The sequence below is a fragment of the Eucyclogobius newberryi genome, unplaced genomic scaffold, assembly GCF_026437365.1.
Source record: "Eucyclogobius newberryi isolate DKJ021-1_F unplaced genomic scaffold, fEucNew1.0.hap1 SCAF_5, whole genome shotgun sequence".
NCBI lineage: Eukaryota > Metazoa > Chordata > Actinopteri > Gobiiformes > Gobiidae > Eucyclogobius > Eucyclogobius newberryi.
This window is the reverse complement of record NW_027316167.1, coordinates 31,851,271-31,984,448: the sequence shown is the minus strand read 5'-3', so window position 1 is coordinate 31,984,448 and position 133,178 is coordinate 31,851,271. Positions and strand designations below refer to the sequence as shown.

The 133,178-nt window shown below is 39.7% G+C and overlaps 1 protein-coding gene across 2 annotated transcripts; it reads left to right on the top strand.

Annotated features, from left to right (window-relative positions):
• Positions 1-32,666: 32,666 nt before the first annotated feature.
• On the top strand, positions 32,667-124,991 carry plekhg4 (pleckstrin homology domain containing, family G (with RhoGef domain) member 4). 2 transcript variants are annotated; one of them, XM_072464522.1, is made up of 25 exons: positions 32,667-32,749; positions 68,244-68,441; positions 70,772-74,171; positions 74,999-75,157; positions 75,706-75,829; positions 76,935-77,028; positions 78,310-78,396; positions 79,165-79,281; positions 81,897-81,995; positions 83,307-83,455; positions 84,004-84,142; positions 85,955-86,077; positions 88,314-88,508; positions 109,968-110,899; positions 111,326-111,575; positions 112,652-112,741; positions 114,020-114,250; positions 114,757-114,927; positions 116,216-116,396; positions 116,984-117,100; positions 117,807-117,948; positions 119,424-119,524; positions 120,368-120,564; positions 123,647-123,704; positions 124,505-124,991. In XM_072464522.1, exons 1-24 carry the CDS (start codon positions 32,747-32,749, stop codon positions 123,683-123,685), a joined length of 7,338 nt encoding a protein of 2,445 aa, XP_072320623.1. In that variant the 5' UTR covers positions 32,667-32,746; the 3' UTR covers positions 123,686-123,704; positions 124,505-124,991. The 2 variants fall into 2 exon arrangements, with proteins under 2 accessions (XP_072320623.1, XP_072320622.1); XM_072464521.1 differs by lacking the exon at positions 32,667-32,749 and adding an exon at positions 66,293-66,334.
• Positions 124,992-133,178: the final 8,187 nt, after the last annotated feature.

Genomic DNA, 133,178 nt, shown 5'->3' with positions numbered 1-133,178 from the left:
ATTACCCAGCAAACACTGGGCCAAAACCCAACTAATTTCAATTATTATCATTATTGTTTTTATTTTAGTTTAGTTTTTTAGTTTTTTATTATTATTATTATTATTATTATTATTATTATTATTATTATACTTTTTAATTTTAATTTAATTTTTGGGGGTCAAAAAACAAAAAAAGTATTTTATTTTGTGTAAATTCTGCAATGAGTGTCCCTGGTGTGATGTCACTTCCTGTTTGTTTTTCAGAGAGTCTTTTTTTTTTTTTTACTTTTCTCCACAAATAGCTACTCGATTGGTGTAAAACTATCAGTTATGTTTACAACAGGTACAAATACACCAAATAAAGTCAAACCTGTCAACCTACGCACTTTAAAGGTTCGATCTCTTCTGTTATCGCTGTATTCAATCACGTGGCACCCATTACTCCTGTGGGTCTTTAAATAGTACTGGTTAAACTCTGCAGGTCTCCGCGCATGTTAACAGCGGATCATTGTGTTCACACTTTGCACGTATGAATCCCAAAGAGTCAGACGCTCGTGTCGGCCAACAGTCATTAATCATGTGTCGTAGCAGCGGCGTTGGCTCCAATCTCCGCCGGCTCGACATGTCGCTGGAAGACATGCAACTCTCACACTTTCGAGTCGCCAAGGCAGAACCCGGAGGGGGAATAATCGCTGTTGTGCTGTTTTACATTTTGGCTCGGCACATTGCATTCCTGCGACGGCGCTGCACAAAGCCAACGAGGACATCAGGGACAAAGACACTGACAAGCTCTATTTCCTCTAAACATGATGGCGTCGTGTAATGACTGGTGTCAAATCTGGAAAAGGTTGTTAGGCACCAATGGGGGGGGGAAATCTGAGAGTAAAAAGAGGTGTAATTATTGTAAATGAGTTGATTTATTTGTGTGAAAAGTGAAAGAAACTGGAGGAAATAAATAATACACTTTAATACTAAGATATACGTCAAAACGCCCAATCAACTGATGCTTTAAGACATTCAGATAGCTTTGTGTTCTACTAAACTGTTAAATAAATGAAATCATTGTATTTTTGCTGAATAATACGTTTTTGCACTTCCCAAACATATAAAAAATGCAGTAGCTTTTAAACTTTAGCGCCATAACCAATAGTTATTTAGCAAAAATCTACCTGTCACATTGTTCTTTGTAGATAATAATATGCAACCTTTAGTCATAAGAAGCTAAAACCGATGCTGCCTGTGGATGTGAGCGCTTATAGTCCAGATAACGATTAATAAGCCGTTTCGGTAATTGCAAATCATGTTTAATTAAATTAATTCATAATCAGTAACGTAGCCACCAACACTGATACTTTGTTTTGAAATGATCGTGAGACATTCTTCAGACCATTTAAGATAAGGTAATAATTTATTGTCCACATATGGGAAAATTTCCTTGTTGCAACGCAGGTAGATACAGAGGAAAAGGACAGATAACTCATAGGAAGTTTAAAAAACACTCTTAATAGAAGAACTCTTATAAACGAAACTCTTATAAACAAAAACTCTTATAAATAAAAACTCCTATAGACAAAACCTCTCATTTCCTAATAAGGAATGGAGGGGAAAAATAAAGATAAAATAAAATAAAAACAGCTAGCGTAAGACAATATAATACTAATAATAATGGCAAAATAAACACTCTATTTACATCAGTTATATGCACATGAATGTGACATTATTGCGTGTGAGTACGACAGTAATTGCACATGAATATGACGGAATTCCACATGGTTAAGTCAGTATTTCGAGTGTTCAGGACTAACAGTGTTTGTTATAAAGTCTGACAGCAGCAGGAAGGAAAGACCTGTGAAATCTCTCCTTCACACAGCCAGGGTGGATCAGTCTCTCACTGAAGCTGCTCTCCAGAGTGGACAGAGTGTCCTGCAGGGGATGAGACTCATGGTCCAGCATAGATGTGAGTTTAGCCAGGACCCTCCAGTCCCCCACCTCCTGCACCGAGTCCAGAGCGCAGCCCAGGACGGAGCTGGACTTCTTGATGACTTTGTCCAGCCTCCTCCTCTCCCTCTCTGTGATGCTGCTGCTCCAGCAGGAGCTGATGCCACCACAGAGTCGTAGAAGGTCTTCAGGAGTGGCCCTGTCACTCCATAAGACCTGAGTCTCCTCAGGAGGTAGAGCCGACTCTGGCTCTTCCTGTACAGTGCGTCTGTGTTATGAGTCCAGTCCAGTTTGTGGTTCAGATGAACACCCAGGTACTTGTATGAGTCCACTCTCTCAATGTCCCGTCCCTGGATGTTCACTGGTGAGGGGGCAGTGGGGTGACGTCTGCGGAAATCCACCACCATCTCCTTGGTCTTCTCCGCGTTGATGAGGAGGTGGTTCCGCTGACACCAGTCCACAAAGTCCTGCGTCAGTCCTCTGTACTCCGCGTCATCGTCGTCCGTGATGAGTCCGATGATGGCAGAGTCGTCAGAGAACTTCTGCAGGACACAGCTGTCCGTGTCATGTCTGAAGTCTGCAGTGTAAAGGGTGAAGAGAAAGGGCGCGAGGACAGTGCCCTGGGGCGCCCCCACACTGCAGGTCCGAGTGTCAGACATACAGTCTCTCACAAACTGGGGTCGGTCTGTGAGGTAGTCCAGAATTCACTCTGCCAGGTCTTACTCCACACCAGCCGTCTCCAGCTTGTCCCTCAGGAGCAGCAGCTGGATGGTGTTGAAGGCGCTGGAGAGATCGAAGAACAGAATCCTCACAGAGCTGCCAGGTTTCTCCAGGTGAGAGAGAGAGCGGTGCATTAGGGAGATGACGGCGTCCTCCACTCCGATGCCAGACCGGTATGCAAACTGCAGCGGGTCCATTTACACATTAATGAAGAATTTACTAGTTTTTACAGTCATTGTTCTCTTGTAAACCTTTATAAAAAAGAACAAAAACAGTGTCAGGGGCGTTTCCTGGCACAGGCAGAGTAAGCAAATGTACAGGGCCCCACCAACCACCAAGGGGCCTCCAAACGTTGAATTGCTATTCCAATATTCCGACGTAATAGCCTCACTTTAGTACAGAGGGATACTTATGTGCTTACGGTTCTTTTTTTGAATTTTTATTTTTTTTCAACAACCTAAATAATTCATAATAAACTTAAATACATTTTTAATCATTTCAGATGGAAAGCAGGGGTCTATTATGTACATCATATTTATGGGAGAGTTACTGTTTTTGAAAGAAATATTTCAAGTTATGAACCACAAATATTAAACCTTAAATTATTATTTGTTTGGGATTTACCATATTAACATTACGGATTTAAAAATCCTTTCAACTGACAACAACCCTGTCTTTCTGAAGCTATTTTGCAAAAAACATAATATGCTTGTTTATTTATGGCGACAGAGAAGACACTGAATTTCCTGCCAGTTTTTGTTTCATGTGGATAGGTTCAGTAATTACAGAAATATCAACCTTAAACCAGGTCAATAAATCTACAATATGACACTTAAACAGCAAATTCAACCAAGACTGCAGCTAACAATCATTCTGCCAATTGATTAGTCTTTCAATTAATTGCTTAGTTGTTTAGAATGCTAAAGTGACATGATGAAAGTATTTTTGACTACGTTAGACACAGTTGAAGCTGAAGTGAAGCCGTTGGAGGGTCACTTTCATGAGCTGAAGAGTGTTTTCATCAAATACACTGAATTTACCAATTTTCCACTGCATTTTCATGGAATTACCGCTCAATATCAGTCATAAAATTACTTTTCTCAGCTCATGTCATGGTGTGGAACCTGGATACAACCACGTTAACGATTATTCCACTACAAAATTTAGTCGACAATTATTTCAATAATCCATTCAATGCGATTACTCGATTAACTTGTTGCGGCCCTAAATTCAACCACAGAAAACCGCCCTGTCTCAGCCTCGTTTTTAACCTCAGTCATTCAAGAACTGGTCGGTTGTTGTGAAATAGATTGTGGCTAATCTAACGGCAAAGCATCTTTATTTTGGCAATGTAAGGGCCCCAAAAACACCTCGCACAAAGCTAGACACATCCCTGCATTTGTGTGTGTCCTTCCTATATGTGTGTCCTTCCTATGTGTGTGTCCTTCCTTTGTGTGTGTGTCCTTCCTGTGTGTGTGTCCTTCATGTGTGTGTGTCCTTCCTGTGTGTGTGTCCTTCCTGTGTGTGTGTCCTTCCTGTGTGTGTGTCCTTCCTGTGTGTGTTTCCTTCCTGTGTGTGTGTCCTTCCTGTGTGTGTGTCCTTCCTGTGTGTGTGTCCTTCCTGTGTGTGTTTCCTTCCTGTGTGTGTGTCCTTCCTGTGTGTGTGTCCTTCCTGTGTGTGTGTCCTTCTTGTGTGTGTGTCCTTCCTGTGTGTGTGTCCTTCCTGTGTGTGTGTCCTTCATGTGTGTGTGTGTCCTTCATGTGTGTGTGTCCTTCATGTGTGTGTGTGTGTGTGTGTGTGTGTCCTTCATCTGTGTGTGTCCTTCATGTGTGTGTGTGTCCTTCATCTGTGTGTGTCCTTCATGTGTGTGTGTGTGTGTGTGTGTGTGTCCTTCCTGTGTGTGTGTCCTTCCTGTGTGTGTGTCCTTCATGTGTGTGTGTGTCCTTCATCTGTGTGTGTCCTTCATGTGTGTGTGTGTGTGTGTGTGTCCTTCATGTGTGTGTGTCCTTCATGTGTGTGTGTGTGTGTGTTTGTGTGTGTCCTTCATGTGTGTGTGTGTGTGTGTGTGTGTGTGTCCTTCATGTGTGTGTGTGTGTGTGTGTGTGTGTGTCCTTCATGTGTGTGTGTGTGTGTGTGTGTCCTTCATGTGTGTGTGTCCTTCATGTGTGTGTGTGTGTGTGTGTCCTTCCTGTGTGTGTGTCCTTCCTGTGTGTGTGTCCTTCCTGTGTGTGTGTCCTTCCTGTGTGTGTGTCCTTCCTGTGTGTGTTTCCTTCCTGTGTGTGTGTCCTTCCTGTGTGTGTGTCCTTCCTGTGTGTGTGTCCTTCCTGTGTGTGTTTCCTTCCTGTGTGTGTGTCCTTCCTGTGTGTGTGTCCTTCCTGTGTGTGTGTCCTTCTTGTGTGTGTGTCCTTCCTGTGTGTGTGTCCTTCCTGTGTGTGTGTCCTTCATGTGTGTGTGTGTCCTTCATGTGTGTGTGTCCTTCATGTGTGTGTGTGTGTGTGTGTGTGTGTCCTTCATCTGTGTGTGTCCTTCATGTGTGTGTGTGTCCTTCATCTGTGTGTGTCCTTCATGTGTGTGTGTGTGTGTGTGTGTGTGTCCTTCCTGTGTGTGTGTCCTTCCTGTGTGTGTGTCCTTCATGTGTGTGTGTGTCCTTCATCTGTGTGTGTCCTTCATGTGTGTGTGTGTGTGTGTGTGTGTGTGTGTCCTTCATGTGTGTGTGTCCTTCATGTGTGTGTGTGTGTGTGTTTGTGTGTGTCCTTCATGTGTGTGTGTGTGTGTGTGTGTCCTTCATGTGTGTGTGTGTGTGTGTGTGTGTGTGTCCTTCATGTGTGTGTGTGTGTGTGTGTGTGTGTGTGTCCTTCATGTGTGTGTGTCCTTCATGTGTGTGTGTGTGTGTGTGTCCTTCATGTGTGTGTGTCCTTCTTGTGTGTGTGTCCTTCTTGTGTGTGTGTGTGTGTGTCCTTCCTGTGTGTGTGTCCTTCATGTGTGTGTGTCCTTCATGTGTGTGTGTGTGTGTGTGTGTGTGTGTGTCCTTCCTGTGTGTGTGTCCTTCATGTGTGTGTGTCCTTCATGTGTGTGTGTGTGTGTGTGTGTCCTTCATGTGTGTGTGTCCTTCTTGTGTGTGTGTCCTTCTTGTGTGTGTGTGTGTGTGTCCTTCCTGTGTGTGTGTCCTTCATGTGTGTGTGTCCTTCATGTGTGTGTGTGTGTGTGTGTGTGTGTGTGTGTGTGTCCTTCCTGTGTGTGTGTCCTTCATGTGTGTGTGTCCTTCATGTGTGTGTGTGTGTGTGTGTGTGTGTCCTTCATGTGTGTGTTTCCTCGGTCGCAGCTGTGCCCCGCCCCCCTGCTCCTCCCTTGTCGTCTCCATGACACGCTGTCCATGTCATTACCGGGCAGAGCAGGGCGACCGCTCCACATTCATTTATCCTGATTCAGTCCCCCCAAAAAACACTCCCCCAGGTCCCAGAGCTGCCGCTGAAAACCCCTCAGGTGAAAGTTCAACGATGAAGGGAGGACCACCTGCCAGTTAGCATTAGCGCCGACGACAATAACCCGGACCAACAACCGCAGCGAGGTGGATTCTTTGTCTCCGCAGGCCGCAAACGTCCATTAACAGGTTGTTTTACCGGATGCCAGAAAGTCTTTGGCCACGTTTTGGGATTAAATGCATCTCATATTTGATTAAAATGTCAAAAAGGAGCTGTATTGTGATGTATTTGGCATTGTAATCGCGGTACTTTGAGACAAAATCAGGCCGCTCTGTGCCGTCTGCATTTTATAATTACAGTAGTTTATCTGAGATTCGATTGTGAGACTTGGACGGCAGATTTCGGGGACACAAACGGACAGATTCTCCACTCGTCCGACTGTCTGGACGAAGGTTTGTGACGACCAACAGAGGCGTTATATACATTTTAACGATGCCGCTCTGGGTTGTTCTGCCACCTCTTGCCATAATGTCTTCCTTACCTTGTGCATTGATTTTATGGGCTCTCATGTGCAAGATAAATCCCCCCGGGGCAGTAAAGATTTCATTAATTCATTCGTTTTGCTTCTCTGCCTGAAAAAATGGTGCAATATCAGCAACAATGACAGGGGTGAATGAGTTAGAGTTAAATGTACTTACTTGGTTCAGTAATGTAGCTTTAATTGTTGCTAGTTTGACAACTTACTGCACACGCTGCCGCATATTTGGCCCGTCTCTGTCTTCAGCGCTCGAAGAACCTGCCTCACATGAACGTCGGCGAGTTGTAATCCACGATGTTTTTAAAGTCCACATTCACCAGACTTGTTTTGATCATTTTACACCTAAAACTGCTTAAAACAACTTCAACTTCAACATCATGACTTGCGCTGGCCTGTTTACATTTGAAAGTTGCATTATAACATTTGGGATTTTACTAAATTAATTAGTATCAAGTTCTAAAGTGTATTTTTAGCTAATGTAACGTACACCAGGAGCTAATTCTTCCCAGTAGGAGGATTTGACCTTCCAAGTATAATCAGATCTAAACCAAGTCTAAAACAGGACTTTATAGAGCTCAACGGGGCTAAACCAGGTCTAAAACAGGACCACACACTTTGCTATACCAGTTCTAAATAAGAATTAATCCAAAAATGCAGAATAAATTGATTCAGAATCAAACAAACAGTTGAAGTTCGAGAAACGCTGACCTACAAATCGCAGCAACAAACAATGGCCTCCTCACAAGCTGCTCTCAGCGTTGACCCCGCACGCAACTCCACGCACTAATTTAGACGAATGCCTCGCCCGCTCGCACATAAATGCATTTAAGTGTTTAAAATGAGATCCTAATCTAAAAGGTCAGCCGCGTGCCACAGGTGCGTTTGGCGAAGCTTGAATTCGATTCGCTTTGTTTCGTGTTAGCAGCCAGACACGTCACGACTGCCAACATCAATCTCGGCGAACAGAAAGCCGACAAATGCACTTAAATGGGAAAAAAGACATTCCCGCCATTTCTGTCTCATACCTCGGCCCGACCTAATGTCAAACCTGGCTCAGTGTTGGACTTGCGATTCCTTGGATGTGTCTATCGGCGTTTCAGATCTTTGCCACGCAGCCGACTAGATTTACGAGGCGCGATCCCTTATAGTCACTGTCTGATGAAACACAAACATCGCCCGCGCTTTTCTGTTTGCCTTTCTTTTCCGTGGAATGTGAAGCTCCTCTGGGTTTGACGTGCGCTGAGTGAAGACCGACTCTGCGGCCTTTAAAACGCATCGCCGGCCAAAGCGTTAAGCCTCGAAAACGGCCCAAACTGATGTAACAACAATCACCGTCCGGGCCGTCCCAGAAGAATGTGCTCGCTCGCGTACATTTTTATATTTTTCCGCTGGTGGATTTAGCGGCGATGCTAATTCTGCTTCTCGAAACAACCTCAGGGCGCGTCTTGAACGGCTTTCCTCTTCTTAATGCCTTGCCCAGACTCTGCTGTAGATGTCGACTTTTTAGGATTTAATAGCACTTTGCCTGTCTGGTCATTGACTTGTAGAGCAGGAGTGTCCAAACTATGGCCGGGGGGACAAATGTGGCCCTCAGACTTGCAAAAAATGGGCCTAATAAGCAAATGTAGTAATTTTTACTGCAACATTTCTCCTATTATTACCTAAATTGTAAGTAAGTACATTTTATTTGCATAGCACCTTTAACAGACAGAAGTCACAAAGTGCTTCACAAAGCACAGAATAAAACAATAATATAACCCAAAATCAAAGTTCCAAGCCTTCTTAAAGCTCTGGTGGCTCATCAAAACTACGTCAAATGCCAGATTTTTTATGATTCGCTTCATTGTCATGTCATCTGCTGCGAATAAGTTTCAAAACGTGTCCTTCTTTGAAACAATTTTGTACTGACACTGCTGTAGACGTTTGAAACAAAACTTGAAACAAAACTTGAAGTAAATCTTGAATCACAGAACTTGGCATTTTCGTGCACGATAGCTCATGTTTATTTGATCCGAGCAGTTCTCTTTAAAATGGCAACAGAAGAGGAAAATTACTCATGTAAGTTGTGGCAGCCGAGGGTCTCAAAAAGGAGTGATCTGTTCTAGATATTGAGTAGAAGACATCTTATCTTTCATTCTAGAGCCTTGATCATGAGTTCACATTGTTTTCCCCAAGTCCAAAACTGTTATTACTGTTCTCTTTTCCCGCTATTTCAGTGATTGTACATTTCTTCTCTTGAATAAGCTGTTTCTGAGTCTGCGTGTTGAAAAATTGTCGTGGAAAAGTGGCCTTTAGCTCCTCCTCCTGTTCATCAACTAGTTAACTCTTAACTATCAGAGCCACAATGGAGCTTTATTGGGCAAAATGGAAACTAAATACATTCAAGTTATAAGGGAAAGGTCCACTGAGGAAAAGGAGGAGCTTAGCGGACAAAATGTACGTTAAAAAAAGGTTAATTTTAGAACATTTGCTGCTCGTTTCTCTCTCTTGGTCGTCATTTTCGACGACATTTTGGATGAATAAGTTATGAAAGTGCAGAACTTCTACAGGACTGTTTCACTTCTTCGAACGGTTGTGCCACAGACTCTTGTGTTTTCTGCCAAAAGCTCCTGCAGCATTTGTCACATCGGTCACATGTTCCACCGGCCTGTCGTCCGGGGAAACCACCATCAGCTGTTGGGGCGTCACCGAGCATGAGCTGGCGCTGTGGCTTGAACTGGTCACTGGAATTCGGTTGCGATGACTCTTGTTTGGTTCAATCGTGACATCTGGTTATACTTTCACACTAAAGCGTGGACACGACGAAACAAATACTTATACTGCAGAATGCTCTTTGCTGATTTGGAGTTTTGCCTAAAGTTGGGACAAATACCATTAGCATTAAATCCTATAGAGTTTGATACTTGAGGGAATAGTATAGATGACATATTGTGCTTTATTTTAGTATTAAACCATAGATCAGTGTTTCTCAAACTGTGGTACAAGTACACAGGCTGCTACAGTTCAAAGATTTTCTCAAGATAAAGTCATTTTACTCTATATTCTTGACCTCTTTTGGGTTTGTCCTTGTTTAGAACTAGTGAAGCGATTGTTTAGGCCCATTTTTAATCTCTGTGAGCTTTAGTTTAGACCTAGAATTGTCTTGTTTTTGACCTGGTTTAGATTTGGTGGAACTCGGAAAGAAAAATATTTTTTTGTGGTTCTTGATGTGAAAAGTCTGAGAGCCACTGCCGTAGATAAAAGAAAATGGATCGGCGGTAGGTGAAAACAGATTTTCAGAGCACGCAAGCCTCAAAGGCAGGGCAAAACAGGATTATTCAAAATATAATTGAGAAACAATAGAAATACAACTATAAGTGAGCTAATGATGAGGGAACATCATTATATAACATAGTTAAACGCTCGGAAAAGTAGATTTCACATAAGAAACGTACACAAAATACAACTTTTGTACTTTTGAGCAGCGTTTGCCCGGTCTGTGGTGCAGGTGATGATTCTGGCCTGGGGCACTTTTTGCGGTCCAAAGAATGTCCTGAACTCTGTCCAGCTCCTTGACTTTCCCTCTGTGATTCCAGCTGTTGCATCGACACAGAGGTGAAGAGTCGATACTAACCACTTCTAAAACTAATAAACTGAGTTTAACATCTCAGTCAGAAGTAAGTGAAAGTGTGGCACCGTGACGACACTTTTAATACTATATAACAACATGCAAATCTCACGGTTTAAAACAGTGACTAAGAGAAATATACTTTATTTACTTTTCACTTTCAAAATGCCTCAACAAGCCTTTGGTGCGAATCGTTACTTTCATTCAAATAATTAAGACATAAACGTGCTTATAACAGCTACATTTTCACGTTTTTTTAGCTTTCGCTGCAACAAAACAATACATTGAAGCAAAATATATATATAACATTTTACAGTAAACATATAGTGAATCAGGTGACAAAAAAATAGTTATATTTTACTTATGAATCTAGTTTGTTTCCTCTTTGAATGGAGAGTTGTCTTATTAGGTACAGAATAAGTGTCTCCTCGTCTCCTCTCACACCCTGTGACGGGACAGACTGCCATGTTTCCGAGCTCAGACGGGACAGTGGGCCGGGGGGAGGGGCCCATAGTGTGTCAGAGCGCTGCACACATGCATTTCTCCTGTCTGCACGGCCACCGCTCAGACCGCTCAGACCGCACTGCTCCACGCTCTAACTGCACTGGATTTACTGTCCGTTTGTCTGCAGACAAAGTTGGATTTTCCCACACAAAAGGTCAGTGTTTTCTTTCACAACTTCAAATCTTTGCTCAATATTCAGATATGACAACCCAATTCAACATTCAAACATCAAATCTATTGCAGTGTCTTTTAAGTTTCTTCAATAAGATGCAAATGTGTTGTGTAAAAAGGACTTGTGAGCTCTGCATTTCTCTTGCTTTTGCTCATTTGCTGTTGATATTTTGTAGTAGATATCTTTACGACTTCTGTTACAGACTCAATCAAAGTAAGACAATAAACAGCTTATCTCTTGTCTACCTCTTATCTGAGCTCCTGAGGAAGTTGTTAATTGCTTTAAAGTTTGAGTGCAGGATGTTGTGTTGTGTTGTGTGGAAACGATGCTTTCAAGTAGTAAATCATCTGTCAAACGCACACAAAAACAGTTACAGTTACATTTATCACAATTTGTTTGAGCTTTGAATTTGCTCTACTGTTGGTTTGTCGTTGCTCTGTAAGATTATAATTATGGCGGATGAATAACAGATTTATTTTGAGGTCAATTATAAGTCGGTGTAGAGATAGTTTATCGTGAAGCCGGAATCTATATTTGGTCAAAAATGTCTGGCAGAAATGTTTCTAGCTGTTTTATTTGAACCAGTTTAAAGTTTATTTAGTTTGATGCAAGAAAAATGGAGTCTAAATGTAGTTAAATAGCATATTATATTACATTTTAACACACTTTTGATTCTAATATGCGACATAATCCCATGATGCAATGGTCCGTCTGATGGATTGATTGTTGTCTGTGTGAAAAGAGTAGAATAAGCATAATTTTGCTCTTAATTACATTTGTGTTTTTCCTTTTGTTTATCCTTATGCTCCACTTTACATAAACGGTGTCAGAGCTACTTATTGTTGTGACCCTGTCATTTGTCTCTCCTTGCAGTTGTTGTGTTAGATTTAAGTATATTTTAATAGTTTTTGAGCTATATATTTGGATTTCATGAGTCAATTCTCCTGCTGTTCTTGGACTGTGAGTCGTAACACTAGAATTTCCCAATCGTGAGACCAATTTAATTCATTTATTTGATAGAAACAGTGCATATTAACGAACATCAGTAACAGATTAAAGCATTTCCAGTTATAAAACCTCTCTTATCTTGTTTTATATGGCGGTTTTGGGTTTGTTCAATCGTCGTCCTGGTTCTGGTTCTGGTTTGAGCCCAGTTTAGCTTTGACGTCGCTGTTGGGTTTTGTCCTCTTAGTCCTGGCATCGTTGTGGTCTAATCCAGGTTTATTTCTGGATTTAGTCCCAATTATATAACATGTGATCTCACTTTAACCATCTTTATTTTGAATCGCATTGAATATAATATGGCTGTACTGTATTCTTGGAGCTTGAACAGATGTGTCTAGATGCGAAGGTGTGGTCTTAAACAGATAAACTTACATCATTCCCACGGGAGATGGAATCCCCTGAAGGCGGATGGAGAGACCATCGGAGGCACTTGAAGTCTGGTAGATTTATTTGGTTTTGTTGCATGAAGAAGCAGGAACCAGCGAGGAACATTTCAGGCGTGGATCATGGAACAGGAATGCACCGCAGTGTATTTTACAGCTGATTTCACACCCACGTTCGACTCCCGAGGCCTTTGTCCCGACTCTCACGACACAACGCAGTTTATTTACTGCTGTTTGTGGAGTTTATGAGCTGGAAAGAACATTGGCAGGTGAAAAGTATGTGAAAATACAGTATGTTCTAATAGGTCTAATCATAATAACACTTAAATGCTATTGTGATGTCATGTTTTTCCCAGATGGTGCGATGCCCGAACTAGACAATGTTTTTTGCGCTCGTCTATTTGAGTTTCTATCCATTTGGAGTTTGTCTGTAAAACGGCAGTGAAAATTGACCTTATAAAAGTCTCCAGCACGACTAATCCAAGCGTTTAACCAGGAGTAGACCAGGTTCCAAATATATCGAAAGAAGGAAACTCAAGCCAACAAATTGTCGGACTAAAACCAGAACAAGAAATTAAAAGAAATCAGGACGTGCACATTTCTCTTGGATTATAGTATCTCAAAAGTAAGTATTTGGTTTATTATTCACTCTTGTATCTGGTAAAAGCCCGTAAAATCCTCCAGTAAAGGCTGTCCGCGCCTTCAGTTTGCCAGATAATCGTTTTCACAACCTGGACATCCAACCAACGACATCTAAGAGTCTTTGGTTTGTCGTACAACAGGTTAACTCACCTTCCTGCTGGACTTCCAAGCTCATTCTGGCAGCTGTATGCATCTGATAACCGCGTTTTGTAAGAGAATTACACTGCGTACCAAAGGAATGGAGGACAAAAAAGCTGGCCAAGCTTTGTTCACGATCTGGCGATGGACGGCGTCGAAGGATGGGTCGATGGCAATGGACAAACGTCTCTACAATACAATAACTCTAAATAGAAATGTTCTTTATCTCTGGCCTGGTTAAATTTGTGCCCACGGCGAGTTGTTGGCAGTGTTATAGTCTGTGAAGGGTTGACTGGTCACGTCTGACGCCCGGGCCAATCTGAGGCCTTCGCAGGGAGAGAAACTGGCTCCTCTCTCTGCTGCCGACGCCAAACTGGAATCTCACTTCGCTCCCTGGAACCCCCGTTCTTTTCCTCTGCGTATTGTTGGGACTGCGAAATTTACAGAGACTTTCTAGAGAACTTTTGGCAACAACGATCCGTCTCTGTTTTTCCCATTGCGTTTCTTTCCCAGCGTCCTGAAAAGTGCTCCGCCTCGTGAAGTTGTCAAAGAGCTGCACTAAACACTTCAATATAAAGTGAGATTATGGTCCAGCTTTTTATCCACTCTTAAAAAGCAGCATGGGGCATCTACTGGGATCAAAGTCAGATTTGTAGCTCTGATCTTGTTGAGTACAAACACTGTCGTCATGAGCTTTTCCATTTTTGCTAATGACTGGCTCCATTCTGGATCTGTCAAAACCACCTTTCCATGGCATTCCACTTGTAAAGAGAAGCGACGGTTAATAATGTAAAAATTTAACTTAATTCTGATACTATATGTTTTTTTTCCGAGTTTACATTTGTTTACAACTCGAACCAAAATGGCGGCGTTTTTTGGTATTTTTTTATTGGCCACGTGCAATTGCCTTAATTATGAAATGTGTTTCTGTTAGATGCTATTTTATAAATGCAATCAGTTTATTTCAAAGATAAGTTGTGGATTATTAGTTAACACAGGAGCAAAAAGTACCACAAACATTCTATGCATATAACTGATGTAAATAGAGTGTTTATTTTACCATTATTATTCATATTATTTTGTCTTACGCTAGCTGTTTTTATTTTATCTTTATTTTTCCCCTCCATTGCTTATTTTTTGTTTATAAGAGTTTTGTTTATAAGAGTTCTTCTATTAAGAGTGTTTTTTAAACTTCCTATAACTTATCTGTCCTTTTCCCCTGTATCTACAGCGTTGTAACAATGAAATTTCCCCATGTGTGGACAATAAAGGAATATCTTATCTTATCTTATCTTATATTTTTAAGTACTTTTTACTTTTCAGTCCTTTAAAAAAAAAAAAGTGGAGTAAAAGTAAAAAGTAGTCAGTACAGTACTTTTACTTTTGTACTTTCCACCGCTGGAAACAATAAGGATTTTATTTGAAATGTTAAGTCTTAAGGACAACAACAAAAACGCTTCTTGAATGAACAATTCCTGGTGTAGAATAGTTAAAAAGTGAACTAGTCATATGTTACTAATAGAAATAATTTTGAACTTAATCATTAAATACACAACAATTACTTGACTCTCATTATGCACTAAACTAGTAGTAGAAGAAGTGGACGCTGAGAAGTGACTTGACACTGATCATTTTATCCTCTCAACTGTTTCTTAAACCTAATCCCGCAATAATCCCAAATCCTCCTTGTTCAGTAAATAAATCACATTAAACAAACCGGCTTTCGTACTCCTCTTGATTCAGTGTTATGTCTCTGCAGCGGCTCGAAGTAACAAGATAACAAACCTCAAACCCCATCGTGACCCGCGGCTGCACAACCACACGCCATTTCAGCTGAAGCCTTTCAAAAATGTGCTGCGCGGCCGGAGGACGTGAGCGCGGCGGCTGCAGGTGGGGGCTTGTCCTTTTGGGGGCTCATTGATTAGAAAGATGTTGAGCTGGAACTGATCAAAGCGCCTCAAAAACGGGGAGGAGCTCTGGTGTCAAAAGGCCACGACCTCTGCAGACTGTCGCAGAGCGCGCTCAATCGACAGTTTCCTTTCACTTTGTTCAATAATCCGAGAAATGTTGTCAGAATCATTCCACGTACAGTATTGACAAGTTGACGTTATGTAATATGAATTGTGTAATAACAGTTTGCCTTCCAGCCTTTTTTGATTGACAGCGGCCGTGTTTTGAAAGGTGAAATTGAGTGTAAAGGGGATTTTCTGCAGTTGAGATGTTCACAGTTTTATGAAGGATTGTTTTAAACTCTCCAGAAGTCAGAACGTTTGAGCCGTCGCGTGTCAAACTGAGAGTTCATGAGGTTGTTCTCCTTTTCTTTTCCCCTGTTACTCAAACGTACGCTGTGTTTTTCGCTCTCTTCGTGAAGCGTTCTGGTTCCACGGAGACCAGCAGGTGACGCCACAAGGTTAAGTTGCGGGTCAGATCCGTGGAGAGGTGACACCGCTCACCATAAGAATAAGAAGAATATGAACACCTGTAATTGAATAAATACAAGACACAATAACAGAAAAGTTACATAATGCCGCTTTGAGGAATTAATAAACTACATGTCTACCTATTTACCCAATGAATTGCAATATTGTTAAAAGTTTAATTTCAATATTTAATCATGGTTGATCACCCAAAGTCACTGGGATTGGCTCCAGTCACCCGCGACCTCGAAAGGGAACAAGCGGTAGAAAATTAATGAATGAATGATGATAAAAATGCATTTGAGTGATATGGAGCTTTGTTCTTTCACTCCACACCTGCCACAGCCTGTCACAGCTGCCCTGGGGCGGACTGACAGAAGCGAGGCTGCCAATCTGCGCCGTCAGCCCCTCCAATCACCACCACCAACGCTCACGCGCCAGATTCATGCATGGCAGTGTGGGTGAAGTGCCTGGTGTAGTATTAATTTAAATACAGAAATGTACTTCCTGTGTAAAACTGATAAGCCCCGCCTCCTCACAGTGGCGTCTCACCTTAAAACAAGCCGTGGATGTGTTTTTATTCTTGAAAAAATGTCTCCATGTTTTAATTTTAATGATACTCAAAAATGTAATTAATAATGATTCAACTTTGCCACTTAATAGCGTCTGTGCATGTGCGACGACCTAACCCTATAGGCCATTCTGCAGCACTACGTTTATTCTAATTTACTGGAGTCGGTGGATGCCTAGTCACAGTTCACTGAGCCATGTAAAGAATCTGGGGCAGCAGACTGGAATCGCACCAACGACCGTTTTCAGCCACCTTCGGCCGCTCTCTGCTAATGAGGGGAAGCCGCCGTGAAGCCGCTGTGAAGCCGCTATGAAGCCGCTGTGGTTCTCTGTCCCGTGAACTGTGTCGAAATACACCCAAGTCAAGGTCAGACGGTTCAACAATGTCAAAACTTCAAACCGATGCCCCCGCCCAAAGTCAATAAGAGGATAAGTCGGCGCAGGCGGGCAGCTGTTACGGCCCACAGAGATCTCGTGGGGACTAAATAGTTTGATGTCTAATATTAGCTTCTGATAGCATTTGATGTGGCTCACTCACAGCTGAAACACTGCAGATAAGACAAGTGTGCTGAAGGGGGAAGAGAGCGTTTGAAAACATCTTCAAATCTGTGCCTGGAAAGTATCTCTGGGATGTTAGTGCATTTGAGAGCTTGTCGCTTTCATGTTTTGGTTGAGTAAATTTCAAATGTATGGGTTTTGTTCCTCTTTGGACCGAATTGGGGCTTAGGTATTGTGTTCTTGGTCATTGAAATGACAAAAATGTATTCTTTTTTTCTAACATGTTGGCATATTAGCAGTTTGTTGTGTTTGGCCTATGTCTAATATTACAGCTGAAACAATGCAGAATAGACAAGTGTGAAGCTGAAGGCTAAAGATAGATTTTTACAAACACATGACCTTATAACAAGAGCATTTTGAGATGTTTTGTGGAACATTGGAAAAATGGTAGACCTGGATAGCACCGTGGTCAGTTACTGGATCAATAACTTTAGATTACCATATTTTCCGGACTATAAATCGCACCTTTTTTCATAGTTTTGGCCGGGGTGCGATTTATACTTATATTTATACTTATATACTTTTACATTTCATTTCATACTCCAGTGCAACTTATATATGTTTTTTTCTTCTCTATTATGCATTTTTTGGCTGGTGCGTCTTATAGTCCGGAAAATATGGTATAAGGATTTATATGAGACAACAGCAAAAAGTAGAAGGTTTAGAGTAAGTTATAAAGTTAAATCTGCCTTTTTACAAATAGATATAGTTTCCAAGTTGTGTTTGCATGAATTTCTGCATAAAATATTATTATTATTATTATTATTGTTATTATTATTACTATTATTATTTCTGTTATTATAATTATTATAATTTTCTGTTGGTTTGGTTTTATGAGTTGTCGATGTGTAAAATTAGAACTTACTGTAAGTATTATAGGAATATAGAAAAATTTGTGCCTTAGTTATTGCTTGAAGTAGTAGTAGAAACAGATGTAGTTTCTCCAAAAATGAAATTGTGGAAAAAGAAGGTGTAAAAGTGTAATATAAAAGTGTTATCTGCAAATCAAGCACACACTGAATCAAATAAAACACAACTGCAACTGTCAAGTCTCTGGAACTAAATCCTCATTTCTCTTCTCAAACCGTGAAGGAAAGACTTTTGGCCCCTGGCTGAACCCTGCCTGTCATTTTTAAAACCCCAAAACAAAAAAATGGATGATTCTTTTCTTGCCCCTTAATCCATCTTCAAAACCATGAACACGTTAACAGATTGGACACATCACAGTTCCTTTGATATATTCATCTTAACCAAACTGAAAACAAATCAAATGTCAGATTGTAGTAAAAGATGCAGTAGTATACAGTATACAGTATTCAGTATACAGTATACAGTACGTAACGTCTCCAGTTGAGGGTCTTGTCTCTCTGGTAACGTTAGTGCTTTGCCTGGAAATTTCTATTCAATTAAATATCAAATACAGGTGTTTTATTGCTAAGAAAATATGTTTGAGGCAAAGCAATCTCCATGAAGACAAGCAGGTCACCAGAGAAGTTACATAATGCTGCTGAGGATCAAACATTACAGATCTGTGGCTTATAAGGTAAAGACACAAACTTGTGTTTTTATTTGTATCACCTGTAATGATGGCTTAACATTTTACAACAATAACTACATAACAGACCACATGACACAACAGTTCTTTATGTTTACACCTTGAGCTTTAATTGGTTCTTGCGTCGCAGAAAATCAGTCTTGACAGATTTGACACATTTGACAAATGAAACTAGTGTGTAATTAACTCAAAGTGTTTTTAGTGATTGTAATGCCGCGTTAAAGGACACATATTATGCACATTTGCCCTCTTTGACATTGTTCCTTCATCAAAATCAAACCTGGAGTTGTGTTCAGCTTCATCCACGTTTGTTTCATGAATTCTGTCGTCTTCTCTGCTCCTTCTCTGAGCCTCAGAAAACACTCAGTTTAAAATGTCCCTGAATTGTGACATCACAGGCTGAGATCTGGAGGTCTTCGGTGCAGTTTTAAAGTCCATAAATCATCACCAGACTCGCTTTGAGCATTTCTGCTGTCAAATCTCTGCTTCTAATTCTGTTTTTATTGGTTCTTAATTGTTTCTTATGAGTCTAAATGTTTTTATGATTTGTGTTTTCCCTCAGGTCACCCATGTAAAGAAAGGCCTTGATCTCAATGCGTTCTCAATAAATGAAATTAAATCACGATCATGACAACCGCATGCTTACGTTTGCATGTCGGCGCTGCGAGTTTTGTTTTATTTCCCCATTGTAATTCAATCTGCTGCCAGTAGATGGAGTGCTAATACAAATCGTGACGACTGATAGAACATATTGAGTGCTTGTCAATGTATTCAAAGTTAAAAAAACATGAGATGCTAAAGTATATTGAGAGCGTGTTTAAAGGGCAATAACAAGACCAGTAGAAGCACGTGTTACAGCTCTTGCACGGTTACCATAGAAACCTCCAGTGTCGTGGTGTTATGCCTGGATTGTGTCTGCAGAGGAAATTAATCTGTATCGAGCTCAGGTTTATGTGGACGGCTCAGACCTGTTTGAAGCCAGAGAGGATATGAGCCTCAGAACTGCTTTTCCATTTTAATTTCCTCTTTTTGGAGCCTCAGATCACCTCAAGCATCATTTTGGGCCGACCATATTTATTTAGAACATTTTATAAATCGGTTTGTTTCTGGAGTGGAGGGTTACCAATAAAAAGTACACTGACAAAAACAAAAAAAGATGAGTAAATTGATGTGCTGTGGTTTTCGCTCTTGGTTATTAAGTCTGTTGTCATAAAAGAAAAAATAATTGGAAATATAGTTGATAAAATGCCCATTTGCGCAAACCTTTAATAGTTCATCCTTTGATGCTGTTGTGTGTCAAACATTTTGTACCAATAGCGCTATAAAATGTCTATTTTTATAGCGCCACAATTATTTTTTGAGTCTTTAATCAGTGGATATTGCCTAAATAAGCTAGTATTTTATTTTTTTGAACGCACTCCCGCAAAATTACAAGCAAACAGTAGTAGGTAAAGACAAAACAAATATATTTTAACACTAATTATTCAACCGTTGGAGGTCACATGACAAAAGGGTTGAGTAGAACAACACAGACAGCAAGACGTCATCACCAAAAATGGAAAATCTCTCTGAATTATTCCTCTTTTGTGAACAGACTCTGTAGTTTCTTGAGCACACACACATAAACTCATGCTATAAACCAAATGTGAGCTCTTTTTATAATTGTTGTAGCAAACATCAGTCTACTCTTCCATCAGCAGCAGCCACAGTCTCGAGAGGTGTTCAAGTTTGGCTGGCTCTACAGTTTCTTTGTGCAATAATGTTTTGATGAGACCCTAGACCAACTAATAGACTCGCAAAGGTCAAGGTTCAAGTGGCCCCTAAAAGTCTGTTCTGGGAAGTAACTTTGAACCTGCGAGTTAAAGGTTTCGTTGGTGATGGCTGGTAGCGCTCTCGTCTCTGTGAGGTCTGTAAAGTATGGTTGGACAATAAAAGTCAAGCATAAAAAAGGACAACTAAAATCACCATGAAAAAATGTGGGTCTCAAAACATCCCCAAAGACCCCGTTTGTCCAGAAATGTATGACTGTGGTCAAGAGGGACCAGTGGACTTACAGAAATCACTCCAGACTGAGCTGTTTGTTTCAGGCCGTTAGCAGCTAATGCTAATGCTAGTTTACATATTACTGTGTGGCTATGCTAATAAACATTAGCCCACTTGCAGACAGTTTTAACAAGCCTCATTTCCAACTGTCCAGGTGTTATATTTGTTATATTTCCATGACTATCTAACAGAACGTCTTCAACATGGCAGTAACAAATAATTCACGGAACTGAAACCCATGAATAGTCCTGTTTGAGTCCTTTTTTTAAATCCATCCATTTTAAATCCTGACTTTTGTCCTTTATTGAATTTAATTTAATTTCAATCCCATAATGTCCATTTTCCTGATGAGCCCTTGTGCCTGACCCCCGCCCCCCCGGCCCCCCGGCCCCCCGGCCCCCGACGCTCAAGAGAAGAGCAGCTTTTTCCAGTCAAGTGTAGCTCATTGATCGCCGCGGAGTCGACAGTCAAGGTCAAAGGTCGTGGCTGCTTTGCGGCCGTCGTGGGACAGCGTGGTAAATGTCTCACCGAAGTGTGGACGTCCCAGAACTTTCAAAACAGCCTGGAATACAAACTCCGAGCTCTAGTCCAAAAATCACACGATCCTCCCAGCTGCCATCTTAGCTCATGATAAATAATCCTCTCTTATCTGCTCCAGCGTCGACCCTCAAGACAAATACGCTCGGAAATGTGTGAGAAAACGGACTGTACTGCACGATTTTACAAATGACAGTTGTTAGTTTTCAAAGGGAACTAGAATGTTCCACAGGATGGCACAAACTATATCTAGTTTATACAATATGGACTGCACAGTATTCAGCACAGACACATGGTTATTTAAACGTTCATCACATTTTCAGACGAGTAATAACTTAATAACTTAAACCTCTAGTTTCCGAAGCTCAGTTTTTATTGTAGGATTTGTGGTGTTTAGTGAAATAAAACGTAAATTTCCCCGATAAACTGTTGTCACCCAATAAGTTTTTGGTGCATTATTGTCCAGAATAACGGTAGATTTAAAAAAAAAAAAGTGTATTACCAGGTTGTTAGCATGGCGCAAACCGCTAATGCTAACAATCCACACAAAACACTTTTACACTTGGTTATAAGGAAGATTATTCGGTTAATCAATTATCTTGATTATTCAGGTCACAATATAATCGCAAGGACAAAAACATAATATTTTTTGAGAAAAAGTAATGATATTTAGTTTATTTATCTTAACTAAATTCAGTCCCTTCAGGAATAGTAACGTGTTGGACAACGAGAATGAACGAAAATGAAAAATGTCACTGTTGTTTAGTCTCAGTCACAATAGTCGGGAAAAATCTTTAAATCGTGATGTTTTTCCTCACAATAATCATCACTCTAAAATCTAATATCTTAACATCCCTCGTTCAGTTCAAAAGGTTCCTGAACACAAGTTTGCTCAATTCTTTCTTCATCTTTAATTTTGTTCCTATGAAATGTACTCTTAGCCCTTTCTTATCTGCTCGTGAAGAAACCAGAAATAAACAGTAAAGTCGTCCAGAAGCACAGACGATAATGGCCTTTCAGACGACACACGGAGCCGACTCGTAACACTAAAGATAACACTTAATTGCCACAGTGTTTACTCGTACCAAACAGGAAGACAAGCCGCCTTGTAAAGCAGCGGGATGTCCCGTCACTGCGCCGCTGTGGAACTAAGAGAAGGTCAGGGAGGCTTCTGGAATCAAAAACGCTCAGCACAGCAACATATCGCAAAAGTAACGAGGTCGTATTGACTGATACATTAGTACGTTCTTTATTACATTACTTTACTTCAGTTTCAAATATACGTCTAAATGTAAGATAAGATTGTTCCTGTTCACCTGCAGTGCCGCGCCTTCAATCTATTTTTCACTTTTTGAGACAAATTTATTTCCGGTTTACTTTTTTTTAATTAAAGTTTTCAATTCTTTTTGAATAAATATACAAGAAAAACAAGAAACAGAACCAGATAGTTTATAATAATGATGATAATAATACAATTATAATAATGATGATAATGATAATAATAATAATAATAATAATAATGATAATGATAATGACGATCATAATCAAATAATAATAATAATGATAATGATGACAATAATAATAATAATTAGGCCCGAGCGCCACAAGCTGGCGAGAGGCCTATTAATCTCGTAAGGCCGTGCGAAGCACGGCTGCGAAAGTGCGCACGTAGTGCGCACGAAATCGAGCGCGAAGCGCTCGCCCACTTCCAAACACTCACTAACGCACTCCTTCACTCATGCACGCCCCGTGCATACTAATTAGTAGTAGGAAAATGGAACTTTACCATTGTAAACGGGCGAAGCCCATGCAAAAGTGCGCACTGTATGTGCGCACTTTTGCGCGAAGCGGTCGTCATCCCAATTTAAAGTGCTCGTTTAGCTTATATAAAGCACTCATTTGCGCTAAGTAGCTCACGAATACGTTCCCCATCTCTTGCATGTTCCGTGCATATAAGCATGTAATGCAAAAATTTAACATTATTACTGTTTAGAGGGCCAAAAACACAAAGTGGGCGGAGCCCACTCAAAATTATCGAAAGTACCCGTCAGTGACCAGGGACCCACACCATGAGGTAGGAAAGCGCGAGCGCTTTCCGAAAATGTATAGTTTATGATATTTGGAAAATGGGAAACATTGTTTTCGCATCGGAATATTATTCTTTCTTCTTTCTTCTCGGGACCAACCCCCCTATTTTTCACCCAGTGAACATTGACGAAAAGTCACAAGAAATTGCAAACCTCTAAAAATCGTGCCTCTCTACATTCTGGCTATTTCCCTTTTCTAAAATAAAAAAAAATTGGCGCGTCAGCGCCCCCAAATGTACCAAAAATGCATTGAGAGATGGGAAATGACCCCAAAAAAATCTGATCGTAGAATCATGAAATTTGGCGCAGAGGTAGATGGTGACAAGAGAAGTAAAAAATATTATTACGGCAACGCCGTCCGCCCAACCAAATGTCGGCCATATTGCTTCAAAAATGGCTAAACATGACTTCGGAGTCTTTTCCAAACGTCGTACTTTTACGAACTCCTCCCAGGGCGTTGGCCCTAAAAAGCTGAAATTTGGTGAAAATGCTACTGAGGAGTGGGACATCAAAAGTTATCCAAATTACATTGATACCTCTCACGGTCTCTGTGCGGCGAAGCCGCAAACTGTAGCAAGAATTTCAGAAATCTCCCAAATTTAACATTTCTGCCGTTTGCGCAGATAAAGTCCGAATTGCGTCAAATTAGAATCAGTTGTTAAACTCTTTGCCCTAAACCTACTTGAAGTGAAATTAATTAATTTGGAGCCACAGCGCCCCCTACAGATTTTATATGGAGGTTAAATATTTAGTTTTGCGAAATTATATGAAATTTGACACACAACTCAATTTTGGCATCCCCATCAAAAAAGTCAATGACTCATGTCATAATTGTTATGGCGTTGCCGTAACGATGACCGAAACCTTCCATGTTATTCCAATGGGGAAATCGCCAGAACATGTTTACACTTTAGACTTTCACAAACTCCTCCCAGGGCGTCAGCCCTATTAACCTGAAATTTGGTGAGACTCATCTTCAGGACCATCAAAAGTTATCCACATTTTCATTCAAAGAGTCACGGTGTCTGTGCGGCAAAGCCGCACATTTTGCCAAGAATTCAAAATAAAATAGCTTTTTGATGGTAAAACAAAGGGGAGAAGATGTGACAGCGTCACAGATTCAGCAGTAGGCGTAATAAAAGGACAATTGGGGCGCGTTAGCGCCCCCTCCTCTTGCGGCGTGGCGGCGGTGTGGCGGCGGTGTGGCGGCGGCGTGGCGAGGGCCGATCATTGCCGCTTGCGGCTATATTTATTATTATTATTATAATAATAATCATAGAAAAATGAATAATAAGTCACAGTAAGTCTAAAGTCAAGTCCCATTTAGTCCAAAGTTTCTCAAATTACTAAAGCGACTAAATCTCTTTTCAAAACCATAATGATGGTGAGTATCTTTGGAACGTGCCTTTAATGACAGGTGCTTTGACTTATTCTGGTCCCGGCGACTGCCAAGTAAAATGTTAACGTTGGATTTAACAAATAAAAGACATGACTGGACTGTTATTGCCACAGCTGAAGTCAGAAATGCCCCTGTGATATTTCATACTGGGCGGCTCAGACAGGCCACTTCATTTTATAGAAACAGCCTCAGGGCAAAAATAACATAACCCATTTCACACAAACGCTGACGAATGCTGCAGTTTGCATTTTACGTTTGTTTAAGACGTGGGTTTGGTTCTAATGCGAACAGGATTCACTTTAACACTCCTGATGTATTGATTTGGCTCTTGTGTTCTGGGCAGTTCGGACACTTTGGACATTTATCCTCAGAAATGAAAAGATGTCATTAGGTGCTATAATGGAGCGGTCGGCTTTAGTGCGGGAAGTCATTTTTCAGTCTGCGAAGGTCAAGGGTCGACGCGTATACATAATTCTATTTACGGCTTGGCCCGATGGACTTTTGTTTGTCAAGACATAAATCAACCAAATAATGGGGTCAAATATACTGCTATAATATCTAATTTTATCAAACGAAAACCTCCTCGTCCTTATTTTATCTGTTCAAATTAAAGGCGAGACAAGTTTATTGAAAGAGCAGTGATTCAAAGTGCATCAACACAAGAAGAGTATGAAATAAAATGTCAATAAAAACATAAATAATCATTATAAAAGTCCTTTAAAAGAGAAGAGTGCTGATAAAACCCTTTCAGTCACAGCTAAACAGAGCTTTTTTAGTCTAGATTTGATCCTTGTAGAACTTCTCACATCTTCAGTCCTGAATCTCCGCTGGCTCCGATTGCTGCTCCGGTTGATGCTCAGTTACTGCTCAGTTGCTGCTCGGTTGCTGCTCGATTGCTGCTCTGTTGCTGCTCAGTTGCCGCTCAGTGTCATGTGCTATTTGAGGACGGGCTTGTGTTTAATGAGGCTTTGTAGCTCTGTTTGCTCGGTCGTGTTGTCTGACCTAATCCAGTGAAAGCAGTGAACTTCCTGACTTCCACAGAAGCCGCAGTGGAGACTTCACTCACACATTATGTCTCTGTGTGCATCGCTGCTGTGGATGAGTGAGCGGAGGATGTGCCTAAATCTGGCTCTTTTGTCAAGCCTTAGTGTGAGGCTGATAAAGTTGTTGGTATTAATCATGTTGTTAGAGCTTTTCCAAAGTTAAAGCAGTGTTTTTTTTCTCTACTAAATTGCACAAAAGGCTGTTTTTTGAGAGTAAGATAATTAACTTGTCTGGTCTATTTAAAGAAAAAGGTTGTATCAGAATAGATTTCTTATGGGATGCTTGTCTGGTTCTTTTTATTTTGTATGTTTAGTGCAAATAGAAACTATAACATGAAGTGTCCAGTGTTTCTCAAACTGTGGTACGCGCCCCACTGGTGCTCCTTAAGGTGGCACACGGATTCCTCTGCCGTTCACTAATTTGAGTCAGATTTTTTATATTTTATTTAGTACTCACAAAAGCGTAGTCCAATTTTAGAGCAGGTTTAGCCTTAATTTAGACCTGGAATTGTCCTGTTTTGTATTAAGCTATTTTAAGGTATTGGTTGATTAAGGATAAAGTGGGACACATTTTTGAAAAGCTCTAGATGTAAACTTTACATCAGGGAAAGAAATAATCCAGATTTTTGGCATTATACAATTCATAAAGTGGAACACCACAAATATGTTCATTTTTTGTTGTGAAAATACAAAAAGACATAAAAGGAGCCACTGTATTTACAATTTGGTTGAAGGGGCCACAGATCAAATGCAGATTCATTTGAACCAAAAAGAGTCCACGTGATTACGTCATGTATGTAATGTAATTTTCATAGAATCACTTTTCACATTTCAGGAAAATAACATAATTCCCATAAAATCTATAATTTTTTAATTCTGCATCTGTCAATGTTTGGTTGAAGTGAACTGCAAATTATAAGTGCTTGGAATTTAAACTCTAAAGGCTGAAACTTTACCCACATTCACCTGTTCATACTGTTATCTACACTCTTTTCATACTGTAATATACACTGTTTTCATACTGTTGTATACACTGTTATATACACTCTTTTCATACTGTTGTATACACTCTTTTCATACTGTTATATACGCTCTTTTCATACTGTTATATACACTCTTTTCACACTGTTATATACACTGTTATATAAACTCTTTTTATACTGTTATATACACTCTTTTCATACTGTTATATACACTGTTTTCATACTGTTGTATACACTGTTATATACACTCTTTTCATACTGTTGTATACACTCTTTTCATACTGTTATATACGCTCTTTTCATACTGTTATATACGCTCTTTTCATACTGTTATATACACTCTTTTCACACTGTTATATACACTGTTATATAAACTCTTTTTATACTGTTATATACACTCTTTTCATACTGTTATATACGCTCTTTTCATACTGTTATATACACTCTTTTCATACTGTTATATACACTCTTTTCATACTGTTATATACACTCTTTTCATACTGTTATATACGCTCTTTTCATACTGTTATATACGCTCTTTTCATACTGTAATATACACTGTTTTCATACTGTTGTATACACTGTTGCATACACTCTTTTCATACTGTTGTATACACTCTTTTCATACTGTTATATACGCTCTTTTCATACTGTTATATACACTCTTTTCATACTGTTATATACACTCTTTTCATACTGTTATATACACTCTTTTCATACTGTTATATACACTCTTTTCATACTGTTATATACGCTCTTTTCATACTGTTATATAAACTCTTTTTATACTGTTATCTACACTCTTTTCATACTGTTATATACACTCTTTTCATACTGTTATATACACTCTTTTCATACTGTTATATACACTCTTTTAATACTGTAATATACACTGTATTCATACTGTTGTATACACTGTTGCATACACTCTTTTCATACTGTTGTATACACTCTTCATACTGTTATATACACTCTTTTCATACTCTTATAAACACTCTTTTCATACTGTTATATACACTCTTTTCATACTGTTATATACACTCTTTTCATGCTGTTATATACACTCTTTTCATACTGTTATATACACTCTTTTCATATTGTTATATACACTCTTTTCATACTGTTATATACACTCTTTTCATACTGTTATATACACTCTTTTCATACTGTTATATACACTCTTTTCATACTGTTATATACACTCTTTTCATACTCTTATATACACTCTTTTCATACTGTTATATACACTCTTTTCATATTGTTATATACACTCTTTTCATACTGTTATATACACTCTTTTCATACTCTTATATACACTCTTTTCATACTGTTATATACACTCTTTTCATACTGTTATATACACTCTTTTCATACTCTTATATACACTCTTTTCATACTGTTATATACACTCTTTTCATACTCTTATATACACTCTTTTCATATTGTTATATACACTCTTTTCATACTGTTATATACACTCTTTTCATACTCTTATATACACTCTTTTCATACTGTTATATACACTCTTTTCATACTGTTATATACACTCTTTTCATACTCTTATATACACTCTTTTCATACTGTTATATACACTCTTTTCATACTGTTATATACACTCTTTTCATACTCTTATAAACACTCTTTTCATACTGTTATATACACTCTTTTCATACTCTTATATACACTCTTTTCATACTGTTATATACACTCTTTTCACACTGTTATATCTTTCAAACTTGACCTTGGACTTGAACCTTTACATCTAAATTTCTCTGTCGTGTTTTGAATTTGAAGTCTGGTCATTTTGTGGCCTCAGCCTCACACGGAGCCGAGCAGTGGGACGCGGAGTGGCCCTTTAAAATCCGACACGTCCGGGCCCCCGACGTCCACCGAACCGTTTAATCTGACGTGTCACCCGTTCTCCGGCCAGCGCCCGCGGGTCCCTGCCAGTCCCTGCCGGTCCGTCTCTGGGTTCTGGACGTGAGCCCGGCCTCCCCGTGCGGCGTTTCACATGTTTGAAAGTGAAGCTGACAGATGCTAACGCGGCGCTCTCCAGCACAAAGGCGCCGTGTTGGAGCGGCGCTGAGGCCTCCTCCGTCGGGCTTAGTTCAGCTGTAATGGGTTTAGCACAAGTGGAAAGGTTCGGCCGTCAAATGTAACTTCATACGCTGCTATTTCAGGCGCTCCGTTTAAATCCGAGGCGATTAATCTGCACGACCCTTCACCTAGTTTTAGATGTCCAAAAACACACTTGATTTGGTGTAAATCATGTGCAAAAGTGTCAATATTGTGACAAGTGTATTGCAATAACGAGTAATAATAAGGTCTTCAATCTGAAAATGAAAATGTGTTTTATCTTAAATCAATGTTAAAATGACATGTTTTTACAGTTTCCTACTTTGGACTTTATTTCGTGTATTTATTTCTGTAGTACATATAAATGATGTTTTACACCAATTTAGTAGGTATTTGTGAAATGTGCAGGAAGTGACATCACAATAGGTACACTTATTCCAGACAAGGTTTATGCATTATTTACACAAATTACGCTTATTTTATGACTTTCTAATTATCAATTCAACAAAACAAAGTCACTCTCATATATTTTCATTTGTCGAATTACATTTTTATTTTTTTCCTCACAGTTTTTGTTGGGTAAAGTTACAGGTCAGATCCATGGAGAAGCTTCCTCAAAGTTTTATTTTAAAAGAAAAACTGTTCATGAAGCGACACATTCAAAGGCGCTGCGACCATCATTTTTACCATCTAAAAAACTTTAAAAACAGTTAATTTTTCTTACTCCTGCTTCTTAATCATTGACTGTGATGAGTTTATATGCTCTTTTCACGACTTTCAGAGACCAGAGCGAGTTGCTAGCACACTAACGCCGCACTTCCTGGTTCTCGGAAGATAAAACATTATTATCATGGTTGAATAAAACATTATAATTCGATGCAGTGCTTAGATTTTGCCCTCAAGAGCCTCCACTTTAATGACGTATTGTGCACAGCCATACGTGACCAAAAAGCTGCAGAGTGCCCCTTTAACTGAGTTCTCTTTGGTAGTGTGGTTGCTTTCACTTTCTGTCCAAAGGGTGCTGGACCGTTAAACCTTTAATGTGTTTCATGGGGAAAACAAATGCCTCTTGGACAAACAAACTTCAGCTCCGGCCGTGTGAGGGACAGAAGTCAAGCCTCGCTACAATAACAGTTTTATCATCTCATCAGGTGACAAAAAACAACAACAACACCAGACTCTGAGCCAACTGGTCCTCCCCCCCGTGCTCCTCCCGTGCTCCTCCTGTGCTCCTCCAGTGCTCCTCCTGTGCTCCTTGCCCCCCCCCCCCCCCCCCCCCACAGCCCAGAGCCAGGGGTCAGGACAGAGTCAGGGGGCCAGAGCAGAGGAGCAGCTGTTCAGTCCAGATGTAACCGCAGGAACAGATTTTTAGTCCTTATCTCAATCCAAATATATAAAAAAGATTACGTCTGGTCAGGAAAATGACAGGGTCTTTCTTTCTTCAGTTTACTTTTACTCGCGATGTATATTAAATTAAAGTTACGGATGGGAATATATAATCAAACCATCAAAAATGACGTCATGAGAAACTAATGTCGAGTGTAATCTTCCAAAACCTGGAGATAAAGAGATGTTTCAGCACGTTTGAGGTTCATTTTATGTTTAATTTATGGACACATTTTAGCACATTCCTGATGCATTGTTGAATCATTGTCTAAATATTGTAATAATGCAAAAAATAAAAAATAAAAACAGTGTCGCTATTGCCCACAGCAACAATACGTGGACGATTTTGCCCCCAAAGAAGCATTTATCAGGAGGAGAACCGTAAGAAATCAGGACGTTGTTAGATGAGGTCCACGTGGAAACAAGCGCCTGTCACTGTTTCTCTGTCATGGTTCAACATCAGAGTGAGTGGATTAAGTGCTGCTTTGGTGATTGGTTTGAATGATGCCTCAGCTTCTGTGAGTAACGGGGCCACACACCGAGCATGAAATCTGACACCTCTGACGAGTGTTTATGTTGGGCCAAACAGTCTGTCAGCAATCTAAACATCCGGCCGGGTTTGAGGGCCACAGCTCCGTTTCAAGAGCCACTCAAGTGTGACATTCACAGATTTGAAATTGAGGTCAAAGGTACTTAGACTGGCAGTGGTGGAGCATGTTTAGTGTTTGTCCCACACCAGGAAGTTGCAGGTTCAAAAAACAACAAACTCAAAGTGGCTCTGACAGGTTGAACCACTCATTGAACTAAAATACAGTTAAAATTAGAATAAATATGTTTAGAATTTTGCTAAAAGATTGTAAAAATATTTTACCAGAATAGCTAATTTTTTTTATTTACAATTTCACCTCATGTTTGTAATTGATGACAGCACACTAGGAAATTACCCAGCAACCACTGGGAAAAAATCTCATCTAATGGCACAATTTTTTTAATTTGACAAATAAAAATATACAAGAGCATTTAAAGGGTTAAAAATATGTTCCTTTGTGTAAATTAGGCATAAACTTTGGATGGAATGAGAGTCCATAATGTGATGTCACTTTTCTACAGATTCTTCAACGTTTCCTCCACAAATACCTACTTGATTGGTGTAAAACTATAATTTATTTGTTTAACAGGTGGTGGAGTGGTTAAGACACAGCACACATATGCCAGGCTCCAAGTGAGTTTGATTCCCGACCCCGACAATTTACTGCACGTCCTCCCTTCTCTCTCATCCCACATTTCACTCTCTACTTTCCTGACAGTAAAATCACAAAATCTTTAAAAAAAAAACGAAAATTGTAAAAGCTTGTCAGAGGCATTTTAACATCTCTCATCCAAACACAACAATCTTTGCAACAGGAAGGGCATCCAGTTTAAAAGTCTACATAAAATCATGTTTGTAATTAACCTTATAGGTAGATTGTTCAAACCATAGACTACAGTTAAAACACAGTATTTATCAACTAATTCATCAATAAAAATGTATTTGTAGAGCACAATTCATACAGCTCCCCAAATACAATATAGATCACACGTCAAAAATAAAAGCATAACTTAAATCAGCTTATTAGAGTATTTACTATGAAACAATTACATAATGCAGATGATTATTTTGCACAATATTGATCAAAAAATGTATTAATGACGGAAACAAGTCAACCTGCCTCCTGTTCAATACTACAAAAGACTACATAGCCTTTTTTGGTGCAGCCCTATAAGTATTAAAACAGTCAGATTTTTTGTAGACCTCCAAGGAGTCCATAATGTGCCTTTGTTCCTCTCCAAAAGCCCCTGTCTGGTCTCACATGTGGGACACGTTAGAGCCTCGATGGATGTAACAGAACCTCATCAAAGAACACTCTAATACAAATCTGCGGCTACACAAACGATCATATTTAAATTTCCACCTTTCACGTTAACGGAATACTTACATTTGACTGTGTGACGATATTACACACAACTTTATTGGAAAAAAGGCTGGAGGTTGAGGAGTAAAAACGAGCGAGTCCGACTGAAAGCGGTCCATCTGCTCCACGTCCCTGGAGCGTCTTTACACTCTTCTGGCTCCGTTGCTTTTAAGTGGGCAAAAAGGTCCACAGTCCAGAGCATTTTCACTCTCTCAAATGTCTGCGTTCTCCCATAACTTAAACTGGGAAACAAAATCAATCACCAACTCCAGATTTGTGTCGGATTTCCAAATGTATTATTTGTCCTGCTGCTTCGTAAAACACCGTGGAGGGTTATAAACATTCAAAATCACTTGTAGTTATAATATAGTCATAATAAGTAACAGTCAGGGGTGATTTGTGACTTTTTATATGGATAACTGCCCATTTAGTTTTATTATCAGCCATATCTGTAATATCCATGCTCAACTGCAGAATAGGCTGAACTTCTCTGTTAAAAACGATTGCAATACAGCGTTTTACTATCGGCAAATAGCATAAAATTGTTTTTCATTTTTCAAATTAAAGTAAAGCCAGGATCAGAAAAAAACATTTTTGGGAAAAAATAATGCATTCACTGGGGGTTTTAGGTGATGAAAAACTGTTTTATTGCAATTATTTTTCATTTTAGTTATAGCCTACATATAATTCTATTTTTCTAGCTCTAGATTGCTTAATGTTTCTTCTACTGCCGGCCATATATCTGTAATGAAAATAATTTCCAGAAATGTTGGCAATGAATTAAAGTAAATCTGATTCTGAAAAAATGTATGAAAAATCCTATAAAAATGACTTTGAATCGCACTGCAGTACTACAACTTAGCCAGCAGATGACAATGCAGCGTGAGACAGCGTCACAGGAGCAGGGGCGTGTCCACATCAGTGCTGCGGGCGGGGCTTTGCCTGCGGGCGGGGCTTCACGTGCGCGCTGTGAATCAACCTGATCCAAACCCAGAGCAGCCTGAGCGCGAGTCTGGGCGCGCGCGCGGGGGAAATACTGGCACAAAATGCTCTCGGACAGGGATAAAACCAGACCAAACCGCGCCGGGAAACATGGTAGGAGACATTTAAACTTGCTCTGGTTAAAGTTTGATTGCGGTTTGTCTGTTGTGGCGCGTGACCAGCGGCACATGGCTCCTGGAACTTCAGCGCAGCAGGTTTGTTGTGGTGGGGGAGGTGTTGGGCTCCTGCTCCTCAAACACCATCAAGTCAACTTAAACCTGCCTCTGGAACTGTTAAACTGTTAAATAAATGTTGTCCAACCTGTTGACATTTGTTATCACGTCAGCACCATTTCATTTAGTGCAATATTATCTCAAAAAGCTGCTCCTCAAACAGTGTAAAGTCAATAAAACATGTGCCGATGTAAATATAAGGCACATTGACATGGTTATAACGTTAGCACCACATAATTTAATGTAAGATTTGGTTTAATTATAGTTGTAAATGGGAATAAATAGTTATAATGGAAAATTAACCGTATTTTAAAATAAATTGTATACATTGTAAATATACATTCTTAACATTAAAAAAAGAACACATTGAAACAAAACCAGAAGAAGAACAGGACAAATTTTAGAAAAAAAACCTTGAAAAACTTTATCTTATTCGAAATTGATTCATGAATATCAGCTTCTTGTTTATGCTTGTTGGCTATAAGGAACAATTTTTAGAACTTTTCTCTCCATTTTCAGATATAAATTGATGTTAACTTCTTTTTAATTGTTAATTGCTATTGCTATTCTGAATCCCATGGACAGGAACACGCTTTTGTCACGTTAAATGCGTTTGAATGTAAAAATTGCACTGAAATGTCAAGAAATGTAGTAATAGCTTGCTTAGATTGCACACCAACTTTCCATTGTAGATTCATGGCATTATTTCTGATGTAATATTTTATTTAGACAAGATGAAACATGCAGTGAATACGTGTTGATTTAAAGTCAGTAAAAATATCTTCCACGGAACGTTGTAAATAATAATTATTATATTAAATTGCTTTCAAAGTTTAATTTGGCCATTTCTTCTGACTCGATTGTCCCTTTTTTTTGGTGTGTTGTCAGAAACCGGTTGTTATATGTTCAAGAGAAACAAATAAAGCTGACATAAGTTTAGTTTCTGAACGTCACATGCAGAAAGTCATGTCTTCCACAATGTAGTGAGAAAAAAACTATTGTCCATTTGATTATTAATACTTTAAATGACTGAATTAAATGTTTTCTGCTGACATTCTGCCATTTCCTGATCCAGAACTGCACGTATTCTTTATCGATGTGTGACGTAATTAAGATTAGATATAGAAAGCATTGAATTTCTTGTGAAAATGTTGAGATTAAGATGATTTAAAAACACCATTGTGACTGTAGTAAAGAGGAAAGAGCCGTTTCCTGACATAATGTTGAGATTAGATAAAGCAGTGTTGTTTTTTCTATTTATTTGAATGACTCATTTAGCGAAGAAAAGCTTTTAACAACATGTAAACCTTGGTAAACCGATGCCACATTCTCGCTGCTCAACTCTAAACTAGAACTTTTGTTTCATTTTTCGCATTTTGCAAAGCTGCATTTCAAGATATTATACAAGGCTGTCAAGAAAAAAATCCCAAGTGTTTAAACAATGCGAGCTCTAAAGAGAAACGCTTTATGATTTACGTCTGAATATGTGGTTCCGCGCACCTCGTAAACAAAGGCGACTCCGGTGTGTTTTGGATTTAGGATCTTAGTGGTTTCAGTTGAAGTTTTAAGAGCGGCGGGTCACATCACATCGCAAATAAAGCCTTGCTCAAGTTTTCATTCTTGTGTCTTTAATACGGTTGATATTTTGTCACAATTTTCACACATTTCAGAGTAAAACGTCACTTTTTTTGTTGCACTTTCTAGCGTTGCGGCGGTTGTCGGGCGGAGATTGAAAGGTTTATCTGTTTAATTCCTGTCTTGTTCATTAATTTGAAAAAAGTGTCACCCGTTTTAGTCTAAAAATAAGTCTATAAATAAATAAAGGTTATCTAAGAATGGGTAATTAATCAAAAGCGCGTCAGATCGATATTGAGTCCTTCGAAATGATTTGTCTGGGGTTTTTGAAACGAAAGTCTACAGACGATTAAAATCATGTGGTTTTCAGCAAAGGTCAGGCTTTGGAGGAAGAAATTTGAATGTTATTTGTGTTAAATGGCAAAGATATTTCGATTTAAAAGTCTGTATAGTGTATGTTCATGAAAATATTACTAAAAGACTAAATCAAATCAAATTGAAAATCATGATCGATCAGCTTTTTTCCATATCTTTCCTAATGTGATCTGCATGTTCAGAGAGAAAATATCAGATTGAATTCCACATGTAAAAGGGGCTTAGGTCACATTTGAAATGCATCAGATTTGGTCTGTTCACACGTCATGAAAGAATCCGAGTTTGGTCACATTTTTGGTCAACTTTCAGCCGTATCATTTTGACCGTGCGCTTTAGAAACACGTGTCCACCGTTTAGTCTGGTTCTGGTCGTCTCAGTGGTCTTTACGTCGCTCAGTCCCATCAAGACGTGTTTAGTCCCTGAAAAGCTGCAATCGGATCATTACAGACCGAGCGGAAGACAAACACAGTGATGTGAAGTGAAAATAATGCAGGTTTTTCTTTGACTGGCTTAAACTGCAGAGTCATGATCAGATCCAAGTCCAGCAGTGAAGCAGGAGCCATGGTATTGTTTCCTTATTTTAAAGCTACAGAGCTGTCAAAAGTATAGAAAATCACATACTAAGCAATACTAAAAGCTCGTATCAAGGCAAAATGTACAGTTTACAGTTTTTTACATGATTTTGAGCTTTATCTTACCACTGTTTAATAAAGATAGTACTATTTACTTTTTGTTGAAATTGGCCAAAACAATTGCCAAAAAAAAAAAGAGCATTTTAATCATCAATGCAGTATCAAAATGTATGTGAAATTTTAGAACTGTGACAAGTCTACTTTGAACGAGGCATTGTGTATATACAATTATAGATAATGTTAATATTGTTTTGAAGATATACTTGATTATATTTTTTTTAATCCATATAGTTTATTATTTAAAAATATATTTAAAAATGTTGCAGAAAGAACTGAAAAAATAACGACTTGTCGATGAATTCTCTGTTGTACATTGAGACTCAACCAAATAAAGACTGAAATCTTATAGACAGAGAATATTTAATTGTTCTATTGAGGAGAATCACTAATTTGTGTATTTTTTTCCTCATTTTGATTTCATAATGCCTCTGTCTTTGTGATAAGTCGATCAATCGCTGCAGTCCTACTTTCGTTGCAGCCTTTCAAATATGTAAAAACGACATTGCTGCACTTTTCTGAGTATTTTAACATCAGCTAACACATTTTGAAATCACATTTTGGCACATTTCTTAAAACAGACTACCAGAAAAAGCATGGGAAAAAGATGAGTTTCACCCCTGGCTGTGCAGCATCGCAGGCGTTCAGAGTTTGCTAATTGCTATAGGAAAATGTTCTGTGAAACCATTTGGCTCCTTTCTTTTTGGTGACTGTTACTGCGGCTAATTGGCTTTTGTTGGTCACACGTCGCGGCAGGTCAAGCTGGACACGTCGGACAGGCCAATTAGCCCAGTAATTAGTCTGTTTCTGTGTCTCTCAGAGGTTTAAAGTGAGACGACCACAGATGCCGCACATGCCAAAGTCAAGTTTATTCTCCTCTTTTCACAAAACGTCTAAACCTTTTAAGCTATGTATTTCAACGACAATATCCAGACAGTTGGTGAGAAATGTGCCCAAATGTGTCTTTAAATGTCTTTGTTGTGGTTCAAACTGGAATAGACTGCGAAATGAACCACCAAAGTGCAGAAAAAGTGCCTTCTTTTCTGTTTGTATCATCTTTTTTAGCTGAAAGTTTGAAAATGTTCTCTTCTCAAAACACGACTAAAATGTGTTTGAGCTAAGCATGCCATATTTGATTCTATAGACGTTGCTATTATTATTTGATTATTTGATTATTCAATGTTTTATGTTGCACCTAACGCCGAAACAAGTTCCTATGTAACAAGTTCCTATGTTTACAAACTGTGTTCAATGACGATGGCAATCAACCTTTTCTGATTCTGAGCTGCTACAGTCTAAAAATAAATATGAAAATCTACAATTCTGCGCAATATTTAGTTTGTACCTTTACTGTCTTAAAAGAAGAAAATCAACTTAACAATCGTAGAAGACCAGACTTTTCTTTTGTTGAATAAGATGTTTTTGAGTTAGTTTGTTGAGAAAATTAATTGTTGTGAAGTGAGTTGAAGTGTCCTTTATCTCCCCCTCCCGTCAGCAAACAAGCTAGCTGCACAGTCAGGGAAACTACAGACAAACTACTTTTACCGTATAAAGTTAATTTTAGAGACACAAAAGCTTCATGGACAAAAATTAGGTGAAAAATTGAGCAAATGAACACATTTTGTCAGTTTTTCTGCACATTTTGTGTTTTTCCATGGCTTTTTAATTTACTTTTTAATTGGGCTGAACCATTAATCAACGTTGAATCGAGCTCGAGATTCAGTCGTGTTTATTGTCAATTATGCTTGGGGGTTTTTAATCGAGAAGTCTTCAACCAGTCCTGTGGTTTGGAGCAGAGTTTGTGATTTGGAGGAAGAATTTCGGCAATTTGTGTGTGTTAAATGTAGTTAAATGGCACTAATTTAAAGTCGGTCTGGTTTTTGTTCATGTAAAATAAATACCGAAATACATTTTTATTTCGTTTTTGGAAAGACACATTATAATAAAATCGAGATCCATCAACAGGAGGGAAAAATACCACTTTTCGATATTGTTTTGGCGAATGTCGACGTTTTGCCCATTTTTATCAGTCCAATCTCCGTTCCAATCCGTTCGCTTTGAGGCCAAACCAAGACAAACTTGAACTAGATGGTGTGTAAAGGTGCGACCTGAGCTTACCGCGCATAAGGCCGTATTGTTGCTTTATTTCCGTGTTTGATGCATTCGCCATAGAAACGGCGTGTTATGCAACGTGATCGTCATCAAAGTGGGTGTGTCGGCTTTGACTCCTTGACTTCAGCCCAACGACGGGCCTAAGTTTGGACACGCACTGAACGGGTTACAAAACCTGACCATGTTCTTTGTCTCCACCAACAAATGACACTGTTATGAGGAAACGCTCTGTAAATGACATGTTTTTGTTGTTTCTGTCGGCGCTCGGGACCAAAACTGTTCTTTCACTCAAAGTAATAATGAGAAATTTGTTGGGTTTTGATGAAATTTGAATTACCGTATTTTCCGGACTATAAGTGGCACCGGAGTATACGTCGCACAAGCAAAACAAATGCATAATAGAGAATTAAAAAAAATATAAGTTGCACTGGAGTATGAAATGCGGTTGCAGCGTGAAAATAACAAATAATATCACATAAGTCGCTCCGGGTTATAAGTATATAGTGTAAATATAAGTATAAGTCACACCCCGGCCAAAACTATGAAAAAATGTGCAACTTATAGTCCGGAAAATACGATATATACTGTTCAGCAACAAATATTGGTTAAACATTCAATTATTTCGCTTTTTCATACACTATTTTTTAGTACTTAAATATTTAGATATTTTGCAAGAAGGTGTTAGAAATTCAACAAAAAACTAGGGATGTATTAATTATTTTCAGCCGATACTAATATATATATATATATATATATATATATATTTGTCTCGCTGTTGTGGCTGATAAGTGATATTTGCCTAAACTGACATCGAGATATTAGCAAGGATTGACACAAATGAATGTAAAATTATATTTAAATTCACAAATTCGCAAATGAAAAATATCACCGTGTCAACATAAAGGCACATTTTCAGCCCGGATTTCAATTTTCTTTATTCTTCATTTCATTATTCTGTTCAAAAGAGACAAATCCGGGTACAAATATCGGGTACATTTTCGATATCGAGATGCGGGGGAACCTGCCGATATAACCGATAACCGATCCCCATTTCTATCTGCTAAAATGTTCTGCTGTCAGCTAGCTTAATTCAATTCACAAAGTCTAGAGTAAAATTCAGAACCATCTTTCTTTTTACTCTGCAGACTTTTAGATTGAACCGGAGCAGAGGAAGTAAACTCTTTATTTAAGGTGTAAAAGCTCTTGTTTCTTTAGTAACGCATGCGCTCGTCTGTCCAGATGGTGGATTTACGTTCTCTGTGATGTTATTCCATTGTCTTTATGACGCGGGGCCATAAACCCGCCACCGCCGCCTTTGTCCGAGTCCATCGCCGCTTCAGCCCATCCACGGCCTTAAGCCCCTCCCACCGGACAAACATTGATTTTTACACATTCCACAGCTTTTACTTGATTTTCTGGGCAAACGAAGCCCCCCTTCTTCCGCCCTCTGCCAGGCACTTAATGCACAAACTACTTTATTGACTTTCCGGTGCTTACTTTGTGGCACATGTTGGCTTATCTTTGTCTGTCATTTTCTTTCATTCTCTGCAAAGCTTTGAAGATTTGCTGGCATTTCACGTATGAAGTAAATAACAGATGTGTGATCACAAACTACCTTCAGGTAAAGACGTGCTCTTGCTCCATCGATAAGGCAAAAACTAAAGAAAAGTTGCATTTTTCGGATTATTCTTTACTTTACAGGTTCTGAACATGGATCATCACGTATTTGTTACAAAGTATTCTTCAATTATGAATCAAATACTTTGATTTTGCCCATACCATCACTCCTCCTTCACTCCTCCATCACTCCTCCTTCACTCCTCCATCACTCCTCCATCACTCCTCCTTCACTCCTCCATCACTCCTCCTTCACTCCTCCTTCACTCCTCCATCACTCCTCCATCACTCCTCCATCACTCCTCCATCACTCCTCCTTTACTCCTCCATCACTCCTCCATCACTCCTCCTTCACTCCTCCATCACTCCTCCATCACTCCTCCTTCACTCCTCCTTCACTCCTCCTTCACTCCTCCATCACTCCTCCATCACTCCTCCATCACTCCTCCATCACCCCATCACTCCTCCCTCCCTCACTCCTCCCTCCCTCACTCCATCACTCCTCCCTCCCTCACACCATCACCCCTCACTCACTCCTCACTACTCCCTCCTTCACCCCATCACTCCTCCCTCCCTCACTCCATCACTACTCCCTCCTTCACCCCATCACTCCTCCCTCACTCCTCCCTCACTCCACCTCCCTCACTCCTCCCTCCCTCACCCCTCCCTCACCCCTCCCTCACTCCTCCCTCACTCCATCACTCCTCCCTCCCTCACTTCTCCCTCCCTCACTCCTCCCTCACTCCATCACTCCTCCCTCCCTCACTCCTCCCTCACTCCTCCCTCACTCCATCACTCCTCCCTCCCTCACTCCTCCCTCACTCCTCCCTCACTCCTCACTCCTCCCTCACTCCTCCCTCACTCCATCACTCCTCACTCCATCACTCCTCCCTCCCTCACTCCTCCCTCACTCCTCCCTCACTCCATCACTCCTCCCTCACTCCTCCCTCACTCCTCCCTCACTCCATCACTCCTCCCTCCCTCACTCCTCCCTCACTCCTCCATCACTCCTCACTCCTCCCTCACCCCATCACTTCTCCATCACTCCTAAAGGATTAATATTATTTGTTTAATCTAATTTTGAATTTGTAATACTGATTCATTTCCAGCTCGGAATTTTGAATGAATTTTGAGAATGAAATTCAATGGATCAAGTGTGAAATTCACAATGAAACATTTCCCAGCAAAGTTTCAACATGCCAAAATGTGCTCACTTGGATCAGTTGCTAATGTTTTGTTTTTAAAAACTCACTTCAAATGTATCACTCTGAATCTGGACTGTTAAATTTGAGGGCTTGAAAATCTATGCGTCGTTGAATATTTAAAAGGTGCATTTTTCATTGCAAATGTTAAAACTAAGAAAAGCACACTGAAAATGTAATGTAAAATTCAGCTGCTGAAATTCAAAATGGAAGAAATTAAATTGTTGTTTTCCGTTAAACATTCTTGGTGAAAAATTTGGCAGCATTTAAAATTCAACTGTGACGAACCAATGATCTTCCATCTGATGCTTGCGGTCCGGCAGAGCGCCACATTTACGATGTCGTGCCGTAAAAGCGGCAGATATGAAGTCAAGTGCACAGTCCTGGATGTAAACGCTGGGCCTCAACAGGTCTTACAGAAGATAATACTTGTTCTTTTCTGACAGATGGCTCACGGTTTGTCAACTCTTGCATCTTGTAGGAGCCCCACGGTGCCTTTAATCCATGTAAGGAGATTAGGGGCGCTGCATTGTTCCTGACAAACAGCTACAACTAATTACTGCGACTACATTAACTACTGCTGATGACTGTGAAGGCATTTTATTCATTTTTAACGTTTCATTCCTTTTCATTGTTTTATTCCTTTTTATCTTTATCATTTTTATTATTGTTTTATCATCATATTATTGTTTTATGTTTATACATTTTATGGTTTTATATGTTTTTATGGTTTTATAGATTTTTATAAGTGTATTCATATTATCATTTTATTGATAATGTGAAAAAACTGATTTTTATAGTTTTATTGATTTTTATGTTTTCATTGATTTTTTTTTTATCTGATGTTATAGTTTTAATATTTTATATAGTTTCATAAATTATTATATTTTGGTTATTTTTTTCGTTTTATTAATTTTTATTGTTTTATTAATTTTATCATTTTATTTTTATTGTTTTAATCATTTAATTGTTTTCCTTTTTATTGTTATTGATTTTAATCTTACTGTAACAACATTTTACTGCAGTATTTGTTCATATGAAGCAGTTCAATAGTTTTTGTGACTTCACCTGTAATAGAACAGAGCAAGTGACAAGAAAAAATACACCACTTGAAGAAAGACTGATTTAGAGTTGATTAGTAGTAGTTATTATTCACAAATGACCTGTGACCATGAACTATGGAATCTCTTTTTTTTCTAAAACGACTTTATTTTGCTTCTAAAGTTGTCACAGATTATTATTTATAATTTCTTGCGATTATAATGTGACCTGAATAATCTTGAACACACGACTCTTTCTCCCCTCGACGATCCTGAAGTCCCAGATTCTTTTCTTCCTGCGAGTCTTGTCATGTATAATTACGGCTCTTTGTACGACGTTTTGACATTCGATAAACATAAAGTTGTGAAATTGCAGCGATGACTTTCAGTGTCATTGCCGTGCGTCTGCCTCAGCTCGTCTCAAGACTGTTACACGTGTTTTCACGTTAGCTCTAGGTCAACCACTGCATTTTTCAGACAATTGGAGGATAATATCAGGATGCCATTAGAGCGAGGACCGAGAAGAATCTCAAGCTCAATCTTTCAAGAGCACGGACTTTGTGTCTGTTCCTAAAATACACCCCGACAGTTAGACACTAGGCTTGTTCAAACTGTCTGCACGTTTATTAGCATAGCCGCGCAGTAATATGAAACTAGCATTAGCATTAGCTGCTAACGACCTGAAACAACCAGCTCGGCCTCAGTCTGGAGTGATCTCTGTAAGTCTACTGGTCCCTCGACAAATGGGTTTTTTGGGGATGTCACAGAAGTGGAATCCTTTGTTTTAAAACTATTTGTTGACGCAGCCCACAGGAAACATGCGACTTTTGTCCTCCAGATGGCAGTAGCAACGAGTACGTCACGTCACTTCGGACCCATATAGCTTATTAGGCAATCTAAGTACATTTTATTGTTTGTTGTTCACTCCTGACAGTTTGGACTCCTCACTCAGTCTTCTTCAGAGTGTTCAGTCGTCTTCAGAGTGTTCAGTCGTCTTCAGAGTGTTCAGTCGTCTTCAGAGTGTTCAGTCGTCTTCAGAGTGTTCAGTCGTCTTCAGAGTGTTCAGTCTTCTTCAGAGTGTTCAGTCGTCTTCAGAGTGTTCAGTCGTCTTCAGAGTGGTCAGTCTTCTTCAGAGTGGTCAGTCTTCTTCAGAGTGTTCAGTCTTCTTCAGAGTGTTCAGTCTTCTTCAGAGTGTTCAGTCGTCTTCAGAGTGTTCAGTCGTCTTCAGAGTGTTCAGTCTTCTTCAGAGTGTTCAGTCTTCTTCAGAGTGTTCAGTCGTCTTCAGAGTGTTCAGTCGTCTTCAGAGTGTTCAGTCTTCTTCAGAGTGTTCAGTCGTCTTCAGAGTGGTCAGTCGTCTTCAGAGTGTTCAGTCGTCTTCAGAGTGGTCAGTCGTCTTCAGAGTGTTCAGTCGTCTTCAGAGTGGTCAGTCGTCTTCAGAGTGGTCAGTCGTCTTCAGAGTGGTCTTCAGAGTGGTCAGTCTTCAGAGTGGTCAGTCTTCAGGGTGGTCAGTCTTCAGGGTGGTCAGTCTTCAGAGTGTTCAGTCTTCAGAGTGTTCAGTCGTCTTCAGAGTGTTCAGTCGTCTTCAGAGTGGTCAGTCTTCTTCAGAGTGGTCAGTCTTCTTCAGAGTGTTCAGTCGTCTTCAGAGTGTTCAGTCTTCTTCAGAGTGTTCAGTCTTCTTCAGAGTGTTCAGTCGTCTTCAGAGTGTTCAGTCGTCTTCAGAGTGGTCAGTCGTCTTCAGAGTGTTCAGTCTTCTTCAGAGTGTTCAGTCTTCTTCAGAGTGTTCAGTCGTCTTCAGAGTGTTCAGTCTTCTTCAGAGTGGTCAGTCGTCTTCAGAGTGTTCAGTCTTCTTCAGAGTGGTCAGTCTTCTTCAGAGTGTTCAGTCTTCTTCAGAGTGTTCAGTCGTCTTCAGAGTGTTCAGTCTTCTTCAGAGTGGTCAGTCGTCTTCAGAGTGTTCAGTCTTCTTCAGAGTGGTCAGTCTTCTTCAGAGTGTTCAGTCTTCTTCAGAGTGTTCAGTCGTCTTCAGAGTGTTCAGTCTTCTTCAGAGTGTTCAGTCGTCTTCAGAGTGTTCAGTCGTCTTCAGAGTGTTCAGTCTTCTTCAGAGTGTTCAGTCGTCTTCAGAGTGGTCAGTCGTCTTCAGAGTGTTCAGTCGTCTTCAGAGTGTTCAGTCGTCTTCAGAGTGGTCAGTCGTCTTCAGAGTGTTCAGTCGTCTTCAGAGTGTTCAGTCGTCTTCAGAGTGGTCAGTCGTCTTCAGAGTGGTCAGTCGTCTTCAGAGTGGTCAGTCGTCTTCAGAGTGGTCTTCAGAGTGGTCAGTCTTCAGAGTGGTCAGTCTTCAGAGTGTTCAGTCTTCTTCAGAGTGGTCACGTTGCAGTGCCCAGTGTATCACCCGTTTCCTCTAAGGTCAGGGATCCACAGGCAGATTCTCTACCACAACACCAGGCACATGTGATGTTTTTGTCATGTGTCTTATCAGCTGGTTCACACAAGATTTGGTGCTGTCTTTTCACTGACAGAGGCACAACGACAGCGCCATCTACAGTCCGGCTTCTTAAGCACATAATCCCAGGTGTGAGAGAGTGAAAAGGCCCCCTCGTCCCGGTCTAACGTTCCGTGGGCATATTTACCTATTTCCGATTGCCCCAGTCCATGATGTGGACTAATTGGACCAAAATATAAATAAGCTAAATATAACAAATTATTATAACTTTTTCACATTGATATTGAGCAATAGCAATCATTAAATTATTTTAATTTAGTCATAACAAATATGTATTTCAGTATACATTTCCAGAACATAAACGATACAGACTATTAATCGTTGCCATTTAACACAAGAGATGTCAGACTTCCTTCAAAATCTAAATTCTGCTCCAAACAACATGTTTTTACTGACGGAGATTAAGAAAGCCGAAAACAACGATTAGAAATGATCTTGGAAGTCAATCATGGCACATCATATCATATACGTGTAAGTGTATGCAAGTGTGTTTTGCTGTGATGGAAAAGATAAGCGTCTATAGAAGGACTTGTCTGAACGGTTCCTCTCTGACTGTACGTTCCTCTGTGTCTGGACCTGTCAGGGGGCAGAATGCCTACGCCGGAATGCACCGAGTGTGAGTGTGACGGTCCTACACTGATGGAAGAGGCTCGGAGTTAAGGCAAAGCACCCGAATGCCAGGCTCCAAGTGCAGCCAGCCGCAGTGTCGGGAGTTCGAATCCCAACTCTGACAATGTACTGCATGTCCTCGCTTCTCTCTCATCGCCCTTTTCACGCTTATCTTTCTGTGTAATAAAGCCTTCGGGCTAAAAAAATCTTTAAAAAAAGGCTTTGAGCTCATCACAACAGACATTCAGACGCATATGCCAAGTGTCAGCGCATCATAAGCACAGCACAGCACAGGACGGGATGGGACAAGACTGGACTGGACAGCACAGTTCAGGACAGGTCATTACCGGTACTCATCTGTACCGATTCTAAAACACATACAAATCACATACATAAGACAAAGATCGGCATTATGTACAAAATACTTTATACAAATAAAGCTCATTAGTTCAACCTTAATTTGGTTGATATTAGTAAGTTATTTTAAAGTCTCAATGTACAATAGACATAATCGTTGAGCAGTGTTGAGTAGTCGGCTAATCGAGATAAAAAAAAAAATATATATATATTTTATTTGTTTGTATCTGTTCTTGTTTGTGCACTGTTCTTGTTTGTAACAAGAACAGTGCACGGATAACATTAATCTCAAAAAGAAAAGATGCTCTGTACCAGATTTGGCTAATTTGATTTGAGGTTCATCTGTAGTCCTTGGGCAGATTTAACATAAGAAACATAAAAAAAAATCAAATACCGTATTTTCCGGACTATAAGTCACACCTTTTTTCATAGGTTTCGCTGGGGTGCGACTTATACTTATATTTATACTATATATACTATATACTATACTCCGGAGCGACTTATATGTGATATTATTTGTTATTTTCACACTTGCAACCACATTTCATACTCCAGTGCAACTTGCATATGTTTTTTTCTTCTCTATTATGCATTTTTTGGCTGGTGCGACTTATACACCGGTGCGACTTATAGTCCGGAAAATACATTACATACAGAATAAAAAAAATGACATTGTACTTAATATCAGATTATGTTGATGAACTGGGATGAACTCGATGCTGTGAGTTTGTTTACGCGCTCAGGGAAAACCCCCTCTCCTCCTCTCCTCCCCTCCTCTCCTCCTCTCCTCCTCTCCTCCTCTCCTCCCCTCTCCTCCTCTCTCCTCTCTCCTCTCTCCTGCTTTTCTTTGGGGTCAAGTATCAGAGGAGCCCGAGTGCATCTGCTCTACAGCTCCACCGGAACCTCCTTTATCTGTGTGAAAAGACCCCGGTCAAGGCGTGTCACCCGACCAAGATGTCCATTAGCCACACTCAGGGGGGCTCCCGTCTTCACTGGAAAAAGAGTCTGGTGTTGGGCTTTTTGTGCCTTTTTTCAGAATGATTATACCAGATTACAACTTTCCTGACACACATTACTATTATTTATCTTTTGAAATCAAGATGGAGTTTGTAATGCATATTCTAAACTATCCCAGGAGTATTTGCCTTTTACTCTATAGAGATGAGAAGCTGTGTTTTTGCAAAGTTTATATCAGATATTTGTTTATTATAAACGTTCAAAATGCGACACCTTAAGTCTGTCATTATTTATTTTTTCTTTTTGGTTGACATGAAGGGAGAAGCACTGTTTACCTTAATGGCTAAACGTGAAATCCATTAATCGTAACAAATAATTCGGTGATTGATGAATGGTTTTCTGGACTATACGCCGACTTAAAGACTGAGAGAAGATGTGGATTGATCTGGATTGATCAGGCAGAGCAGTAATCACATCAGAATGACCTGCAAAGGTAGTGTTTTTGTCAAACATACTAAATTGCATCTTTTTTGTGTCCATCTCGGTCGAATTTTGTGCAAATATCATCTTCACAACCCTTTATTACTATCCAATCAAAGCAACGAATCAATTAAACGAAAGAAAAATTTCTAGATTCATTGATTAGCAGAATAATTGTTAGTTGCAGCAAGGTATGTCAAGATTATTCAGTTAACTGATATTCGTGATTATTCGGGTCACAATATAACCGTAAGAACCCAAAAAATATTAATCGTGAAAATTTTAGAAACAAAACTAGAAAATCTGCAATGGCTGAAGCCATTGATGGAGTGTCTGCGTCTCTCACTCTCACTCTCACTCTCTCTCTCCCTCTCTCCCTCTCTCCCTCTCTCCCTCTCCCTCACCCTCTCCCTCTCGAAAAAGAATAAAGTAAAAAATATAAAGAATAAAGCCTAAAGAATAAGGGCTAAAGAATTCCGCTGACACTCATAATGCCCAAATTCATTTTAAATGGGGAAAAAGTACTAATACTTTTGAAGATTCTGCAAAAAGTACAACTTGTTCAAATGTCAAAAGTAATAGCACACGTACTACTGCGAAAGCGATCGTAATGAGGTATAACTTGTTGAAACGTTAAGGAGTTGAAACTGGCTAAATGGAAAATCATGGAAAATATAATAATAAAAAATACGTGAAATACAAGAACATATAGTGCCTGCGTGACATCACGCAGACACTCAATTAAGTATTTTTGTTGAATTTTAAGCCCAAAAATAGACTTGGATGTGAATAACCTTTTTTTAATCTTTATTTTGTCTTTCAGAAAGTTACATCTCCGTAATAGGCGTGAATAATATGTAAATCGTGATGTTTTTTCCTTAGAATAATCACAACACATAACATTTGATATTGTGACATCCCTAGTTGCTGCTCTAGTATCCGTATAACCTCAATAAATAACTTTTTTTGGTTCCGTATTGACCCATTTTCTTTATATGTTTAATTTTTCAACCCTGGTTTCAATTTACCAAATGCTAATAATTAAAGAATATCCCTTTTTGTTACGTCCATGGATATCATAGTTCATGTTTTAGGTCATTCTTCCTCTTGAGTCTGAAGTTGTCTAAAGAAACGTTCCTCCTTGGTTACATTCTGGGAGGCGGCGTTGCCAGGACAGTACAGTTCCCGAGGCGGTGGACGCGGCACAAAGCCCCTCTTGTGCCTGAGATTGGACTTGGGTCTCATTTTGAACGGGCCGTCATCCTCCTGCTCCGTGTGAAATCTGAATCTGCACCCCTCAGCCCCTTCGTCCGGTCTGAGGAAAACATGCCCTCTGCGAACGGGACGTGCCCATCATCACCTGAACTCCTCTCTCTCTCCCCCACGGGACCAGCCATATTTATCTATCTGACCCACTTAAACAGAAGCAGAAGCCGTCCCAAAACACACTCAAGACATCAATACCAAGATGAATACTGAAGGATTTAGTGTTATTGATTGGCAGCAAAAGCTTTAGATGCTGATTATTTTTATTACACTTAATGCCGTAGAACCCAGTTTTATTTGTTATTTCTTTTATTAGCCGTGGCACAAATGGATATCGATTTATATATATTTATTGAGATCATATTTTAACAATAAATCAGCTAAAATGTGCCTGTAAATGTCTCGGTTTAAGTCCATTCAACTATGTCAAATTAACCACAAAAGGACAGAAATATTGTGACTTTATTCTCTTTGTTTGGGCAATTACACTAGACATTTTTAATAGTTGTAATCAGAGACAAAATACTCCATATTCTTATTTTGCAGATCTCCCAAACAGAAATTGCGATATTATACCATTACAATGATATAATGGTACAAGGTAATATTTCAATACATCTCCCAACACTGTCTCCCATGTTTTATTGAAAGAGCAGCTCTTTGTGACAAAATCGGACTGCTGTGTGCTGTCTGTATCTAAAACGTTCCATCCCTGCTTCACTTTGCCATCGGAAAAACCTTTTCAAACGCTGTGTTTAGAAAGTAGTCATCCTAAATGGGGATTCTACGATATTAAATGTTATTGTTGCGATTATTCACTGATCATTGAGAGAAATCCTTCATTTTCTTTCATTCTCGTGGTCTGTCTTGTTACCGTTTCTCAAGTTTGTGATCGACTTTATGAAATTAAACTTTCTGAAAGACAAAATAAAGTTAAAGTTAACAAAAATACATCATTTTGCTTCTAGACCTTTCACAATGATTATTTTTTGTTTCTTTCGATTAAATTGTGAACTGAATAATCACGATTATCAGTTAAACCTTACAATCCTGACATCCAGAAAGTTTGAGTTCATAAAGCTGATCACATAGAGGAGTTGTAACGTATGTGAAAGAAAGAAAATGAAGGATTGCCCTGTTTGGTCTCAATAATCGTGAGAATCGTTTATTTTCACGTTAATTGTATCACAAAGAATATGATCTTGACACATCTCTATTATCTATGAGTAACGTGGCTTCCCATCTGCACTTAAACCACTGATCTTTTGGTTTGTGGGTGAACGCTCTCCCCTTTTCCCCGTGCACCTCTGTAATGCCGGTCGCCGTCGCTCCGCCTCGCCGTAAAGAGGAAGAGGAAGACGCGGGGATAAATTTAGTCTGTGAAACGAGAGCGAGGAGCATCGAGTGACGCTCCTCCACATTTACACACTGTAAATATCTTGGAGCAGAACTTAAAGCGGCGGCATCTGTGTAATGTTGTCACCATGCCCAAATGTCTGCTCCGGTTCAGTACTGACCAACAGGCTCCATACGCCACGCTACGAGTTTTATGCCACGATCATAACAAAAAGGAGGACCACAAAGTCAAATGTTTGGAGGGAATTCTGTTGGAAAAATGTGTCACGTTTCTTTAGAACACCATGTCAAAGGAAATCCTGACTGTTGGAGAAAGTGTGGCAGCCAGGAGGCAAACCACTGTCACATGTTTTGTCCTGTCGATCAGGGATATTGGACTGAAATGGTTAAATAATGGTTAAATAAAAAGCATTTGATCATATAAGTTCTGTAATAGATCAAGACATTTCTATTGAGAGTCTTCATCGATACTTGTTCAAGAAAGGAAGGGAACATTTGACATTTTGACTGTTTTGATGATTAAAATTGGTGTATTTCGTGTTGAGTTGGTGCAGGTCGTGGTTTAACAAAGAAAAGGTTGTTAAAATGCTTTGAGCCCTTTAAAAAATAGCAATGTATTGTAGAATATGATGAGCAATTTATCAATTATTGCATGTATCGCAAAATCGTGATATTATCGTATTGTTAGCTGTGTATCGCATCGTGGGGGACCATGTGATTCCCAGCACTAGTTTTTTCATCAGTTTCATTATCATTGCTTATTTGTAAGGATTGCTTTTGTTTTAGACCACCATCTTGTATGATAAATATGTCTTGAATTTTAATGTTTAGTCACTTTATGAACCGCTCTTTCTTCCTTTTGGCTGGAGTAACCTCTCTCAGCGCTTAACAAAATGGAAACTGTGCTTATTTTTGATTCTTTTGACGCTTTGTCAAGTCGCACCACCAGAATGACGTTGCCTAGATACTAGACAAACACCGCAGACATCACTGGCACCATCATATCTGATCTTAACACAACTCCAATTGTTGTTGCTCATTGTCTGGAACTAAACGGTCTGGATTCAAGACGGACGTACCTGTTTTTCCTCGACCCAACTGACTTTTCAAGCAATTCAGTCTGCGTGGAGTTAAAATTGAACTTGTACATACTCTACTTGAACATATTCATTTTTATGTTACACTGGAAATATGTCAATCGATTTAAGAAATGCCTGTGTTTATGAGCTCAATATTTTACACGTGACTTGGTACAAATGAGTTTATTGCACAGCTTGACCTAAGTTTGAACTCCTTGCACTGTTCATTTTGCACTTTTCTTAATCAATGTTACTTAACCTGCCGAGTTTGTCAGAATAATCAATACCCAGGTACTATGGTAACTGATACTAACTGATACTAAACGCAAACTAGTTACTCATTTCAGCAGCTCAATACTGCGGGGGAAAAAGGATGGATGGGACAAAGTTGCACCTTTTCTGAATAGTGTTGTTCTGGTCTTAATCTTGGTAATGTTTAAAGAACTACTACTCTTTTATTGTACTTTCGAAAAAACAGATTTAATTATTATTGTGATGTCGACCAGGGCTGTAGTCAACTATTCAATTCAGTTTATTTTTGTAACGCCCAAAACCACAATCGCAGTTGCATCGAAGCAGATTAAACATTGTTCATAGGGACTTGGCAATGTCCCAGCATCCCGTGTCCTCAGACAAATGTCCCATCATCCCGTGTCCTCAGACAAATGTCCCAGGGTCCTCTGTCCTTAGACCCTCCTTCTCGCCCAGGAAAAACTACAAAACCTGCTTGGGAAAAAGTATAAACCTGGAGGAGTTCCACAGTGAAGGGTCCGACTCCCTCACAGACAGTGGAGCTGGAGCCACTCAGGAGGAGAACCTTTTCTTCCAGGCAGATGAAGAACCGTTCATCTCCAGGCAACTAAAGAACTTCTTGGTCGATTAAAGACGTTTAATGATTGATTAGTCGAATTAAAAAAGGGGTGTGGCACTACATTTATGTGTATTTATAAGTAGAAGGTAGATAAACGGCTAACTCACTGCATGTCTCCTCCTTTAGCCGTCTTTATAATCCAAATAAAAGTCAAACTAATGCAAATTTTCATCGACCGTTTAATCAACTAAATGACTAAAGACTCATAGGTTCAAGTCTTTTTCTGAGAATTTAAATGTTTGTATCGAGACCACATTATGGCAGAATAGTTTAGGCTGCACAAGTTTAGAAAAAAATATTTTTCTGGAAAGTATTTGCAATCAAATCAAAATGTATCAAGAGAGCACATTTAAAACAGACACATCTAACAGAGGTGAACAACACCGAACAAAGCAATAAAAGCAGCATTTACAATCAAATAAAAACGTACTGCAAAAATAAAACAAGTCTGTTCTAAGTGCTCATTTCAAACTCGTCCAGAGAACATTTAAGAACATTTAATAACAGGATATTTTGTGTCCAGTGGGCCTTCCAATACCTAAATAATTGCCATCTTTGCAATTTTATAAATACACTAACTGAAATTGGGATAAATTGTACAGAGTTCAGTAGAGCAGTTTGAAATTTTCCCGACTCAACCCTTTTTGTTGATGTTTTGGACCAGCGTGACTGTTTAAATGACATCATGTGGTTGGACTCTCTTTAAATGTTGGATTAATCTAATGAAAACATGTCAGATGATGTTAGAGGAGCGACCAAACAGTCCCAGAGGGGCCGCGGTGCCTTCCTTTATTTCCCCACTGAAGGCGGATTTGAGAAGTGTCAAGGCCATCGCTGCCCTCGGGAACGCGCCTGCTCCATCAACCAGGAAATACGGTTTCCAAAAGGAGGATTTGTTTCTTGGTCCGCGTGTTTGGGGCTGCACAATATTTCACAAAAGTATCAACGTTGCAGTATTGGATATAATCGCTATCGCAACAGTAATGTAACAGAAATGTACTATTTTTGAAAGACTTTGATTTTCCTTTTTCAGTTTAATTTTGCCGTGATTTTGTCTGTTTTGTCTCAGCTTGTAAGGTATGAGCAGATTTGTTTTAATATCACTGAACCTCTTGTTTCAAAACCTTTTAAAATATCACCATAATATCTGAATATCATGCAGCCCTAAACTATTCTTGATATTAAAATACAACGATCACACAATGTCATTCCAGCAGAGATGTGCTCTTTAAATGTATCCGTTACAGTTGTGCATCCATCTCCAATACAACATTCACAATATTATAGATATTTTGATCATCTTTCCGTGTCTAATTGAGATTCTGAAAGATTAACATGCCCAACAGCAGAAGCGAGAAGGCAATGGGGTGAGTTGGATGTAGTTTTTGGAATGTTCTGCTTCTTTTACACACAAATACACAATTTACAAGTACATTTCCTGTCTTGTGGGTCAAATTTGGTCAGATTATAGAGATACCGTAGTTTTGAGAGCTTTTGCCGACGCCCCCCTTGTAGTCAGGAGCAAGTTATCAAAAAAAATTACATGCTCTTCTACTTTTTTTATATTTATTTTTATTCCAGAAAGTTATGGGTCAAGATTGGTCATGAAAGTACAAAGTAAACTCCTGTTCGATGCTCCAAAGACTTTGCTCCTCTTTCGTTCTCACGCTCGTTCCCAGCTGCAGTTTCTCAAGGTCATCTGCGTCTTTATCAGGCTCCGCTCCGGCACCGGCGCTGCTCGCTTTTATGCTCACTCACGGCCACAGTCTTGAGTTTGTGCGGCACCAGGATCCTCCCCCATCCACACTGCACCTCGCCAACTTCAGAAGTGTGAAAAACCCTGCCCAAAACAAAGAGGAGAAGAGAGAGGACATTCGAAGTACTGCACGAGGGGATTGTGAGCGGATGACGTAGCACAAACTGTGACTATACACTCCTATGAAGGTAGTAGATGTCTTAAAAAGGATTCCTACAGATTATTTTTCCTTTAAAACCATTTTATTAGTGTTAGTTGTTATTTTGAGTTATATATTTTTGGGGGAAATGATCACAATTGGCCAAAAATATCGGCAGAGTTCATCAACCCCTCTGGATTCTAAAATATTGGGATTGGTGATGAGTTCATAAGCGCTTTTCAAAACTACAACGACACTTCCTGGATCTCAGACAACAAAACGATCTATAATGCGACGCAGACAGCACACGGCGGTCTCATTTGGACTTTACAACATGCAAACACTGAAAAAAATCAGCAGTTTCAGCCTTTTTTATCCAACTTCCACACTAGACTTTAAATTACCGTTTTGATTTGTCGTCTAGTTTATATTTTAGTTTAGTCTGCAAACGTCATTTAAAATAAACAAACAAACCCAGTGTTCCCCACTGTTGAGGACACCTGACTCGTTTGACAGTTTGAAGGAACAAAAACACATTTAAAATGTACACAAACGTCAAGTAAAAATTCCCAAAAGCCACTGCTCCCCTACCCTTAGGCCATCAATTTAAAAACGGTATCAGTGCTTCGATCTCAGTCCGTCTCACACCTATCGTTTGCCCTCGGGACGTCCAACACTCCACCTGATTTATGCAAACTTGTTACAGCTGCATACCTCTTTCTGACAGTAATGTTTGATACGTTTAAACCCTAACAGTATCAGAAGTATCCATGGACTGTATATATAAATAATTACCAAATGGTAATTTCGATTCTCACTAAACTGAACCTTTTTTAATGCACTCCGTGTTCAGAATGGCTATAACAATTAATCAACTTATTGTTGACTGTAGAGGCTCAAGAAATTTTGACTAAACCAGAACTAAACCTCAAAAAAAAAAAAACTTGGACTTGATAAGGATTAAACGAGGACTAAAAGAAGATCAAACGAAAAGGACCGAAAAAGACCGAAAAGGGCTCAATATAGGACCATGTGTGAATAGAATTTACCTTCAATTTATTTTTGTAAAGCCCAAAAACAGCAGTTTCCTCGCAGGGCTGAACCAAACTGTTGATTTGACCAGAAAAAAGTTTTAAAATCTACATTGAAACAGTTATTGGTCAATAATACCAAATGGATAACTGTCCCAGAACTTCCCCCATTCTAGACTCTTCTTTAGGGCAAGGAAAAACTTCATTAAATCCAAATGTCAAGAAAGAATGAACAAATTCAGATTTTCATCACTGATATTTTTTGGGGGGTAAATCTTCTTCTCTATCTTAAAGCCTTCAGTCACTTCCAACTTGATTTGTTTGATAATGTATTTGAAAATTTCAATTACTAAAAATAAAATAATCTTTGCTGTCGTGTACAGTTATTTTGTACAAGAAATTAACAATTGATCCTTTTACAAATATTGTTTTAGTTCTTTTGTAGCCGTTTTGAGATATGGGCAAGCAATCTATAACATCCTTTAGGAAGAAATCTACTTTTTTTTGGTTGAAATTTTAGTTAGTTTAGTTTCCCCTTCTAATACATTTTACATTTTTAGTTTGGATTGTCTGGGCATTATTTTGTATTTCATCACAGTTGCGAGATAGGACCAGTGACTTGGCATTCTTTTTACTGTTAGTTTACATTTTTCTTATCTTATTTTAGCACCTGTGACTCTTAGCCTTGAGCTTTCATTAAAAACCTACCTGACATTCGCGCATCGTTTCAAAACGTGACTTCAAAGTAAAGCGGATACATTTCATACGAGGAAATGCGGCTCAAACTAATAAAGGTTCGAGTTACGGATGAAGCAACGGCGACGGCCTTCTCTTCACACGGGACTAGCATTACCGGCCTCAGACCATTTGTAATGATGATGGGAAACAGAGCCAGCCTGTGTGAGTCTTAATCCTGCAACGGCAAATTCCTCCACAAATAACAGCTGTATCCACCAAAGATCCTCCGATAAAAGCAACGCCGTGGAAATGAAGGGTTGGAAACGTGACTCTTCGTAGTTCGCTAACTAGGTCAACGAGGACTTTGCGTTTTGAAATTGCTCGATGCATCTTTTCTAGTGGACAATCCGCCACCTGATTGTTTACGTGGAGATGCTTTAGAGGTCGGGATCGAACGCCAAGAACTTTCGAAAGATGCATTAGCAAAAACAATGGAAAAAGTGAACAAAAATAGTCGTGGAAGAACTCGATAAGCTGCTGTCGGAATAGTTTTGAATGAATGTCAAGTTCAGTATTTCTAAGACGCTATTTATTTAGCGTCTTAACAAATCTACCGTTGGTTTAACTTTGGGCAACCTGAAAATGATGACGACATAAACCCGAGCTCAAGTAGTAACCAGGCCAAATGATTGGTTATTGAATAATGCAACATCGATAAAAGGTTATTGCCGAATTGTGGAAGTGTCTCAAACTGTGGCACGCTGCCTACCTTCGGTGGTACGTGTCATTTTCTTTCATTTAACACACTTTTGTTCATGTTGTTGTTCATGCAGCAAACTGAAAAGGTGCATTTACCGCCACCTACTGTAGTTGTATGTCTTCAAAGTATGTGTTTTACGCCATACCGTAAAAAAAAAAGAAGGCGTGATTTAGTCCTGGTTTTTTGGATTTTGTGTAGTCAACGATCATTTTTAATCAACGTATGAGACTCTTGGAGGACCTTGGATAATAAACTCGCTGTTATGATGTTGCTGCTTACGGTTTCTGAAGACTTTGATTGTTTTGAATGTTATCTTTGCCTGTAGAATTCCTTTCCCAGTGAATAGTCTAACTTATCTACCAAAAACTATGCATCGCAGCGAAAACAATGTGAAATGAGATGGCAAAGTCGAACTGGGCTCTCATAACATTGCTACAGCTGTTCCTTTTGACTTTGGTGAATGATTAAATACTTTATTACAGCGTTTATCAGATACTATATGTTGAGAAGGAGGATCTAAGGACGGGGGGATGCACTGGGACACCATCAGGCTTTTAGATAGGATTTGGGGGTACGGGGGCCGACTAGGCGAAAAAACTAGTAGCTTCGGCATTCTCCGGACCACGGCTCGGCAGCCAGTCAGAGCCAAGCACACAAATTTCGTCGACCAATCAGCATGCAGCATGCAAATTTTCACTTGCATGCTGGCATGGCGGACTATTGTCAAATGCTTCCTGGCCCGATTTAATGATAATATTTCCTTTTTTTCTAAGATTTATGACCGTCCCTGCACTCAAAAATGCCCGTCCACATTTTAAAATACCACGTCCAAAATACGGAAAGATGGGTCTCTATCTAAAAGCCTGGACACCATTTGCTTATTTCCTCTGAACGTTGGTTAATCTAGACTTTTTTGACCAATGACTGTTTCATCGCTTGGTTTTCTGTCCGTTACATAAACATGTTTGTGAAGCCATGCGAGCCAACAAGAATAAATAGAAGTTGCATTGCGATAAATGGAGGGAAAAACCAAATTTACTCATGTACAAGATTTAAATGTCTGTAGCTGTGTTTGTCCTTTGAGATTTGGTCATATTCTCCTCCCCGATCGCTTTCTCTTGTGTCACACTGATGCTCGGGCCTTAAATCAGAGTTACTGACACTGCCCTCCCTCTTGTAAATTCTCTTGGGCTGTGGTCGTGAATGCAGATGAAGTGCTCTCTCATCATGACTTACACCTACCTCCTCCTCCCCCGCCTCCCCCCAAAGCACAGCTGTCTCGCCCCGTCACTGCCGAGGGGTCGCAGGTTGGGTCTCGTGCGAGTCTTTAGCCTGTAGAGTCGCGGTCCCGACCCATGCTTTTGGGATGTTGGTCGAGCGCACGGCGTCACCGCTTTGATGTTTCATTCAAACGTAATGAAACGACGACAACACCCAACACTTAGATGTATTTAGACTGGAGAGTTTATGAACTACTGTATCAATGAGAAGGACAAAGGGCCCGTCACATGACATCCAACACCATTTCTAAGCACGCAGAGACATTACTGTTCACGATTACCAGCCCCTCATTTGACTAGAACTTTGGTTGCACAATTTTACGGTTCATAGTTGGCAAAAGTTGTAATTTATTGTTGGAATCTTTGTGCAAATCCAACTACAAAGGCAAATCTAGTCAGAAATCAAACTAGAACTAGAAGTATTCTGGACTTTCACTCCCTTTATTCTGTTTTTATTGAGGTTTAGCTGTTAAAAGGACAGATTTCTTGTATTTTATTTTTACTGTGATACACTTATTCTGATTTAGTTTCTAATTTGTTTGAAATTCTAATTTCAAACAAATTGAGCAAATATCCTCAACTTTTAAGAAAATGGCATCAAAAAGCAAAAAAAAAACAAAAACCTAAATGTAATTGAAATCTTTATTTTTTTAGCTCATTTAATCTACAAATAAATCTCTACTCACTGTATCGCTCATCTTTATTACAATATTACATTTTATTGAACTTTATGACTTTTTTTGAATTATTTTTCCCTGACAGCCAAAAGACAAGTCTTTTTAATTCAGAGGTCAATCTTCTGTCAGTAAAAGCATGTGGTTTAGAGCCGAATTCAGTTAAAAATGAAGACTATTCAAGTTTATGTTCAAGAAATGTATATTGAAAGCGATTTTACATTATTATTAATGTTCTTAAAAAGGCATAAAGGAAATTGCTTTGGGAAATCTTTAATCTTTATTGTTTTGTCATACCAAACAGCCCTTTAACCAAATAACTAAAGATGTATAGACAACAATTTCTCAATACTAAACTTAAAAATTATTAAATATGTACAAGATAATCCGTCAAAGTACTTTATTGAGATCACAACTAAATCAGAAACTCCTGTTGCGTGGCTCTCATCCGCAGACCCGCTCAGATCCATGCGTTTCCCTGTCGTCGGCGAGCAGATGAGTCGCTCGTCGTCGACGGCTCCACGCCCCACAGGAACTGGTCTGACCAAGGCCCGTGAGCGCGGGGCAGGTCCCGTGACTCATGGGCCTCTGGGGAGAACCGCTCTGCCACTCACTCATTCATTTAAAAGCCAGAACGAGGGCGAGATTGGATTAGTCTGAACTAACCGGCTCCATCTGTGCTCCTCAGAGGCGCTCGCTTCAAACGCAGCTCTGACCTGTCTGTTCCACCGCCGTCCTCTTGTTTTAGTGACCAGTGCCTTTGACAGAGATTTATAACTCCACTCACACAATAAAGGAAAGCAAATCACTGCGTCTGCATTTAAAACTGAAGAAATGATCCTAGTTGTATTTTGATAACTGGACGGTACAGGCTCAAAAACACCTACGGAAATACAAGAAGACAGTGGCATTACTAGATCAAAATGTCAAAAAAGACTAAACAGTTTCTAATTTTCATCAATAATACATTTTATTCGTAAATATTCTCTATCTAGAAGCCTTCAGTCACCATATTTCAACCTTTTTTTGGTTGATAATGTATTTAAAAAGTCTCAAAGAATAGAAATAATTGTTTGGCTCGTCCACTATTGAAAATATTGACTACTTAAATAATCGTTTGTAGCAACTCTAACTAGTCCAGATTTATGGGATATAGTCTCTTCAATTTAAATGGCAGATTTATAGAAATTGGTGTTGAAGTAGTTTGCCAACAAAGTCTGTACCATTTTTTTTAAGCGTTAACCACCACACTGTTGTCAATTGGTACTAATATGCAAACAATTCTGCAAATTATATTAAACATTTTTTTGATTGGGAATAGAGCTAGCAAATATTTTTGGAACAATGTCAAAAATATAATGTAAATCCAATAGAAGTGTGCTAGAACATACCTATAAATGTTAGTTTATGTTTGTGTATCAGACAAATGTGAAATGACCCACAAATATGCAGAAATATCTCTTCATACCTTTTTTGGAAAGTTTATAACATATTTATAATCCTTTTTGCAGCGAGTTTTCTTATACATATTGTCCTCCATATTCACATTTTCAGAATCAGAAAAGTGTTATTGCCATTGTCAGTGAATAAAGACAAAGATTCACAAACGAGGAACTTTCTTTGGTGAAATGGTGCAACATGAAACAACAAATATAATGGCAAAATAAAAAATTATAAGGCATGAATAAAAAATGTGATTTAATTAGATAAAATAAAAATAAATGTATGCTAAATGTTACACATCTCCTACAACATACACAATATTAATGATGATTTGATAATGTGCACACTTGTAATCGGGGCCGGAAACAGTTAACGTCTATGAGAGAGAGGTTTCAGCTCTTGTGGTCGCTGAACTTCCATATTAACATTATCACGACAATGAATTGAGACTTATTGAACGAACAGGATCAATTGTAGGCTGGTGTCAGTAGCAGTGTCGCTCCTGCTCACTGCGGCCACACTGTGTGAAATATAACACAGGAATAGATATGTCTTATGACCCTAACACTGAGAGAACATGTTCCTTTGATGGAAATACCCTGGACATTTGTTGAGCATTTAATCATTTTGAATTTTTAAAACGGACTAGACAATCAAAATAAAATGTTACCGGACAGAAATGCAGACTTGAAATGAAAATAAAAGTGCCTCTTCACTATGGATGTCGTGATATCAAATGTTAGTGTTAAGATTATTGTGAGAAAAACGATGATTTAATGATTATTCACAACAGTTAAATCTTTCATTTTCTGTCATTCCCTGCTCTGACATGTTACTATTCCTCATGTTTGTGACCGACTTTATGAAATGGAACTTTCTGAATTACAAAATAAAGTTAAATGTGGTGACAACAGCCAGATAAATAAATTGGGTCTATTTTTTGGGCCGTAGATTGAACAAAAAAGGCTTAACTTTGCTTCTAAAATTGTCACAATTACAATTTTTTTGGTCCGTACAACTATAGTGTGACCTGAATAATAACAATTCTCCATTAACCTAATAATCTTGACATCCCCACTGTTCTCTGGATATAACGGACACTTTCACATTTCATAAAGTTATTATGAAACCACTGCCTTCTGCCAACTTCCTATTGCTCATTTCTCAGTCCGTAGTTCAGCTTTGCCTTGAGGTGGCACCCACAATGTCCTGTCCTCCTCAGCCGAACCCTCAGAAGCTATGTGTGAAGCCAAGTGTCTTTATCCATGTCAATTCAGTGCACTTACAACGTCACTCAAGCCTACACCGTATATTTGTACAAGTATTCGAGTTCGACCGGTTTTCCCCGTCTCCATCCCATTCATTTACACTAAATAACACTGTGTAATGGTGTTTACTGTAACGCCTTCAGTCTTTTATGCACTTTTCCTCTCGCCGCGACGCTCCGTTCGCTTACACGGTTTTCATGCCGTCGATCTGGGCTTCTGTAGTTTCAGTTTATCGTAGTTGCAAGCGGGTCCTACTTCACGGCCTCCAAAACGGCGTCCAAATCCAAAGCTTTGTCTGGTTCATGTTACGGAGTTTGATCAGTTTCTAGAGATTCTTCATTTTTGATCACAGCGTCTTCTTCTCCCTCATCTTTGGATGCTTTTTGACTTGTTTGAAGAAGACAGCACAATATGGCTCCCCAGAACTACCTCTGTGCTTCAAGGTGCTGCAGGCGTTATGTTGCTTAGTCGATTAATCGGTTGACAAGTCATTGTGTTGGGATTATAAAAATGCAAAAGGACGATAACAAAAGACTTTAAAGATGGCTGAGGTTTATTGGAGTGACTCATCCGATCCATTTAAATGCAGTTTCTCGGTTCTTTTCTGAATATAAGCGTTACATTTGGTGAACTTTTGAATTTTAGTCGACTAACCGACACAGAGGACATGTTTCGAGTCAGTTTGAGTCATGTTTTGAGACTTTTGAGGCTTTTTTTGCTCGATTACAGCCCCATTTCTTTCATCATGATGGATAAACTCATCACTGACAGCCTTCTACTATTTCACTTCAAGTTTAGTTCCATTTATTTGCCATTTTTAGTGGAACAAATGTACAAAAAGATCAAGAGTGCACAATAAAACATTAAAAAAACAACCACAAACCATTGACATAAGTTACAAAACACCAATAATTATATAATAACTAAATAAGCAAGCTAAAGAATATATTATTTATGGATATAAGCTACTATATACATCCAAACTATCCACACTTTGAGCCTCGATGAGCTGTTTCAGGTTTGTGGCTAAACAAAGCATGAGCCATAACAAAGAGCTCACGCCGGGTCATTCAAAAAATAATCAGTTTACCGTCAGGGGCCTTTTTCACCTGGACCACAGCTTGAGAACCCCTGCTAACCTACAGGAAATCCCATCTTTAACCTTTGAACTTGACCTTTTTACTGCAGCAACTTATTTTTTTGAAACCACCACCAACGTCTGTGCTCAATCCGACAACAATGCAGGGACTAAATGGAATAAAGTAGCATTAGTGTTTTATTTATTGAGATTTGGGGGATAATAAAGGCATTATTCTGCGCTGCGGCAGAGTGGGTGGGCTCGCCGCTGCTCCCACGGGAACCGGTGCGGCGCTTTGAAGTCTCCTCTCTCCCTCGCTCTCGTTCTCTCACAGCGGGGCCTTTATGTCCACTTAAATGTCCAATCCACTGGTTTATGGACACGACGGGGGCTGGCAGTGATTTGCATGGGGGACAGTTGACCCTTAGCGCCGGAATTCTCCGTCTAAAATAAAGCAAGAGCATAGTAGACTCCAGGGCTTTATTGTCTTTACTGTTTTTTTTGGTCTAATCTGCAATTTTTTGACAATATTTGTGTTGAAATGGTAAGATTTGAAAATGTGTGCAGCTGTTTACAACACTTTGCGTTATTATTAGTGTTTTTTTTTGCTCGCACTAATCTGAAGTTGGCTAGAATTAGTCTGTGTCAAGGCGTAAGCTAGTGATGTCACGATATCACATTTTTGTGTTACGATTATTGTGACAAAAACAAAAAAAACATCACGTTTTAATAATTATTCACGATCGTTTAGACTGTGACCAAACAAAAGGGAAATCTTCAATTTTATTTCATTTTTTTGGTCTAATATGTTGCTCTTCCTCAAGTTTGTGACCGACTTTACACAAATTAACTTTCTAAAAGACAAAATAATGATAAAATATTTTCCATTTACATTTAGGTCATTTTTTAAGGCTGTATATTAAACAAAAATACTCAATTTTGCTTTTAAAATTGTCACGATTATTATTATTTTCGTTCTTATGATTAAATTGTGACCTGATTAATCACGATTATAGATAAACCTAATAATAATGACATGTATATAACCTTAAAACCAAAACAGTACGTTACTTGACATTTAAATCATATTACTACAAAAAGTACAAAACATTACATTGCATTTAACACGATATATTCTCTACATTGTTCTTCCATACTATTTCCATCTCTAGTCTTACATTATTACGTTACAATTTAACTAAAAAACACATCATTCTTTGCAACTTTTCAAAAAAATTAACTCCTTTTCTTGACAAACAATGAATATTCTTGCATATCGATCATATATTTGCCAACCTGAGATAATATTTACCTCCCTCTTATCCACCTGCATCATACTTGAATTTTGAAGTATTTAATCTTTTCTATTAAATAAGTCGTTATTGTTGATGATGAATCACTCGTCTATCATCTCTGGGGCAATCTTTGAGCCCCGGCCCACTGTTTGAGAACCCCTGCCCCCCCTCCACAGATGTAGCGCGGGACACCGGCCTTGTTTCCCCCATGAGCCTTTCTGCCTTTGTTTACACTCATAACCTTTCAGCTCCGGTCGGTTTGTGCTGGTGACGTTTGTGCAGTGCTCTCATTTCACCCGGAGACATCGATGAGTTTCTTCTTCTCCTCCTCTGCTCCTCCTCTGTTCCTCCTCTGCTCCTCCTCCTCTGCTCCTCCTCTGCTTCTTCTCTGCTCCTCCTCCTCTGCTCCTCCTCTGCTCCTCCTCTGCTTCTCCTCTGCTCCTCCTCTGCTCCTCCTCTGCTCCTCCTCTGCTCCTCCTCCTCTGCTCCTCCTCTGCTTCTCCTCTGCTCCTCCTCCTCTGCTCCTCCTCTGCTTCTCCTCTGCTCCTCCTCTGCTCCTCCTCCTCTGCTCCTCCTCCTCTGCTCCTCCTCTGCTTCTCCTCTGCTCCTCCTCCTCTGCTCCTCCTCTGCTCCTCCTCCTCTGCTCCTCCTCCTCTGCTCCTCCTCTGCTTCTCCTCTGCTCCTCCTCCTCTGCTCCTCTTCTGCTTCTCCTCTGCTCCTCCTCTGCTTCTCCTCTGCTTCTCCTCCTCTGCTCCTCCTCTGCTCCTCCTCCTCTGCTCCTCCTCCTCTGCTCCTCCTCTGCTCCTCCTCTGCTCCTCCTCTGCTCCTCCTCTGCTTCTCCTCTGCTTCTCCTCTGCTCCTCCTCTGCTCCTCCTCTGCTTCTCCTCTGCTTCTCCTCCTCTGCTCCTCCTCTGCTCCTCCTCCTCTGCTCCTCCTCCTCTGCTCCTCCTCTGCTTCTCCTCTGCTTCTCCTCTGCTCCTCCTCTGCTCCTCCTCTGCTCCTCCTCTGCTTCTCCTCTGCTTCTCCTCCTCTGCTCCTCCTCTGCTTCTCCTCTGCTCCTCCTCTGCTCCTCCTCTGCTTCTCCTCTGCTTCTCCTCCTCTGCTCCTCCTCTGCTCCTCCTCCTCTGCTCCTCCTCCTCTGCTCCTCCTCCTCTGCTCCTCCTCTGCTTCTCCTCTGCTCCTCCTCCTCTGCTCCTCCTCCTCTGCTCCTCCTCCTCTGCTCCTCCTCCTCTGCTCCTCCTCCTCTGCTCCTCCTCTGCTCCTCCTCCTCTGCTCCTCCTCCTCTGCTCCTCCTCCTCTGCTTCTCCTCTGCTTCTCCTCTGCTTCTCCTCTGCTCCTCCTCTGCTCCTCCTCTGCTCCTCCTCTGCTTCTCCTCCTCTGCTCCTCCTCTGCTTCTCCTCTGCTCCTCCTCCTCTCCTCCTCCTCCCGTCATGCGATATCCCGTTGCTAATATTGGCCGTCGCTCCACATTGGCCAGGCCAGTTGTTGCCTTTAAGTCTTCCTGGCTGAGTCACATCCAGAACATTCCCCTCCACATGAGGATTGTCCCTGTTGCTGAGGACGAGTCACAGGCGTCACAGGCGTGTGGAGGCAGATTGGGTCATATTTGGATTCATTAAGTGTGAAAAAAGTTTTTAAAAAAGCAAATCTTTGCTTTCAAGAACCTTCAAACTGCCTGTTTTGTTTTTGCAGTTTGTCTCGGGTTCAAACACACATACCAGACTCTAGACCAGGGCTGTTCAACTGAACTTTCCTGAGGGCCAGAGTTTTCGAAGCGCCAAAGCTTCTGACTCTGCAACAACATTCTGGGTCATACTAAATATCCTCAGCACTGTTTCAATAAATTGCGTTAATGCAATACAATAACTACTGATGGATTAGATTTGTGTGAGAAATAAAATACTAAACGCTTTAACAACATTCCTTTGCAAAATTTTCCATCCAGAACTGAACCAGAATTAAACAAGGACTAGACTAGTCCCAGGACTGAAGCAGGACTAAAGCAGGACTAAAGCAGGACTAAAGCAGGACTAAAGCAGGACTAAAGCAGGACTAAAGCAGGACTAAAGCAGGACTAAAGCAGGACTGAACCAGGTCTGAACCAGGTCTGAACTAGGACTGAACTAGGACTGAACTAGGACTGAACCAGGACGGGTCTAAAGCAGAGTTAATAAGGACTAAACCAAGACCAAACCAGGTCTAAACTAGTGCTAACCCAGAATTAAACTAATGGAGAAGATTATAAAATATTATATTATATATTATATTATTATTATATATAAGTATTTGTTAGATGGGTTGTGGGCCTGATTTGTGGCGATGCCCTCCGCATCATGTTAGGTTTAAGATATTTTTGGGGCCAAACAGGCTGTAACTTTCTCTAACAAGGCCTTGGTGTTGCTCTCATGTGGTCGAATTGTTGTCAGTCACTAAAACAGCCCTGGTTTTTCATAGTTTGTGATGTTTGGAGACTAAATACTTTCGATCCAACTCTTGAAACGGTACCAACTCTTAGAATGCTGCCTTTCTGTTCACAAACACTAATACAAAGCTCAAGTATATTTAATGCAGGACGATATCTAGATTTATAGATGGATAAATGGAAAAATCCGGACACAAATTGAACCAAAAGCATATGATCTGTCGGTATCTTTTTTTCTTCCACATCCACACATTTAAAACTGACATTTGCTAATCTTTGCCCTGCACGTTTAAGTCTATTTGCCTTTCACTCTCACACAAATATGTACAGGATTTTTAGTGCAAAGACTAGGAAAGATGTGACGTCTGCTCTTACCGTGTAAATAAGTCGGAGCGCTCAGGGCGAATGTCTTGACGTTGTTTGAATAATTTGAAGTTAAATGTTGACAATGTTAACAGCATTGTCCTTATTACTTCAGGCAAATCTGAAAAAGCAGGTCAGACTTTCTCTCTCGACTTGAATATTTGGAATAAACAATGGCGATTATTTGTTTTGGGGGCGGGTGTTGGGGCTCGCAGGACGCAAAACCAGCAAAGTTACTCCTAGACAATCGTTTAAAAAAAAACCTCTGAATCCTGATTATAATTTTATTTCTGAAGCATTTTTTAGGGTTAAGTGAAAAAAGGAATATAGACTTTTGTTTTACATTAATACAGAACAATATTAAGATTTCTTCCTCCAAATTTGAAGTTAATTCTGCTCCAAACCACATGCTTTTACCGACATGATCATAGTGACAATTTTATAAGCAAAATTAAGTATTTTTGTTCAATCTAAAACTCAAAAAACAAACCTAGAATGCAACTTTTTTTCATCTGGTTGTTTTATTTTGTCTTTCAGAAAGTTTAATTCTATAAAGCCCCTCACAGACAGACCACGACCACAGACCAGATGTTAGACCACGAGAATGAAAGAAAATGAAAGATTTCACTGTTGTTTACTCTCAATAATCATGAATAATCGTGAATAATCGTGATGTTTTGTTTTTTTTTCTAACAAAAATCGTAACTTCTGATCTGGTGTGAAACGCAAATGATTTAAACCGCAGTTATTCTAATGTAGGGCAGTATGTTTGTAACAGAAACCCAATCACGAGAGCCTTCTTCACTCTCCATAGTTCTCTTTGACAGGAATAGAGCAGGACCTACATTTCATTAACATTCACATCCACAGAGCTCCGCATTAAAACTGTCAGGACACTGGAGCCAGACTGTAGTATTTATACTTCTGCCCTCGGACCCACTATAGACCCTGTTACTACCCACCACACGGGCTCTCCCAGGCACCGCGCCAGGGCCGGGCGCCGCCGCTGGACTTGTTTTTGCGCCCGAAGGCTCACACGTGCCGGCGAGGCGTGCCGGTCGAGGACGGGAGCGGCCAAACAAGACGACAGAAAAAACACGGCAAAAGTTTAAAGTCGGGGACGGAGAATAGCGCTGTGGGTGGATTATTGTGGAGAAAAGGATGTGATTGAAGATGGTTTGGACCCGTGTCTTGCCCCACGTAAGGATGGCTTTTCTGTACGCTCAATGTGCACGCAAAAAATGCAATCTTCTTTATTTGTACATCATATCACCTTTTTCCTCATATTTTTGTGTGTTAAATGAGCATATATCTTTAAAAAAAAAGGTTATCTGAAATGTTTCTTTGGCTAAACGAAACAGGAAAACTGTGTCAAAATTGGGTTAATGTGAATAATTAGAGAGAATGTGTCTTAAACGATGGTGGCTAACTCTTAGCTCTTAGATCAGGTAAAGATGAATAGACTTTAAAAATACCCAGTATTTAGACTCTGACCTTCCAGTCTTTCTTCATTTCCAAACAAATTAGGTTTTGTCTGAAAAGTTTCTAATTTGCTGTTTAGTGTTACATTTCAAGAAGATTAAGAATGCTAGAAAGTGAGGCACGACTTTGGACTGCTGCACAAATGAACAAACTCTTTTTTTCACCTTTTTAAGAGAGTAAAAATCAGGTACTGCACCTTTTCAGTTGACCTACTTCATCCTCATTTGTAATCTAAGCCTCAACTGGGAAAGAAACAGGCTTAAAAGGCACTGCTAGTGTTTATTGGTGCTTTCTGTTTGATTGGAATTTGATTTTGACGTGCGTCTTTGTCAGGAGCAGCTGGAAATGTTCAACGTAAATGGCAGACGTGTGGTTGTCATCTCCTGCTGGTTTGGCGTTCTCTCTGCCGCTTTCCCATGAGCACAAACAGAAACGCTTTAGTCTACTACAGTTCTACCACAAGATGACTGATGGTTGCGAAATCGGTTTATAATTATTATTATAAAAATTTCCGAGACAAATTTGGTGACGTTGCCGCTAATGCACAGGAGCCGCTTAAAGAAAGGACTTTTGTTTGTCTGTAAACCACTTCACAACACATCCACCTGCCTGAACTCAGACAGCCACAACCAACACTCGAGCTGCATCTGCAATTATAGCCTAATTAGGAAAAATTGTTGTCTATAAAATGTTACGGTAAAGTTGATGCAAAAGGAGAGAATCGTCTGTCATTAAATGGCTTTAATTTCAAGATTTTACCACTATAGAAAGGTCCCCGTGGGTCAGTGATCTTTTATTCAGCTTTTATATCTATATATCTATCTATTATTCATTAATTCGTTTAATTTGGCTGAGGATGTTGCTAACTTAACAGCAGTAATCGTTAACAGCAAATCCAATAATGTCATGATAAAATGTCAAGCTCTATTTAAATACAGAATGATTTCAATAGAGAATATACTGTAATTTTCAACTTAAAATAGTAATACTTTCTTTATGTTGCTGTGTGAGCTCATACTGGTTCTGATAAAGCTTAAAACCATTCTAAAACTCAGGAAAAGTCGAATGTTTTAGTAAAAGTTTTCAGTGTCATTACTTGTTCAAATGTGTATTCATTTGTATTGTATTTTGGACAACCATAAAATCCAATCATTTTGTGTCTTTCAATGAGTGAGTTGTGCTGTTTTTGTGTGAATGAATTTTGCCATGAATTCACACTTTTAAAAATGTTGAATTAAAATGTTTGAGAATTAAGTTTACAAAATTAGTCAGTTTTTGGCATCCATATACTTTTAGTGGTCGACTAGTCAGCGATTCTATTTATTATATTGCTATTGTACTTTGAAACTGTTTGAATACATTATCAACCATATAAATGTGTTTTACATTTTTATTTAATAATTATACCTGTCTGTTATAAAGCTCTTTTGTGTTTTAGCGTCTGTAACAAGTCTGTACGATTATTTTTATAGTTTACTTGTCACGATTAATTGTTGAAGTCCTAAAACACCCATTTTCATTTTAACAGTGCAACATAATGCGTTTTCTTGGCTCATAATTCCACTTCTTTCACCTCTGAATGGCATAAGTTGAGTCCAGAGACCACTAGTGATGTTTGTGTTCTCAGGACTCTGAGTCGTTGGACCGGTGCCTCCAGACGGCGCTGTCCGCTCTGTACCCGCCGTTCCAGGCCACGTCGCCCACGGTCCTCTGTCAGGTCCTCAGTGTGGTGGAGCGCTGTTACCGCGGTGACGGACTGCGCTACCTGCTGCACTTCCTGTTACCAGCAAAACAGTTCCTGCAGGGGCTCCAGCAAGATGCTTGTGTGAGTATCAAACACCTGGGCGTACAGTTGGGGGTGACGTGGCAAAAAAACTTGTGGCCATTATAGTTTATTTTTTACATTACTGGTATCTGCTTTATTAAATGATAGGCAGGTATATTGTAAAAAAAAAATAATTAAATCAATATTAAATTAAAATCATTTCACAAGAATATTTGTTTGAACATAGAAAATACAATATATATTTTTCCTTTCTTTTTGCTAAGGGTTAGGGTTAGGGTTAGTAAGTAAACACACTTTGTATCGTTCAGTTGCTTGTTTCATACATCATTTTTGACTTGGTGGGTTAAGCCGCCCGCTCATTTTGTCCGACTTCGCATGTTTTTCTGTCAGACAGCTTTAGCCTATAGTCCCCGTCAACACATTAGTGGTTATTTCTCTTCACATTTGCAGACTAATCAGGTCAAACACCAGACATAAAAGTGAGCAGACGACACTTGTGTAATGTGATCTCAGTGTACTGTTGACACCGTGGCTGCAAATGTGTTTATACCACCACACTCTATGAGGCAAGCTGCACCGGCCAGACCAGACTAAAGACCTGCCCTCTCAGCAACAAGTCTTATTGTAGATGTAAATATGTAACGCTAAAATCATCCCAATGCTCTATGACAAAATGTTAAAACTAAAGCTGCGATTGAAGTGACTCAACAGATAATGTGCAATCATGGGAGAGCATTCAGTTCATTCACAATTGTTGAAGGTCAGATTGTGTAAAATCAGGATCAGAAATGTTTTTATTGCCATTGTCAGTGAAGAAGAATGTGGAATATGGAGCAACATAAACCAATGAATGATAGAAACATTTAAACTAAGAGGAAAAAAATGCAAGCAGGTATTACATATTTTTATGAAACCGTCTAAATCATATGTAAGATTTGTCTTTAAAAAAAGGACAAGTAAAATATTTAATTAATTTGTCCTGCTGCTGTTGTTAAATTAGTATATTTTTTTAAAATATTTTTTTATTTAAATGTTTTAAAAGTTGCAAACATAAAACACCTAACAGACTACTAGTATTCTACTTTCATTCAAACATAATTTAAAATATTGTCGATCAAAATATGAAAGACAATGTCTTTTTACAATATCAACTGTGTGAGAAGTTGTGTAATAATATGTTTTTGCCTTTACCACATGTGGATAAAGGAGATAGAGCATGAAGTAAGCCACTGATTACCGGAGGATTTCTTTCACACTCTTCATGCATTTTCCTTTGCTCTGTTGTGTTTGCAGAAGCCTTCAGTTAGATTAAAAGACTGTACTTGTGATTCAGACTTGACTCTCACTGATTGGCCCACAGCCCTTCCCTCTCCAACACTCTCTTGTTTCTTCTCTTCCTCTGTCCCAGGTCTAGTCGGTTCTTGCCCGATGAACTGTTGCGTATCTATGCCATGTATCATGTTTGGATAAGGTGACTCGTTCGATCGTTGCTCACCTTGCGAGGAGTGGCTTTAGTGCAAATCAAGAAACTCCCAATGGCAAATATGTGCAGAGGAGTTTGTACAAAGAGTTATTGTTTTAAGTTATACCATTTTACACACAAAAATAGACTGCTTCCAGTTAGAAGTCACTACATGACCAGAAATGAATTGTTTTTAATTAACCTGAGTGCAAGAAAACAGGAAATAAAAGATTGTAATTTTTGACTGGCCATGGCAACTTCCTCTGTGTTATTTTTCATGATATTACATTGTTTTTATTTGCTGCATCTAAATGCTTATTAGACACACGATGAATATTTTATACTTCATACATTTTACACATAAAGATTCTATATAATCATAAAGCTAACTTGATTGGGGAAATGCACTTTTATGGTCATCACGAAATTATACCGGTATATTCCATCTTTTGATATTGGTATTAATATTGAAAAATTGGCCGATATTAGGCATCAATATTTTTTGGGCGGGGCCCCTGGTCTGTGTGTACCCATGTGTTTTTCCCTAGTTTATCCTTGGTGCATCACATTTGTCTGTTTGAACAATTGGGCTAATAATACGGTTGTGTGTTTATACAGTTATGCCACAAATTATTTTATATAATTGTTGAGAAATGCATTATTATTTTTTACAAAAGTGAAAACTTAATTTTTGATCTTTACTTCAACAAGATAGATTTGTGGGCCTTGGTATGGATTTTAACATCTAAATATTGTATTGGCTATCGTCGGCCACAGCACCAAGCTCCGAAAACCTTTTATGGACCATCCCTGGTCTGTGTCCTAAACTGTGCATTAGTCTACTGTTGTTGGGCTTTCTTGTGTATATTGTATACATATCTAATCCCTCTTCTCTTTCTGCCTCCAGCTGCCGTACTGTGGTCTGCTCTTCCGTCACGAGGGCTGGCCGCTGTGCCTCCACGAGAAGATAGTCGTCCAACTGTGTCACCTGGACCAGCGTCTGCTCCGGCCGGGCGACTTCTACCTCCTGGTCTCCCCTTCCTCCTCCTCGGCCTCCTCGTCCCGTCACAGCTCGTCCCGCTCTGGCCCGCCCACTCCTCGCCTCCTCCTCTGCAGCGTCTCCACGACCAGCCGCCATGTGGAGGAGCAAGAGATACTGGAGCTAGCGCTGAGCTCAGTGTTCACCATGGCCTGGCTGGACTCCGTCAACCGGGACCGCGAGCAGAGGGGTTTGTCGAAAATGGAGAGGCTTTTGCTCTCCGCACACGGGGATGTCTTCCGGGTGCCCTGGGAGGATCTGGTCTACCCGCAATTCGTCAGCCGACCTAGAACTTCGCTAAAAGATGCTTCTGTAAAGGATGCTACTTTCAGTTCCTCTTTAGAAGAAGATTCAACGCAAGAAAAGACTTTGTTATGCACTTTGGGACAAGATGAAACGGCGTTGGCGTGTTCTGTCAACCAGTCGACGCCAAGCAGCGACGATTCTGACTCCGAAGGCGATTATGTGGAGTTGACGGAGTTGCAGTTGCCGCGGTTTTCGCCCCAAAAAGGCTCGCTGACGCAACTGATCAGCCAGCAGCACAAAGCGCGGACCGGCACTCAAACGCCCGACAAAACAACCACGCAAAATGTTCCCACGCAGTTTCAAAACACTCCAAAACTCTCACCGCCCGCATCAAAAGACTCGCCCAGCTCGTGTACGTCGAAACACAATGATTCAAAGACTATTGAGGAAGAAGGCGGCGCTGTAGCTGTCAATGGACCTGTTATCCTTACACCAGTCGCTCAACCATCCACTGATGAGAAGTCTGTTAGCGACAAGAGCCTAACAGAAGGTACGAACTTGACCAGAAGTTCACAACAAGATGAAAAGAAAGTTCTGGACCCTTTAGCTGTTGAAGTAGACTGTTTAGTGAATGTAGCTTGGATTGAAGAAGGAAAGGATGGAGCGATTGATAGTAAAAGTGTAGAGGAGGAAAAGGAGGTAAGGTTGATTGGCAGAAACGTGGAGGACGATAGAGCGGCGGCGGTAGAAGCTGTAGGCGAGACGCAAGACAAATATGAAAGAGAAGAGGAAGAGATTGGACATTTGGATCAAAGTGAGGAGCTGAATACTGGGGAAATGCTATGTACAGATTTGGAAAACGCAGGCGTGCAAGAAGCATGTGTAGAGATCGTACCATTGTATTTAGCAGGGACCAATTTGGAAAACGATAGAGAAAGTGCTTATCTTGATACTGGAGAAACTCGACAGGAGGACAATACACTTAATTCCGAAAATGTTCAAACACTACACTGTAGAAACACCGGTGAAACATTAGGAAATGTTGAACTGTCACTAGACGCTTACATAGATGACCGATGTCTGAAGCACGCCAAACTGTTACAAACGCGCATTCTATATTTAGAGGCCACAGATTCTCGGAACTTTGAGCTTTTTGACACGCCAGATGTCAACGAAAAGGAGGATTTTGCTGAGCTGAAATTGCAGTTTTCAGAAACGAAGATATTGCCGCACAAACTGGATGAAGGTTTTCTGGAGGTAAACCCAGACGACCAGTGCGAAATGGAAAAACAATACCAACTGTTTCAGGATAAGATGCAAAGATTGAATGCTGAATTTGAGAACGCACAATATCATCTCACCGAATTGCCAGAAAGTAAGTCTTTTGACGATGACGACCCAGATTTTGAATTGGAAAAAGAAACTGTCGAACTATCGGCGAGTCCACATAGACTCTCAAAAGAAGAAATTGAAGAAATGGAAGAAATTGCTTTGGATTTGGACAGAAGTGAAGAGATGGAATCGCAAAATACACTTGCTCATATTGTAATTAAAGGGAACCATGAAGAAGACGTGCCAGATGTGCAGGAATTTCTTTGTGAAAATGCAGGGAAAACGTCTGTACTTTACAGTCTGGAAGCTGTGCATGATATAAGCACTGATGAGAGGAAGTCAGATTTTGAAAATGGCAATATCCAACTTAACGAGCAACGTGTCACCAAACCGCACGAAGATTTGGCTGAAAAACAAACTTGTGAAGAAGGGAAATGTCCTGAAACACAAATGCATCGTCTGGGCTTTGAAACGACCAATGAACAAAACTTGGACCATCTCGAAGTTCAACATATTCTGTCTGAAATGGTGGACACAGTTGAGGCAAAGACGAGCCTGCCAACGATGGACGGATTGGTTAAAACGCACGATTCAAACTCGACTGTTAATTTGTTAGAGCAGCAGATCGATCATTTAGAGACAGAATTTAACCAATTGCTGAGTAAAATGAAGCAAATAAACCATGCAGATTCTGAAAAGCACAATTCTGTTAGAAAAATGAAACAAACGGCCTCGCCAGGCACATGCAGGGAAATTGTCGAACCAGAAAATGTCGCAACAGTATTATATTTTGAAGAAGAAACATTGCAAGTTGAAAATATTTCTTGCGAGATGTCTGCTCATGATGAAGAGGTGGATTTGCAAGATCAAACAGAAAGTCTACAGGGAAAAGAAGAGGCAGAGTTTATACAAGAGTCTAAAACGCAAGACCGTAACAATAACGAATCGATACAAAGCTCAGACGAAGCGCTTAAAATGGATGAAACGTTGCAACTTTCTGGAAAAATAGAATCTCAAGAAAAGTCCGAGACGATTGAAGATGTAACTGTTTCCAACCAATCAGAGGCTCAGAGCTCAAGTTTACACAAAGAGACAGAGCCGTCCTCCGAGGATACAACTCCGTGCTTTAACAACGTGAATGAAAAGGCAAAAACCGAGCACGTCTTGACAAAGTTGGACAAAATCGCTGAACCTTCTGAAATGCAGCTGTTATCGTCACTGGAATTGCCGGCTAGTGTTGAAGATTCAAACGTTCCAGAGCAAACAGAAGTTGAAAACACAAGTTCATCTAAAGAAATAGAGCCGTTCATGGAGACCGAAACTCCTGGGTTAAACTCTCAGATTTCGAATCCAGAAAATCAAAAGAACGGAAATGCCAACACGGAGCGCTTATTGTCAAATTTGGAAACGGTGCAGACGGAAAGTTGTGAATCGCCTAAAACAGTGGAAGAGACGGCGACGCCTTTAACGTTTCTGTCAGAAAATGGGCCTGAAAATGAGGAGATGAAAGTCGACAATTTGGAAACAAAAAGTACAAACTCTGAGCATCGGAACGGACACGTGGCGATGCCAAAAGTGCATCAAGCAGATTTACAGGAGCCGGCCAATGGACCTAAAGTGAAGACAGGACAAACGGTGGAGGTTTTTGAGTCGAGGAAAGGACAAAACGTTACTAAAGTTCCCACTGAAGGTACAGAACCAGTGTCTCGTCTTCCAGTGGCAGTTCCCATTCTCCATCTCCTCTTCCTCCTCCTCTTCTCTTTTATAACGACAAACAAACATTATCCTTGTATTCATGCACTGAAGATCTATTTCCACCGATCTATATCCTTCTCTGCAGACAAAATAACACATTTCCTTCTTTTCACAATCTTTTTTCAACCTAAACTCTTGAAAAACTGTTTAATTGGTGCAGGCTATAGCTTTAGATGTTTTGTTTGTAATATCGAGGAGATTTGTATGACAAGGCTTCAAAGAATATTATTTAACATGTTAATTAACTAACATTTACTGTTATCATATCATATCATGTTAGCATAACAATCAATTGGGACTAGAAATTTAAAAAGATTATCTTAGTTGTATTTTGTGTAGTTATTTGGACTTTAAGAGACTAAAACTCAAATGAAAGACATTTTTATAAACAAAGACAGCGGCATTATCAAATGTCAAAAAAGAAGATTGAATTATCACTAATGTACTTTATTCATAAATATTCTCCATGTAGAAGTCTTCAGGCACCAAATTTCCACTTGTATTTGATTGATAATGCTTTTAAAAAGTCTTGGTGAACAATGGAAATAATAGATTGACTAGTCTGAATAAATAATAACAATTGCTGACTAGTTTACTACTATTGTTATGATGATTGTTGCAGTTCAGTTTTAATTTGGGTTTATCCCTGTTATAGTTTGCAGTTAAGCTTTAAAACCGTTGCTAACAGCTGAAGCTTTCCTTTAAAGTATGCTAAACTTTTTAAATACTGTGAGTTCAGATCTGAAGTATATTTCTGTGCAGGTTCAAATGCTGTGCACCCAAAAGCTGGTCTGAGCAACGGTTCAGTCCCAAAACCAGCAGAACGTCCCACGTGTCTGTCTGTCCCGCGGCAGCTGTCCAAGTCGCCTCAGTCCAGGTTCAACAAGATCCTGCTGAGCTCCGGAGCGCTCTGTCTGCCTGGTGAGGAGTACACTTCATTTATGTCATTTATGTCATGTTGTGTGTGGTCAGAACGTGCTCGTGGACAGTCAAATCCAGTATAAATACCAGGGCTACACAATATAGAGCAAAAGTATCGCAATATTGATCAATACTGCAACAAACTTCAAGGTTCTCCATCGGTGTGTGAGTTTTTAAAAGAAAAATATAAAGATACTTACTTTTTTACTATTAGATTTGATGTAATCTTGGTTTTGGCAATGTAAAGTCGGAATTGTAAGTCGAGGCGTTCTCATTTTGATTTCAGCTGTAATTAACGAGTCAAAAAGTACTAAAACTACACATATACTGTACTGTAGCAATATTTCCCAATATCGTTCAGCCCTAATGAATGTCAACTCAAAGTCAAGTCAAGTCGATGTTAATCACTGCAAAAAGCCGTTTTCGTGATCACAACTAGAACAAAAAAATATTAGATCATAGTTTTAATGGGGAATTCCTATCGACCTCCAATAAACATCAAATTTAAATGTTGTATTGATGTTTAAAAATGTGTTTTCTTTTGTCAGGAGCCAGAGACCGAAGTGGCAGAGCGTTGGTGACGGTCGACACCAGAAACAGCGTTTGGCTCAGTCCAGACTGTGACAGCGCTGAGCTGCTGCAGGTGCTGCTCTACTACCACGCCACGCTCAGGTGAAACGCTTTACTGGCTCTGTACTTTACAAATGAAGGTATTAAAGAGTATTTTTAGCCCTGTTTTCACCGTATTCACTGCCCTTGATTTGGACCTTGACCATGAGGTTCAGGAAGTCAATTTACCATCAATTTTTTCTCGTAGACTTTCAGGAAATGTATATTAAAAGTTTGAAATCTTGCTCGGGACTAATCAGCGATGTGGAAACTAAACGGCATTTGTATAAAACCAGTTTCTGAAACTTTATAAATTGTTATTAATACATTTTGCTGCTGAGTTGTTGCACTAAAAACAACTGCATTAAGAACATAAGTCACAAACACCTTCTTATCTTATCTTCACTGTGTTAAACTCTTAATATTTAGATTTTGTATAAGTTTGAGGTTGAAATGAATGGAAAATTTACAAAGTGGGCGGGACTGTCAACATTCATCCATGTTAAAACAACTTATAACTATAGGTACTCATTTGAAGTATCAATACTGGATATATATACTATTATAATTGTGGTATAACTTTATTATAATTAAGTCAATATCAAGCTTTTGACATTTTTACAGCTGCTGTTCTGGTCATTTCCTTGTCACAGTATTTTACATTACCTGTATTATCAACTTTATTACCCATAAACTTAAACGTTATTTATAGTTTCATTAATTCAGTTTAGGGCTGCAACAACAGATGAATTAATTGATTGATTGCAACTAATTATTGGGATAATTGTCAAGTAATTTAGTAATGGAATAATCGTTTTCTGGACGTTTTCTGGACGTTTTATGACTCAGACATCAAAACGACACAGGACACATGAACTTTTGATCATATATGAGAAAAATTTGATATTTATTGGCATTCCAACTAATTAATCGAAAGAATAATCACTAGACTAATCGATTATCAACAAAATGGGAACTGTTTTACTACAGAATGAACTGATATATAATAATAAAATGATACCACTTTATAATAACTGCACACATAAAGCAAGAAAAAAGACTTAATTAAAAATAATAAGTGTTTTTTATTAATTAAAGTTGGAAAAGTTGATTTTAAAGGTTGAACTGGATTAGTAGATTGAGTAACTCTGTTTGTGTGCGGGAGCAGGAAGGAGGTGCAAGCCCTGGGCCTGTCCGTTTTGATGGACGTCCGGAGAGCGCCCCCTGTGGCCGCCCTGTACACCGCACTCCGCTCTCTGCAGGTGAGTCCGGCCGTCGGTTACAGTGTCAAAAACGCTTTACAGCAAAGTGACAGAAGAGCGTAATCAAGACTCGAGGGCCAGTGATGCACCGTCTGCAAATGCTTTAGCTTTGAACTCGGGACGTTTGTTTTCCTGGTAATAAACATGCCAGAGCCGGTGAGATGAGGACGATTTGCTTTGATGCTGTTCACGTGGGGTTTAATTCACTTTACTGCATGAAAGGATTACAGACAGAGTAACAGCGTTGTTTTGTATCACATTTTTATAAACTTGTAGTGAGTGGAATGCGGAAAGTCAAATTTAAAAGTGCTCTGTGTCAGCAGCATGCCCTTCATGAAAGTGGATTTAATGACATATTGTGGAACATTCCAGGCCTTCAAGTGGTCACAATTATCCAATCAGAGGCTGTATTTATTTCTGTGTAATAATAATAATATAGAAATAAACCTCCACCAATGAACTAGTTATTGCCGAAAACCTTGAACAGTTTGTAGTTTGGTTGAGTGAGTATCAGTTGTGGAAAGTAACAAAGTACAAAGGTAAAAGTACTGTGCGTAAGTAAAAAATGTAGGTATCTGTACTTTTTAAGTCCTTTTTACAGAGGAGACTTTTTACTTTTACTTCACTACATTTAAAAACAGGTATTTGTACTTTCTTCTCCACTACATTTAAAAAAAAAAACGAAACTAAAAAGTACTTTTTACATTTATTAAGGCGTTTTGCCCAAAGGTTTGGGTTCAATTTCTGCTCGAACAAAAATATACACATGAAATTCACTAGATTGTTATTGCTTCTGTTGACCAAAGAGTAAATCAAATCCGTGTGAAATACCTCTACTTTCTTACCTTTTTAAGTACATTTTAAACCACTATGTCAAAACTTCTAGTCAAGTGTATTGTTTATGTGCTCATTTTACTTTAATTTTGTGTTTTTTTTTCCTCTCTGTAGTATATGTACTTGTGTGTTCTTACCCACTTCTCGGGCTCCTGGTGTAATATTCCACCCATTTCACGTTGTGTACATTTGTAACCACAGAACCGCTTTGTCAAAACTACAACATTTGAATTTTGGAAAAGTGTACGCTCCAAATGAGGTGGTACCGCTGTTTTGAACGACCCAATTACCACCGTTTAACGACAAGCAATTCAATAGACTTTCTGTTCCTTTTTAGTTTCCTTTTAACCAATTCTTTTCGCCTAACTTATTGTCAGATCAAAGGTTGTGTTTGTTTCTCCTTTTGAATGTTTCTAACTCCTTTATTGTCGTGTCTGTTCTCCACAGGACGGGACTCCAGGCTCTGTCCACAAAGTCATGCTCTTGATAAATAAAGATTCACCGCTGCGTCTGGACAAACCGCCTTTTCTCGAGGTAAAGCTAGAGCTGTCGAACTTTAGGCGATTCTTTGATTGATGCCGTTTAGATGCGACAACGGCGGTGAAAGGAAACGGAAGTTAGCTAAAGGTTTGAGAGCGGGTCGTGAGTTTAAAGCTGCGTTCACACTCGCACAGTCACCACGTCAAAATGGGGACCAAACCGGGACTAAACCTGGACTAGATGAGGACTAAACGAGGACTAGGACAGGACAGGATTAAAATGAACAAAATGTACGACCTAATAACAACAAGCTTGAACCCTAATATGCACATACACAGTTTTCTAATACTTCTCTCTATGAATAGTTGTTTTTGCATAAACTCTTTGTGATTATGGGTCTGATACACGTTGAAATCATTGAGATACTGAAATGGTTTGAGAGCCTTTTCCACTTTAGTCGCCTAATCGATCGACAGGGCATGTCTTTAGTTAATCATTCAGCATCATCTACCTTATTAATACAGAACAATATAATACAATTTATGTATTTTGAGGTTATAAAGGTCAGAACAGTAACGTTAAAAATCACTTTGAATGTATTTTTCAGCAGTTTTAGCGACAGTGGCCTTTAACCGTGTGCCGTACGCTGGATGAGTGCTAAAAAAACAATTGTGAACATGATAAACGTAACAAAGACCTGTCCAGACAATCACTTACTTAACGTTCAAGTTTAGCTAGACATTAATTAAAACATTTTTCCTGCATCTTTGTGTCGTCTTTACCGGTTGGTTTGTTGGTAAAGTTGACGTTGTGTGGTTGCAGGTGGAGATGTTGTACTCCATGAAGTCTCTGCAGAAACACGTGGATCTGAGGCAGCTCCCCGTCGAGTTCGGAGGCTCCTCCCACTTCAGTCAGAGCAGCTGGCTTTGCTACAGAGGGGTGAGCGAACACGGCACCGCGAACACGGCATCACAAACCCACAGAGACAACCGTGGCACAAGGATCCATCTTTGAATTTTATTATTTGATCACATTTTTGGAGTTTAAATGTCACTTATTGCCTTTATGTTTATGAAAATTCTATAGCGTAAAACAGGGCTCTTCAACGTAAGGCTCGGAGGCAGATCAGGTCCGCCAAACGATCTGATACGGCCCATGACCCATCCCCCAAATATATATATTGGAATTGATCTACGGAGCTCATATTTCACTCATTAATGCGTTTTTATGGTCTGATTGGAAATAATTAATACCATGTAACAAATTTACTCTATAGCGCCTCCTACACATTGTGTGAAAAACTCAACATTGTCTGATTTGTTTGACACTCATGGATTATATTCTACTCAAGACGTCATGAAAAAAAGTGCATTGCAGATATTGTGTATTTTCACAATTGGCCAGCAGGGGCGCAATTAATGCCTTCACTTCCTCTTTTATTTTGATAGAACATTTCCTCTCGTGCCGTGGTCTTAGTATTAGCGGTAGCATCAGTATTAACGGCGGGTCTCTGTTGCTAGGTGACGGGGGTACAGGGAGGAGGGGGTCTAAAGAAGTAAAGAATAAAGTCTAAAGAATAAAGTCTAAAGAATAAAGTCTAAGAGAATGCAGTATCGGGGCAATCGCGATGGGGATCGGGGATGGAAGACGTTCTGGACGGCGTGGAGGAGCAGCCTTTTCTGCCTGCACGTGCCCGGAAACGTAAAAAATCCCTTAGCTCGTCCGAGGGTTCTGAAGCTATTGATGTCCGGGGTGAGAGCAGAGACTGTAAGGTGATCATAAAGCTTGCACAGGAAAGTGCATCCTTTAAGGAGTGGAATTCAGTGGCATTGTCAAAGAGCCTAACTGTAGCTGTGGGAGTGATCAAGAGTGCGAGTGTCCTTAGAGATGGCTCGCTGCTGGTCGTGTGCAAGGACGCGGCTCAGCAACGGAAGGCGATTGGAACTACACGTCTGGGTGGAAAGGACATTCTTGTGTCTGATGCTGAAAGAAACACGGTCAGAGGAGTTATCGTAGGTGTCCCTACGGCGACGTCTGTGGATGAAGTTAAGGAGAATTTGACGGGAGTTACGGTGGTGGACGCTAGGCGGTTGAAGGTGACCCGGTCTGGGGTAAGATGTGACAGCTTGTCGGTAATGGTAACACTTGAAGGGAGGTGCCTGCCTAGTAAGGTGTTCATTGGGTTCATGTGCTATAGCGTCAGGCCATATGTTTCGCCGCCCCTGCGTTGCTTTAAGTGCCAGCGCTTTGGGCATATTGCAGCGGTCTGTAGAGGGAGGCAAAGGTGTGGTAAATGTGCAGGAGATCACGAGTATGGGAAGTGTGACGTGGGTGCAAAACTGAAGGGCTGTAACTGTGGGGAAGAACATAGCTCTGCCTACGGGGGATGCAGGTTTAGCAAAAGAGCTGCTGAGGTGCATAAAATAAAGGTCTCTCAAGGTATATCCTATGCAGATGCAGTCAAGAAAGTTTCAAGTAACGAGTTTAGAGTAAATACAGAGAGAGGAGCCAGCGCTGCTCCCAGCCAGGGCGAAATGAGAGAGGCCAGCGTGGCTCCCAAGAAGTGTGAAGGTTTCAAGAGTGGAGGTCCCAAGTGTGCAGGTTCCAGAATTAATGAGAATACCCTGGTTGTGGATAGAGAGGATTTTGTACTCTTTATGGTGGATGTTGTAAACTGTGCTGCTCAGACTCAAAGCAGAACTGAAAGGATCAGGATCATTGCTAAAGCTGCAGGGAGATTCCTTGGAACATAGGAGCTTGATTGGGCAGATATAGAAAACAGGCTAAAGGCACTAAATGGGAGTCGGAGTGATGGGGGTCTGCTTTTGGGGAGTCAGGGTGATCAGAGTGACGAGATGGGGGTGGGGGTGGTCTCCTGTCCTCGCCCAGTCTCGTAGACGCACGGCTACCAAGCGGCGACATCAGTGGACATATTAAAGCCTATAGAATGAAGCCTAAAGAATAAAGCTGTACGGTGGAAGCACCGAACGTCAAAGAAGGAGAGGAAGATGAAGAAGAGTCTCCCTGGAATAAAGCCGGTTGGTCTCTGAAACAACAACAACTATTCTAGTCACAAAGACATATCATGACCTCATGGGCTTTGTAACACCAAAGCAATGGAAGGAGTACTTTTACGGACTACGACAGAGTCTGAGGACTACGACAAAGTCTGAGGAATAAAGTCTGGCGGTAATGCAACACTTGGATGCCAACCGCCATAAAACAACAACAACAACAACAACAACAGTCTGGCGGTAATGCAACACTCGGATGCCAACCGCCATAAAACAACAACAACAACAAAACACGGTTGCGCTGGAAGGCGGTCGCGCGGGAAAACGGTCGTGCGGGAAGGCGGTTGCTTTAATTATTATTTCTATTTTAAAAAAAGGAACAGCTGCAACAAAACATGCAAAGTAAATCCCAAAGGGTAAAAAAGCCTGCAAAGTATAAGACGACCTGACAGTGTTATATAATCGTACTAATATAGAACGATGTAAATCCAAGCTTCAAAATTGTGTTGAAGCTTTAACACGTTTCTGCGGGTTTTTCAGAGAGTGGAGACTTTGACGAATCAGTGCAACAACGTGATCGGGCTCCTTCAGAAAACCATCCACATCCTGGAGTCCACGTCTTTGCCTCCCGACGCCCAGGTAACGCCTTTTAAAAGAGTTTCTACACGTCTCCAAAAGTCACTAACACTTAATGAAGATGGGCCTTTGGACTTTTTCTTCATTTTTTCCTTTTTGTCCACCATCTGATGGAAGGAAACTATGAAGCTGCTGGTATGTTAAATATAAAAAGAAAGCAACAAACAACAAATAAAAACTCTAAAAAATTTGAACTAAAATGTATAGGGTTTTATATGGATTCTGCCTGGACTTTTTTTTTACTTTACTTTTTAAAACACATTTTTGTCAAATTAGCTTCAGTTTTTAAAAAGGAATTGTCAAAACTCAACAAGTGCCCAAACTAGTGTCAATCCTCCACAGCCAGCTTTACTTATTCATATATTTAAGAAAATCAAGGCGGAATTTAAAATCTGAAATTCCTCCTTCACACTTCTAATCAGAGTAAATCAGACAAACAGAATTCTCAGCTTCACAAAGAGTCCAGACGTGGCTTTGTGATCCAAAGAGTTCTAGAACACCTCATTGTAGTCTGGAGATTTATGGAAAATATGCTTTCTGTAATTAACGTTCTTGATTGAAGAAATAGTTTATTAAGAATGATTCAGCCGTTTATGAATACCCCAATACTTGACTTTTTGTTCATTATGAAAGTCTTTGTTTATGGTTTATTAAGGTTATTTAAGGGGTAGTTATTACATTATACAGTGGGACAAAATAATCTGTTATTAAAAGTCTGTTAAAGGGTCTTAAAAACTGTAAATACATTGATAATTCTCTGCAGAGGTTCTGTTCAAAGACGGAGCTGTTCACAATCATTTTACATTTGACTTGTATTAGTGTGTCAGGGATTTAATGTAACTCAACCTGATGTTTGGATGAGACTTTGACATTTATCCACTGGTTCCTTAACACTAAGCTGTTGATAACACAAACTTGAAGGATTATGTCAGAGATGTTTTGATAAGTGCAAGTGTCGTTTCACATGAAAACACTGACGAGCATGATGTTTATGTTGAGATGAATTGGCCTCAAACGCACATTTTAAATACTGTGCCGTGTTAATTTTTAATGCGATCTCATGTGCTCATGAAATGTGCGTTTTGTGGGGTTGAAATTTGAATAAATCAAGCTTAGAATTGGATATCAACAAACGCTTCTGCACGAGCTGTTAAAAAAAATCATGTTTAGATACAAGATAGTAAAGTTTTATGTGCGTATGTTCTACTTTAAGCGCTGATTTTTGTCTACGTGGGTAAACAAATGAGAGAAAACTGACCAAAAAAAGAGAAGAAAATTAGTTTATTGAAGTTGTTGTGCTTTTTTGCTTCCCAGAATGCCAAGCAGCTGCTGTCTAAATACGAGGCGGTGATGTGCAGCATTCTCCAGGACAGCCAATTGGTCCAGCTGCAGCAGGAGGGCGGGGCTTCGCTGTCGCGGCTCCGACGAGACGAGAGCTGCGTCTGTGACACCGACGACTACAAGTAACTTTAATTCTCCTTTGTAAAGCACGTGGAGTCACTGCTTTGCCTTGTTTATCCATCTAAAACTTAGCCGTGTTTTTACTTAAGCTAGTTAATTTTTTTAAGTAATTCTTATTTTTATTTATTTTAGAACATAAAACAGCTAAAATACTAATGGCTAGAGTTAAATTAGTGTATTTTTTTATTTTGTATTAATAATATTTGTTTTGTTTTGTAGATAAGGCAATAAAGCAGAGAATGACCTTGACATAGGACAGAGAAATAAAATAAAATAATAATTACAAGAGTTACAAAAGAATGTACAATTTTCCTTGGTGGTAAAGTGTGCAATGAATCCGTAGATTAAATTAAAAACTATTGTGGCAGTCTGCGACAGTCTATTATAATCTCATATTAAACAAACAAACACATAATTTGAAATGGTAAAGGTGTTTAAACCAGGCTCTGATGTGACAAAACCACTCACTTTCTCCATTGAAATCACATTATGTTCCACTTCACTTCCAGAATGTATCCTCACCTTTATAAAGTGAGTGTGAATGTTTCAGGGCCGCGGTGGAGTCGGTCTCGTCGCTCTACGATCAGGTGGACGAACTGCTGCACCGTCTGGTCACGTTGTCCAACTCCAGAACTCGAGAGGTCCACTTCATTTCGGAGTTCAGCGGACTGGAGTCTGGGTTCAGCGAGGTCGGTCTGAGAAAGAAATTTGAATAGTGTCGTTTTTAAGACTGTAAATGTTTTGTCACTCATCCAAGTGGCTTCTTCCCTTCCTCGACTTTTAAAGATGTCTATAATCCCTCTGTCTTCAAGTAGTGCAGCTTTAAAGCTCATCATGAGTTTAGGACAGTTTAACCTATAAAGAGAGAGATTTCAATGTTATTTTATGGTTGTTCTTTTTGTAGATCTACTGTATTTTTGTCAATGAATGGTCAATTTTGGATCATTCTTCATACATAAGACGCACCGGACTATAAGACTTATCAAATGAAACGAAACGTGTACCACACAAAATCGCTTCGAGGTCAGTAAGCACAAGCAGAACAAATCCATATATAAGACGCACTGGATTATAAGGCCCACTGTCATTTTTTGAGAAAATTAGTCTTTTAAGTGCGCCTTATAGTGCAGAAAATATGGTATATTATAGAGTACCTTTGCTTTTTTTGTGACGGTTTTACAGTTGGCATTTAAATCCAGATTGTGTTCTCCGCGGTGTGAGCCTCGGGTCAGATCGGGAGAGATAAGTGCGTCCTGACAGATACAATCTTCAGGAGGACGGTGTTTGAACAAACAAGTCTCAGCAGGGTTTGTTTATGGTCACACTTTCAAGAACTGTTCTCGTCCTGCGTTCGCATTTGCAGAGGTCGTGAAGGAAAAGGAACATTCTGACGGAGTAAAGTACAGATATAACAAATCTAAATCGACAAAGAAAATGTTCACACACTTCTTTATTTGTGATTTTGTTGCATGGGCTGCTTTGTGCTAGTCTCGCTGCTCATTGTATATTTTAGAGTCTGTTTAAAGTCTAGAAAATAGCTAAATTAGGTGGTGATTATTCCAAATAGTTGATTAGTTGCAGTCGAGTTGCAGTTTTTATTTTATTTTTAAATGTATTTTTTGTCCAGTTTACTCTCTGCATACAGGTAAACGTCAAAATGGTCCAAGCTGCTCCTGAAGATGTTTAAATATTCCATTGAATCCACCCACATCAAAAGATTTCTCTGGGACATATGATTTTTTATCCTATTGGAACATACACACTTTTGGACTAGATTTTGACACATCGTACAAAAGAATCTGTTGAAGTTGTAAGTCTGGATTTGACTGAAAATTTGCCTAAAAAGTCAAATTTCAATTTTTTTTTGTATCTAGTATGTTAACAAAATGAACTGAGAACTTTAAACCTGGCTCTGTCCATTTGTCAGATTTAAATATACCATATATGTGCAATTTTTAGCAGTTTTCTATTTGAAAACATGACACAATGAACTGGTAATACTTTTTTATCCTACATTTATGTGACATGGTTCAAATCTGTATCTATTTCTCTTCAACTGACGTGTCTCGCTTCAAACTCAACATTTACATTTTAATATTACTTACAAAATGATATTAAGTAAAGTGATCCGATATTACATTTAACTCTCATATCGTGGCTGTTGTAGAGCGTTTAAAAACAATGCCTTTATGTAAATGAGCAGGAAGCCTGTGGCGACGCTTGAATGGAAAAGTCAGAGGTTAAAGGTCAGAAAACCAATCAAGAAGCCGTGTTGATTTGAATATGAAGAAGGAAACTCGACACCAGCGCGATGCATTTAGTCAAGTCGAACATACGGACGACTTTCATATGCAAAACCTGAAGAAGAGCACTTTAATGCACTCAATCTCAGCACCCGTGTCATGTTTTTACACAGTTACCTGACATTTACCTTGATATAAACTGAAAAGCTAAAAAGAGGAATGACAGTCTAATATTGATGTGTGATGTTTTTGGTTCAGGTGCGTCGGTGGCTGGAGGAGGAGGGAGAGGTTCGTCTGAAGACTCTGGATGAACCAGAGGAGTCACTGGAGCAGCTCCTCAAACACCAGGAGGACTTCAAGGACTTCTGCCCCACGGCTCACGTACGACATCTTCTCACACTCGCACTTTTACTACAAACTAACTGCATTCTCAAAACGTACATGTCTGAGGTCTATAGAATGTGATCTTCACCTCAAAATAAGCATAGTTTTCGTCTTGCGTATACTAGTTCAGTTATGGATAAAAACATTCTAAAACTATTTAGGAAAAGTCTAAGTGATGTCATTATTTTCACAATATTTGTTGAGAATGGAGTTTTGTATCTGAGTTTAGATTTTTTTTAACAACTAATCCTTGTTTTACTATAGCAACAACAACATCATCTTCCTGAATTGATAGTTTTTCAACGTATTTTTTTTTGTATCGTGACATCCCTTTTTGAGAGTAATTGGGCTGCAAACATAAACACTAAGCGTGACTAGTTGAATCTATGTAATATTATTGTAGTTGTATTTGATAGTCGTTATCTGAACTAGACAAACTAAAGCATAAAAAAAAATACAATTTTTAAAACGAAACATTATCATTATTAAGAAATGTTTTGTTCTTTTTGACATTTTTACTTTTTACCCTACACACTTTACTCTGTAGAAGCTTTCAGTCTCCACATTTCAACCTTTTATTTAGTTGAAAATGTATATAAATAGTCTCAAAGTACAAAAGAAAAATTTGAAAAGTCAACTGCTAAAATAATTGTTAGTTTCAGCCTTAATTTCCTTGTAGAGAATGGTTTTATTTGTATTTATTGGATCTGCAATGGCTGAATGAATGAAGTTCAAACTAGTATTTGTTTTATTTTTTCAGTTTGGTTACACTTTGGAGGACTTTACCATATAATTGTTGCTGAATTTCAATCCACAAACTACATATTTAAGCTTCTAGACTCCCCCTTGTGGCTATCCTGTTGTACTGCAGCACACTTTTCCCGTCAGCACTGACAAACAACTGGCAGGCAAATCTAAAGATATGACTAATGGTGGAGTAATGGTGTGAAATATGTCTTTATGGCCACATTTCTGACTGTGATTCCCCGTTTGGCCGTATCCTGTCGTGTAACGTGCTGTGTCAGATGTTGAGCTGGAGCTGGAGCCCGGAGCTGCACGTTACATTCTTTCCTCGTGTCGGTACAAGAAATGATCACTTTATAGAAGCTGTAAATGGAATCTGTCCAAGCCTGTCGGATCGAATGCATATACTGTATCTGCTTTGAATGTGAGCGTTTCTGTTTTTTTTTTACTTTAAAGGAGACACGTTTTGCAAAATCAACGTTTTCAATCATGATATGAATGTCACCCTCTAGCAGTTGTGTTTAGAGTGGGTCGTGCAAGTTTCAGTTTTCTTGATTGACAGTCCCAGTGATCTTTTCAAAACTGTGAAACGCATAATATTCAGCAGCAATTTTGACACAATTGAGAATAAATCTGCAGCTCATTTGCGCGACCTGTAGCTCTCTATGCCGTATTTATCAACGGGTTTTCTTTATTAAGTTGTTTCGTTTTATTGATATTTGGATTTAAAATGACCAAAATAATGGGTTTCATAGATTTTAACGATATATTGCTGCAGAAAAAAGCATAGTTTGTCTTCTTGAACTAATTTGAGTTGAATAAGAAGTTGATTGTGCACAAAATTAATCAATAATCAGTGTTGACATCCAGGCTTTCTGTTTTTAATCATACATTTATTCACTGACATAACATTTGTAGAATAATCTTGACTATTATAATCTACTACGGTGTGTTTTATGGCTCATATTAGAGTAGTTTCAATATTCCTCAACCTCTTTGTCAATCTTGTTTGTTGAGATGCAATGATACTGTACAATATTTATTATGCCATTTTTATTGACCGTGTTTTAAACGTTTATGTCTCTGGAAATGCCCTGATAAGCCTTTGATGCCATCATTTCTGCCATCATTTAATTAATAAATGTTTAGACAAGACCACAAGATACTGTGAAACTTTGATCCCTGACAAGTGCAAGAGGAAGAACTGTAAACTTTAAATATCCTTTTTTGCTTTGCTGCGGCTGAACTTTGAATTTCCTTTGGGATCAATATAGTATCTATATATTTATTTACATGTATACTCCAAAATATCACTACTCTTGATACTGATACTGGTTTATTTTACACACAACACCCCAATCTTTAATAAAATATCTCTTTGCACGCTGTATACAACCGTAGTACTTTGTGTGAGATCATTTTGGTGCTTTGTTTACAGTATTTGAGTCACCAAAGCTGAACTGTACGTGTTCCCCGTGTGTCTGTGTAGGGCTGGTGCGAACGGGGCCAGAGCCTCCTGAAGCGCCTGGAGCACTGGGACAATATCTCCTCCTCCGCCGCGCTCCGGGCCTACGAGGTCAGAGTTCACGCCTTCTGGGCCCAGCTGCAGGACTTCTCCCAACGAGTCACCGCCACAGGACAAAACATCGACCGCGCCGTCCGACTCTACAGCTTCTTAGACGAGGTAACGGACACGTCTGGAGGTTTCATTATACTGTGTTTTATTCAAACAATCGGCTGTAAATTTAACTTTGGAGGCAGAACACAAAAGGTGGTGTTCACGGTCTAGTATTTGTCATCATTTCAGATGTGGAGCCTAAATATACACGTAATTCCATGATTTATTAACTCTTCCAGAACGGCTGCATGCTAAAGGCTGGTACAGTTTCATAGGTTACCTTTACATGGGAGAGTTAGCGTTAGCCTCTAAACATCTCAAACTATGACCACTCGACCACATGAGAGCAACACCAGAACCTCGATAGAAAAGCACAGGTTTGTGTAGATTGTTACCGTTATCCTGGACAATAAGGCACCAAAAACGTCAAAAAATACAGAGAACACGAGTGAACGTTACAAAGTGGAGCTGGAAGTTAGATATCGGCAGTTCTCACTCGTCAAAATGTATGTTTGTATTTGGCTGCTTTATTAAAATGGATGTGATGAACCGATTATATCCGTGCCAGGCTGTGTGTGGAGAGACTCTAAACACATCCGTGCCGGAAGGGTCTATACTGTATGTTTGGGTGGGAATCCAAACAAACGTTTGCCCTTGTCATTGTTCTCCAAAAACACTACTGCTAATTCAATTTTTTTCACCAACAATGGCATTTATTCATTAATTAATTTATTCATAAGGAGAATTTATTCCAAGGGCTTTACAGAACAGGAAAAGATGCATCAAAATCACAACACGAGCAAAACTCCACTTTGAAAGCGGAGCGTGCAGACAAAGGTTTGGAACATTGCTCTTTGTTCTGATTCCTGACGATGTGAGACGGGCCTCTTCTCTGACATAAACCTAAGAGTCACCCAATACGATTTGACACCATAACTGGCCGTGGTCGCTGGCGGGCCTGTCGTGTCCGCCAGACGTCCTCCGCCCCATCGCTCCCTCCCTCAGATCCTCCTCTTTCGGTCAGTCTGACAGCTTGTATTGAGGCCAGAGCTCAAACCGTGCGTGTGTGCGTCGTCAATATTCTTTTATGGAGAAGTCTGCGTGTCATAAAGGGTGTGTCAGGCCCGATTGTCTGTGCCCAGTGCAGCCTGTACAGTACGGGGGGGCGACATGTGGGACGCCCAAAGCACCAAATCTATGCAAATGACCAACGGGATCTCACTTTCTATTTTAGCGTTTGGTGTTTTCCAGAAGGAGGTGATGTCATACATGGAGAAAAAGTGATGGAAGTCCTTACACTTGCTAAATGACAACAAATGTCTGTGTTGTCTTCCTCTGTGCCCTTTTAATTATGAAAGTTTGGGAGTGGCAAAAGTGGCGATTCTGACGTAATATGCACGACATACACTTTGTAATAATGATATCATTCACGATTTGGCTGTGACAGGATTTTACCATTTTCTAATATTGATTTTATTTTGTATTTATATGTTTTGTACATATAAATGATAGTTTTACACCAATCCAGTCGGTATTTGTGGAGAAATTGTTGAAATGGAGTGACATCACACTAGATATACTCACTCCAGTCAAAGAATGACACAAAGAAACAACTTTTTTGACTTTCTAAACAATAATTCAACAAAATAAAGCCGCTCTCACATATTTCTATTTGTTACATTTTTTTTAAAATTGTGACATTAGATTAGGAAATTACACAGCAAACACTGGGCAAAAACTCTAGTGTGATGTAATCAATTACAAACAGGAAGTTAATTAGAAACCCAACTATTTTCTTTTCTTCAAAATTCAAAACATATTTTAACTACATTTTAGTTCAATGAGTCGTCCAACCTGTAGGGGGCATTTTAACAGTGCCTTTAGTAATACTTTGTATTTGTATTTACTTTATTTTATATTTATATTAAGTAAATATAGTAATATATATTATTCTTACTATCGAAGTTCTACTTTAAGTTATGCTTCCGCTCCTCACGTCTCATCTCTGCGATTTCTTCTAGAAAATGAGCTGCAATGAACACAAAAGTATATCATGTCCCAATATTTATCCCAGTCACCAGAGAAATGGTCCAGTCCTATTTCTCAACCAATACCTGTGTGGAGACTTTCTTTAGAACCAACTGATTCAAGAGTACAGTAACTCTGCTTAAAAATGATATTCAGATGATAATTTAACTGGAATTGCCTTAAATGTGTCAGTAAATGTCTTGGTTTCTGTCTCTTTTTCATCTCTTTTAATTATTATAGACTTGATATTCTAATTTTACATATCTCCAAAACAACAATTCTGATACTACAATTTAAAATAAATCTAATAATTTTATATTTTGATGCACCCGTTTACGTTTTAGCAAGAAAACCCCAATCTTAAATGTTTAATGTGTGAAGACAGATGGTCTGATATTTGTAGGTCACAGGAGAACATTAGCATAATAATGTCAAGTGTGATGAGCTGGACGACATCTGCTCTGAGGTCTCTGAGGTCTCTGAGGTCTTAAGTCTCTGAGGTCTTAAGTCTGAGGTCTTAAGTCTCTGAGGTCTTAAGTCTCTGAGGTCTGAAGTCTCTGAGGTCTGAAGTGTCTGAGGTCTGAAGTGTCTGAGGTCTGAAGTGTCTGAGGTCTGAAGTCTTAAGTCTCTGAGGTCTTAAGTCTCTGAGGTCTTAAGTCTCTGAGGTCTTAAGTCTTTGAGGTCTTAAGTCTCTGAGGTCTTAAGTCTCTGAGGTCTGAAGTCTCTGAGGTCTGAAGTCTCTGAGGTCTGAAGTGTCTGAGGTCTGAAGTCTTAAGTCTCTGAGGTCTTAAGTCTCTGAGGTCTTAAGTCTCTGAGGTCTGAAGTCTCTGAGGTCTTAAGTCTCTGAGGTCTCTGAGGTCTGAAGTGTCTGAGGTCTTAAGTCTCTGAGGTCTTAAGTCTCTGAGGTCTCTGAGGTCTGAAGTGTCTGAGGTCTTAAGTCTCTGAGGTCTTAAGTTTCTGAGGTCTTAAGTCTCTGAAGTCTGAAGTCTCTGAGGTCTGAAGTCTCTGAAGTCTGAGGTCTGAAGTCTCTGAGGTCTTAAGTCTCTGAGGTCTGAAGTGTCTGAGGTCTGAAGTGTCTGAGGTCTTAAGTCTCTGAGGTCTGAAGTGTCTGAGGTCTGAAGTCTCTGAGGTCTTAAGTCTCTGAGGTCTTAAGTCTCTGAGGTCTTAAGTCTCTGAGGTCTGAAGTGTCTGAGGTCTGAAGTGTCTGAGGTCTGAAGTGTCTGAGGTCTGAAGTGTCTGAGGTCTTAAGTCTCTGAGGTCTGAAGTCTCTGAGGTCTGAAGTGTCTGAGGTCTGAAGTGTCTGAGGTCTGAAGTTTGAAGTCTCTGAGGTCTTAAGTCTCTGAGGTTTGAAGTGTCTGAGGTCTTAAGTCTCTGAGGTTTGAAGTGTCTGAGGTCTGAAGTCTCTGAGGTCTTAAGTCTCTGAGGTCTTAAGTCTCTGAGGTCTTAAGTCTCTGAGGTCTGAAGTGTCTGAGGTCTGAAGTGTCTGAGGTCTGAAGTGTCTGAGGTCTTAAGTCTCTGAGGTCTGAAGTGTCTGAGGTCTGAAGTGTCTGAGGTCTGAAGTGTCTGAGGTCTGAAGTTTGAAGTCTCTGAGGTCTTAAGTCTCTGAGGTTTGAAGTGTCTGAGGTCTGAAGTTTGAAGTCTCTGAGGTCTTAAGTCTCTGAAGTTTGAAGTCTCTGAGGTCTGAAGTGTCTGAGGTCTGAAGTGTCTGAGGTCTGAAGTCTCTGCAGTCTAAGGTCTCTGCAGTCTAAAGTCTCTGAAGTCTAAAGTCTCTGCAGTCTAAATTCTCTGCAGTCTAAAGTCTCTGCAGTCTAAAGTCTCTGCAGTCTAAAGTCTCTGAGGTCTAAAGTCTCTGCAGTCTAAAGTCTCTGCAGTCTAAAGTCTCTGAGGTCTAAAATCTCAGGTCTAAAGTTATAAAGTTACACTATGTGGTGCTTTATAACTCTGAGATTCCATCAAGGCTTTTTTAAATACACATTGTGGATGATGCACACTCGCGGGAGCATCATCATATCCCGGATTACAAGTCGATCCCTTTTACGTCAAACTCTGTTTTTTTGCCCTTTTCCCACTGAATTACCCGAGCGAGTCCGAACAGGAGCGTAAGCCGACACCGGGCTCTGCTTGTGGTGCAACAGTCACATTATACACAGCCTTTTAGTCGAGAGTTTTAGTTTGAAAATGACAAAGAAGAAGCTGATACGGGTCGACCTGTTTGAACTTTGAAGTATGACGTCCACTGCAGGAAAGATTGAATTATTATATTGAAATCAATCATAGCGTTCAGTACTTGGGCCTCTGATGATTACTAAATGAATCATACATTATAGTTAACAGAGAAAGACGACACTAAATGAAGGCAAATTTAGACGACAACAATAATAATAATACAAAATAATAATAATAATAATAATAATAATAATAATAATACAAAATAATACAATAATAATAATAATACAAAAATAAAATTAATAATATAATACAAAATAATAATAATACAAAATAATAATAATAATAATACAAAATAATACAATAATAATAATATAAAAATAATAATATAATACAAAATAATAATAATACAAAATAACAATAATAATAATAATACAAAATAATAATATAAAATAATAATAATGCAAAATAATAAAACAAACATTACAACCAGAAAGAGAACCTAAAACGGTGAAAGTCCAGAGTTAAAAAGCGCTCACAGACTTGGTTACCTTAACGTACCACACAAATAAACAAAAGCTACCCACACGTACACACTACAGTTCATCTCTCCTCTCATTGAACATTACTGTGATCTAGTAATTATACTGACAGGCCTAATTTATGCAGTATGTTTTGGGAGTGCTTGAGCGCCTCGTCGTGCAGTGACCTGTTATCATTGACCTGACCCTTGTGTCTGCTCGTCCGCCTCAGGACTCGGGCCCCAGCGTGAAGTCCACACCGCCACACAAAACCTCGGGCCACTTATAATTTGCTGCAGGACCAAAGCAGTAACGCAGAGGGACTTAAACTTGTCCCGTTCAAGGACCACCTCAGAGAATGTGAGAGAATGTGTGGCTTTCAGAGACTTGTTTGTACCGCTTCCATTACAGCTCATGGAAATTAGAAATGACAGATTCATTCATTTTAGGGCTGAGATTGTTTTTGTAGTCGACAATTGCTTCTATTGTACGCTTTTTTAAAAACTATAATCAATTTAGTCTGTATAGCCCAGATATTCAAAATAAATTGGTTTGCATTATTTTACTTTAATTTTTACCTTCAAAAAAAAAAATCTAAAGACTTTTTAAATTTAGTTTTTAGTTCAAATGTAATTATTTTCTACGCTAGTAATTACGTGTCATATCATTATATTGTGTTTATTTTTGCTAAACCAAAAGGGAGAACTATGTGTAACCAGGTTTAACTCTAAACCAGGACTAAACCAGGACTAAACCAGGACTAAACCAGGACTAAACCAGATCCAAACCACCATCGGCCCATGCATTTTAGTAGCACGAGTTTAATAAATAATTTCTTTGAGTCAACAATAACAAATATACATTCATCCATTATTATAATTATATTTGTGCTTATGATTATAATGATTATTATTTGGCTCATTCTTTGGCAAAAACAAGAGGGAAGACTAGGTTTATCCAGGACTGAACTGAGACAAAGTTTGCATTCACACTTGATCCTAAATTGAGCCCATTTCAGTCGCGACGTGGACTTGGTCTGGTCCTGTTCTAGTCCAGGTTTAGGTTTGAGTTTAGTCCCGATTTACTCCCTATTCGGTGTGGTGAATGTGCAGATGTGAGCGCGCCCTAAAACCACAACCAAACCAAGTCTAAACCAAGTCTAAACCAAGTCTAAACCAAGTCTAAACCAAGTCTAAACCAGGTCTAAACCAGGTCTAAACCAGGTCTAAACCAGGTCTAAACCAGGTCTAAACCAGGTCTAAACCAGGTCTAAACCAGGTCTAAACCAGGTCTAAACCGGGCCCAAACCACCATCGGCCCACGCACCCCAGTTCAACCACTTCTTTAGAGAAAACGACCGCGACATTATCCAAACATGGGACCGACCCGTGAAGTCATGTCCGTGTTTACCTCCTCCTTTCACCGTGTGCTGCCGACTCCAGGTATCACTCTGGTGCCAAACTTTTCTTTTCCCTCCTTTCTCCGCCTGTGCTGCTGCTTTGCTCAAGTCCTCAGGTCTTTGTTACCCCCTTCACCTCCCCCCGTGCCTCATTCCTCCTTAGGGAACGCCCATCTGCCCATTGAGTATCTTGAAAGAGCTCCGGGGCGGGGGGTGGGTCTTGTGGGTGGCCCCGGTGAAGCCGCAGTTCGGTTCATTTGTGCTCCAGCGCTTCAAACGAAAACACCAAGGTACGGCACTTTTGACTTTTCTTTTAGGGCAGAGCGATTAGTTTTGTCGAGGTTAAGTGTTGATCTCGCCAACACGATCCTTGATCTTCTTCATTTCTTCTTTGAACTCAATCTTTAGTACGAACTGTATCTTTGCCATTTCATGCAAGGTCTATCTTTCTTCTACTCTCCATTACAATACTTCATCTTTTCATGTCTTAATTACCTTGTCTTTTTAAGCAGTCGATGATAGATGAATGACAACAAGGATTCACAATGTAAAACACAAAGTTTGTGTCAAAATAGTTAATTCAAAGCTTTTATCTACCGTAATATTCCAATTGTTACTCTTTTACTTTGCTGTTCCTTACCTTTTATTATTTCATCTTTTTGCCCGTTTTTGCTATCAAATGTATTCTTCTTGGTCAGAGTCAGTGTCTTGCACGTCAGTCACTGTTTACAAAGTAAATACCCAACTTTACATCCCAATTGTGGCTATTCTGTTGCGTGTTTCTCAGCTTGTGTTAAGTCTTCTTGGTCAATGATTTCTTGAAAAAATGATTATCTTTGTTAAATATCTTTAGTCATTCATTGTATTCTTTCTAATAAATTGGTTATTACTCAATTGTAAATGTTCTTTATTTATGTGTTGCTTCTACTCTGCTTTATATCCTATGTTTACTTCTCTTTCAATCTCATTTATTGTGTTGTTCACTCACAAGCTTCAGTTATTGTGTTGATGCTTGTTTAAGTAAAGAGGCTGGGAAAGCTGATATTTTAACCTAAACTAGTGTTTGGTTTGATCAATAATCGATCTGCAAGCTTAAATCAATAGCTTTGTCCACCATTTCTGTCTTTTTGTCCGTGCTGAAAGCTGGAAGTGTTTGCAATTGTGATGGCTTTTGTGTGCTTTTGGGCTATATTTGTTTAAATTCAGGAGTCAGGACAACCATCCGTGTCTCGACATGTTGGACTCCTGGTCTAAATATGCTTTTGCCTTTGCCTCGTGCAACAAAAACTTTACCTTACGCCTTTGCTGAACGTTCTCTTCACTGGTTTAGATGACCCGCTAACTAAATGTTTCACTTGAATCTGTGCAAGGACTTTGTTTTTATCAAGGGCAACGTCTGGCAACATCTTCTTTTCATTTCTTAATCTTTAGTTGATTTTGACAAGGACTTATTTCATTTAGAAGGACTAAACCTGGTCCTAACCTGAAGCAAGATGGACTCAAACTTGTCTTTGTGTTGGTCTTGGTCTGGGTCTGGGTCTGGGTCTGGGTCTGGGTCTGGTCTCGGTCTCATGTTGGTCTTGTGTCGGTCTCGTGTTGGTCTGGTCTTGGTGTTTGTCCGGTGTCGGTCTTGGTCTGGTCTTGGTGTCGGTCTTGGTCTGGTGTTTAGTTCACAAGGCAGCTCTGCTCTTTTATGGAGGACCGGCTTGTGTGTCTCCTGAAAGTTAAACATTTGGAGGTGAAGTCCGTTTGCTTTGGTGACTCACTTTCCCGGGACTTTCGGCTGCACTGCCTGGATTCATTCACATTTGTTTCTGGTCCTTTTTTTGGACTCTAATCAGTGGGAGTGGAGGTCATTACAAACGAATCAGAATCAGAAAGCGTTTCCTGTTTAGCTTTTCAGTGTTGGTGTGTTCAGTTATAGTATACATGATTATTTAGGATATTAGCTTTTGCAGAATGTGTGACACTACTTTTGTCATCTAGCTCTGAGTCGTCTTGTAAACTTTGCATCCCAAATTAAAAGAAGCTGACTTCATATCTCTGCTTTTGGTGGTTTGCATTCATTATGACACATTCATTTTGGATTCCCAATAGTTACTAATGCAGCAAAAACTATTATTCTTGAGGTCCACATAAAACAACACATAAGACTATTAGATTCAAAAATACACAATTTCACTCATGTACATTTTGATAGTAAGGTATTTTATAAACAACAGTCCCAGATGTATATGTTTATTCCTTATATTAATATGATTTAGTTATTAATATAATCATCATAATAAGAGATAATGAGACTTATTAATATTATTGACATCAGGTAAGAGCAGTGCATCAGAGTTGAGTGGTACAAATGTAGAATTGTAGATACATAATTGATTTGTTTTCATAAATGCATAAAGTCACCATTATTTATCCTCGTTGACATCTGCTCCACACATCTGTCTGACAATATGGCTGGAGAAGTTATTTCAAACAAAGCACTGTACATGAAAGGGGAGAAATGTTTACTGCCGCACTGAAATAAACCAACCCCATAAACACTTTTACTGTGGAGCTGGTGTGTACAAGCTGCAAATTTGGTGCAAATTTATCGTAGCGCTCATTTAAAGTGGTTTGGAAATATGCAAAAGTGAATCAAAAGGATATGACAATTCCTCCCAAAAATGCTGTGTACATTGTGGTCATCTTGTGTTGAATGAGGTTTTTTGTCTGACGTCACCGTTTCCAGATTTATAAGTGGGGCAACATGTGGAACTTGTTTTTGCGCCGTAAAATCACAGCGTTTTATTGTCGTCTGTGTTGCATCAAATGGTCGGCGTCGTTCTGAGGATGTCCTAAAAGAGCGGCTTTTTGTTTTGTCAATTTATTTACACGTTCAGTAGGTTATGTCTCATCCACAACAGCTGATATTTTAAGGAGTCTAAGCTGCAAAAACGGACATTGACACTTTAATTTGTAGACTTTAGATGTGTTCAAACTGGTCCTGGCTTGGCCTCAGTTAAGTTGCAATGTGGACTTGGTTTGATCCTCTTTTAGTCCTGGTTTAGTCCTGGTTTAGTCCCGTTTTAGTCCTGGTTTTGATGTTGTAGATCTACATCTAAATTCCAACTTCCTTTGCATTCTGTTTCCACAAAATCCACCTTTTCCCCTCATTTTTGGCTGTTGTTGCAGCATTTTGCAGCATTTCACAATTAGCTTGGCATTTAGGGCCTGTGTCGACACACGAGTGGTTTCCGTCTTTATGTTTCCTATACATTAACCCTCTGGAATGTCTGCGAGATGCTTTCAAGGACACTCCATTCATTATGTTATTTTAGCGTTTGCTCAGAGTTAGTGACTTCTCAACCAGCTGTGGACGGCTCTCTCTGGTGCAGCGGCTTTCAGGCTTTGAGTGCAGCTAATATTTATCTTACTTTGACACATTTCTCGCCGTTTGAGCCCTGATATTGATTCATCTGTGTGATCCGTTATGTTAAAGATGAAGTTTGGTTTGGTTTAGTCCAGGATTAGTCTTTGTTTTGTCTTTTGTTTTAGGTTTTAGGTTCAGTACGAACTTTAGGGCTGCGCGTACACTTATTTATCGCATAATTAATATAATATACACCAGATCATAATTGGGACCAGGCCAGAACTAGAACATGACCTAACAAGTCTTCTTCAGGACAAACTGGACAGTGCAGTAGTGTGGACATGCCACTTCAGTTCAAGTTTCTGTTTCATTTAGAGGCACTTTTGTCCTCCTTTGAGTTTACTCTGGTTTAGAGCTACTCAAGTCAAGGTTCTTTCCTGCTTTAGACCTGGTTTACTCCTAGTTTAGACTTGATTTAGGTTTGTTTAAGACCTGGTTTGGATCTGGTAGTAGGTAAACCAATTACTGTGGTACTTGACATGCTGTGCCTTGATTTTTATCATTTAGAAGAGAAGAATATTCAACCATTAGATTAAAAATGTACAGTATTTCATCAATTTCTCCCAAAAAATGACCTGTGCATACTTTTTTATTAACAAATAAACAGAACACAACACAAAATAATAACACATCATCATCATCAAAACACAACATCGACTAAACATAAGTACAAACAAAATCACGGCACAATTGAATGAATTTAAACAAAAGTTTCTGTCAAGTTTGTCCATTTCCACATTAAGTCCAAATGTCAGACTGGTGCATTCTCATTTATTATATTATAATATTATTAACGGTCTTGATTCAATATAAACGTCCAATTTAGTTGATTGTAAAGTAGCTTAAATCAGTACGACTCAACGTTTTAATTCAGCATTGGTTTCCATGTATGTTATGCATGTTTTAGTTCAGTTTTATTGCCTCTCTCTCAACAGCTTTAACTGCGACACATCTCAATCCAATCGATTGGCCAACACTGCATGAGGATAACGCTCTCACCTGTCTGTTTTCTGTTTAGCTTTTAACAAACGACACGTAGCCAACATGTTATTCCATCTATCTTGAGTTTAAAGCACTTTCAGTCGACCATTAGACACACTCGGCCGACCATGACTCCTCTCTCTGCCTCCTCCGCCTCCTCCTTTCCTCTTTCCTTTAACTACAATCCCTCTTTTCCACAACAGCCGTGCAAATGAATAGAATAGAAAATGCGAGTTCACGTTCCTTTCGCACCTCACATTAACGTCTGAGGTGATTACGGCTTTTCACGCCGGCTTTTTCTGATGCGCACGGCTCACTTCCTCCTCTCCCGGCAAATCAACACCATTAACGTTTGCAGTGGACAAATCTATTCTTTTGTAAAGCCACAGGTGGTGACTGTATGTACTTCCTCTACCTGGAGCTCATGTGGCAGGAGGGCGCTCACTTTCCAATGTCAATGTGGGATTTGTTGGTTCAGTCGTTAAAATGGGTTTGTTTAAAAAGTGAGAGTTTGATTAGATTTTAAACCTTTTGTGCCTTGAAAGTTCCTCCCCAAAAAATGCATTACTCAGGTTCCGTGAAGTGCCCTTTTTCTGACACATCTGTGTAATTAGATTAACAATTCAATCAAGTTGGGTTGCAGCTTACAGTTATGTTAGTAGTCGACCAGACAGCAATTATTGTATTTATTTATTTTAATTAGTATTATTTATTTATTTATTATTATTATTATTATTTTAATTGAATTACATTTAATTGTATTTTATTTTGTTTATTTTTTTTATTTTTAAACAGCCCATTTTATAATCCTCCCACTTTGTCCATCGTTTGTACAATTTGTCTATTTTCAAGTTTAGTCCTGAGGTTATTGTTCCATTGTGCGTATGTCTGTTGTATTAGTCCAGTCCTTAATTGTCGGACGGCCTTCTTCCCAGATATCCATCCACTGTGTCCATGGTGGGGTTTGAGGCCCAAGTACATTATTCCAAAGATGAGCGGGATGGTGGTGGTGGCAATTTTTTTTTAAAATTAGTCTTCGAGTCAAACAATTATTTCTATTGGATTTTGAGATCGGCCAAATAAAGGTTTAAATATGGTAATGAAAGGAGAATATTTACAAATAAAGTGTACTAATGATGAAAATAAGATTTATTAATGTCACTATGTTTGTTTTAAAATGTCTTTTGGCATCCGTTTTGGAGTTTTCATAGTCCAAATAGCAGTTACAGTTACGGTATGTGATCACGATATTTGTCTATTGTCATGATTTGTCGGCCGTAAAAAAAATTAAAAAATAATATTTACAGCCCTAAATTCAGTTATGTTCTGATTATTTGGATGCACGTTCTGCTCCTCAAATCCTAGAGCAAAACAATAAGATGAATATTAATGATAATTCATGTTAACTTTTATCAGAGCATTAATAATTGATCAGAATAATCTTGATTTATTGTTATTTCCATAGTGTAATATTGTATATTTGGAGTGAGTGACGTGTCCCTGCAGCAGTGAAAGGAGAGAACGTACTAAACTGTGACTTTTTAATAACCTTTTCTGACTAACTGGTTTTCCTGCTCCACGTCACGTTACTTACTAAACCCAGCTTTACCTCAGACACAGTGGACTTGTGGAAAAGTTTCCTCGAGTAGATTGGGAGTAGACAGTTTAAAGTAGTAATATTCGAGTAGATGTGGAATGTAATCAGAAAACAACAAATCACTGCACAATTTGAAATAATGTATTTATCCAGAATAAAGTTAAACCGTTTGTAATTTGATGATGTTGGTAAAGCCATAAAAACACGTTATAGATTCTTTATTTAGTCTTGTCACGATACTAACATTTCAAACTTCGATAGTAAGGAAAAGGCTCTGTACTTTATACCTACTTTAACTTCTATTATAATGTAATTTTCAACAAAGCACAATCTTATACTTGGTCTGATAAAGCTCAAGATCATTTTAAAGCTTTTTAGGAAAGGTTGATTTTTGTCCTGATGTTTCATGCAATACTTCAAATGAGTATCTAGTTCTGATACTAGCGTTAGTATTTATGAGTATCTGGGTGTTGATTCTTTTGGCAACTCTTTTTGTTCTGTTGTATTTGAATGAAGAATAACCGCGAGCTGACAAGATGAAAATCCATCTTTAGACTGTTATCTTTCTCGACAAGGAAAATCAAACGTTACTTTCCCAGCGCTGAAACGCCTTTAGTCGTTTCCCGACAGTTGCATAAAGAATGACACAAACCAGGTGGTGTTTGTGTAAGTGGGCTCTGGAGACCTCGGATTGCCTAAAGTCCTGCCTATAATAACATACAACATAATAATAGGTTAAATTGTCGCGGAGACCTTGAGTTTTCCCCCTGGAGACTGCACGTTCTACCTCCCAAAGAACAAACTCCAAAGCGACAAACTCCTAAGTCTGGATGAATCTGGCGCTAAAGACCCCGTCACATGAGAACCACCTCCACCTTTTCTACGACTTTACGCCTCGATTGCCAAAAATACCCTCAGCCTCCCGAGTTACGAACTGATTTGCCAACTTCTATCGAGTTTTCACAAAACTGGGACCAGAAGTGGCGCGTTTGCTTCTGTATCGCGACTTTGAGGGTCTTTTTTAGCCTCACAAAAACACCCTGTATCAGGAGGTCCCGTCGGGTGGGCAGGGCCTACTCAGAGTAGCATAAATATTCGCTTGATTCGCAGATTGAGAACGACCCTCGGATGAGTGTCGAAACATTTCGTTTTTTCATAAAAACTTAGTCCAGATGATACAACTGAATCTTTTTCTATTAAAGAATAAATAGTAACAAATGAATAAAGAATGTAGTAAAGTGGCCACAGACTTATGCATAATATATGTGTGTAACTAAACTTGAGTCACTGCCTGTCGACCAGAAAGGCTCCCTGCCCCCTCTTTTTCTCTCGCTTTCTCTCTTTTTCTCTCTTTTCTTTCTTTCTTTCATGTTTTTGAAGACTCTGTTGGTTCCCTCCTCCGTGTCGTCGGTTGACTGGCTCCAGGAGTCCCGCAGGGCCACTGTCCCAAAGCCCCCGGCCCCGTCAGAGGCCCGGTCCGCCCCCTCCTTCTCCTCCACCACAGTCTTATGTCGAGGCCTGTCCACACTGCACAATAACAGGCACATGTTATTTTAATTAGGGCCAAACTTGAGCTTTTTGTCATGCACTGCTGCCGCTCTAAAGTCATGAAGTCTCCATGAGTATTAGTACAAGCTCTGTAGTAGTAATGCGTACTTCTATCTTCTTCTTCATTTCTCCCTGTGGCCCTCAGAGGCAACTGTTGTTGTGATTTTGGGCCTTACAAAAATAAATTGATTTGATTTGATTCTATTTGAATACGTTTTGCTTAAAGCCTAAAATTCCCTTATAGGTGCCCATGTTCCGACTGGCCCCGATTCACCCAGGAGCGCTTTAGAACAGTTCTGTTCATAACATACAAACATAAATCTTAATAAATCAAATCTAAATCGTACCTGAATTATACTTTTTTTGTTTTTAGACATAAGGCCGATAGTCTGTAAGGTCTGTAATGGTCTGTAATTCCCAAGTTTTCAATGTTGACATGAGTGCATTGCGTCCAGGAACAGGAAACGGCTGATGCTAACATGTGCTAGCGTTGGAGCTACGTTAGTATATCACAAGATCAAGTGAGCGTTTGAAGAGATGGTATTATTTTCTGTTTACTGTAGCTGCGTCTGCTTTTTGCCATCTTGTCTCTTTTACCTAATCGTCCGGCTCTGGTGTGTGTGTCTCCTCTTTAGCTCAAGTGTTCCAGGAGTCAAAGCGGAGCCAAGATCGCTTTGCATCGCTCAAACTGTGTGTTTCAGAGTGTGGCATTATTTGAATTACAGCCAAACTTTTTAGTCTTTAACTTTCCTCACTTTTTGACGGTTTGCATTCATCATTTTAAACAAGAATTGGGGCTGCACAAAAAATATCTAAATACAATTTTTATGACAAGAATTGCAATTAGATTTGATTGGATTAGTTTAGTAGGTTTATGTTTAAAAAATCAAAGACTCAAAGTTCACTTTTAAAAGCAAACTGAAAGAAAAAGACTGATTAAGCTTGTGAACTGTCCAGACTCATGTATTTCAGAGCAGGTTTGCACAGATCTGAACTGTAGATAGCAGTTTTTATGCAGAATTAGACTAGATATTTAGCCGTTTGTGACGATCACGATTAATCATGCAGCTCTAACACAAGTATCTGTTATGTACTCAAAATATAAGTGTTCATACTAGTTTTATCCCTTGCTGATCGTAGTACTACATCTTAGTACTGGAAACTTCTGCTCATCTGCTCTGAAGTCTTTGTGTCTTTAAGCTTTGTTATTTAATCCAGGTTAGCTAATCACACGTTATTACAGGGAGCCGCTGTCGTCAGTAAAAGTGCATGTCTGGACACTTCAGAGTACACACGGAGGACAAAAGCTTTTTCAATTGTGTGAAATGTATTCAAATCTGTCCGCCGTGCCCATCCCGATATCTTATCCAACCGGTTGTTTAAGTTAACGAGCAGATATTTTTCTATAGCTTGACTTATTTTGGGTTCCAACCACTTTAAACCATCAAAAACAATCAAAAACATCTCTGGACTTGTCCCTAAAGCCTCAGAAAAAGCCTGCAGTGCTCCTGTTTACCCCCGGGGGCAGTAGTGAGTGTTTTCATGGACAGATAACACAGTTTGAGGTGAGCGAAAGCGCAGCAGACGCTCAGTTCACACGCTCTGACCCACTGGCCCAGTGTACGTCTGCTGCACGTGCGATTTCCCCCTGACCCTCACTCGATCTGACAGGAATGGGTTCATTTGACGTAACAAAGTCTGGACACAGATTTATAATGAACATTTAGTTTATTAAGCATGATTCAGTCAGGAAAGTAGTTACTAAGCCTGTCTTTGTTTAAGTGTGGTAGGAGTAAGTATTGCGATTGTGGATAGACTTGCAATAACTGTAAAAAAATAAAAGTAGGATTAAGGAGCTTTAGCGTTTGAGAAAAGACTGAAATCTGAACTTTGACCTAAACATGTTTGTGGAGGTCTAAATTACAGGTAGAACGAGATGTTTCTATAAAAGGACCGGGTATGTTGTTCTTTGCAGAGGACATTCTTTTATCTAAATAATTGCAGCCTTTGCACCAACTCAAACTGGGTTATGTTGTGCAGCTCAATTTTCAAACACATTTTTCCCCAAAAGTGTCACACCTTTTACTTTTGCTCCTGTTTAGTCACGTCATACTGTAATCATGTTGACCAGTGTCATTTTATATCATAATTATTGTGAAATGGAATGTTCTACATGTTTAATTCTCTGGGACACTCTTATGATGCGTATCATACTGTAGAGATGTAGTTTAGTTCTATCATCTTTAATCAAACACATCGATGACGTGAAAACTAAAGGTTTAAAGGGGAGACGAGCCGGAGGACCCCAACAGAAGTTACATCGTCAACCTTGTAAATTGCATTTTTTATTTTCATAATTATTATTTATCTATTTTGTATGTATGTATGTATGTATTTTATGTTATTTTATTATTATTGTATTTATTATTATTATTTATTATTATTATTTCACTTTCTTTATTTTTTTTAAAACAATGAACAAAACAAACTTTCTTAAAACTCTAAGCAAGGTCCAAACAAGTCATGCTTTTTCTTTTTAAACAGTTTTGTCTTTTCATTTCATCGTTTTGATTGTTGATTTCATGTTTTAGTGCGAGTCCAGCTGCTGCAGACATTATACTTCGCCCCAAACGCTTCATATTGATTTAGGCTCTTTTCTTTTACAATCTGTGCTTTAAGTGAATCAATACTCTTTGTGTGTGAGACGTCTGCGCGGCTCAAAAGTGGGTGAGAGGGTTTTATCCCGATCTGTGGTGCCCGGCATCTTTTAAAGAATGACACTTACTAAGTTATCCATTATTAAGACCGTAAATGGCTCATGTTCAAGATTTACCGTTCTAAAATCTGACCTCTAACTGCCACTATGGTTTTGATCATATCTGTTCTATTTTCTCATTTGTGTAAAGTTTTTTTTTTAGCTCTTGTTAATGTCTTTTTTACGCTTTTAACTGTGTTCTAATGTTCCCTCATCAAAAACATGCCGGATATATGTTTAGAAACTGAAATACCTTCACTAAAAGTCCATTTTCTGTGTATTTTTGGACTGTTGGAATTGCCAATTGAGTTCTCACACTTTGTCCTTTTGATCTCACAAAAAGTTTTACATGTATTAAGGTGCATTTGATTCTGAAGAGAGAGATTGTTGCGTTGTATGAGCTGGACTTTTACATGAAGTGTTTATGTTCTCCTCCAATAATGCAGCCTAGAAGCTTTAGCAAGTGTTGAATTCTTAACTGGAGTAACGGAGCAAAGATCGAGCAAATATTTACCTTCAGAATGTGTATCTTTCAAGAATAAGCAGGAATTGCCCTGGTTTTGTTCATGAAAGTCTCACGCTAGTCACTTACGGTGTGAAAAAACAGAGAAATGGAACTGGACCAGAGAGAACACAGGAGATAAAAATAATAAAAGAGAAAGAAAATAAAGAAAATGAAGGCACACAAAGTCCAAATTTGATACTATTTTTCTTCCATTTTTTGTAATGACTTGTACATTCTGAAGAGCAATGGGGTAAGTCCAAGCAGGTGTTCAGCGTTTGCCCTTTAAAGATGTTGGTGTTGTCCTGGTCTAGTCCATCCATGGTTAGGTCCAGGTTTAGTCCAGATGTTGGTGCTGTCCTGGTCTAGTCCATCCATGGTTAGGTCCAGGTTTAGTCCAGATGTTGGTGCTGTCCTGGTCTAGTCCATCCATGGTTAGGTCCAGGTTTAGTCCAGATGTTGGTGCTGTCCTGGTCTAGTCCATCCATGGTTAGGTCCAGGTTTAGTCCAGATGTTGGTGCTGTCCTGGTCTAGTCCATCCATGGTTAGGTCCAGGTTTAGTCCAGATGTTGGTGCTGTCCTGGTCTAGTCCATCCATGGTTAGGTCCAGGTTTAGTCCAGATGTTGGTGCTGTCCTGGTCTAGTCCATCCATGGTTAGGTCCAGGTTTAGTCCAGATGTTGGTGCTGTCCTGGTCTAGTCCATCCATGGTTAGGTCCAGGTTTAGTCCAGATGTTGGTGCTGTCCTGGTCTAGTCCATCCATGGTTAGGTCCAGGTTTAGTCCAGATGTTGGTGCTGTTCTGGTCTAGTCCATCCATGGTTAGGTCCAGGTTTAGTCCAGATGTTGGTGCTGTTCTGGTCTAGTCCATCCATGGTTAGGTCCAGGTTTAGTCCAGATGTTGGTGTTGTTCTGGTCTAGTCCATCCATGGTTAGGTCCAGGTTTAGTCCAGATGTTGGTGCTGTTCTGGTCTAGTCCATCCATGGTTAGGTCCAGGTTTAGTCCAGATGTTGGTGTTGTTCTGGTCTAGTCCATCCATGGTTAGGTCCAGGTTTAGTCCAGATGTTGGTGCTGTCCTGGTCTAGTCCATCCATGGTTAGGTCCAGGTTTAGTCCAGATGTTGGTGCTGTCCTGGTCTAGTCCATCCATGGTTAGGTCCAGGTTTAGTCCAGATGTTGGTGCTGTTCTGGTCTAGTCCATCCATGGTTAGGTCCAGGTTTAGTCCAGATGTTGGTGTTGTTCTGGTCTAGTCCATCCATGGTTAGGTCCAGGTTTAGTCCAGATGTTGGTGCTGTCCTGGTCTAGTCCATCCATGGTTAGGTCCAGGTTTAGTCCAGATGTTGGTGCTGTTCTGGTCTAGTCCATCCATGGTTAGGTCCAGGTTTAGTCCAGATGTTGTCTGTGCCTATGTGGTCGTTCCTGTTGTCTAGTTTGGATTTAGCTCTTGACTGGACCAGTCTCAAGAGGAGATGGACGTCCTTGAAGAGCTTGTTTGTTTCACTGGATCTTTGGCAAAAACGGTGCTCCTCTCAGCCTTGAGTTCATGAAGAGATTCCTTTTGGTCCTCATGGTGTATAGGTCTATATCATATCACTAATATGGTAAATTGGGATGTCACCATATAAAATGTTAGTGTTACGATAATTGTGAGGAAAACATTATGATTTAACGATTATTCACGATTATCGAACAGTGAGATCTTTAATTTTCTTTTAATTTCCATGTCTGACCTGTTTTTATTCCTCAAGTTTGTAACTTTTCAAAATGTATCGTTCTAAATGATCAAATCGACGTAAACGTGATAAAAACGGACAGAAAAATAAGTTATTTACAAAAGTCTATTTTTTAGGCACTAGATTGAACTTAAAAAGATGTAATTTAGCTTCCAAACTATTTTTGGGTTCTTACAATTATATTGTGACCTGAATAATCACGATTATCAATTAACCTAATAATTGTGACATCCCTAAATGTAAATAAACAGGAATTAATCATATGAAAAATACAGATCTAATCGCTGTGGGCTACTTCCTGTTTCCTCACATCGCTACAGAGCAAAGGCGGACTTAATCAAAGAGAAATATATCAATACTGTTATAGTTAAGACGTTTTATGATTGTGTTAATCTAGAAAAAAATATGACACCGTCCTGTCGTGGTTTGGTTTATCATCCCGTGCGCTTGGTGTGAACTGAAATCACTTCCAAATCTTCACAAATACATCATTAAATGGACATCCCTCATTACTCCACGTTTAGGTTCCAAGTTGTCACGATTTAAGCTGATTTCCAGCCCGGTTCTGCCGCGTTCTCTCCCGTGAGGCGAGCGCCCGTTGCCATGTCTCCGCGTGGGACCGTCCCGCGGCTGGATAAAGGCTGAGGTAATGTGTAAGTTGTCAGTTCGGGGGCAAAGGCCCTTTCAGCCCATCAGCGCAGTGTATAAAGCGGGGGGCCTCCTCGCTTTCATTAACCGCCCCCCAAACACACACACGGGCATGTTTAACTATCCCAGGGAGGACGGAGGTGCGCGCAGAGTTCCTCATGGGCGTTTCGGGGTCAATGTGGAACAGTTTTAACAGCCACTGAGATGTTAAATGAAAGGTTTTCTAAAGACATCGTGTTATGGTGTTGATGTTGAAAGTTTCACAGTAAGAATGCAGCACATATGCAAATGCAGTACATATATAACAAGTAAAAAGGAAAACAAAAACAGCCTGTTGATGTGTAGGAACGTGTGGATATGGGAGATTTTCAAGTCTCTTTACTGTGTTGTCTTGGTCGTTTTTGTTGTTTATTTTTTACAATAACCTCTGCTCCGCTTAGTCCTTTGTTAGGTCATAAAAATGTCACATTTTGCATCTTAAAGTTATTGATCTCTGACAACAAATTATGATATTTTTATAGAGTCTGACCACACTAGACAAATCTTAAATAGGATAAAAAGTTAAGAAATGCTTAAGTAGTATTCATCAACTTCAGTTAAGATTGCCAATGGAACAAGCATTAAATATAAAAAAATAATATAAAAATATAAATAGTTTTCCTTAAAAATAAGAATAATACAAACATTTTCTCACTTGAAATGAGGAAGAAAATGCCACTGCACTTGAAATAATAATTAAACTTACTTATTATATCAGCAAATTATATATCAAGAAAGTCAAAATATACTAAAATCAAGATAAATACGACTCAATTTGATCACATTTTGACATAATTGTCCATGTTTCCAGTGCAGCCTTTGACTTAACCGTCCGCAGAGGTCAGTTTGTGTCAAGTCAAACCAAAAGGCCAAACGCGTCTAAACCCACCGTGCCCCCCCCCCTCGCCCCGAACACAAAGCCTCACTGCGCCGACGCCTCTTTTGTGGTTCAACACAAACTTCAAAGCCGCTTCAGACGGACTTCGCGGGTGATGTCATTCTCCCACCGCGCCGCTGTCTCCCTCCGGCTTCACTCGTCCTGACAAAAGAGATGCCCTGCAATTATCCAGGCTTCGGGCTCACAAAACCCCACTGGAAGTTAACATTTCTGCATTCATTTATTCTTTTCACGCGTAATCAGACGTTTGCCAAGCGATAATCCACTGTCAAAATCAAAGTTTCATTGACTAGTGTTGTCAAATATGCAAAACAGGGGCTTTCTAGCATGGAAGTAACTCGAACATTTATTTGATTGGAAAAGAAAGGTGATTTGACCTTTTTTGTGTGCAATTGATCAGTTGAGCATTTGGTTTCTCTCTGGACATTATTCTTAGTGAGGAGTTGATGTGGTCTTTTTGTGTTGAATATTTGGCAATAACGGCTTTTTGGGCCTAATTTCCAGAAGAAAATTGTTAAATTGTAAACCAAGTGAGTTGCAGTTTGCCATTTTAATGTGTGCACAGGTGGCAGGGCTTAAACTCTGAGCTATTCATATTTATCTCTGTGAAACCAGTGCTGTTTTATTATTAACCTCGCTCCAATTATGGCAGACTAATGTTGGTGTTCTTTATCACTAAATACACAAACGCTGGTATGGCCCGGCTGCTGAGGTCATGCAGTCTCTGTTAAATCTCCTCTTTTAGTCTACAATGTTATGGATCATATTTTGTGACTTCTTATAAAATGCAAATAGGAAAGAATTGAGAAATACATGTTACTAATACCATAATAAAAATGCCAATTATAGATATTGACTTCATTCAGTGGTTGTCAAACCTTTCACTTTCAAGTAGTACCTAATTTAAACCCAGACTAAATCCTTGCAGAACTGTACCAGGACATGGGTGAGGGCGTGCAGTATGTTATAGCTAAAATGTATTATTCACAACTATGGCTGTAAAAAGGTCATAGTTTAGTCGCAACAGATCGATTATTGAGATCTTTTTTTAGTCCTTGAATAATCGTCGTCTGGACTATACACTAACTCCTGATCATGCCTCGGGTTTCCCCCATCAACCCAAAAAACGGGCTCCAATCCTCCAGCTAATGTAGTCCTGACCAAGCTGAGCTCAATATCTGGAGTTGGCTTCGTCGAGCGCAGTGTGAGAAACATCGTTTGAGAATTGTGAACTCTTAAAGTTGTCTGTGCTTTTCCCATCATACATCAGTCTAACTCCCTTCCTCTCCTCTGCAGGCCTATGGCTGGGCTCTGGCCGGTATGCGTCACTTAGCCGGCGTCAGCATGGAGGACTGCTCTCTGCCCGAAAAATGCCCCGTCGTGATCAGCTGCCTGGAGGAGTACAACCGCGTCCACCCGCCCCTCCCCGACGCCCACTTCCAGGAGATGAGGGCCCTGGCTGGGGAACTGCGGGGCGAACGCGGCCTCCGACAGTGGAACTTTGCGTGGGCCAAGTGTCAGGAAACTAAGAAAATGTTCGATCGAAAAATGGAAGCTGCTTTGAGGACGAGGGACTCCCCCCAACGACGGCGATCGGACTCGGAGCAAAGAAAAAGCTCGTCCGGGTTTTCGAGAAGGTCGCTGTACGGCTTATGGACGCCGAAGGACGCCTCGCAGACGTCCCTAAACCAGAACGATGACACGAGTAGCACTTGTTCGACTCCATCGCCGCCGCGAAATCCCAACTCCACTCCGGTCACATCCACGCCGCAACACACGCCGCTTCTCCAGAGACTTTTCAAAAGCCCTTCCGAGGACACTAAAGACTCGATTGAAATCCCGCCTTCGCCCGCTCCAAGTCTGCAGCGCCTCGACTCCACCGCGAGCTTCTCCTCTAGTGTCACGTCGCCGTCGCTCTGCTCGTCGTCGTCGTCTTCCTTCTCGGCGCTCGGCAGACGACAGCTGCTGCGCAAGACTCAGAGTTTCGACTGCCCGCCCACGCCGGACACGTCCCGCTACGGCGCCAGTCCCAGGACGCTGAGCGAGCCGGCGCGCAGGGGGAACACGGGGGTCTTCATCAAGGGGCTGGAGGTGTCGAGCACAGAGGCAGCCGACCGGACGCTCTGCCCCAGGACGGGAGCGCAGGGCTGGGCAGGACAAACCGCCCGGAGCCCGAGTACACAGAGCATCAACAGTGTGAGCAGCACCGAGCAGCGGCCCCGGGGAAGGTGGGTGGAGCCAAATATTCATACTAAAAACACACAATAACAGAACAAATGTGACGTTTTCTGAACATGAAATGATCTTTAGATTTATCTGAACCAGTATAAGACCACAATGTTTATAGAAATAAATATATTTATTTTAAAAAAGAAAGAAAAAAGGTTAAACAGTTCAAATATAATAGTTACCAAATTATTATTATAGTTTTTCATGATATTAATTTTGTAATAATTGTTTTGTTCTGTGCCTGTCTGAGACTTTGCAATCTTTTTGTATTTACTTAATCATAATTAGGTTAAAGGTTATTATTACACACTGTTCTGACTTTTTGCCTTGATATTTCCCATTACATCTGCTTAAAATAGTATATAAATAGCGTGTATTTCCATCTGCAGAGCCTCGATTGACCCGTCCTTCTTTGTTTTCCGTAGTAAACTGCGTCACATCGTGGAGGAGATGGTGACCACGGAGCGGGAGTACGTGCGCTCGCTCAGGTACATCATCCGCCACTACTTCCCGGAGATGGAGCGGCCGGACATGCCTCAGGACCTCAGGGGGAAAAGGTCCGTGGTGTTCGGGAACCTGGAGAAACTGCTGGACTTCCACAGCCAGTTCTTCCTCAAAGAGCTGGAGGCCTGCTGGAAACACCCGCTCCGAGTGCCGCACTGCTTCCTCCGACATGTAAGACCGCCGACATAATAAATACGAATCGGGCGCGTTCATTTGCACTTTCAACACTTGAAAATTGGGACCAAACCAGGATTAAACTTGAAGCTAAAGCTGGACCGGATCTGGACTAAACAAGGACTAAATAACAAGTGTGAACACAGCAATAAAAACGACAAATAATATCCATCAGAACTAGTTTAAGACCACACTGTAGCATAAAGAAAATACTATTAGTTTGGGATTTAAATGTCCGTCTATTTTTTTTTGCGTTTTGAGCCTTTTCCTTGTATTGAATTAGAATTTGAAACGATATTATTGTGACTACTGGACTGTGGAAGAAGATCAGATGTTTCTGGACCGTATGAGTTATGTGCATTTCCTGGAACGTGGCGAACAAAACCAAAAGTCTCTCAGCTCAGATTTCTCCTGCGATATCTTTTTTACTTTCTTTTTCCCTCATAAACAGACATATTTGTTTAGTTCGGGCTCATTCTGCACCGGGGCTCTGGAAGTGTCACCTCCGGGTGGGAAAAGTGGGCCCGGCTTTGTACAAATAAGTCTGTCTGAACGTGCCTGTTTGTAAAGGCAGATCAATAAGTCAATTAGCCGAAACCGTTGGTGCATTTAAGTCTTTATCGAAGTGTAAATATAGTCAGTGAACGCATGACACTAGCATTTTTAATCAACCAAAAGATTACAAACGAAAAGAAAAAGAAAGAAACCTCCGCTTTAGGGAAGATTATTCGGTTAATTGATTATCATAAGAACCAAAAAACAATAATCCTGACAGTTTTAGAAGCAGAATTAAGTATTTTTTGTTCATTTATAGCACAAAAAATAGACGTAAATTTAAAGAACTTTTTTATCTGGCCGTTTTTGTCACATTTAACTTCATTTTGTCACAAACTGGTCACAAACTTGAGAAGCATTAACATGTCAGACCACGGGAATGAAAGAAAATGAAAGATCTAACTGTGGTTTGTTCTCAATAATCGTAACTATAATCTTTGCTTTTTCCCGTGAATAATTGTTAAATGTTTTTCCCTGTGCTGCATAATCACATTAGTGTGTCTTTTGCGCACTAACAGCAGGAGCAGTTCGGCCTTTACGCCCTCTACAGCAAAAACAAGCCCAAGTCGGACGCTCTGCTGGCCCACCACGGGAACTCCTTCTTCAGGGTGAGGCCTCCGCTCTTTCAGCCGCTCCTTTCACACCCTCCCAGCTCTGGTCCTGACACATGACCTTTGACCCCGGGCGTTCAGCGTTTGCTTCCACATTCCGCGCATATTTAGAGAAAGACGACACGCAGAACCTCGTAACGTCTTTGTGTTTCCGATTTTCAATGGTTCGGTCGGTTCGGCAACATTCCCACCACTTGACGTTTCTATTTTTATTCTGAGGTCTTTGTCAGGTTAAGACGTGTCAACCCTAAATAACTGGATTCTGGTTTATTAAGATGGATAAAAGATGTTTGTTTGATAAAATGTCTTAGGTGCGCCATAAATAATAGGATTTTATACGAATTCCAAGCAATTTTGTCTCATTATTTCCTGTACGAATTACGTTTACGAATTACGTTTACGTTTACGAATTACGTTTACGTTTACGAATTTACGAATTCCAAGCAATATTGTCTCATTATTTCCTGTGAATTGTATATAATCTTTAAATTTAGCAATGCATATTCACTATAATATCATTTATCTGTTAGAAATGAATTTGTCACTTTAATTATTACACTAGAGTTCATGTCAAGGGCTTTGACTAAAGATAAAAACACACTTTTGACTGAAGGTTCACAAACAAAAATGCCACAAAACGAAGAACAATTGCTGCATAACGTATATAATCAGGACAAATACTAAATAAAGCATAAACCCGTGTGCAACCTGCTTTTCAAGTCATCTTCGAGTGTAAATGTGTGATCATTGCATGCACTTTTGAATCTCTTTTTTAACTTTTAGATTTGTGTCATCATGAGTTGAGCTCACGTTTACTACAATAGCGTGCTTAGATTAGCATGTCGGGGGAAAGTTGGCTTTTGTTTATTTTTTTCATGGTAATTCCCTCTGCTGCCAGTAGATGGAGCTCTAACTCCAACACAGATTCTGATGAGGGAACACCTGATTGGTAGAAATGTATTTGTGATTTTAAATTAAAAATAAATAATAATAATAATGAATAAAATAATAAATAATAAATAAAATAAATAACAAGAACAATAATTAAAAAATAAATTAATACTAATAACCACAAAAATAATCATATAAAATGATAATACAATTAAAATAATGAATAAAATAAAAATAATAACCACAAAAATAATAATATAAAATGATAATAATACAAGTAAAATAATGACTAAAATAAAGATTTGTGGTTTTCAATAAACTGAGATGGCAAAGTAAATGTGTGTCTGAATATAAAGTATAAAGGTTATAAACTTTCTCTTGCAGAGGAAGCAGGTGGAGCTCGGGGACAAGATGGACCTGTCGTCGTACCTGCTCAAGCCCATTCAGAGGATGAGTAAATACGCCCTGCTGCTGTCCGACCTCATCAAGGAGGTGGGCGTGTCCCAGTCGCAGGAGGCGGAGCTCGCCACGCTGCACGACGCCACAAACATGGTCAAGTTCCAGCTGCGCCACGGCAACGACCTGCTGGCCATGGACGCCATCCGAGACTGCGATGTAAGGATGAGAAATGTGTCAAAATGAATCTAGAAGTTTTAGTTTTTTAAGATGACCTCGAATCCTGGTGTAGCTGGTGGACAGAAAGGGGGGGGGGGAAGTTTGGGCATAAATAAATGTATACGTTTAAAGAAGAAAGACTTGTTTTTGGTTTGCAACTTATACATTTAAAGTTGATAAACACAAAAACATTATCTATTAAACTAGAAAAAACACTATTAATTCAAGTTCAACATTAAACTTGATTTAGTCCCAAGATTCTTTAAATTATTCCACTTGGGAAATTCCTGCAGCTGAACTAAACCAATAGTTTTAAGATAAGATAAGATAAGATAAGATAAGATATTCCTTTTTTAGGTTTTTAGTTTAGTTTTTTACTCTCAAGAATGTATTCTAGACATGATTGTATTTCTTTTTTGGTTTGTAGCAGGCTTCTTGTCCATCAGCAGATGTAGTATTCTCTGTAGACTTCACCCATAGATCTCTGAAAGTGCGGGTCTTCACAGGTGAACCTGAAGGAGCAGGGTCAGCTGATTCGTCAGGATGAGTTCACGGTCTGGAGCGGGAGGAGGAAATGTCAGCGTCATGTGTTTCTGTTCGAGGACCTGGTTCTGTTCAGTAAACCCAAACGCATGGAGGGAGGCCTGGACGTCTTCATCTACAAACACTCATTCAAGGTAATGTCAGGCCCACTGTATATTATATATATTATAAAGAATAAGAAGTACTACATGCCCTGCAGTCGAAAATAGATGTTTGTCTAGTTATTATACAAACAATCGCTGCTCAAAACTATAATTGTATCAGTATGTAGTAATAATAATAATAATAATAACTTATTTATATAGCGCTTTTCAGTGACCCAAAGACGCTGAACATAATAAAAAAAGGGGGGGATATTTACAGACAGGGGGGACAACACGTACAATACACATTAATATACAGATAAAATGAACAAGACAGAAGAAGTAGAGAGAAAAAGATGGGGATGTAACAGGGGGTAGAAGTGTAGGCAATGGGGTAGAGGAGGCTAGGGGTAGGGGAGGTCATAGGCTTGGGTGAAGAGGTATGTTTTTAGGCGGGATTTGAATGTTGTGAGTGAGGGAGAGTGGCGGACAGGTTGGGGGAGGGAGTTCCAGAGTCGGGGTGCTGTTCGGGAGAATGCTCTGTCGCCAAAACTTTTGAGTCGGGATGTTGGTGCAGTCAGGGTGAGAGAGGAGGAGGATCGGAGAGCTCGGGAGGGGCGGTGGGGGATGAGGAGGTCAGACAGGTAGGGGGGGCAAGGTGGTGAAGAGCTTTGAAGGTGAGGAGGAGTATTTTAAAGTTTATAATAATTGAAGGGTTATGGCAAAAACAGTTGTTAGTGAAATTTAATTAGAATATATTAGATCAGGGTTAGGATTAGTTTGCTTTTCATACACTACTATTCAATTAAATTTGTTATAAGTCAATTTCGGTTGTTTTTTTTAAATGTAGTTTTTGCTAATTAATTTCTTTTGTAATGTTCTGTACCTACTGAGAGAAGATCAGTTAAATTCATGTTGAAATTACCAAATTGTCTTTAAGTTTTGTAATTATTCATTATTTATTTGTATTTTTTATTGAATTGAATTTGTTTTATTTTGTTGAGCAAGACAGTAAATAGAGGAAACTAAATATGCCTGTATCCAAATTACTAAATGTCTTAAGCACATTTGGCAAATAATGTATTTATCTTATTTGCATTTGAATTGAAAAAAGAGTGTAAAGAAAACTTATTGAATCCCACCACCGTCTTACAATAAAACATTGAAACATTTTTTTCCTTTCCACTTGAAAATGAATAAATAAAAGTTCTATTCACCACCGTAACTTATAAGAATGTCTCAAATACCGATAAATGTAAATGGCATTCTAACAACAAAGGCATTATTCTGGCTGAACGTTCCAATTTTCTTTTCTAATTTCCAAATGCTGTGGTTACAGACGGCAGACGTGGGCCTGACCGAGTCCACTGGAGACGACGGACTTCGGTTTGAGATCTGGTTCAGGCGAAGAACGTCCAAAAACCAGACGTTCCTCCTGCAGGCCTCGAGTTCAGAGGTCAAACTGAACTGGACCAGCGACGTCGCACGGCTGCTCTGGAATCAGGCCACGCGTAACAAAGGTACAGGGATAAACCCGTGCGCCGTGTATATATACTGTACATAAATACTTATACACATTTACACTTATCAGAGCAGGCATTAAGACCACAAGTGTCTGAAGTGTTTGTTCGTTTGAGATGTTTTGGTAAAATGTGAAAATGATGAGGCGTGGGAAGAATTTAAGACGAATCAAACAGTGATAAATCAAGTCCCTCAAATCATCAGCACTGGTGATTCATGGGAATAAATGTAATATAAGTAATATTTTGCCCTAATTAAACGTCTTTGTGAAGGTTAGATGTGTATTTTCGGGAGTGTCCGCCGGTTGCCCCTTGTTACATTTACCAACATCGACTTGAAAACGACTCTCCTGAGAAACGCTGGCTCTTCTTTTATGTTTGGCCGTGTGAAATGTTTTTGAATGTGATTCGACTGTCTTATGATAAAGAAGGGAAGGAAAGAAAATGTGGGGGGAAAAGCTTTTGCGTCTGTTTTCTGACATTTTTCACATTGGCGCTGAGTTACTTAGTTCTGCTTTAATCATTCTCTGCTGCTGCATCATCATACAAAACTGTTGTTAAGTTTGTTTCTATGGCGACAACCACAGAGATGCGTCTGAAGGAGATGGTGTCGATGGGCGTCGGGAGCAAACCTTTTCTGGACATTCAGCCGAGCGACGCAGCCATCAGCGACCGAGCCGTGCACTACATCATGAAGAGCAGAGGTGATGCACATGCACTTACACACACGGACACACACACACACACACTTACACACACACACACACACACCCACACACACACACACACACACGGACACACGGACACACACACACACACACACACCCACACACACACACACACACACCCACACACACGGACACACACACATACCCACACACACACACATTACACACACTGCAATACTGTTATATTCAGATTGTGTTTGTATCATTCATTAACACATTAGGTTTATTTGGATTTGCTCATACTGATGAAAAAAAAACATACATAACAGGTACATAAAGGTACATATCGGGACACACAGTACCTTATTTTTTTTATAAAGTTAGTAATTGATCAATCAAAATGAATTGATTTAGTAGAGATGTCAGGTTAATTTTCTATTCTTCTACCTATTACTACTAGGAAGAATAAAAATAATAATAATTGTGAGTATTTTAAAAGCGAAATGGGTCCTTGTAGTTCTTTCAACTCTAAAAATGTAAATCGCTGTAAATTGCTTTTGTTTTTTGCTGTTTGTGTCACACTTACTTTACTTTATCATTCAGAAAGCTGGTCACATTTGAGTGCATTGGAAATACATGAGGGATTTTGCATGATCTAAAATGTGATGTAGTGACCTCTATGGGTGAGATAAGGATCTACCTCTGTTAGTGAGTTAAACAGAAGCATGTCCCTGTTGTGCAGGCGCCCGGACCCGAGCGTCTATAGCCGTGTCTGTGTTCGACCACTCCAACCCTTTTAAGAGATCTGTGACCTCTGACCCCTCTGCTGCTGCTGGGCCCTCCTCCTCAGGCCTCCTGGGACCCCTCAACCTCCACATGTTCAGGTACAACCCCTCAACCTCCACATGTTCAGGTACAAACCCTCAACCTCCACAAACCCTCAACCTCCACATGTTCAGGTACAAACCCTCAACCTCCACATGTTCAGGTACAAACCCTCAACCTCCACATGTTCAGGTACAAACCCTCAACCTCCACAAACCCTCAACCTCCACATGTTCAGGTACAAACCCTCAACCTCCACATGTTCAGGTACAAACCCTCAACCTCCACAAACCCTCAACCTCCACATGTTCAGGTACAAACCCTCAACCTCCACATGTTCAGGTACAAACCCTCAACCTCCACAAACCCTCAACCTCCACATGTTCAGGTACAAACCCTCAACCTCCACATGTTCAGGTACAAACCCTCAACCTCCACATGTTCAGGTACAACCCCTCAACCTCCACATGTTCAGGTACAACCCCTCAACCTCCACATGTTCAGGTACAACCCCTCAACATCCACATGTTCAGGTACAAACCCTCAACCTCCACATGTTCAGGTACAAACCCTCAACCTCCACATGTTCAGGTACAAACCCTCAACCTCCACATGTTCAGGTACAAACCTCCACATGTTCAGGTACAAACCTCCACATGTTCAGGTACAACCCCTCAACCTCCACATGTTCAGGTACAAACCCTCAACCTCCACATGTTCAGGTACAAACCCTCAACCTCCACATGTTCAGGTACAAACCTCCACATGTTCAGGTACAAACCCTCAACCTCCACATGTTCAGGTACAAACCCTCAACCTCCACATGTTCAGGTACAAACCCTCAACCTCCACATGTTCAGGTACAAACCCTCAACATCCACATGTTCAGGTACAAACCCCTCAACCTCCACATGTTCAGGTACAAACCCCGCAACCTCCACATGTTCAGGTACAACCCCTCAACATCCACATGTTCAGGTACAAACCCCTCAACATCCACATGTTCAGGTACAAACCCCTCAACCTCCACATGTTCAGGTACAAAAGCCTCAACCTCCACATGTTCAGGTACAAAAGCCTCAACCTCCACATGTTCAGGTACAAACCTCCACATGTTCAGGTACAAACCTCCACATGTTCAGGTACAAACCTCCACATGTTCAGGTACAAACCTCCACATGTTCAGGTACAAACCCTCAACCTCCACATGTTCAGGTACAAACCTCCACATGTTCAGGTACAAACCCTCAACCTCCACAAACCCTCAACCTCCACATGTTCAGGTACAAACCCTCAACCTCCACATGTTCAGGTACAAACCTCCACATGTTCAGGTACAAACCTCCACATGTTCAGGTACAAACCTCCACATGTTCAGGTACAAAAGCCTCTACTTTGTCACACACATTGTATCATGTTATTATTAGTGTTACAGAAGATCTCACTGTTTAAATATGTAAAATAAACTGACACAAAATTTAAAAAAGTAACCAGTACCTTCCATGTGTTTTATGGTCTCTTCTCTCTCTCACAGTCAAACGCTGCCCCCTGCTGGTGCGTCTGAGAGCTCCTTCATACATTCTTGCATTGAAGAAGACGAACAGGAGCATGAGACGAGCAGTCAGCCTTCCATGAGTGAGTTATGACACATGCACCGAACATTTCACCTCAATCAACAAAACTTCACCCTGAATAAAGCATAATTAATACAATTTGGCTCAGAAGTCGTTAAAAAAAATGTGTCACCTTAAACATATGAATTGTTTAGCCAATCGTTGGTGTCGTGGTGGACCAAAAGTGAATTAGTCGACTTTTAATCTTGGGGGATTTTAAAGGATTTATTTTCACAATAACAGAAAGGAGAAAGTATCATGAGTTATCTTGAGATTTGGGAGAGAATTGTGAGTTTAATCTGCCTTTGCACAGATAAATTGTGTAAATATTGCATGCTTTGATACAAATACAGGGTCAAATCATTGAGAAATGTTATAGTTTTTAGAGCCGTTTCCTGCATTAATGCACAGAGCAAGTTCTTAGTCTGTTTTTTTATAAAGTGTGTTTAAAGTAGCGGTGGTGGGCAATATTGACAAAAGTGAATCTGGAGGGGAAAAAAAAGAGTTTGAGCGTCCCAATAATGATATTCAGACTATATTCTCTCAAACATGTCTTAAACATCGTGGTTTAAGGATGAAACAAATGTGAAATGTCAAAATAATCACAAAAGTGCAGAAATATCACTTTATACCTTTATTTGAAAGTTTATAACAAAACCGTTTTTTCATTTTGATATTTAATCAGGTTTTTTGCAGCTGTTCTCACTGTAACTATAAACTCTTTTGCATATTTACACATATTACACTTCTTTCCTTATTCAAAATGAGTCTTTCATCTTCAATATAGATAATCATTTTTAGTTTTAGCTTCTTCGTACAGTTTGATGTTGTGTATCTTTATCTCGTCTTCCCTCGTCTTTTGCAGCCACAGAGAGTTCGGGCTCGTCGTCTCGGTGTCTCTCCGGCTCCACAGGCTCGGACAGCGGCTGTGTGTCGTCTCACCTGCAGGAGGCGCTGCAGGAGGAGCAGAACCCGTGCCACGCCTCCTCCTCGTCCTCCTCGTCCTCCTCCAACCCTCCTCCCGCCAACAAGCAGCACCTCAGCAGCCCGTACATTTCAGCCGTAAGTCGAACTGCGCCCGTTTGTACAGCTTAAACAGTGCCCCCTGTTGGCTGAGGAAGGCTAACAGTGCCCCCTGCTGGCTGAGGAAGGCTAACAGTGCCCCCTGCTGGCTGAGGAAGGCTAACAGTGCCCCCTGCTGGCTGAGGAAGGCTAACAGTGCCCCCTGCTGGCTGAGGAAGGCTAACAGTGCCCCCTGCTGGCTGAGGAAGGCTAACAGTGCCCCCTGCTGGCTGAGGAAGGCTAACAGTGCCCCCTGCTGGCTGAGGAAGGCTAACAGTGCCCCCTGCTGGCTGAGGAAGGCTAACAGTGCCCCCTGCTGGCTGAGGAAGGCTAACAGTGCCCCCTGCTGGCTGAGGAAGGCTAACAGTGCCCCCTGCTGGCTGAGGAAGGCTAACAGTGCCCCCTGCTGGCTGAGGAAGGCTAACAGTGCCCCCTGCTGGCTGAGGAAGGCTAACGGTGCCCCCTGCTGGCTGAGGAAGGCTAACGGTGCCCCCTACCGGCTCGGGAATGCTAACAGTGCCCCCTGCTGGCTGAGGAAGGCTAACAGTTCCCCCTACTGGTTCGGGGAGGCTAACAGTGCCCCCTGCTGGCTCGGGAAGGCTTTTACTTTCTCATTATACTTCCATCAACAAAACTCATCTGCTAAAGGGAAATTATACCAACGTTTTAGATAAATAATTTCATGTGTTACTTCTTAGCTGACTGAACTTTGAATGAAACTTTACTTTATGGGGGAAAAAACTATGAGATTTTTACTTTCAAAACCACGTGTTATTTCTTAAATTATTATTTTTAGTTTTCAATGTCTTGTAGAGTTTCAACAGTTTGGTAGTCGCATCAGCCAAAAAATGCATAATAGAGAAGAAAATAACATATATAAGTCACACTGGAGTATAAGTCGCATTTTTGGGGAAATGTATTTGATAAAATCCAAGTCCAAGAACAGACATTTAATCTTGAAATGCAATTTAAAATAATAACATGGTAGAGAACATGGTGAATAGGTGTACGTATGCTAACGTAACACCTTCAGCTACATGAGGCACAGACAGAACTGTGGTGTCTGGTATGTTAACGTAACATATTAACACTTATTCAGATACTATAGCATAAAGAACATGCTAACAAGTTTACCAAAGCATCAGTATTACCCCAAATCACTAAATTAATGATGGGTCATTTGAAGCCGAGGCTTCGAGGCTTGTACCAAGTAAAAAGAGGCGTGTCAAATGAAGCCCGGCTTGTGTCAGTTTGCTTAAAAACACATGACCGACAAAAGCGAGGCTTCACTTTCGTTTTTGGTCTCGTGGCTGGTTCAGGATACGTGTCACTTTCAGATAGAAGCACGCAATGTCTCGCGGTGCGTCGTGGGTGTCGTGGGTCAGTCAGTGTCAGATAGTGGTTGAGTTAGAATGACAGTTCAGTTTAGTATTTCAGGTTTATTACTCAGGTTTGTATTTCAGAATCACAGGAAGCTGCTGATTATATCTAACAGCACAAGCACTGAGCACGTATCTGTACAGTAATAACATCCCTAATGCTTCTTTACATTACAAATGCTCACTAAATGATTCAAACAGGAAATACTTGGCCTTAATAATTTTATATCTGAAAGGCACATTATAGAAGAAATGTTTATTAAGGTGAATGAGTACCAAAGCGTTGCTTCACTCACGCTCTCCAATTATGTCAATGTGTGATGATCCCCTCATATTAGAGGGTTTTTTGCATAATAGACACTCACAGTGATCAATGAGTCAAGTTCTGATACAGACTTTAAACTAAAGCTCCATCAGGATGATCTGAAGCAGCGTCTGGAGGAGGAGAACAAGCACAAATGAACTGCCTCATAATCTGTGCCAGTGCCTGGGTCTGAGAAAGCTCAGATAGTTGAAATAGATAAATACTAAAATAAACCTGTAGTTTTCAGAAGTCTGTGTGTCTGACTAGAGTTGCATCTGCCCTGGGACCAGGGGAATATAAGATCGATCAAGCCTTATTGTTGAACCATATGACACTATCTGTTGTTATGGAATAAATATGCATCATTGGGTAGATCATTTATTTTTTGTGTATTGTTGTTATTTTCTCAATAAAATCGGTGGTTGACCACAAGATGGCGTAGTGGAGCAAATGAAACACCTTGCAAGGCATCAACTCATGTATCGATACAATTGGCTGAAGCCTCAAATGGTTCATGGGGCTTCATTTGGCCATCACTACACTAAATCCACTGAATTCTTCTTCTTCTGTGTCACTTTTAAACAACTCCACAAACTCCAGAGGAAGAGGAAGTGCAGATTCTTCTTCTGCGTCGCTTAGAGCCTAGAGCGCCCTCTTGTGGTTGCCGGTGTGAAAATAATAAACAGAATTATATAATAATGTGTTAATAATATCACATATAAGTCGTTCCCCGGCCAAACATTGAAAAAAGGTGCGACGTATAGTCCGGAAAATACGGGAAAAAATGTTATTTTTTATATATCCTGACATAATATTATAATTGTGATTTTGAAATTAATTTTCATATCCTGTAGCATAAACAAAAAAGTACTGGTAATATATTAGCTACTTAATTGAATGGCTCTTTTTTTTTTATATAGAAATAAACATAAACACAGAATGAAACGGAATTAAAATCAAAACCAGCAGACATCCAACAAAAACATATAAAAAAATAAAGGCATAAACAAACCAAACGTCCCATCGAGTCTTATTGAACAGCTTTATGTAAACTTTTGTTAGCTGCTTCTTTAGCTAAAATACTTTGAAAGCAATTAGCAAATATCCTGTATCCACAAACTATTAGATTTTTGGGTTGACAGTTACAAATGAGATTAAAATCAACATGTTTCTAGTACATAATTCAGGGCAAAAATATGAAGAAATTAAATTAGATAAACCGCCCAGTGCTGCGCTACAAATTGCTGCATGTCCTTCCCCATGCTCATCCCTATTTCACGCAGCACTGTCCCATCTAAAAAGCCTGCAGCCAAAAAGATAAATGATCAAATGTGTGACAATATTGTAAGGAGGATGATGTTTTTTTTTAAACTAAACTGAATTGTACTTTCCTTCACAGAATGCAGGTCCGGTCATCAGTCCTGCAACCGTCGTGTGACCAGCAGAGGGCAGCAGAGGTAAGATGTCATTCTACTTCAGGATTCAGACCACAGGAGAAAACATAAAGCGTTTCTTTGTAATGATGATTATTAGGCGGGATAATATTATACTTTAAGTCTTGTTCATTCACATTGTTTAGCTTAACAGAGATAATGTGTTTAAAATAACTCATTTAGGGCCAAACGTTTACCAAAACACCAGCTGAAGGCGCAAAGAGGCTCTGAAGAGTAAAGCCATTTCAACACGGTCGAAAGCCTTCTCCAGATCCACAAAGCACATGTGGACTGATCGGGCAAACTCCCATGAACCCTCGAGCACCCGATGGAGGGTATAGAGCTGGTCCAGTGTTCCACGACCGGGACGAAAACCACTCTGCTCCTCCTGAATCCGAGGTTCGACTATCGGTCGGATTCTCCTCTCCAGTACCTGGAATAGACCTTACCCGGGAGGCTGAGGAGTGTGATCCTCTGTAGTTGGAACACACCCTCCGGTCCCCCTTATAAACCAAAAGGACCACCAGCCCAGACATCCCAGGCGAGTCTCCACCAGCACCATAAACAGTGTTGGTGAAGCACTTCTTCCCCTTCCTGAGGGCTCAGACGTTTTACCTGCATTTCTTTGAGGCCAATAGTCCTGCTCCATGGCCCCCCAGAACTCCTCCTTGTGCGATAGCCACCTATTTTGTACTTCTACTTGAGTAATAGCATTTTAGCATTTGTAGCATGTTCTGGTAATAAGTAGATGTTTATAATGTAATATACACCTTAAAAGTGAATCAATGTGACAGATTTTGACAAGTTTTCTCTTTCTTCTGCAGGTCCTGGAGCCGGAGCCGGTCCTGGAGCCAGTCCTGGAGCCGGTCCTGGAGCCGGAGCCGGTCCTGGAGCCGGTCCTGGAGCCGGTCCTGGAGCCGGAGCCGGTCCTGGAGCCGGTCCTGGAGCCGGTCCTGGAGCCGGAGCCGGTCCTGGAGCCGGTCCTGGAGCCGGAGCCGGTCCTGGAGCCGGTCCTGGAGCCGGAGCCGGTCCTGGAGCCGACATTGAGCGAGCACTGTTAAAGAATCACTTTTAGTTTTTTTTATTGTTTAAAGTATTCTGTTATTTATCTGTTCTGAGCTACAGTTTGAGTCGTTTGTTCTGTAAATATAAGCAGTCATAGTTTATAAGGATGACTTTGTTTTCCTCTGAGTTTTGCTGTTTAAGTCTTCATAGACGTAGCTTTGTGCTGATTAACTGTACATGAGTGTAAATATCTGCGTCAGCTGTAACTTTCTACTTGAAAATAAACAAAACTTTGTGGAAAAGAAACTAGTGTTTTTATTTGCTTTTATATTAAAGTATTTTATGGAGATGTTATTGCTAAGTATGGCATTAAACCTCTTTAATTTATTCAATTACAGGTGTTTTTAATACTCTAAAATACCATGAAAAACATATTAATGTTATTGTTGTGAGCAAGGATCGCCTCTCCACAGACCCAAGCTGTAACTCAGCCTGGTGGCATCTCCTGCTTACATGAATCTGTTCCATTACAGGTGTTTTATACAACAATGGTCAAAATACTAGTCATCGCTGCCATATTCAGTAATTAGCCTACTTTTACTTTCGAGTCTTCTAAACATTTGGACCACTGTGGATAGGTTGCATAGTAACAGATACTGAGCTTTGGCAGCCGGGCACATGGAAACGAGTCGAGTGACTTGTATTCACACGTCCTACTGTACATCAGATTCTTGTCTCCATTGGGTGAACATTAAACTCACTGAAAAGTCTGTTTTATTTGACGACACAATCCTGATCTCTAGAACATGTATTTACTGTATTCACTTCAGATAAATTAGGATCAAGAAGTCTGAAGAAGTGAATTGGTTTCCTTGGGGCTCATTCATCTGTGAAAGTTTAGGAGTGAGGACAAATCTGGCTAGAGATGTAAAATACATTCATCCCTTTTTGAAAACTATAAAGTGGTACATATTAGTGTTACGTACGTTCATAAAAGTTGTCTGCACGTTCTAGATACATTGGACTTTGCCATGAAATAGCTCAAAGATAAACTCACAAAAGTTGAACTTGATGATTTTTCATGGTGACTAAACCTAGAACTCCTAGAAACTCATCTACGTCACTTCTCTCGGTATATTTAACATGTTGTTCCCTCCCCCGGAACATTTGACCCAAAACTGTGACGGTGAACACATCGGTCGGTGAAAATATTTATTTGGACAAAGGTCAAACGAGTCTCAAAAGTAAGTGGAAAATCTGAATATATATGTGTGTGCTTTATAAATGTATCTTTTCTTTGTCAATTCTTTATAAAAAACAAAGAGTAAATGTGTTGACGAGGTTTGTCTGTCTGCTGATGCCTTTTTGTTATTATTTGTTATATTTGTTATTCTAAACGATGTATTTATTATGCCTTTAGTCTTTTAACTGTTTTTAAACTGTCTTTAAACCTTGTAACGAAATTTCTATTTATATATAGATTTTTGTATACATATATTTATTTTTATTTATGTGATATCCTTGTCATCCTATTGCTTGGTTAGGATCGTGGTTTGTGCGAGTGTTTGTCAAAAGGTGACTACATTTCTTCGTATTTGCGTGAAGTTGACTTTAGTTTCTCTTTTCGAGTCGCGCGCTGTGGAACGTGCCCGCGCGCCGATTCTGCGGAAAGGTGTGTCCCATGGATGTATTATAATATCTGGATAGGGTACGCCCCCTCTGCCTCTGGCTCCAAATTGAGTAGTGGCCACTTCGTAGAATGCAGCCTTTTGGTCGGACCATTTCAGGAGTTCGGCCTCTAAAATTACCAAACATGCTAAATTGTTTTTAGTCTAAAAATAAAATAGAAGGAATTTCACTCTTCAACTGTTTCTAAAATACTTAAAAAATACATTTTTAACCTTCCGGTGAACGGTGTACGCGCACCGAGCGCGCACGTCACCCTCATGAACGAGCCTCAGGAGAACACGTGACGGAAACTAAACACAAACAGAAGAAAGTGACGAGACCACGATACACGTAAGTTGTGTTTGTATGTCATTCTTCACGTTTCACACATCGTTCCATATGAAGTGTAAAACAACAATTACACAGTTAACACAAGTTAACCCGAGCTAACACGAGCTAACACGAGCTAACGTAAGCTAAAGTTTAGCTACACAAAGATGCAACAACACGTCACGATGGCTCGTGCTTCTGCAAATAAATAACAAATTATTTCTCTTACTAAATGTTCTAAGAGACAAGAGGTTAAGCACAGATCAAGGAAAACTAGAGAAAGAAGGGAAATAAAGTGATGTTTGTATTATGTGCTATAAACAACTACCAATAATTCAAATATAACCTGCTGAAATGGGTCATATCTTACATATATAAATGTAAAGGTTTTTAAAAGTGACAGTGCTGTACTTACAGGGGCTGAGACCACATTTGAGGTTTTATTACATAATTCATAATGAAGTGTGCTGTGTTTAAACAGCAAAGCACACGCTTGTTTTCTATAGGAATGTCATGGATTTACTTCCATGGAATATGTAGAGATTTAGCAAACATGTCAGTTATGTTCTAACTTCTAAGGTTTAAACTTATGCAAAAGTAAATGACTTTTGGTTCTAGCTTTAAATGAATGTGAAAAGAGGAACTTTTGTGTTACAGAGCGAAATGTAAATCTGTCAATAACATATTCCAGCTTTTCTCTGTTAAATGTGCATAATATATCAATGTTCTAATGAGTATCTTTCTCATCTTCAGAGCTGACCAGTGAGTTTAGTCTGTCTGTGCTGACCAGAGCTCTACAGGTCACTGCAGGTCACTACAGGTCACTGCAGGTCACTGCAGACCTAATCACTGCAGACACAGAGTCATCTCAAGTAAACTCCTGACGACTCCTAAGCAAAAGGTATTTTAATAATAACTTGTGCCTCGACTAAAAGTAAACAGTGTAGAATCAGTACTTTGAATTTATAAAATGTCTGTTTTGTTATGACCAAAAAAAACTAAATGATAATTGTTCTTCAAAAGAGCCACTGCTGTGTCACATGTGTCTGTGAAGCAGCTTCAGGACAAACATATGAAGTGTATGTTATATGACTTGTATAAATCTAATACATATGAAGTGTATGTTATATGACTTGTATAATCTAAAACATATGAAGTGTGTGTTATGTGACTTGTATAATCTAAAACATATGAAGTGTATGTTCTATGACTTGTATAAATCTAAAGCTGTGACATGTTCTGTTTCTCTCAGTCATACGATGGAGCTGAACGGTGCAGTTAGTGAAGTACAGAAGACTGCGTAGCCATGGAAACAAAGTCTTGTTAAATACTGAGATATTCAGTATTTAACGCAATAATGTCACATTCATGTGCATATAACTGATGTAAAAAGAGTGTTTATTAGGCCCGAGCGCCACAAGCTGGCGAGAGGCCTATTAATCTCGTAAGGCCGTGCGAAGCACGGCTGCGAAAGTGCGCACGTAGTGCGCACGAAATCGAGCGCGAAGCGCTCGCCCACTTCCAAACACTCACTAACGCACTCCTCCACTCATGCACGCCCCGTGCATACTAATTAGTTGTAGGAAAATGGAACATTACCGTTGTAAACGGGCGAAGCCCGTGCAAAAGTTCGCACTAAACGAGCACTTTACATTGGGATGACGACCGCTTCGCGGTCGTCATCCCCATATAAAGCACTCATTTGCGCTAAGTAGCTCACGAATACGTTCCCCATCTCTTGCATGTTCCGTGCATATAAGCATGTAATGCAAAAATTGAACATTATTACTGTATAGAGGGCCAAAAACACAAAGTGGGCGGAGCCCACTCAAAATTATCGAAAGTACCCGTCAGTGACCAGGGACCCACACCATGAGGTAGGAAAGCGCGAGCGCTTTCCGAAAATGTATAGTTTATGATATTTGAAAAATGGGAAACATTGTTTTCGCATCGGAATATTATTCTTTCTTTCTTTCTTTCTTCTTCTTCTTCTCGGGACCAACCCCCCTATTTTTCACCCAGTGAACATTGACGAAAAGTCACAAAAATTTGCACACCTCTAAAAATCGTGCCTCTCTACATTCTGGCTATTTCCCTTTTCTAAAATAAAAAAAAAATGGCGCGTCAGCGCCACCAAATGTACCAAAAATGCATTGAGAGATGGGAAATGACCCAAAAAAAATCTGATCGTAGAATCATGAAATTTGGCGCAGAGGTAGATGGTGACAAGAGAAGTAAAAAATATTATTACGGCAACGCCGTCCCCCGAACCAAATGTCGGCCATATTGCTTCAAAAATGGCTAAACATGACTTCGGAGTTTTTCCAAACGTCGTACTTTTACGAACTCCTCCCAGGGCGTTGGCCCTAAAAAGCTGAAATTTGGTGAAAATGCTACTGAGGAGTGGGACATCAAAAGTTATCCAAATTACATTGATACCTCTCACGGTCTCGGTGCGGCGAAGCCGCAAACTGTAGCTAGAATTTCAGAAATCTCCTATATTTAAAATTTCTGCCGTTTGCGCAGATAAAGTCCGAATTGCGTCAAATTAGAATCAGTTGTTAAACTCTTTGCCCTAAACCTACTTGAAGTGAAATAAATTCATTTGGCGCCACAGCGCCCCCTACAGATTTTATATGGAGGTTAAATGTTTAGTTTTGCGAAATTATATGAAATTTGACACACAACTCAATTTTAGCATCCCCATCAAAAAAGTCAATGAGACCCATGTCATAATTGTTATGGCGTTGCCGTAACGATGACCGAAACCTTTCATGTTATTCCAATGGGGAAATCGCCAGAACATGTTTACACTTTAGACTTTCACAAACTCCTCCCCCTCAGGGCGTCAGCCCTATTAACCTGAAATTTGGTGAGACTCATCTTCAGGACCATCAAAAGTTATCCACATTTTCATTCAAAGAGTCACGGTGTCTGTGCGGCAAAGCTGCACATTTTGCCAAGAATTCAAAATAAAATAGCTTTTTGATGGTAAAACAAAGGGGAGAAGATGTGACAGCGTCACAGATTCAGCAGTAGGCGTAATAAAAGGACAATTGGGGCGCGTTAGCGCCCCCTCCTCTTGCGGCGTGGCGGCGGTGTGGCGGCGGCGTGGCGAGGGCCGATCATTGCCGCTTGCGGCTATATTTATTTTTATTATTATTATTATCTGTAATGCACTAATGATTGCTTAAAGGCACAGTATGTGACTTCCTGGAGGTGGGGAGTCACCTGCATAATTCCACGGAAATAGAAAGTTAAAACCATAACACAGATCTTGATATTTATGAGAGAAACTGTGTGTCCCGTCAAATACAACATACAGATGATGAAAAAGACAAACAAACAAACAAACAAACAAACAAACAAACAAACAAACACGCGCGCGCGCATGCACACACACATTCTAAAGCAGTTACCGTCAGAGGTTCTTGTCGATTTACTGTAAATGTTGAGTTTGATAGGCCAGACCAGTTTGTGTGGCTTCTTCATGCTCTAATACCAGCTTAGTTGCCATGTCACCATTGTTGCCGTCTGTCACGCCTCAGAGGTTATTATTAAAGCTGCCTTCGTGTCACGCTTCTCTTATAACTTGGATTGATCTGCGCCTTTATCAGTTTTAGTTTGAAGATGACCTGGACTGTCAATCAAAAAGAAAATGTGGTGGTACTTTAAAACAACATGAACAGACTACTATCTATTAACTAATTACACTCACACTGATTCAATAACTTCATAAAATGGTAGTCCATTAAAATTAGGGCTGCAGAATATTGGATAATACTGCAATATGCCATGTAGTTAATATTTTAATACAGTACTATCATTTCAGTTTTATTGAACCAAAAATGAACATGCAATATATTTTTGACTATTGCTTTAGCCATTATTGCAATTTTGATTTGTTGTGCAGCCATAATTAACTTTAATAAAAGATAAATGGACGGTTTTAGATATTGTGAGAGCAGGTGAAAAATAAAAACAACACACCTTCCATCACACGGTCACAGTGGAAAGGCCCCACAGGTTTCTTTTTATTGGCTTCAGACATTGTTGATGACGAAACTATTGCTAGGAATTATTAATAAATAACACTCAGAGTACACAGTATTCTCACAACACAATGAGGGCGTGTGGAACAGAAAAGCCCAGGGTGTGGACCTGGGTGAAATGCCACGCAGGAAGGACAAGACTGGACTTTTAGCTTGGACTAGCAAAACAAAATTCCGGACTTTGACCCTGTTTTATAGATGAATATTGTCAGCGAACAGGTGGTAGGAGACATCACTAAAATCTTTAGCAATCTTTCCCAGGGGGATTATATAAAGCAAAAATAGGGCAGCCTCCAAACAGAAGTCCACACTACAAATTATCTGACTCAGACATTATTTGATTTGCAGCAACACTAAAACACCGACCGGATAAATACGTATGACGAAAACCAACGAAGAACTGACCCTGATAGTCCAATCAGGTCTCTCAATCTTTTTAACAGTATGTGGTGGTCGACAGTGTCAAAGGCTGAAGACAGATCCAACAGAACCAGAACAGGGCATTTTATATCATCATAATGTCACTGGACACTTTTAGCAATGCTGTTTTGTAGAATGTTGTTTGCAGAAACCAGATTGATATTTATATGAGAACGAATTCCATTGTACAAAAGTCACATGTTTTAAAATGTGAATTTGGCTTTGGTGCAGCGGGTCAATGATTAGCATTCAGGTCAAACATAATGCATTCTAAGAAACTGAAGTGAAACATGTTCTGTCCGAGTGTGCTGTAGTAGTAGGCCTTCTAATAGTAATCATGTTTCTCAGCCATTTTGAACTTTTAGTGTTGACATAGATGACCGTCCCTGGCCGTGCTAAGTCAGTGAGAAGTTGAAAAACTGTTTGAAAGCCAAAAGAGACCAACAACTTCCATGCAACATTTGTAAATCCTTTTTGCTTGTATAAAAGGCAAAATAGAAGCAATTGGTAAAACCCCCTCATGTGCACAGCTTCAGCCGTGCACTCGCTTTCACTTGTTGTATAAACTTCTCTGTTCCGAAAGCGAACACATCTTTTGACTTTTTCTCATTTAAGTTTGAAGATAAGATACGAAAAGATAAGATAAGATAACCTATATTTGTCCCACAATGGGGGAAATTCCACTGTTGCAACACAGATTAGGGACGGAAACAGATTAGGCACAGAAATATAATAATAAAAAACAGATAACTTTCTTACATTCTTAATAAAAAATAACACTCTTCTTTACAGCAGTTATATGGACAGAAAGTATTGCACCAAGACAACAGAGGAACATGCAGAAAAGAGAATATTTGTTTCTCTCTATATTCCAAAACTCCCTTCTGTTCCCGGTAGACTGGGCGGTATGGACAAAAAATACATGTATTTTTTTTTCTACACACTTAGGATGATTACTTATGATTTGAATTGATTGTGATCCAAATCATCAGTGTCTGCTGCTCTTTAAGAAATGAATATGCCTGTTATGTCCTAGTTTACACTTATGGCTTTAAAGAATAATTTGAATTTGATTGATGTGTTACTAATAAATTTGCAATAATGTAGTGTTTTTTGTTTTTAGATTTTACTGTTTCTAAAGTTGTTTTGTCAACATAATTAGTGGGTCTGAGTATATTTGTTGCTTTACCAGGTGTCGACAAGCGTTACTTCACCCACATCGGTCACATGAGCGACAGTAAAACAAAATGGCATACTTCGGCAGTTCCAGTAAACCTGTTACTGCTACACCCTGCATTTGTTCACTCACAATAAAGCAATTATTTACTTTCACATTTCTTTCTTATGATTTACTGCAACATGGGTTAGGCCCGGGCTTTACGGTGGTATTTGTTTGTTCAAAGACATATGTCATGTTAGCTTCTAGTTTGAGCCCAGTTTATTACTGACTTAGACTTAGTTCCCTCGGGTTCAAGTCCTGGTTTGGTGCCTGCTAATTATGTTGTGTTTTGTGTGCAAGTGAGAATGCATGCTAAGTCCAAAACATATTACAAACACATTTTTATAAGAGGGACTTTGATCATGTAGCAGGAGAATACACTGTTGTGAAGACATCATGACATAAACAGTCAAATAGATACAGAGAACTGGAATTCACAAAAAGTTTTTTCTGGCTTTTCCATTCTTACCAAAAAACAATGACACATTTTACTCGCAAAATGCCCTTCCAAACACAGTCATGTAACACATGTCAATGTGACTTGCACAAAGAGTACACTGAGTACACTGAGAAACTGGCCTCTACAGCACAGGCAGAGGAGCAGTGGCAGGTCTTGAACTTGGAATGTATACTAGCAATTGACTGCATATGGTTGTTATGAACCAAACTTAGAATAGTTTCAAAGCCACTAAACTAAATGCACAAATATATTCACCGCCCCGCCTCTTTGCACGGCATCTGTCCCATTTCAGTACGGAATTGACATGTGGGAAGTATAATCCAAGCTTAACATGTAAAAGATTC

Excerpts from the sequence above, each read along its gene's own strand:
- plekhg4 (XM_072464521.1), top strand. The coding sequence starts at position 66,308 with ATGGTTTGGACCCGTGTCTTGCCCCAC. Across the intron at positions 79,282-81,896 it reads GCTGGCTTTGCTACAGAGGG|AGAGTGGAGACTTTGACGAA; the intron begins GTGAGCGAACAC and ends CGGGTTTTTCAG. Across the intron at positions 117,949-119,423 it reads CTCAACCTCCACATGTTCAG|TCAAACGCTGCCCCCTGCTG; the intron begins GTACAACCCCTC and ends TCTCTCTCACAG.